Raw genomic sequence first — 144179 nt, 5'->3', positions numbered from 1 at the left:
TTGCCACCTCCACTCCAAATGTGGCAAATGGGGGAGTATAGACCAAAACAAATTGAGTCATGAAATTAAATTAACCTAATCGCCCATATTAACTTATGCACTCCTCAATGTATTTCTCAATTCATTCACGAAACTAAAGCTACTAATCCAAAAAAAGCCTTAAAAAAAAAATCCTATCCTTACATATACACATAATATAAGCTTGCACATGTGTATATGGTAGCACATACCCATGAAATTAAAGCTACCGATCGTAGATCTATAAAATCCTAGGTTGGATGTATGTTGCAGAATTTTAATGTTGTTGACTCCTCCGTAAGGTCATAAAATTCTCTTCTTATTAGTCATACTCATATAACTCATCAATTCCCATTAGAACAATCGAATTTCAGATGAAATATAAGGAATTCTCATATCCACATATCGCTGCAAACTAAAATATTAATCCCTTACTAAAATCAAATCTTGAAATTAACTATCATTGAAATTTCATGAAAATTATAACACTGCATTCTTTTTTCTCCAAAAATAAGCTTGATTTGTAGGTCGAGAACAATCCCTAGCTTTGCCTCTTTCCGGACCAATCTCTAGCTACACCTCCTTCTTCAAGACTAATACCTAGCTTTGCCTCCTTTCACACCAATCCCTCACTTTGCCATCTGTACATGTTGAGCAATGACCAAAATATCAAATATCAAGGAAATATCGACGGTTTGAAAAATGGAAATTTTGTTGGAAATATCTAGGAAATATCGATATTGGTAAATATTTGAGAAAAATGATGGAAATTTAGAGAAAAACATGGAACTTTGAAATGAAACTTTAAGAAATGTTTATTTCATCAATTATCTACTATATTTCAAATTAAAATGTTGAACCAACATTATGACATAATGAGTTATAATAATTTAATGTGAATACTAGTTTATTGAGTCACTAACAATTCTTGAAATATGATTTAATAATACTTGTTATTATAGATAATTATTGTCTGCATAAAATCTGGATAACAGAGGAGTTTACTAAAAGTAGTAAAATCACTATTAAGTCTTAACATATCTAATTTTATATTAAAATGTAGGAGCGAAAAATGAAGTTGCGGAAGATGAATTGTGTCATGAGTTTAATGAAAATAATTTTCAATTCTATTTATAGATATAAACTTTTTGAACGGATTTTTTTCTATTATATGAAACTAAGTGTCGTCAGATTTGTTTTTCGGCGGCAACATAGTAGGAAAGCTGTGTTTTTGGTATTTATGCTTCGTTGTAATCGAGTTATCTTTCTGTTATGTCACCGCTTTGTCAAAGCAAATGGAGTAGCCAATAGTGCATTCTTTGCTAATTGGTGCTTGTCAGAATACAGGTTGTAGAGACTTCTGATATTATTTCAGGACGTGCTCCAGAGTTTTATTGTAATCAGGGGTTTAGGCTCAATGTCCCCACTTTGTATTCGACAGTTTCATTAATCAAGGTTAGAGGGTAGCCGCAACAGCCCTCCTAAAAAAAAGAAACTTTTTGAACGATATTAATGTATGTGACCGAGGGGTCTAATTAACGTGAGAGAGAGAGAGAGAGAGAGAGAGAGAGAGAGAGAGAGAGAGAGAGAGAGAGAGAGAGAGAGAGAGAGAGAGAGAGAGCATGACACAAGAAGTATAGTGGTTCGTCTCCCGCTACATCCACTTGAAAGCTTAATTAGTGTGTTTGGCCTTGTGGCCCAAGGGGATTACAAGAGATGTAATGGGATGATGTTTAAGTGGGAGGAGGGGTCCCTTTTATAGGTAAGGGAACCCCTCTCCTTTAAATTTTCTTACATGTGGGATGCAAAACCACTATTCTAGTCTTAGAAAGCATGTTTGTGAAGGTAACTTGGCAAGGCCGGGAAGGTTGCTTCCCGGCGAAGTCTTTGCCGCTTCCGACTACCATGGGGTAGGTTGTATGTCGGGCTACGGTACGCATGTCGTGGTTGAGCCCCACCATGGCTTGTGGGCCCCCTTAAGAGGGTGTTACTTATGCTTGGTGAGATAGTAAACTAGCTTGCTAGTAGAGGTATCTACAAGTCCCCGAAGTCCCCAAGTAAGAGGAGCTTATTGGTTGGGGAGTTATAAACATGATGTCATCAAGCATAAGTGGCGTCCAGGAGGCGCCTTGCCCCTACAAGTCCCCGAACTCCGTAAGCAAGAAGGAACTCGTTGACTTGCACAACAAAGACAAAAAACGCCCATATGTAGAATGCTTGTCGTATTGGGCAACGTATGTGAGTTGCATTGATATGCATTGGCATATACGAATGTACGAGATGCGTGATACATGTTGATGTATACATGTGAATGTCGTCGAGTATGATCGGTTATGACGTATAAACTCGAGAATGCATATGGTTGTGTGAGCAAACGGATTGCACATGATAAATGCGTGATGCGCGCAAGAGAACGAACGAGGTCGAGTTTGACGAGGTTACGCTCGTGAGGTGTAAGTTGCACGAGCGCTGTGAAGGCAAGAATTTGTGACTCATAAACAATGAATATGCAAACATTTGTGTTTGTTTGGTTTTCGCTCGTATTAATGGAACGTGAAAAGAATTCGATTTGTGGCAAACGACAAATGGTAGAAGAATTCAATGTTCCATTTAATGTGTATTATGTCGAGGGGATGTGAGTGTAAAGCTTGGGAATACCGGAAGGTAAGAGCGTTAAAGCTCAGGGGTGTCGGGAAGGCTTGAGCGGGAAGCTCGGGGTTGCCGGACGGTAAGAGCGTTAAAGCTCAGGGGTGCCGGGAAGGTGTGAGCTGGAAGCTCAGGGTTGCTGGGAAGGAGTGAACGGAAGCTCGGGGTGCCGGGAAGGCGTGAGCGGAAGCTCAGGGTGTAGGGAAGGCGTGAGGGTGAAGCTCGAGGTGCCGGAAAGGCGTGAGCGGAAGCTCAGGGGTGCCGGGAAGGCATGAAAGGAAGCTCGGGGTGCCGGGAAGGTGTGAGAGAAAGCTCGGGGTGCCGGGAAGGCGTGAGCGCGAAGCTCAGGGTGCCGCGGAGGTGTGAGGGAGAAGCTCAGGGGTGCCGGGAAGGTATGAGCGTTAGAACTCGTGGGTGCCGCGGAGGCGTGAGCGTTAGAGCTCTTGAGCGGGAAGCTCGGGGTGTAGGGGAGGCGTGAGGGTGAAGCTTAGGGGTGCCAGAAAGGCATGAGCGTTAGAACTCGTAGGTGCCGCGGAGGTGTGAGCGTTAGAGCTTGTGAGCGGGAAGCTCATGGGGTGCCGTGAAGGCATGAGCGGGAAGCTCGTGGGGTGTCGCAGAGGCGTGAGCGTTAGAGCTCATGGTGTCAGGAAGGCTTGAGCGGGAAGCTCAAGGGTGTCATGAAGGCTTGAGCGGGAAGCTTGTGGGGTGCCGCGGAGGCGTGAGCGTTAGAGCTCGTGAGCCGGAGCCGTGAAGGCAAGAGCATGAAGCTCGGGGGTGCCGTGAAGGCGTGAGCGGGAAGCTCATGGGGTGCCGCGGAGGCGTGAGCGGGAAGCTCGGAGGTGCTGTGAAAGCAAGAGTGCGAAGCTTGGGGGTGCCATGAAGGAGTGAGCGGAAAGCTCGTGGGGTGCCCCGGAGGCGTGAGCGGGAAGCTTGGAGGTGCTGTGAAGGCAAGAGCGTGAAGCCAGGGGGTGTCGCGAAGGCATGAGCGGGAAGCTCGTGGGGTGCCCTGAAGGTGTGAGCGGGAAGCTCGTGGCTTGCCGCGGAGGCGTGAGCATTAGGTAGAGAACCTAATCTTTGATACCCAAGCATCGGGGGTTAACTGCCGGATCAATAACTGTCATGGGCTGTGTCCACCAGTTCCTTTACTCTTTCCCGGAGGAGAAAAGCTTGACTGCAATGCCGCGTAGCGGTCATTGTCGTTATGAGGTGTTTGCCTTACCGCTTGGTAGTTGGTCGTGGACCACAGACTCGTGGAGTCTAGACCTGTTTAGGTTTTTTTCCCGTAGGAAAGTTTGACAAAGTATGGTGCCCGGAGGCTAGACCATATGTTTACATATAGAGTATATGTAAAGTTTGTAATTGTATGAACAATGACAAATAAGTATAGCAAGTAATAATATATGGATCTTATGGCCATGTGACATGCATATTAGATAATTGCAAGTGTGATGGCTGTCTATATAAAATTTTGGGAGTAGCTTCCGATGAAAGCTATGAAGCATTGTGAATTTAGAGCTTAACTAAAGAATGTTGGATATGTTTGAGCGAGTTAGGTTGTGTTCGAGTAAGTTGGGTGTAGTTGAGCGGGTAGGCGCTGTGCGAGCATGCGGGGCATGGCCCAAGCAAGTTGTGGCCATGCTTGATACCCAAGCCAGTCATAACCTAAGCAAGTCGTTATCCAAGCATGTTTAATTAAGTCATAAATGTCACAAGCTTCTAGATGTGGCATAGTTTGTTTAAGGGAGTGTCACATGTTTATTTAATTTATTTAAGCATGGCATGTGTACGTATAGCATGTACTTGTAGTAAAGTTGCTAATAACTTTTTTGCATTTTGTAAACATGCTTAAGGATCATTGAGATATAAAGCATGGCATAGGCATGGCAATAGCTCTAGTTGTAGGATTGTAAAAGATAAGATATAGTTACTTATCTTATGCCAATTTTGTAACGTCCCGGACCTAAATTTTACCGTTTACTAGTCATTTGGACGGGAAAAGACAATTTCTTTCAACTTTTACTTGTTTAGATACTTTTAGTGGCCCTAAAAGTTGACTTTTCGTTCGGGTCAAAATTTGAGGAAACTTCCTTCATGAAAATTGTAGAGGACATTAAACCGAGCGCGTGCATATGTGGTGCGTAAAAATTGGAGTTCGTATGTGAAAGTTATAAGCGAAAGATTAAAGTTACTGTTTACGGTTACTGTTCATGGTAAGTTTCTATAAATAGCCGAGTTACTGTGGTAAGTTTCCATTTTTGGAAACCTACCCGGCTCTTTCTCTCTCCTCCCCCGACATTTCCTTCCTCTTCGGCCCGATTCTTCCTCCTCCGATTTCTCCCTCCTCCAGCCGACCCACGGCGAAATCCGGCCATCCCCAAGCTCGTCTCCCCCCCCCTTGACGCATCTGTGGTAGTATTTTGGGGAGATTTGGCCGGAGGAGCTCGATTTCTTGCTGGGAAGGTTATTGTAGCAACTTGCGGGTTTTGACTATTTCCGGCGATTCCGGCCGTCTCCGGCTACCAAACCGGCGTCGAAGGTTCGGTTTTTGACATAGATCATTTCCCGTAAGGTCTTTCATTTCAATTTGCAGTGTAGAGGTCGAATTAACGATTTGAAATTTCTAGGGTTCTTGGAGTTTTCTGGAAAAATTTCACCGGCCGGTTTCGACTGTTTAAAGGTAAAATTGGGTTGTGTTGTAGTTGAGAAAATTGATCAGTGTGTTGAGTAGGTGCTACTGTCAAAATATGGTGGCCATCGGAGGTAGTGGCCGCCGGCGAGTGGGGCCACGCGCTGCCACTGTTGGCGGCGCTTGGAGGCGTGTGTGGGCAGTGTTTTAATTTCAGTTTTTAGCCCTTTAAATTGTATAAATGTTGTGGAGCTTGTATGTGAAGTTTGGTGAATTTTGGAAGAGTTTGGATATGTTTGTGAATTCCCGAAGTTTGGAAGTTTTGGTTGTCGAATTGTGGGAATCCGACCTTCGGGTTTCCTTTGTTCCGATATGGAATACTTTAATCGACAGAGATAGATTAATGGTGAAGTTTGGATTGAATCCGGAAAGAAATGGTGATGTGGGTTTTCGTAGGGTTTTGGGATTCATTATAGAATCGTACTTGTTTATCGAATTATTGTTTACGGAATATAATTGTGTACAGGACGAGGTACCGACCCATCGCTTGACGAGGATCCTTACGCTTGGGTACCACGTTAGCCGCATACTGTGAGTGGACGTTTATTTTCAAAGAATGATGCATGCATTTATTTATTTGTTTCTGAGATAATAATTTGTTTATCGTATTACTTTCCCGAGCATATGGTTATTTTCAGAAATGGTTTTGGATATTTGATTATTTGAAGATTTTATGGCGTGCGGGGTCACGTCATTGGACTATGCTTATTTTCTTTTATTTACTTTTGAATTTGAGATTATCTTGGCGTGTGGGACACGTCGTTGGAAATTCATTTACGAGAGATGGGGAAGCTTTATGTACTTATGGATTTACTTGGTTTTCGGATTTTCTTTTGCCATACTTTGGGTGACTTATCATTGCTAGCTTTGATCTTCCGCCTTTGTGGCGAGGTGATGGGATCACCGAAGCCCTCCTCCTTTGTGGCGCTGGTTACTGTCTTTGTGACAGTAATTCTGAAGCCCAGTATCCTATCGCTACACATAGTGGCGTAAGGGTATATTACGGGAGTAATGAGAGTATTTTAGCCTGGGAGGCTATCACCCGAGTCTGGGAGGCTCACTCGTATGGCTATCGTCTTCCCCTACTCATTATACTATTTTCGACTAGCGGGGCTAGTCCGATTTATTTTAGCCAGCGGGGCTGGTTTTATTTCCTTGAGTATCGGAGTTTCAACATTTTCTTTTATTCGTTTGTGACTAGCGGGGCTAGTCGGCTTTCAAGAGCGGAACTCCTCTTATTTTATTTTTGTTAATCATTGCATGCATCGGGAATTTTTTTAAAGAAATAAATGTGGGAAAGTATAAAATCCCTTTTGTTTGAAATTGTTTATTTTTGTCCACTCACACTAACGTTTTTTATGTACTTTCCCCTGGGCCCTTCGGTTTCAAATGCCCAGTTCGCAGTGTAGCTGTTCGGCTTTAGGAGTTGAGGCTTAGCACCACCGCTGTCATCTATCCCTCGTAGGTTACTTGCTAACCTACTATGTGTATCGTTGTTCTTTTGGTTCTAGACTGCTCTGATAACCTTGAGATTTTTGTATTAATATTGTAACCTATGACTTGGTTGTAATTTGAGTTAATTGGATAATTTGATACTCTAAATTGTGGAGTTGTGCGGTTTTGGGAGCAGGGTGGCTCCAGAAGTTTTGGGAGGGTTGTTTAGAAGTGAAATTGAAATTTTACAGGTTTTGGGTTGCCCATTTTTAAGGGAGGTTATGCCGAAATTTTTGGTAAACCTTCTTTAAAGGTGGGTCCCGCGGGGCCACTTCGGATTCCAGGGTGCAATCCGGGGCGGACCCTGTCAAATTTGGAGCGAGTTGGAGTGGGAATTGATATAAGTACGCAAATCATGTTAGAGTTGTCCAAGCATGACGCTCCATTGCTTTGGCGGATAAAGTGTTCCTATAATGTACGTCAACTCGTAGTTGCGGTTAAATGCTTGATAGAAATAATTGAATTTCCTTGAAACAAAATAGGTGATTAATATGTAGATGTGTAAAGTCAACATCAATAATTTACATATGTATGTACTTTAATGAGATGGACAATTTTTTGAATATAAGTAGCATTTAAGCAAAGTGTACAAAGCCATCTAGTTGGTCAACTACAAACAATGTGTTTTGAATTTCAGAGTGACTGAGGAGCATACAGAACTTATTATGTATAACAGCCATTAAAACATGGTAGCTATGCTATGGGCATAGATAATAAGATGTATTCATGGTATGGAAAACATGTCTGTCATATGGCGTAAATGAGATATGCAGTGAGATCAATAAAGTGAGCTATTGAAGAAGTAATTAATGTCATGCTGACAAGTTTGTGCACAAATATCATATCAAATTTTAGCATCTTGATAACAATAAAACAACAATAGACATGTGCTGTGTGTTTAATGAGCTAATCATTTTGCATGCCCAAGTATACCTGCCGACATACAATTAGTCAATTATATATGTACTAGGATGATCATGCGTTATACATGAAGCAGCGTTGAGCTGTACATGGTAATTGAATATATGAATCATATTTAGTTGGGACACGTGGCCAACGGTCATGAATTAAACATGCTAAATGCTAATCAGCAGGAGCCCAGAGCTAGTATTGACGAGTGTATATGCTATTGATAGGTGTCGTTAAACTAAGAGGCATGTTGTTTTTAAATTGCAATAGTTGTAATTTAAAACAGAGGTGTGTGGTGTTCGTATCAGTAAGGTGAGAGAAGCTTAGCTTTCTTCTCTTTTTGCTGGTTTGACCGCAGGTGAAGTTAGTGGTGAAACCACTGTTTGAATTAAGAAACTCAAATTGGATGCTCGAAAAAGAACAGAAGATGAGTCCAAACAGCTCGTTGGTGTTTGAATGCCCAGAGTTGATGGGTGGTGATGTCTGGTGTTGAAGTTGTGTGATTGCTCTTGTGTCCTTGATAGGCCGCCGTAGCGGGAGACTGCATCCACTTGAAAGTTTAACTAGTGTGTTTGGACCTTGTGACCCAAGGGGATTATAAGAGATGTAATGGGATGATGTTTAAGTGGGAGAAGGAGTCCCTTTTATAGGTAAGGGAATCCCTCTCCTTTACATTTTCTTAGATGTGGGATGCAAAACCACTATTCTAGTCTTAGAAAGTATGTTTGTGAAGGTAACTTGGCAAGGCTGGGAAGGTTGCTTCTCGGCGACGTCTTGGCCGCTTCTGACTACCACGGGGTAGGTTGTATGTCAGGCTATGGTACGCATGTCGTGGTTGGGCCCCACCATGGCTTGTGGGCCCCTCTAAGAGGGTGTTACTTATGCTTGGTGAGATAGCAAATTAGCTTGCTAGTAGAGGTATTTACAAACGGTTTAAATTAAGAATGATTGTTAAATGTTATATTTTGTAAGTTTTTTTTAGATTCATAATATATATATATATATATATATATATATATTTATATATTTTGTAGTTGTAAGTATGCCTATTCCTATATTTGTCGGAGTGGTTGAGCCATTTATCGTTTTTCCTAAACAACCAAGGTTCGACACCAATGGTAAGCATAATTGGCTTTAATACACATTTTAATTTTCTTGAAGATACGGTGGTGTCCTTTGTGACTAGATCTGACTTTGTGGGGCGAATGTCCGGTATTGCTTCGTGTTTTGGCAAAGGTTGGAGTGGTGCCTGCCAGTTTCTTTGCACAATGGAGGATGTTATGGGGAATTTTGCACAAAAGTTGGTGTTGACGGATACAGAGGTGGAAGTTGTGATTCTGCCGGCGGTACTGGAACAGGGTTCGCGGTGTGAGAATCACATGTCACAGATTGGAGGGGGGGAAGAGGTTTTTGTTTTCCTTCCAATAGGAATCAGATATTCGGTGGGCGTTGAGAGGGAGCCCGTGGTCTTTTGAGAAGTCTCTTGTGGCAGTGGCGGTTACTGATGGAAGGGAAGACCCATCGGGGGTGTCGCTGTCAACCCTGTACTTTTGGGTTCGTATCCGGGGGCTTCCTCCGATTTACATGGAGGAGGAGCGGCTGAACAATATTGGTAGGAGTATGGAACACGCGATTGGTGTGTTAGGCAGGGCATTAATAGGTGTTGGAGTGAGTTGTCTGGGTGAGTTCTTGAGAATCCCTGCGGTGGTGAATGTGGAGGAACCTTTGAAAAGGTGGGTGCTTTTTAGGCTAGCGGGGTGGCCGGAGAGTAGGAGGTTCGACATTGAGTACGAGCGTCTTCCACACTTTTGTTTTTTTTTTTTGTGGGTTGCTTTCCCATACCGGTCGGACTTGTCCTCGGAAGGTCTCGAGGGAGTTAATGGAACTGGCCTACGACGCGCTCCTAAATGCTAAGAAGAAGGAGAGTGGCTTCTCTCTTAGAGGCAGGCGGAGTGCGTGGAGGAACCCTCATGGAGTGGTGGCCAGATATTTGGTTTGGGTCCTCCTAGGCAGATGGGTTGGGTTATGAAGGCTTCGGAGCTGCTGGTTAGTGGGATGACAAGGATTAGGGATGAGAGAGATGAAGACGAGGTGGGGAAAGAAGGAGCTGAAGGCGAAGGGATCCATTGATGGTCCAGATGATGGTGTGCCTATGCTAGAAGCAAGGGCGGCGAAAAGAAGAAAATCTACAATTGTGGGTGATCGGATCGGGGCTCCAGTGCCAGAGAGGGGTGGTGACAGTGGCTTAAGAGATGTGCCTGTTATGGTTAGCCCGGAGTTTGCGTCAGCATTTAATGAGCATTCAAGGAGGCTGGATTGTTTTGGAAAGGAGGTTGAAGTCAATAAGTCTTGAATTCTCAGAATTATTTGGATCCTGATATCACGCAGCTGATTTCTAGGTCTTTAAAAGATATAGGTGTAATCGAGGATTTGCAGGAGAAGAATACGGAGTTGTCTGCGCTGCCACTGAAAGTTGTTGGGCCTCTTGTTGCGTCAGGAAGTGGTGGACTTACAATTCTTGAAAACAACTCCAATGTGCTTGGTTTAAAGGATGGTGAGGTGCAGGACATAGGACGTGTGGACGTGCTTGGCAAGGTGGAGGGTTTGCATGGAAAGAAGAATGTGGGAGTTTTGCATGGAAATAAGCAAGTGGACGGGCATGGCTTAAATGGTGGTGATATGCATGTTTTGGTGTATGGGGACGTGCATGGTGTGGTACATGGGGACGTGCATGGAAAAAAGAACGTAGACATGCATGGAAATAGGACTAGGGAGGCTTTGAAATGTATTGGGTCTCCAAAGCAAAGGCAGGGTAAAGCGGCCAAGACGGGGTTTATGCTACGCAAGGTTACGGTTTCACCAAAGAAGAGTCCAGGATGTACTTCTAATCGTCCCTCAGTGATGGGTCTGGCTTCGGCCCATCACGCACAATGAATCTTTTATGTTGGAACTGCCAAGGGCTTGGGAATCCTTGGACAGTTGAAGGCCTCAAGGGACTTTTATCCCATCACAATCCCAACATGGTGTTTTTGTCAGAGACAAGGTGTACTGTTGCAGAGATGTTATATATTAGGGTTCAACTTGGATGGAGGCATGCTTTTGTGGGGCCGTGTGTTTTCAGGAAAAAACGGAAGGGTAAGGGAGAGAGCAGGTCAGGAGGTTTGTGTCTTTTGTGGAAGCAGGTCAGGAGTTTCTAAATCTCTGCGATATTTCCGATATATTCCCCGATATCTCCTTTTTTCGACGGACCGATATATTTAGAGGGATAAATATCTTATCTGTCACCGTTTCTGCGAAATTTCTCCGACATCGTCAAATATCCCCGATATATTAGATATTTACGATATATCCCGATAAAGTGAAGAAATATCTGTAAAATTTGAGGTAAAAAAAAAAAAACTCAGTAATTCTCTAAATGAAAATCTGTGTGAAGAGAGATTTCCTAAAGGCAAATTTGAGTGAGGAGAAATCCCCTCAAGGTGAATCTAGGTGAGTAGAAAATCCGCTCAAGGCCAATCTAGGTGAGGAAAAAAATCCGCTCAAGACGAATCTAGGTGAGGAGAATTGGATAAATACCCTTAAGGCGATTTTGGGTGGGAAGTAATTCTCTAAAAGTCTAAATGCAAATCTGTGTGAGGAGAGATTTGGTACTGTGTAGTCTGTGACTATTTCTGTAACTCTGTATGTAGTTTGTAACTCTATAGTTGAATAATAGAAAGAAGATAAAGCCATAAAGGTTTAATTATTCAAATGAGGCCAAATGACATTGCAGAAGGAAGTCAAGGAACCATATATGGATGTCATGATGAGAAGAGAGTGCAGAGTACGGAGTATTAAATTTTGGCTATGCATCTTGAAAAAGTGAGGAATAACGAAGCTATTGTGTAATCTGTGTCTTAAACCTGAAATTTTTTTTTGGAAGTTGTCTCTTGTTTTAGTGGATCAACATAATTAAAAATAGAAAGTGATATATGATATGAAGCAAACTACAGATAGTTAAATAGTTAAATGTAATTCATCTTTTTTATTGATTTTATTTTATTAAGTGCAATGTTTATAAAACTATACAAAGGGCTCCAAATTGATCAGGGAAGGAAATTTCCTACCAATTTCCCATAGAAATTATTGGTGGGAGACTTGAATAATAATTTGGTGGTCAATGAAAACAACTATATAGATCTACTTCATGTTGCAAGGGAGCCGCTTGATAATGGCATTGATCCACTTCATGATTGGATTATGCTTGCACACCTCGATGATGAAGCTGGAAGACCTCTTCCACAAGTTGTAGAAACTGCAACTAATGCTGGAATCAACGTAGAGAGAGTCTTATATGAAGAAGTTGTTAAAAACCCAGAAGATAATTCAGATAATGATGATGCGTGAGGTGGTACAGCAACTCCAGATAGTTCTGATGATGGCGGAGAGGGTGGAAGCGGAACAGGTGGTGGAGGTGAAAGATATGAATATGGACAATCTTCTGTGGATGGAGGATTCCAATTTACCTGTGAAGGTAATTTTGATCATGCCACCCAAGATGAAGACCACGGAGTGAGAACAGCTGGTCATGCTGCTCAAGAGAAGACCCGATATGGGAGGAGGACTAGAGGTGCAACTGATGATCAAAGTACCCCATCTGATGTTTCTTCAATTGTCTTAAGTTTTGACTCTATCAGTTTAGGCACAGAGCGCAGTGGGATCTCAAATGAATCTCATGAAGGCAACAATCAATTTGGTTATGATGCTTATGGATATAATCAGTATGGAGAAGTATATGATCAGTCATCTAGTTGAGTTCATCCTTATTATCCCCTTATAGGGGAAACAGTCGGCAGCTCTAAAGAGATCTATAATTATCATGTTCATCACTACAATTCGCACTATATGGGTCATATGTCTTGGTCTGATTATTGCATTTTCGTAGACCAGTGAGCGGCTTTTCAACTGCTTAGAGTCTCTTTTGGATGTAGATGAAGTTTACATTCATATGTATTTATATGTAGTTCTAAATTTCTAATAAATTGACTTTTTTCAAAAACAATATTTTCGTACACTGTATCCCCGATATATCCGATATCTCCATTTTTCAAAGTACCGATAGATATGAAAATACCGATATTTAAAACCTTGGGAAGGAGGATGTGGAGGTGGCTCTTTGTAGTTACTCTCAGAACTATATTGACGTTAGAGTTGGTATGGAGGCGGATCCATGGGCGTGGAGGTTTAAAGGAGTGTATGGATACCCCAAGGTGGTGGACTGTCACAAAACATGGACACTTCTTAATACCCTAGGTATGCAGTGCTCTTTGCCTTGGGTTATTGGAGGTGATTTCAATGTGATACTTAACAACAGCGAGAAGGAGGGTGGTTTATTGCGTGGTGAACGACAGATGGAAGGCTTTGGAGGTTTTGTTGAGTTGTTTGGTCTGAAAGATATTTCGTTTACTGGTTCAAGTTTTACGTGGAAGGGGAAATGTAGTGGGGAGTTGGTTAAGGTGAGATTGGATAGATTTCTACTTACTCAAAGTTGGCATGATCTCTTCTCCATTTCTAGGGTGCTTCATCTTTATCCAAACAAATCTTATCACTTACCTATCTTCTTGGAGGTGCGAGTTTGTAGGCCCAAAAAAAAAGAAAAGTAGGTTCAGATTTGAAGAAGCTTGGTTACGAGATGAGGATTGTGAGGTGTAGGGGTCATCATGGGCTGGGCTAGGGCCAGCCCTACCCTAAATTTTAGGGGTCATCTAGTTATTGTAATTGTAATGGTAGGTTCACTATGGTAGGCGTTTTTACAAGAATTTAGTCCCTAATTATACCATATATGAAGTTGAGTGCCCAGACCATCTGTTCCGTAAATTCACTGAGGATGGTCAGTACCTCGTATGTTTTAGTAGAAATCATCAGAAATTGATTGTTTATAGACCTACCTGGATTTCCTATTCCTGCAAAGGAGACTGCACTAGTACTGATCTTCCTCCGAAAGTGAGGAGGTTTGAGAGCTTCTTTACACAACTTTACAGTGTGTCACTCCCTTGTACTAATGAGCTTATATGCAAGGACTTCTTTCTTTACAATGGAGAGTAACCGCTACTGACTCTTTGCTACTTCCACCAGACAAATTCATGATGCAATGCCTGTCGAAGGGGATGTACTGGGAGTCCCATCAATAGAAAAGATAACCTTTCACCTCTTGAGGTCCGCTTAATTTTCCAAATTTTATCGTGTAAGACATTAGTAGTTCTACCCTTACCCATTCTACTCTAGTCAAAGTCAACAAAATTTAGGGTGGGGTAGGGTCGGGCCAGGGCTTAAATATGCTGACCTTACCCCCTGAAAAGCCTGATCCACTAGGGCCGAAAGGGCCAGGTCTGGCCGACCTTCCGAATAGGGCCAAATAGGGCCTTATTTTGTTTAACAAAAAAAAAACATTATTTTTTTTTCTTAAAATGTGGCTCAATGGTTATATAGGTAATACAAGACTCATTATTTTTGTTGATCATATTATATATATATATATATAGGAATTAACTTATAACATTTATTTTGAATCAACTAACGAACTTTCAATTGAAAAGTCCTCAAGTGAGGTGATTACAATCATAGGTTACAACATCATGAATACATTCAGGGGTTTGGTCTATCCATACCCAGTGATGGGTGGTTTCAAAACCTATTCCCGCTAGGTGATGCGCAACCAAGTTGCATGAACGAGGGGCATGCTGCACTTGAACTCCAGGAATAAGAGACATAGTCCTCTTAATATCATCAACCAAGCCACCATTCGCCAGCAGACTATGATCCACAACAGAGATTTCTGCAAGTGCCTCAGTACAGTCACTTTCAACAGTGACGTTCTGTATCTGTAAGGAAATCATGAGGTCGAGACCGGCTCGTAGAGCATATAGTTCACTCTGTTTAGGAGATGCAACATGCAGAATGGGGCCAGCAAAAGTAGCGACTACTTGTCCAGCAGCATTACGCAGTACTCCTCCTACCCCACCTCGGGTTTGGTTAGGTAAGTAAGATGCATCTACATTCAACTTGAGTCCCCCAGAAGTGGCCGGTTTCCAAAAGCGTCTAGGTTGCTTTATGGTTTGAGAAGTGGTAGCCCTAGCTTTCTGAAATTCCTCCAACCAAGCAAAACTGCCAAGGGTAATATCTTGAGCTGTTTGTTGTGTACCGTTCCACAGAACATTGTTTCGGTTTTTCTAGAGAGCCCATAGAATAATCATTAGTTTGGCAAATACCTCCCCACTCAACGTAAGGGCTCTGTCCAGCATCCACTCTTTGAAATTTCCATCAGAGAGTAATTCAGTGTGTAGGTTGAAAGGGGGTGCAGCTAGAATTGTTGCAGCCGCCGGGCATTGGCAGAATAAGTGACGTGCATCCTCTATGCCATGTGGGCATAATAGACAGTGTACTTCCCCAGTGTAACCCTTTAGAAGTAACCTGTCTCTCATGGCTAGCAAATTGTTACAGGCCCTCCATACACAAATACTGACTTTGCCAGGGACCTTCACCTTCCAAATACTTTTCCACAATGTAGTATAAGGGTCCCCTGATGAAGGAGTTGCTAAAACATGTTGCATTACTTCCATACGAGCAATCCAATAAGCACTTTTCACAGAGTAATATCCCTTCTTTTCGGGGCTCCATATAAGTCTATCAGAGCTAGGGTTTCTCCCAAGTGGAATGCATAGAATACGTTTTGCAACATGGTTAGGAAATAATCTATAAATGCGGGAGCCTTCCATTGCCTACTCTAAGCAACAATTAGATCAGCCACTATACTACACTCTATATTGGGTGGCCTAATCAATGAGTTTGGTATCGTTAATGGGAGCCACTTATCATTCCAGATATCTACTTGAGTTCCATCCCCAATCTTCCATTGAAATCCTGCTTTCAGCACTTGTCTGCCCTGTAAAATGCTCCTCCAAGAGAAGGATGGTTAGTCTCCAATGTCTGCATTCCAAAAGGAGCAGTTTGGGAAATACTTTGCTTTATATAACCTGGCACTAAGAGACTGAGGGTTGGAGACAAGTCTCCACCCTTGCTTGGCAAGCATAGCAATATTATAAGCATATAGATTCTTAAAACCCATACCGCCCTCCTGTTTAGTTAAGCATAGCCTTTCCCAACTCCGCAAATGAATTTTCTTTTTTTCATCAGTATCACCCCAAAAAAACGAGGCACATAGTTGATGAATGTCATCACAAAGGCTTTTAGGAAGTAAGTAGCAGTTCATTGCATACAGTGGCACTGTTTGAGCAATGGCTTTGATGAGAATTTCTTTCCTGGCACAGTTAAGAATTTTGGCTTTCCAGCTTATCAACCTTTTGGACACTTTTTCTTTGATGTAGGCGAACTTTGCAGTTTTAGACTTGCCAATTTTCAATGGTAATCCGAGCTATTTATCATGCTCTTCCACTCTTCGAACTGCAAGGATGGATGCCAAATTATGTTGAAGCTCCAGGTTGACATTCCTGCTAAAAAAAATACTACTTTTTTGGAAATTAACTTTTTGACCAGAAGCCTTCTCATAAGTCAACAGAATTTGTTTGAAGGCAACACAATCTTCCATTATGGCAGTACCAAATAGTAGGCTGTCATCAGCAAAGAACAGGTGATGTAGTGTGGGAGCCAGAGGACACATTTTGAGGCCTGTGATGCAGTGTGATTGAACCGCATGGGTAATAAGTGCAGAGAGCCCCTCAGCACAGAGAATAAAAATGTATGGTGACAACGGATCACCTTGCTGGATTCCTTGGGAAGGTGTGATGGGAGGAGTAGGCTCACCCTGTGTCAGAATAGAGTATGTCACAGATTTAACATTAGCCATTATCATATTGATCCAGGTAGGATGGAAACCAAGCTTTGTCAGGATTGCTTGGATGTAAGTCCACTCAAGGCGATCATAAGCCTTACTGATATCCAACTTTAAAGAGAAGAAACCAGTGTCTTGATGCTTTAATTTGTGCATAAAGTGCGCTACTTCATTTGCGACCAAGGTATTGTCAGAAATGATTCGTCCTGGAACATATGCACTTTGAAGAGGAGAAATTATATTAGGAAGCCAACATTTAAGTCTGTTTGCTACAACTTTTGATGCAATACGACAGATAACATTGCTGAGAGCTATTGGTCGGAAATGTGCTGCCTCCTTAGGATCATTAATCTTTGGTATTAGGCATAGATAAGTATAGTTGATGTTGGCACCAAGTTCTCCAGATTCCAGAAAGCTACATCCTGCCAGGTAAACATCATTACAAACAATGCTCCAATATTTTTGATAGAAAAAAGGGGACATACCATCAGGTCCAGGGCTTTTGGAGGGGTGCATCTGGAAGAGAGCTAACTTTACTTCATCTTCTGTATAAGGCTGCATGAGTGCTCTATTCATTTTTGGTGTGACTTTCGTTGGTGTTGCCGCTATTATTGAAGAAAGTGCATCTGTCTCACAACCTTCAGTTGAGAAGACTTGGGAGAAGTATGAGAGTAAGAGCCTTTCAATTTCTTGCTGTTCACATTGCCATTGATTTCGTTCATCATTGAGACCACGAATTAAATTTTTACTTCGCCGATTGGTGGCTTTCCTATGAAAGTAAGCAGAATTGCGATCTCCATCCTTAAGCCAAATAGCCCTAGACCTTTGTCTCCAATATTTTTCATGTTGAGCCAACAGTTGACTATGTTTGATATGTAGTACTCTCTGTTCCTCATATTGCTCGGAGGAGTATGGTAAGCGCATAAGATCATTGAACTTCTCTTGAATGATTCGAAGTTCAGCCTTTTGGTGATCAAATTTAGTCTTGTGCCACTTCATTAGCTCATTGCCTATTTTCTTGATCTTCAGTAGCACTTGCTGTAGGGCATTACCAGTAGTTGGAGTGGCCCAAAATTGCTTGATAATGTTTCCACACGAAGGGCTGTCGTGCCAACACTCCTCAAACCGGAAAAGTTTAGCAGTTTTTCTTCCTGTCAGTTTGGATGCACTGACTACGATAAGAAGAGGGTTATGATCCGACTTACTAGGGTTGAGGGTGATGACTCTGCTATATGGGAATAGAGCTTTCCACTGTGGCGTTTGAAAACCCCGATCAAGGCGCTCCTTTGTATATCGATTGCTCCAAGTGAAGCGACTACCTACAAATCCCATGTCAAGAAGATCACAATCAGCTATTGTTCTTCTAAAGGTAGCCATGGGTGCAGCTGCTCTCGGTTGGCCTCTAGATTTGTCTCGGTTAGACATGATTTCGTTGAAATCTCCTGCCACGAGCCAAGGAAGAGGGCAGTGTTCTGATGCCAATGATTTGATAAGTGACCATGTTCTGTGTCTCCCTCCTCTCGCAGCAATACCATATATTCCAGTAAAATACCATTTTTGGGCATCTTCCACTTTGCCTATTATGACATCAATATGGTTGGCTGATCGAGATCGGAAATCAACATGAGTATCTTGATTCCAGATCAAAGCAGTTTGTGACTCCTGCTCTTGTGGTAACAAATGTTGCCCTGGAAGGCAAGCTTCCTCGTTAGAGCGTTGATATGTTCCTTTTGGGCTAGGGTTTCTGCTAGAAAGATGATGCTAGGTCTTTGTGCTTGGACAATATCAATTAGGGCTCTCTGTGATTCAAAGTTTACGATCCCATGACAATTCCATACAAGGATATTTCCTTGAAGCATGGCTGGACGGAGGAATGGTTGCACTAAGCTTGGTGACGACGTACCTAGGCGGTGCTTAGGTTTTTTTTTTTAACTTATAACATTTATTAATATTAGTTAAGGTGGTTATATTCAATTAACTCTCTCTTTAAATCTCCCAATATTAATTGTTGTGTAACAAGGAAAATACAAATTAAAGAAAACAAATTAAGCTTACGAAATCAATTACAAAGAAAGAGATAAATTGCATATTATAGAAAAATGAGAAACATAATTAAAAATAAAAAATTATTAGGGCTTATTCGGGAGTGTTTAAAGGGTCGGGCCGGGCTTCATTTTCATGGCCCATACCCTACCCTATTTTAGAAAGGGTCAGGAAGGGCTTCAGCCCTACAGCCGGGTGGGCTTAGGGCCGAAGGGCCAAATGATGACCCCTAGCAAGATGGTAGTGGAGCGTGGCTGGTCTAGCAGTATGAGTGGTGACCCATTTGCCTTGGTTAGTCATAAAATAAAAAATAACCCCATGCCATTTCTTGGAATGGAGTGAGGATAGGTTTGGAAACCTTCGAAAAGAGATCTTGGAAGTCAGGGAGAAGTTGGCGGTGTTCCTCGATTCCTCTCTTTCTGCTCCGCCTGATGAAGTTAGAGAAGGACTCGAATCTCAGCTTAATGAGCTTCTGGAACGGGAGCAGTCCTTTTGGAGACAACATGCCAAAGTCTTTTGGCTCTCAGACTGTCATCTTAATATTCAGTTCTTTCATCAAATTGCCGGGAATAGAAGGAAGAAGAATCGGGTGAAGGGACTTTATAATGATGCTGGTGTTTGGTGTAGCACCTATACAAACTCATAGGAGATCCAAAATTCTTTTGTCGCACAACTGAATATGTTTGAAGGAAGCGATATGAAGATTAGAACCTAAGCTTGAGTGCATGACTGCACAAGAATTTACTTGGACGTCCATGGTTCTTTTCATTCAGTCGCATGTAAATAACGTATTCATTTTACCATTATAATAATCTATGAAATATTGTATTTTGTTATAATTAAAATATAGGATTACGCGATATTAGTTCATTGTTAGTGATCATCGCGCGAGGCGTCTTTCCTCCCAATAGTAGAGAGGACCATGACACCGCCGAACCCATTACCCATTACCTATCCCTTTATTTTATTTTAGGAAAAATTTTGAGAATAGTACTTGAAAATAGGCCCACTATGCATTTTTATACATGAAGTTACAAACTCATCACATTAGTACACGAACTTAAAATCTCGACTCAATATTTATACACGCTGTCACTGACGCTGTTAGTAAGTATGTCACCTAGCATAATTTGAGAGTAATTTGGTCTTTTCAATTTTTTACTCTGAGCACCCAGCTCTCTCTCTCTCTATCTCTATCTCTCTCTCTCACACACATGTCCTTGGCTCTCAGTTAAAAGCTTAACCGAAACTTCAACACCCTACTCTCTGTGTCTTCTTAAGCATCTGCCTTCAGCATAACCTAAACAATCTCACTTGAGTTCACAGACGATTGTTTACCTGAAGGGAAATTATCGTCCTCCCGTAATTAGCAAACAAAACAAAGCTCGAAGAATTTGGTCCTGCGTCACGAGCCCCATAAGGCTCTACCTCGGAATCTGGGGACTGGGGCTATTCCAACCACTTTGTGTTCCATTCAATTATACATCAAGGTTTAAGGACCCAATCTTGGCCCAAAATATAAATGCATCCAACACAATTAACAATACCCAGTATCGTTTTCCTGTTCTCAGAACCATTAAAAACCCCACAACCACGCCCATATCACCAAAACATGAAGAACAAAAAAGAAAAACGAGATTTTGAAATAAACCTAGACTTTCAATACCGAAGTGGAATATTCTAAGACCGATTCAAACTAGGGGTGAGGTCGTAGACATTCAAGACCATCAGAGTCTCATAGCTCTTGTCGTTGCGATCAATCCCACCGGCCGAACTGGAGGTGATCTCAGCCCATATTTTCCTCCACATATCTATTTGAAATTCTAATCGGAGGTGGTGAAGGGCTGTGTGGAGGCATAGGGGTTGCAGTGGTGATCGGTGGTGGGGATTAGAATTAGGTTTTGGTGGGATTAGAATTGGGGTTGAGTTTTAGTAGACTTGGAAGGTGAAGAAGATGTGGTGGAGGCGGCCATAGAGAGAGAGAAAGAGGTTGGTGACTTGGGTCTGTGTAGAGAAGAAACTGAAAAATACTAAATTACCCTTTGGCAAATGAATAATGACATGAGAGGTAACGGTGTTATTGATGTCATGTACAAATAGTTGGTCAGGGTTCTAAATTCATGTACTAATGTTTAGAATTTATAACTTCATGTATAGAAATGCATAGTGAGCTTAATTTCATGTACTGTTTTTGAATTTTTCCATTTATTTTACAAAGATAAGAAAAAGAAAATACAAGATGGAAGACTTGGACATAAACCAAAACCTCTCCCAATAACCAAAAATAGTACAACAAGACAAAAGTATGAAACTAAGATAAGAACTTCCAACTTTAAAGATAGCAAAGTTCACTGTCTTTAAAGAGAAGGAAATTTGAGTACTACTAAGTGTATCCAAATTGAAAAACCCAAGAGCTACAACTAATCTGAAGCAAACCAATATCTATAATACGCTGCAAGTGTAAAAGGAGGGAAAGAATCTCACCAATGAACACCCACCTGATTTGCACCAAAATTTGCTAAACAATCAGCTACTTGATTATGTTATTGGTAGACATGTGAAACTTTCATTGACATAGATGAAAGCACAATCGGACAATTGGACCATATGGTAAAGTAACACCACGAGACATCTCTTTTGCGAGAGGACAGAAAATGAATAACCAATGTTGAGTCAATTTCAATCCAATGGGAGTGTCGACCTTTCTATAATGCAATATGAAAAGCATAAATTAGTGCTTGGAGGTCAGCCTCCAAAACATAAGCCATACTAAGAGCCCTTGCAAAGCAACCAAGCATGGGATCTGATAAGAGCAATATATGTTATGTTTTTAATGTTATGTTTTTAATGTTATACTCTCTACATTTTACTTAGTTATTCTCTTAACATTATCAGTTCTTACTTTGTTTTTGTTTTTAAGTACTTTTGAGTCTATAAAGGCAAGCAAGGAGTAAATAGCTCAAAAATGATAAAGAGATGGAGAAATGAAGTTTTCCCAATCCTATTAGGAAAAGAAATCTAAGTTGAAGTAGGAATCCTGAGTCAACTAGGAGTAAGCTTGTGGAAATGACAAATGACAGAATCTCAATTGGATCCATTCTTGCCATAAAAAGGAAACCTAACATGACTAGAAATCCCTATTACAGAAGGAGAGCCAGGAAGTTTCCTGAACATCCTGGAAAAGAAGAATCCTAATTAGACTTGGAAACCTGATAACATTAGGAGTCCTGATGATACTATGATACCTGGGAAGGTTAGGAGATGCTGTGGCTTCAAGATGACTCAAGAATGTACAAGAATGTTCCAAAATGTCAAACTTGGCGTCATATATAGAAGATGGGCTTTGAAACTTTCAAGTGGAGAAGTGTGGCCCAAAGATTAAAGCATGTGACATCCATGTGAGTTTCCAGAATGATATTGACGTCTTGGAGGAATCATAATCCCATATTTATTCATTGTTTCCATGAGAATTACATGGAATATTCAAGAAGATTTTGGCCAAGTCTAGTTTGGGAGAATATCTACTTTGTGTGCAGTTTGGAAAACAAAATAAAGAGAATAATTATCAATTTAGGTTTCCTAATTACATATGAGTTGAGTGAAAACTTATTTGAGGGAAGATGCAGAATAATTTCAACAAAGAAAAGATACAAGAAGATTCAAGATTGTTCTCTACTTTCTAAGGAATATTTTGATTGGTCAGATGATGCAGAAGAAGTAGAAAACATCTAGGAAATCAAGGCATGCCTTGCACTATATATAGGGACCACAATATTCAGAATCAAAATCGGAAACACCTCCCTTCCTTCTCTCAAGTTTCGGCCATTATCCATTCTTCCAAGTTGAAGAAGCCGTGAAGCAAGTTTCATCCTCCAGTCAAGCATCCTTGCCGCGAGCCACCTTCAATGTTCCACCACCTTTGAAGGTTTTTGTGTTTTTGAAGATTTCAAAAGTGTAACCATGACCAGATCTATTTTATTTTTGGTTTCTAGACATTGTAAAACAATTTTGGTTTTTGTTTTATTTCAATGGATGTTTGGATTTCTTGTTAGATTGAAGTTGTGAATATGGATGTTTAATTTTTGAATACTATGAAGCATGTTTAGGTTTTTAGGTTTTCAAAACAATAATTGCGATTTTATATGTGTTATACATGTTTGTTGATTTTGTGCAAATAACCCACCGTTTATTTGTTTATTGATCTTTGGATGCATACTTTGATTGATGAGTATGTAATGGAATCCATATTAAGATATGCTAGCGTTCTAGGTTTTAATAAATTAAGTGAAAAACTTATATTCCTTAGGTAAATCAACAATGAGCTTTGCATGATAAGATTAGCGTTCTAACTTTTTATTTTTGTCAGAATTGATCGAACTTTCATATGTACTTAATGCGTTGATTGTGTTCTTGTTTGTGATTAGCTACCACTAGTAATTACATGATTAGTAAGATTAATTATGGTGTGTTCATGTAGTTAATCTAATTAAGGGAAGTAATAAGGACCTTGTATGCATTCATCTCTGTTCTTGATTGATTCCTTGTTATAAGATGTTTTGATTCGTGATTTATGTTTTGAAACCTTGCCAACTTGTTAATAGTAGTTAATTACATCTCTATTTCGTTCCATTCATATATATCTATTTGATTCTGTGTTTTGATGTGTCACTTGTATATTATTTAACTGTTAGTTAGAAAATAATTTCTTCACCCCCCATGAAATCGTAAATACCATGTGTATACTTTGTTTTATTTTGATTCTTTTATTAATCCTAACGTCTTTTGTAGGAATGAATACCCTCTAATCCCCGGTTGAGAACGATACTCTACTTATCTTACTATATTGATGGAGTTTTAAATTGTGCACCTAACTTTGTCGCAGTCAGGACCTAAAGGATCATGAAAAATTTCACCGAAAGCTGCTCGACCCTAATTGCACCATCAATGTTAATGTTGACTTTCAAGATACAAGGAGCATGCCATATAACCTCTATAATTTTTGAAACTTTAGGGTGTTGGCAAGAGTACTAATCTGAGATAGAATGCAAAGCTCAGCAACTGAGTTCCTCAGAGTACCATTACTTATAATATCAATCTATGAATGTATTTGATAAATATCTTAATATTTTTAATGTTACTTTATGTTTTTTCTGGTATGTTTCCATATAATGATTTTGAATTTTGCAATATGATTTGGTGACAATGTAACTTTGAAGACACTTGATAGAATCTAAAAACTTAAAATGAAACAAATATATTGCATGCCCAAAGACTGATATTAAAATCATTCAATTAGAAGTGTGCTAACGTTAAGAACATGTGCATTGAGTGTTGGATAAATGATTTCTCAAATTTTCAATATAGGCATGATAGAAACTTTTTCCTCGCCACGCCAAGACTACTAAATCTTTCGAATAAATTCACTTCATAGGGGAATGTATATCAAATAGCTGAGAAAGGATTAAGTCTTTGTTGGTCTATTGTCTATCACCATATGTAAAGAGATCTGAAGATAAATTATCAACCAAGCCAAGTATGAGTGTACTAATGGTAATGCCAGTACATTTAGTGCTTCTCAAAAAAATAAAAACACACATTTTGTTATTCTGTCAAAAACAAAATCTTGTAGAATGATCAAATATTAGAAGCTAAAGGATGAAAATCTAAATTCCTTTAAATTAAAATTGACAATCAACATCACTGTCACCTAGCTGACAGGGTGCATGTTAGCCCCATGTTGGAACATACTGGGTTCAAATTAGTATCTTCTGTATCACCGTGGGACATCTCTTCTGGGTATAGAGCAGGCTTGGTAGGCATTTGTAAGCTTTCAACATCTCCTTCAAGCATCTCTATAACTTTATCCATTGAAGGACGATCACTTGGTTTCAATTGTATACACCATAAAGCTATGATGACCATCTTCTTAATTATCACTCTTTCCTCCTCTGAGACGTTAATCATATCTAAATGAAAATTTCCTTGACTGTATTGATCATATACCCATGAAGGAAAGTAAATTTGGCTCAAATGCTCTTCCATTGGATTCAAATTTTTCCTTTTGCTTGCCATTTCCATCAGCAACATTCCGAAACTATAAACATCAGCTTTATGTGAGACACCTCCAATGTTCTTGTAGAACAATTCAGGTGCCATGTATCCCATTGTTCCCCTTACTGCTGTCAAAGTAACAATGCTGTTTTCCGTTGGATACAACTTTGCAAGACCAAAATCAGAAATCTTTGGAATGAAATTTTGATCAAGAAGAATGTTGTGAGGCTTGATATCAAAATGCAAAATTTGCATGTCACATCCTTGATGTAAATACTCGATACCTTTAGCAACCCCTAGAGAAATCTCATACATCTGCTTAAAACTTAACGAGATACTTCCTGCTTTGGAATATATATATTTATCAAGAGATCCATTAGGCATGAAATCATATACAAGAGCTCTTTTTGATCCCTCAACACAATAACCAATAAGCTGAACCACATTGGTATGGTGAATCCTTCCAATGGTAGCTACTTCATTAATGAATTCTTGCCCATTGCCTTTAGACTTTCCCAACAGCTTAATTGCTCCAAAATGACCGCTACGTAGTTTTCCTTTAAATACACAGCCATAGCCTCCTTCACCTAGCTTTTGCTTGAATCTATTACTCATCTTCTTAATGTCCGAGTAAGAATACCTTATTGGCCCAAAGTTATTTTCATTATGTAGAAAATCTTCTATGCCAGTATACAATGACAAATGTCTACTTCGCCATTTAAAGATAAAAAACGCGATCATTAGTGGAGCCCCAAGAATAAATCTTGCCAGAAAAAGTAGTCCTGCATGTATATATAGGAGTATATCACCAAAAGAACCATAAGAAAAGAGATATATATATTCATAATTTTTTTTTAATGCTGTTAACGTTTAATTAGAATTTTTAAACTATGGTTGGATGGATACTACAGATCATATGGCTAGCTTTGTTCCTTATGTTGCAAAATTTGATTTATTTTTTCTTTTTGTTTTGTTATATTTTATTCAGTTCTTTATTTTTGAATTCATCAAACATAACGGAATTTAGGCTAAGGTAGTATCTCATACCGACGATGATGAGCAGTATCCAATGATTTGCTGCAAGAAATATGACAAAATTGACTAGATTAGTTTTCTCTGAAGTTTTGAAAATTAGGAAATTGACGAAATTGACTTGACAATATATATATATATATATATATATATATATATATAATAGTTAGAGATCAGCTGTTGGAAAATAAAATGCTTTAATTAGTTGTTAGTATGTTTAATTAGAGGGTTAAAGTGTCAGTTACATGCATGAGTTAGTGGGTGTAATGCATGAAATAATGGGTATTTCTATTGTGCAAGTTAGTGGTCAATCATGTTGTAGTGGGTGATTAAGATAGGAAGTTATGAGTCAATAAATTGAACGTCGGTTATGAACGTTATAGTCTTTTATTTTATTTTATTTGGTTAATGAAAATATTTCATTAGGGGACAAGCCCAAAGGCCCAGCAAAGCTTAACAGGCCAAGAGAGGTACAACAAAATAAGGAAAGGTAATCTCCGACTAGGTCCGATCTAGGAAATAGGAATATGAAATAAACCCACAAACAAAAAGTAACAGCAAGAACATCTCTGATCACCTCTCCGTCATGGGTGGGCAGGTTAGACAGTCATTCCTTAGAATCGAGGTAAGGGAAGGTGGTGGTTGATTAGCCCATCTTAGAGGACCCACTGACCCATTGGCAAGTGAAGCTGCAATGTGTGCAGCCCGATTCGCTTCACGATGAATCCATTCCCATTTGCAATCCTCAAATCTCGAGGCTTTCCTTCAAATTTGCTCCAGAATTAGGAATGTTATCTAGTTTTTCCCCCGATCCAAACCATTTAGGTCAGTAATGATTTCTTTTGCATCTGATTCTACATGCACCTTCATTAGATTCATGGAGATAGCAAGCGAAACCCCATGGAGGAGTGGTTGCTTCGGCTTTACCAGCAGTACCGCAAGTGGCATTAGTAGCAGAGCTACTGTGAAACTCTTCATCAGAGTTCCTAATTATGACCCTCAGTTATAGAGTCTAGATTTGTTGCTAGTGTCCTACATATGGCATAAGTTGCATGTTATCCTTGATGCATTATAGTGAAATATTTTCTTCTCCATAATATTGAGTGTGTGTGATTCCCTATCCAATTCTAATGGTATCATAGCTTGTGATAAGCGAGTGAGAGGCCACTAGAAAAATGACCACTGGTCCAAACAATGCCCCTTCCAGGTTCATTTGCTCACCAAAGAAAATTACAATAATTGGAGTGTTTGGATGAAGACTCAAAAAGGCATGGAGTCTCATCTATCAAGCTTTGGATGACCATACATTTGAGAAAATTTCACATGCGGCGATAGCACATGAAGCTGAAGAGATCCTCAAAAACTTCTATACAGGTGTTGACGAGATGAACAAGATGCGCGACTTCAAACTCTGAGATGAGAATTTGAAGGCCTGCATCAAAAGAAGTCAAAATCAATTTCTGACTGTATGTCACGAGCCCAAGCAATTCTGAACCAGATGAAAAGAGATTGTGAACCTATTACCGACACCTAGGTGATTGAGAAAATCTTATTATCACTAGACTCAAAATTTGAGCATGTGATTGTTGCAATTGAAGAATCCAAAGATTTGGATACATTGACTGTTGATCAACCCTATGGGTCTCTAAAAGCCCATAAGGAGAGAACATGAAGAAGAAAAAGAACAAAGAACCGGCCCTGAAGGAAGTACTTGAAACAATAATCGCATTGAATGGTGGAAAAGGTTCCGGCAATGATAATAATTTCAATGAAGCAAGAGGTGGCAAGGAAAGAGGACATGGAAGAGGATCCAATCTATTGGATGTAGAAATGATGTTGGATACTACAAAAAGATAAACAATTATGTAGAAGAAGATGAGGAAGAAACCTTGCTATTAACCTTTCAATGTGAAGAAAAAAACAAACCAGAATGACAAGCCATGGTATTTGGACACTGGATCAAGCTATCACATGTCCCGTGAGAGGAAGGAACTGGAAGATGGAGCAATTCACACCAACAAGGAAATATCAGGTTTGATAAGTCTCAATTTCAATGTCATTGATGTGGAAATGTTGGGTACAAATCTATTGAATGTAGAAATTATGCTGAATACTACAAAAAGATAAGCAATTATGTAGAAGAAGATGAAAAAGAAACCTTGCTATTAACCTTTCAATGTGAAGAAAAAACAAAGCAGAATGACAAGCCATGGTATTTGGACACTGGATCAAGCAATCACATGTCCTAAGAGAAACATGTTTGTGAATTTTGATGACTCATTCAATGACAAGATCACATTTGGAGATGAGTCTCGTGTTGTGGTTAAAGGGAGAGGTAAAATCCAATTTATTTGAAGGATGGCAACCAAGAATTTATTTCAAATGTTTATTAATTACCTCATTGAAAATAAATATTTTGAGTTTGGATTAACTTCTAGAGAAAAGATAACAATTCAATTGAAAGACTTTTGTCTTTCAATTAGAGATCGAAGGAATAAGCTAATTGCCAAAAGTTTCAATGACGAAGAATATAATGCTCTTACTGAAGCTGCAAACTAAATTGGCAAGGTGTCTAAAGGCTTCTGTCAAAGACTCTTCTTGGCTTTGGTACTTGAGATTTGGGCACGTAAATTTTGAAGACTTGTCTGTGATGTGGAAGAAAAGAATGGTAAAAGACTTGCCAACAATTCATTCTCCAAATCATGAAGGGTATCTTCTTGGAAAGCATTCAAGAAAAGGTTTTCGTCATGAGGCAACTACAATAACAAAAGAGCCATTGGAGCTTGTTCATACTAATGTCTACAAGCCAATCACACTAAGTTCTTTTGGTAAGAATAATTATTTTCTGCTATTTATCAATGATTTTAGTAGAAAGACTTGGGTGTATTTTTTAAAGGAGAAATCAGAGGTGTTTGGTGCATTCAAAAAATTTTAGGTTATTATTGAAAATATGATTGGTTGCAAGATCAAGGCATTGAGATCTTATAGAGGAGGAGAATTCACTTCAAATGAATTCGAAAAATTTTGTGACAACAATGGAATTTGCCGCTTCCTAATGGTGTCATACTCTCGTCAACAAAATGGCGTAGTAGAGAGAATAAACATATCAATTATCAATATGGCTCAAAGATGATGAAGAGTAAAGGCATGCCAAAAGAATTTTTGGCTGAAGCTGTGGAGTGTGCAGTTTATCTTTTCAGTCGGTGTCCTAGAAGCTTGTGGAATCAAATACCCCAAGAAGTATTGAGTGGAAGAAAGCCCAATGTGTTCCATTTAAGAGTATTTGGGAGTATTACATATACTCATGTACCAGACCAAAGGCATTCCAAATAGGATGATAGAAGTGAAAAGTTTATCTTTATTGGCTATGATGCTTCCTCCAAATGGTACAAATTGTACAACCCTAACAAAGGCAAGGTTGTTGTTAGTAGAGATGTGGAGTTTGATGAAGAAGGTAGCTAGAATTGGGAAATCAAGAAAAAGATTATAATTTCTTTCCTTTTGGAAGAAGAAGTTGTACAAATTACAAGAAGAGGAACAACAAACTCCTCCTCCATCACCACCATGCACCCTTCCATTACCAATTCAAGATGATTCACATCAAATATAGGACCTCGAGGAAAGAACAGCTTGAATGAAATCTATCAGGTAGCTTTACAGGTTGATGATATTAGTTAATTTTGCTTATTTGCTGAAAGTGAGCCAATAAGATTTGAAGTGGTTGTTCAAGAAAATAAATGGAGGAAAGCAATGGATGAGGAGATTGAATCAATCAAGAAGAATAATATATAGGAGCTTGCTACCTTGCCAGAAGGCCAAAAGGCTATTGGAGTGAAATGGGTCTACAAGGCCAAGAAGAATGCAATTAGAGAAGTTGAGAGGTAAAAAGCAAGGCATGTGGCCAAGGATTATAACTAAAGACCTGGCATTGATTATGATAAGGTATTTTTATCTTGTTGCTAGATTAGAAATCATAAGATTGATTATTTCTTTGCTTGAGCAAAATAAATGAAAATTTTATCAATTGGATGCAAAGTCTGCTTTCTTGAATAGAATATTAAAAAAGGAAGTCTATATAGATAAACCCATAAGGCATGTGGTGAAAGGGCATAAAGATAAAGTACTTCATCTCAAGAAGGCTCTTTATGGGCTCAAGCAAGCACCAAGACCATGGAATAGCATAATTGACAACTATTTTCAAGATAATAGTTTCAAGAAGTGCCCACATGAACATGCTTTTTATGTGAAGGTGAACAATGATAGTAATATATTGTTGGTTTGCTTGTACGTGAATAATTTAATTTTATATGCAATAACCTAAGAATGTTTGAAGATTTCAAGAAACCAATGACTAGAGAATTTGAGATGACCAATATTTGGCTCATGTCATACTATCTTGGTATTGAAGTGACGTAAATGGGGGAAGGCCTTTTCATTTCACAAGAAGGATATGCAAGAGAAGTCGTTCAAAAATTCAAGATGGATAAGTGCAATCCTGCAATCACACTTGCATGTAGAGTGTGGAGTGAAGTTGTCCAAGTATAGTGGTGGTGAAGAGATGAAAATCCAACTACTTTCAAGAGTTTGGGTGGAAGTTTGAGGTATCTAATATGCACTAGACCTGAAATTCTTTATGGAATTAGTTTTGTTAGCCGTTACATGTAGGAGCCAACTAGCACCTACATGAAAACACCCAAAAGAATTCTTCATTACCTTGAAGGTACACTTGATTTTGGTTTGCTTTATTCACCAACAAATGATATGAAGCTTGTGGGTTATAATGAGAGTGACTGGGCTGGAGATATTGATAATAGAAAGAGTACCACTAGATTTGTTTTTTATATGGAAGATGCAGCTTTCACATGGACTTCAAAGAAGCAACCTATTGTGACACTTTCTACTTGTGAGGCATAATATGTTGTTGCATTAGCATGTGTTTGTCATGCTATTTGGCTCAGAAATTTGTTAAAAAAACTTAACTTTTAGCACAAAAGGAAGCTATTGAAGTCTACATTGACAACAAGTCTGCAATAGCTTTGACCAAGAATCTAGTGTTCCATGAAAACAGCAAGCACATTGATACAAGGTATCACAAAATCAGAAAATTTGTGAGCAAGAAGGAGACACAACTCAAGTTTGTGAAGTCAGCTGATCAGTTCGCCGACATGCTCACAAAATCTTTGATGATAGAGACATTTAGCAAATTGAGAACTTCACTTAGAGTACGTCCAAAACCAAAAAGTCATGTTTAAGGGGGGATGTTGGAAAATAAAAATGCTTTAATGGATGTTAGTGGTGTTAATTAGAGGGTTAAAGTGCAAGTTACATGCATGAGTTTGTAGGCATTACATAATGGGTATTTTTGTTATGTAAGTTAGTGGTCAATCATTGTGTAGTGGCTGATTATGATAGGGACTTATGAGTCAATAAGTTAAATGTCGGTTATGGACATTATAGAGTCTATAATTATTGTTAGTGTCCTATATATTGCATCAGTTTCATGTAATCATTCGTGCATCGTAGTGAAATATTTTTCCTTCCATAATATTAAGTGTGTACGTGTGATTCTCCATCCAGTTCAAACATCAACTAGACATTATTATATATGTTTGTTTTCTCCAAGCCCCCAAGTCAAAACGTTAGTATTAAATAATCAAAAGACAAGAGGAGTTCTACTACTTACGTATTTCCTTCAAATGTATCAATGGTAAATCTGCACACAAAAAAAAATATATATATATCAAACAGTTGCCCTGGTGAGAAGTGAAAGTTGAAGCCCTAATACAACAATATAAGCAATATATAACTATAAATTAAGCTAATAAGGCTAAGAGCATCTTTAGTGGATTCTCTATATTGGCTCCTCAGCTATTTTGGACAGCATGTTTAGCTTTTTATCAATTTTAGCAGCTGCATCAGACTCCTAAGTGACACTCCATTTTAAATTTTAGCTATCTCAGTTCTAACTATAGAGAGTGGAAAATATGAAAATAGAAGCAATGATACGAAGCTAATTTTTCAAGCCCTAACAGACCTACTACGTCGGTTACTTATCGACACAGAGAACGCTCCCCTAGGGTTTGCGTTAGCAACTAAGCAATCTTCAATGGAGATCCTTGCTTGGAATTGTAGGGGATTGAACAATGATCTTGCTGTGCAAGCATTGCAAACCCTGATTCACCAGAAGAGGCCTTCGTTCATCTTCTTGAGTGAGACTAAGATTAACGACTGGGATTATATAAATGGGTTGAGGCTGCAGTTAGGGTTTCTCAATTGTGAGACTATTTTCAGCGTTGGGCAATCCGGCGGTATCGCTCTGTTCTGGGAGGAAGGGCTGGATGTGAGATTTAGGTCAAAATCCAAGAATCATATCGATGTTGAGGTCCATGCAGTAGATGGCTCAGGGTTGGTTTGGAGGCTTACTGGCTTTTACGGCCATCCGACCACATCGGAGAGACACCGATCGTGGTCACTGCTTCAACACCTCAGTGAGGAATCCGCACTACCGTGGGTAGTAGTTGGAGATTTTAACGAGATCCTCCATGGCTATGAGAAGGATGGAGGTGTTGTAAGGCGAGAAGGGCAAATGCAATTGTTCCGGAATGCATTGAGCTCGTCTGATTTGTTTGATTTGGGTTTTTTTGGGGCGCCGTTTACCTGGCAAGGTGGTGGTGTGCGATGCCGGTTGGACCGAGCTGTAGCGTCGCCTTCATGGTTGGACGTGTTCGCGGCGGCGCGTGTCGTGCATCTCCCTCCAATACATGGGGACCATGTGCCTCTGTTAATTGGTGTCTTTACATCCTCTCCTGTAGCTAGTGCTAGAAGACGCCGGCGATTCAAATTTGAGAGTTTCTGGGCACTTCATAATGACTGTCAGGAGGTTGTTGCTAGAGGATGGGCTGTGTCCTCTCCTGGTAGACCAATGCTTCAGGCTATGAAGAAGATTACCAGTACTCGATTTGAGTTAAATGAATGGCAACGTTCTGTTTTTGGAAATCGTCGCAGAGAGATTGAATTGATACGTGATAGACTCCAATCTCTGCTTGACTTACCACTCACTCAGGAAAACTAGCAGGAGACCTTTGATTTATCTGCCAGGCTTGATGTGCTCCTAGAAGATGAACATGCTTACTGGAAGCAACATTCTAAGATTGTATGGTTGAATGAAGGTGACCGTAACACCAAGTTTTTCCACCGAAAGGCCTCAAACAGGAGAGCGAAGAATAGGTTACAAGGGCTGTTTGATAGGAATGGTACATGGCAGTCCTCAGAGGAGGGTTTGGAAGGGTTGTCTTGCACTATTTTTCAAATATGTTTGGTTCTGCTAATATTGATCAGGCTCATATGCATTCCATCGTTGATTTACTTGAACCTAGGGTGACAGATGAGATGAATATTGAGCTTTGTGCACCGTATGGTGAGCAGGAAATCAAAGTGGCTCTGTTTCAAATGTACCCTACCAAGGCTCCGGGGCCAGATGGGATGCCTCCCCTATTTTTTCAGGATACGGTTGGTCCTGAGGTCGTGAGCGCTGTTCAAAACTTTCTACACTCAGGTCAATTGGTGGGAGCTGTTAATTATACTCATGTATGCTTGATTCCTAAAGTGAAAAACCCTACACAGGTCTCTGATTTACGTCCAATTGCACTCTGCAATGTGTTGTACAAAATCTGCTCTAAAGTGATTGCGAACAGATTAAAAAAGTTTCTTTCACAAATCATCTCACCCTTTCAGAGCGCCTTCATTCCTGGACGTTTGATTACTGATAATTCTCTTATTGCTAATGAGGTATCTCACTTCATTCATACGAGTTCTGCCCAATCAGAGGGAGTTATGTCTTTGAAACTAGATATGAGTAAAGCCTATGATCGGATGGAATGGGTATTTTTGGAGGCAGTTCTACTGCGATTAGGGTTTGATGGCTCATGGGTTCGTATCATTTTGCAGTATGTTAGCACAGTTCGTTATTCTTTTCTGATCAATGGGAAGCTTTGTGGTTATCTCTCTCCTACTAGAGGTTTACGTCAAGGTGACCCTCTCTCCCCATATTTATTCTTGCTTTGTGCAGAAGTATTTTCGGCTTTGCTAGAAAAGAAAGCCTCCCAAGGTCTCCTCCAAGGGATTCAGGTTTGTCATGGGGCTCCTACGATTCATCATCTGCTTTTCGCGGACGATAGTCTGCTATTTGGGAAAGCTTCATTTGAGGAGTGTTCACATATCCAATCCGTACTACAGGATTATGAGGCTACTTCGGGGTAGCAGGTTAATTTTTCCAAGAGCAGAATTGTGTTCAGTAAAGGGGTTCCTTTTGATGTTCAACAGGAGTTGGCCGCGCATCTGGGGGTTGATATTGTTCCTAAGCATGAGAAATATTTGGGTCTGCCTACGTATGTTGGTAAAAATAAGACTGAGACCTTTGCTTATATTAAGGAACAGCTTGGGAAGAAACTTGAAGGATGGCAAGGGAAACTGTTAAGTGGTGCAGGTAAAGATTTATTAATCAGGGTTGTGGCTCAGGCACTTCCCTCTTACTCCATGAGCTGTTTCCTGCTCCCTAAATCTTTCTGTAATTCTTTACATCAAATGTGTGCTAAGTTTTGGTGGGGTTGTAAAGCTGATAACCGTAAGATACACTGGATGTCTTGGGAGAGACTTTGCCGTCCCAAAGAGGAGGGTGGAATGGGTTTCCGGGATCTATATGCTCATAATATCGCTCTTTTAGCAAAACAAGGTTGGAGGTTAATTCGCAATCCCTCATCCTTGTTAGGCAGGTTATTCCAGGTGAGATATTTCCCTCAAGGTAATTTTTGGGATGCTTCCTTAACTTCTTCACCCTCTGTTTGTTGGAGGGGCATTTTGGAGGCTCGGTCTCTGCTTAAGAGAGGGTTGAGGTGGCAGATTGGTGGGGTTACTGCTGTCCGTATTTGGGAGGATCCTTGGATTCCTAGACCGGTGAATTTTCGACCTCTTATTCGTGGTAATTCCTCTCTTACTTGGGTACGAGAACTGATTAATGATGATTTAACTTGGAACTCTTCAATTGTTGAAGCAACATTTGTTGCTGAGGATGCACATTTGATCTTGTCTATTCCTCTTAGTCACCGTATGGTTCAGGATAAGATGATCTGGCATTATGATTCTAAAGGAAGATTTTCTACAAAAAGTGCTTACCGGCTAGCTCTAACGCTGCTCCACCCTACATCACCAGGTTCTTCTAATTCTAGTTTGGGTTGTCAGTTGTGGAAGCAGATTTGGTTTGCTAAAGTGCCAGGTAAGATAAAAATTCATACCTGGCGTGTTTGTTCTTCTATATTACCTACCATCTCCACTCTGCAGTCTAGGCATGTGTTCATTGATAATGGGTGCTATTTTTGCAATACTAACGACGAAACAATAGAACATATTAGTAGAGATTGTTGGTTTGTGCGTGATTTATTCAAATTGTTTCCGGAGTTTGATCGAATTTTTCGGGAGGTTTTGCCCTCATTGTCCATTACTTCGTGGCTCCAATTTTGTTTGGAGATTCTTTCTCAGGACGAATTTGCTCTTCTATTGGTTCTTCTGTGGTCCATATGGAAGGAAAGGAATCAAAGACTATGGTCTAGGAAGTTCAAAACTTTGCATCAGGTTTACTTCCAGGTGCGCAACTTTGTTCAGTTATTGAGGTCATCTACTTCCAGACGTAGTAGAGGTGTTGTTCGACCAAGGAGGTCGTGGCTTCCTCCTCCTAGTGGTTGGCTGAAGGCCAACATTGATGGTGCCTTTAATCAGGATTCTCATTGTGGAGGTATTGGAGTTCTAATCAGAGATTCTACGGGTTCAATTGTTGGTGGATTTTGTGGTAAAATATCTAATGTGCTATCCCCAGATATTGTGGAGGCTATGGCTGGTAGGGCGGCTTGTGAGTTGGCTGCAGAGTTTCAGTTGGCTCCTATTGTCTTTGAATCAGATTGCTTGAAATTGGTTGAAGCATCTAAGTGTGATGAGGAGGATGGGTCTGGGTTTGGTAGAATAGTTGAAGATATCAGGTTCCTTTTGTCTTCTACTCCTTCTGCTTTCTTTTCCCATGTATTTAGAGAGTCCAACTTGGCAGCACACAAGCTTGCTAAGTTGGCTCTATTTTCTGATGTATCTGCTAGGTGGAGTGGTTCTATTCCCCTAGGCCTAAGTAGCTTCTTAGCTGCTCAGTGTACGAATTGATTCTTGTTCAAATAAAAGCTTGACGTCCTTCTTTCAGAAAAAAAAAAAAAAAAAAAAAAAAAAACTATAGAGAGTGAGATGAAGCTCATTTAAAACATTTCTTATAAGTTGTTATTTGTAATTTCTAAATACATTTAAATTTAAATTTATATTCATTCAAATAATAATATAAACTTGGAACTAGCTGAAAGAGAGAAAACTATTCTCGCTCCATAATATAGAGAGCGAGATGAGACTCTCTATTATTTTGGTTAATTAAAAAGATTCAATTTAAATTCTTATTTCTAATTTTTAAATATATTCAAATTAATTTTTTCTTTCATTGGAGCATAAAATGCGACGTTTTTAATGTTTATCTCCCCATATTTTGCTCAGTTAGCATTAGACATGCTAATTGACTTTATATCAAAGTTGAATTTGGTTCTATTTTTCATACTACAGTGGTGAACTTACTTTACATCACTCACAGATGTCGTGCATATACCAAAAAATAAATAAAAAAGAAAATGATAACAAGAACAATGAAGGAATATTAGGGAGAGTACTTACTGAATTTCGTAGTGTTTTCATTGTTACTGTCTACAATAACAATCATGAAATCTGCAGAGACAAAAGTAAACACAAAAATTAGAACTCCCAATCATGGGTAATTTCATGTTGGATAAAAGTCACAAATAGTACCCAAATTTAAAGTTATTCGACACTTTAGTACCTAGCTCATCTTCTAATTAAATATATCATTTTGGTACCCAAACTTATTACTTATGCCTAATATTCATACACCATGTCATTAACGGTGTTATACTCAAGTGCCACGTGAATTCATGCATGGGTATTTTCGTCAATTTATATTTTATTCAACTTATCTTTTATGTCAGTGATTGAAAGGCTAAACAACTCTCTGTTGCTCTCATGATCTCTTCATGACTCAAAACGAAAAGGTAGAAGAGTAGAATCGATACTAGGCCTGGATTTGAAAGCGAATCTAAGAGGTAGAATTGACCAACTATGGCCAATTATTGGAGATACTTTAGACTCGATGGAGATCCACACAAAAACGAAGGTATGCAAAATCATCTTTTTAAGGGTTTTGTCTCCTTTCAGGGCTTTATCTCTTTTACTGATTATTCTCCATATTAGTGGACTAGAATTTTTGAATTATTTCAAGGTTTTTATCTAGGAGTTTTGTCCGGATATTAATACTTTAATTCCTTGTTGGCATCATGAAATTGATAAATAATGCTGAGAGATATATTGGGTACTGCATTCACAAAATAATATGCTCAAAATCAGAGTTATGCACTAAACTCACCCAAACGACACCTTCCAATATCTTTTAAAGCAATGAAAGCGCATATAATTGTAAACAAGCTTGTTTATTTTCTTTTATTGGCAATATTGCAAATGATTGCAATCAATGTAAATGCACTTTATTTAAGGGAGACATGGCCACAATAGCAGTACAGGTCATGTTTCTATACTCCATCCAATTTCAGGTACGTTTAGGCTTTGGAAGACAAATACCAAGTAGATGAAGGGAATGAACAAATATCATGGAGGGAATAATCTACGGTTTTACTTTAAGGAGTGTGGTGAAGGCTACGAGATGTTTTGGGAGAAAACAATAAAGGACTAAAACACCTATGGCAGAAGGCCACACAAAACTTGAGTTAACGGTGTTATTAACGGCGTGTATGAATGTTAGGCATGAGTAATAACCTGAGGTACTAAAGTGATTTATTTAGAAGATGAGGTACCAAAGTTTGGGTACTGTATGTGACTTTTTCCCTCTCATGTTTGACTACTAAGAACAATTCCAACAATGGGAACAAATGGGGGTGTTATCCCATATTTAAGCCCCAAATGAGACTTGGGCTCTTCAACAATGAGTTTGAGGAGAGGATGGTCTAAAGAAATGAGATATGTGATAAGTTGGGTGTCAACTATGTTCCAGCTCCAGCACTGGGCTCAAATGGAGATGCAGCCCCACGCCTAATTGGGTTTGTCCAGCTTTGTATTATATTGACTCGGGATAACGCGCAGGAGTAGAGAGTTAGAGATAACAGGCTGGAATGAAGAACAAAGTGAGAGCGACGTACACTAGGGGCAAAATCTATCACCTGCTGTTCACCTATTGTGGGGGCACAACTTGCAGAACTTGTCGCAGATTGTAGATACCTCTAGTATTACTATGTCACCAAGCATAAGTAAAACCCTTTTAATGGGCCCGCGAGCCATGGTGGAAACCAACCACGTCATGCACCTCGTAGACCGACATTCAAGCTACCACGTCATGGTGGAAGTCGGCCAAGACCTTGCCGGGAGGCCACCCCTTGGCGCCACCAATGTGCTTCATCATAAGGTTTTAGGCACTAGAATAGCCCTTTTATATCCCACATTGGAAAATAAGCAAAAAAAAGAGCATCCCGTATCTATAAAAGGGGACTCATTCCCTCTTAGACCATCATCTCATTACATATTGAGCCACAAGGCCTAACTCATATAATCAAAACTTTCAAGTGACATAGTTTTCCCCAAAGCGGTAGATGAACCATTATACATCGTGTCTCTTGCTCTCTCTTACTTCTCTCTCACGTTAAATAGACCATTCAGATCAAGGCATCAACACATATGACTGGTGTAATACTACAACAGCCACATATTGGATGGTTCAGATTCATCCATTTTGAAATGAACGATAGAGATCAAAATCAACTTCTGTTTTCTATTAAATTCTCCAATAGATATAAATCAAAATCTAACGGCTCCGATTTGTCGAAAATAAATAATAGACTGCTTATATTAAATCAAGGCAAATTAATTTAAAATATTAACCAGAAAAATAAGAAAAAAAATCCCACAAAAATTGTTGAAAAAGAATCTACCCATTGAAATAATAATTTTTGTAAAATTATATAAATACCAACGTATTCTTTCCTATTTCTTCACACCAACAATCCTCCATCTCTCTCAAATTTTATCATTCATTCACCAATCTTCTTGTTCTTCTTTTTCTCATTGAGAAAATAAGAAAGAGAAAGAAATTTTGGAGGCACAATAAAGATGTTGTTCTTTGCCAAGATCAGATAGTCGTTGGTGGTAATGGTTTCGTCGGAAATAATCAAATGTCAGATAAATTGTGGGGGCATGTTTTGGATGAGTACAATGCGAGCAAATCGGAGCCGTTAGATTCGACTAAGCAGAGGTCGCATTAAGGTCCTTGGGTGTCGCAATTATTGCTGAAAAACTGAAAGCTGCAGCTTGCAGAATCGAAGGAGACGGATGGTGGAAGGCCTGTGAATGGTGGCAGAGTAGTTGGTGCTATTTCTTTGTAGCTTGGTCTTTCTTGATACCTAAACAACCTATGTGATGACCTAGTTTGTCATTATTTAATTATTGCAATTAATAATGGACTAGTTGTATGAATTATGGGTGTTATACTTTGTTTGTATGTTAATTACGAAGTTGATTTATTTTCGGACGAATAATTATTCGAATTTCACATATTTAGGGGGTATACGAAGTTTGACTTTTTATACGTTGAGTTTCTCAAAAAGCTTCCTTCATAAAAGTCGTAATGTGCGTCGATACGAGTTCGTAGATATATGGAACGCGAAAATCGAAGTTCGTATAACAAAGTTATGGTTAGCGGAAAAATCTATTATTTTTGAAAATTTATTATAAATGTTTTCCGAAAAAAGGAAATCACTTTCCATTTTAGTCAGTTTCTAGAAATTTTCGGAAGCTTTGTTCTCTCTCCTTGAACGTTCTACCCGACTCGGCTGGCTTTTCGTTTTCCATCGACAACTGGCAGCGGCACTGACACAGACCACTTCGCCTCCTCATCCCGGTCCTCCCTATGGTGGTCTCTTACTACCATTTGCACCGTGCACAGAGGATCAAAGCGGCGAAGTTAGAATTGATCGGACCCGATCAGAAATCTCACCTCCAGCGACGGCAGCAGCTCAAACTAGACTTGTTAGGTTTGTGGGAACTTCCTCCTTCGACCCACGATGGTAGTTTCGATCGATTCTCGGTGGTTTGGTCCAACTCATTGTGAACAGTAAAATATTGGGCTTTGGACGGCGATTGGCAGCAATCTAGGCCAAGTTGGCTTGAACCCCAGGTACTAAAGTTGCTTTACTTGGTATTCTTGACATTTTGGCCGGTTGAATTGTTATGGTTTTGAGTTTGGCCGGCGGCGGTGTGCGGCAGCGCTTGACGGCATTTCTGGCCATGTCAGGGGCAGTTTCTGGTTTTATATATATCATCTACTCGTAGATACGAACGTTTTGATATATAATACGTAATTTTTGGAGATCGTATGAAATTGTTAGGGTTTTTACCGTTTTTGATTATCTCAGTTTTCGATCTGTGAGGATCCAACCATTCGATCGACTTGTAGTTTTGACATATCGATCGTAGGAGTGTTCCGAAGACTGTGGATGGTCTCAGATGAGGTTTTGCCTCGATTGGCGTTACTTTCAGGTTGTAGTTCGATTTGGGGATTCGAACTTTAATCATTTGTGATTCGTGTACTGAATCGAGGCTGTACTTTCCTTATGTGCTTGATAGAGTGCATTCTGTAAGTAACCTAGTGGTGTGAAGACACAACGGGAATTTCAAGGTGAGTAATCTCACAATGTTCATTTACGAACGGATTTACCTTATTGTTTTAGGAGTTATTTAGTTAACTACGAACTATAGTTGGTATTAGTGGCGTTCTTGAGTGAATGACTACGTGTGTGTGTGTGTGTGTATTTACGTGAAATATATATGTGTTGGTGGTTTTGTTGTGTTGAAAGCAATATTTGTGATAGGGTTCATTTTACTGTTTTCGAGTTTACTTTTCGGGAAACAATATATTTTGGAAATGGTTGATTTCTATTGTTTTGAAAAGTGTTGAGAATTGTTGAACATTTTTAGGTCATGGGTGACTTATTTAAATGTGGGTCTTTGTACCAGGAGTAATTGATAGGGATCAATTACAGGAGATTTTTCATCTTAGATTCGGGTAACATTTTGGGTCCAGTGCGACTTACTTAATGTTTTGGTCTTTGTACCGGGAGTAATTGATAGGGATCAATTACGGGGAATCTTTCATTTTAGAAACGAGTAACATTTTGGGTCCAGTTTGACTTGCTTAATATTTTGGTCTTTATACCGGGGATCCAAAGACCTGAGGGTTAAGGATCGGGGATCACAAATTGTGATCGGGGATCACGAATGTGACCAAGGCATGTTATCAGGAATCACGCCTTGGCCGGGTTAGCGGTTACAATCAGTTAGAGCTCTAGTCTGTCTGCCGGGATTTTAATTGTATCTTATGGGGGTAATAGTTTAGATTACTTGGGACTCATAAGTACGGGTTTGAAAGAGAGTCTCGAGAGTATTCTTTCTTTTATTGTCCATAGGGGACTTTGGGTTTCATATTCATTTTGTTGTGTGATCAAATGGTATAATTTTTGTCACGGAGTGACATATGCATCTCCTTTGAGGAAAGGAATTTATGCGTGGGTTGTTTGCATTAAATTGAAAGGGTGGGTTTCTTGTGGTTTATGTGAGTTGTTTAATGGTTGTTTTTGAGTTACTCATACAAGCTTTTATAAGCTTACCGGGTTTGTTGCGTGGCAGCCCGATGCACTATTCAATGGTGTAGGGGTTAATCCTGCAAGTCAGGATAATCATGGCTGAAGTTGAGGTAGCATGTTTGCAGCTTTACGGTAGGAAGCCAATTTTGTGACTTTACCGTTGATAAGACTTTCGTTGTGTAGTAAGCTTTGAGGAGCATTTACGTTTTATTTTGTTGTGGCAACTTAATTCGTCAACTTATGTAATATATGACTCTATGGAGCGGGTCTGTATTGACATAGTGGGTTCAGGACATCGGTATACTTGGTTTAAAAGGAAAAAGTTTTCTAGGTATTTTGTATTGATGGCTGAACCGCATGTATAATTATGGGATTATATATTGAGTTTTAATTGTGTTTAAAAATTGGGGTGTGACAGTTTCGTATCAGAGCGTAAGATACATACTTGGTGATAATCAGTACTCCTCGAGTAATGGCCCGTCTGCAGCGGATCCCCATTAGATACTCTTCGGCAAAGGCGTAGCTACACACGGTCTCCGTTGGGCTACAGCCCACCCCAAATTTTAAAAAACATTAATTTATAGCTTAATTTTAGTTAAAAAAAATTAATATTAAAAAGTAGCCCACTTCAAATTTCTAAAGTTAGCCCATATGTTAATTTTTTTTTGGGTCATATCTATGTTATTTCTTTGCTTGAAGTATTTGATTGTGTTTTATTTTCTATTCTACTTTAAGAGACATATTCGCATAAAAAGTTTGCTTTTTTTAGGTAAATTAGTTCAGAATAAGAGTTGGCTGAGAGTTATGATACAAATTCAATAATTAAAGATTTTTGGTTCTATTCAAGAGCACAACTTGAGTAGATATGTTCTTTTGTCTTAGACTTTTGTTATCGAATTTCTATCAACCGTTATAATGTTGATTTTTTTTTATCAGTTAGCTATTTGATTATTTAATATGTAATTAATATATGTGTGGTTTAATTTAAGGAAAGAATAAAACATGTTACTAGTAAAACTTAGGAAAAATAAATAAATTAAAGCATTAGTAAACTTTTATTAAAATTTTTTTTTAGCCCACCCTATTTTAAAATCCTAGCTCCGCCATTGCTCTTCGGTATTGATATAGTCATTCGGTATGTAGTGAGGGTTATAATGTTGAGTCGTCTGAGTAGTGTCTGCTCGTTGATGTAAGTGTTGGAGCTTTGGGTAGCTTCTATATGTTAAAGTCTTTTGAGGAATGAGAACTTTCAGATTTAACTTGAGATTGACGTAGGGGATGGAATTTTATCCTCTGACGTAGTGTTGTGGTTGATTTAGTCATAGTGTTGACTTATACTTGTGTTTGAGAGTTATACAAGAATTAACCGCGTGTTGCTTTGCTTCTCAGGTAATGGATCATCTAGGAGGTAGAGCAAGGGGTCGAGGTAGACCAAGAGGCAAGGGTCGAGCCTGAGGTAGGGGCAGAATTCTTCCTGTTGAGGAGATCTTTGAGGGGGAGGTGGAGACATCACATGTTGAGTTGCTTGCTCCACCTGTTGTGGATGTTATTGATGCCACTCATTTATTGAAGTTGGCAAAGGATCTTTGAGGCTGGGAGCAGTCCATTTCCAGGGAGGTACGAATCACATGTTGGCAGATCAATGGATCGAGAACATGAAGACCTACTTCGAGATGGTCATCTATGACGACACGGAGAAGAGAAAGATAGCCTCATATATGCTTCAAGACGATATACGGGTGTAGTTGAACTGAACACAGAGAGTTATGGATGTGTCCACCATGACTTGGGATGGTTTTGTGGAACTCTTCAAGAAGAAGTACTTTCCGGCTTTAGTGAGGGAGCAGTTGGAGAGGGAATTCATCTCGCTAGTCCAAGGGACTAAGAGTGTGAGGGATTATAAGGCGGAGTTCTCAAGGCTGTATAGGTTTGTGAGATAGATGGATACTGAGAGTTTAGCTATGAAGTTTCAGCGGGGGCTGAATGCTTCAATCAGGCGCGATGTCGCTGTTCTAGAACTGAAGACGTTGGAGATCATTTTGGCCAAGGCTTTGGCCATTGTGCAGGAAAACCAGACTTTCCAGGAAGAAGAGTCGGCTGAGAGGGACTCCCAAAGGAAGGGAAAGGCAACTGCTGGGAGCAGTAATGCATCATTGAATCGAGGTGGATTTTGGAAGAGACAGAGGACTAATTAGCAAACGCCAGCTAGAGCTGCAGCTGCAGCTGCACCTGTTAGGGCTGCACCTAATAGGCAGGTGGCACCCTAGAGATGCTTCAATTGCAACGAGACAGGACATGTTGTCAGAATTTGTATGAAGCCGAGGAATTTAGCCTGCTATACTTGTGGTCAGGCAGGGCATTTCTCCAAGGATTGTACCTAGCAGCAGGGTAGGGGATAAGGGAATCAGCAAAGGCAACTGCCTCAGAGGCAAGCTAGGGTGTTTGCTATTGGTCAGCAGAATGTAGGGGTGGAAGGTACCTTTTCTATCTTTGATTTCCTTGCTAGGCTGTTGTTTGATAAGGAAGCGACTCATTCTTTCATATCTAGTTCTACGGTTGATATGTTCGGTTTGACGCCTATGCTTCTTGGTAGACCTTTCCATGTTACTTCTCCACTTGGTGTTTCCCTTGAGCTTAGTATGTTTTGTGATGCATGTCCTATTGTGATTTGTGGTAGAGAGTTTACTACAAGTTTGATTGTGATAGCAGATTATACGTATGATGTTATTTTGGGTGTAGATTGGCTGAGGCCATACCATACTATGATTGATTGTTTTGAAATGGTAGTGTCATTTCATATTCCTGGACAGCCAGTGTTTTGTTATCGGTGTCTTAGGTCAGATACTGCTTTGAGGGCAGGATTCTTCACTCATGTGAAGTCTGTGAGTAGTTCTATGGTTATGGCAGAGATTACAGTGGTTTTTGAGTACAGTGATGTATTTCAGGAGAAACCAGGGTTACCTCCAAGGAGGGTAGTAGATTTTGTCATCGATGTGATACCAGGTACTGCATCTGAATCAAAGGCACCTTATCGTATGGCACCAACTGAACTTAAGGAGTTGAAGGTTCAAGTTGAGGGTTTACTTGAACATGGCTTCATTAGACATAATACTTCTCCTTGGGGTGCACCCATATTGTTTGTGAAGGAAAAGGATGGTTCACTATGGTTGTGTGTGGATTATCGGCAGTTGAATAAGGTGACGATCAAGAATAGGTACCCTTTACCTAAGATTGACGACTTATTTGACCAGCTTAGGGAAGCTATCGTGTTCTCGAAGATCGATTTGATATCCGGGTATCACCAGTTGAGGGTGAAGGAACAGGATGTTTCCAAAACTGCTTTTAGGACCAGGTATGGACACTTTGAGTTTGTTTTCATGCCTTTTGGTCTAACCAATGCACCTGTTGCCTTTATGGACTTGATGAACCGAATGTTCAGTCTGTACTTGGATCAGTTTGTATAGTAGTGTTTTGTGGATGATATCTTGATTTATTTCAAGTTGTTGGAAGATCATGATAAGCATCTACGGATTGTGCTACAGATTCTGAGAGAAGAAAAGTTGAATGCAAAGTTCGAGAAGTGCAAGTTTTGACAGACAGAGGTTAAGTTTCATGGTCATGTAGTCTCGAAGGATGGAGTTTCTGTGGATCCTTCAAAAGTTGAAGCAGTGATGAGTTGGGGCCAACCCACTACAGTTACAGAGTTAAGTAGTTTTCTAGGTTTGGTGGGTTATTATCAGAGATTCATCGAGGGGTTTGCTAGTATTGCTTTAGCTCTAACCAAGCTGACTAGGAAGGATGTCCAGTTTGTGTGGACTGAGGAATGCAAGCAGGCATTCAAATAGTTGAAGGCTAGATTGACCACAGCCTCAGTATTGACTATTCCCACTAGCAGTGGTAGTTTAGTCATCTACAGTGATGCGTCTCATCAGGGTCTGGGGTGTGCGTTGATGCAGCACGGTGGCGTTGTCGCTTATGGCTCTAGACAGTTGAAGGTGCATGAGAGGAATTACCCCACTCATGATCTATTGTTGGCTGCAATTGTTTTTGCCTTGAAGATTTGGAGGCATTACTTGTATGGGGAGAAGTTCGAACTCTTTTCGGATTATAAGAGTTTAAAGTATCTGTTCTCACAAAAGGAGTTGAACATGAGATAGGGGAGGTGGATGGAGCTCATAAAGGACTATGATTTCACCTTGGAGTATCATCTCGGGAAAGCCAATGTAGTGGCGGATGCTTTAAGCAGGAAACTTAGGGGTATTATTGCTTCTGTTATGGTTGAGGAGTGGCTTATGTTGGAGACTGCATCTGAGTTTGACCTTCTTCAAGCAAGAGTTGAAAATGGGATTTTCCTTGGAAGTATCACGGTACAGCTTACTTTGATTTTCAAGATCATTCAGGGTCAAACAGAGGATGAGTTCTGATGTGCGAAGTTAGCAGAGTTAGCTGCAGATTCGTCCATTGATGTTCCATCAGAGTGGATAGTTGGAGTAGATGGTGGTTAATTTGAGGATGAACCATAGGTTGTATGTTCCGGATCGTGTTGACCTTAAGGGAGAGATTCTCCGTGAGGGACATCGATAGCGGTACACGGTGCATCTTGGAAGCACCAAGATGTATCGAGACTTACGAAGGCAATTTTGGTGGAATGGAATGAAGAGGGATGTGGCAGAGTATGTTTCCAAGTGTCTTACTTGCCAACAGATGAAGGATGAGCATCAGAGACCTGTAGGTATGTTGAAGTTGTTACCTATTCCCGTGTAGAAGTGGGAGCAAATCTCAATGGACTTTGTTACTGGACTGCCTAGGTTCAAGCAAGGTCATGAGGCAGTATGGGTAATCGTTGACGTTTGATGAAGTCGACACACTTTCTTCCTGTGTCAAAGACGTATTCAGTTGACACGTTGTGCAAGTTATATATTGAGGAGATCTTGAAACTTCATGGAACGCCAGTATCGATTATTTCTGATCGTGTTGCTCGATTCACTTTGAAATTCGGGGTGGTTTCCAAAAAGCCATGGGAACTGACTTAGATATGAGTAAGGCTTTTCACCCTCAGACTGATGGGAAAACTGAGCAAGTGAATCAGGTGATGGAGGATATATTGAGAGCGTCTGTGTTGGACTTCAAGGGAAGTTGGAAGGATCATCTACCATTGATTGTATTCTCCTACAACAACAGTTATCACTCCAGTATCGGCATGGCACCATATGAGGCTCTATATGGTAGGCCATGTAGATCTCCTATCTGTTGAGCAGAGGTTGGAGATAAGGAATTTTTGGGCCCTGAGATCTTTTAGGAGACTACTAACAATGTTTCGATTATCAAGACAAGATTCGAACAGCACAGAGCAGACAGAAGAGTTACGTAGATTTGAAAAGGAGACAGGTCGAGTTTAAAGGGGGTGATGATGTGTTCTTGAGGTCTCACCCATGAAGGGCGTGGTGAGATTTGGCAAGAAAGGGAAGTTATCACCAAGGTTTGTCGGACCTTTTGAAATTCTGGATAAGGTAAGAGATTTGGCTTATAGGCTTGCCTTACCCCCTAGTATGTCTGGTGTGCATAATGTGTTCCATGTGTCCATGCTGAGGAAGTATATCCAGGATGAGTCACATGTGATCAATTATGGTACTATTAAGGTGGATGCAGATACGACCTTTGTTGTTGGACCTGTTCGTATTTTGGATAGGTCAACAAAGCAACTTCGAAGGAAGGAAGTTGACTTGGTCAAGGTATTGGGGAGTCACCATGACGAGGGTGATGCTTCATGGGAGTTGGAGTCAGATATGAGAGCAAAGTATCCACAGTTGTTTGATGATTAGAGAGCTTGAATTTCAGGACGAAATTCCTTTAAGGAGGGTAGACTATGATGACCTGGTTTTTTGTTATTTAATTATTGCAATTAATAATGGACCAGTTGTACAAATTATGGGTGTTATGCTTTGTTCGTATGTTAATTGTGAAGTGGATTTATTTTCGGACGAATAATTATTCAAACTTCACAGTTTTAAGGGGTGTACAAAGTTTGACTTTTTATACGTTGAGTTTCTCTGAAAACTTCCCTTATGAAAGTCGTAGTACGTGTCAATACGAGTTCTGTAGACATGTGGAATGCGGAATTGGAGTTCGTATGAGAAAGTTATGGTCAGCGGAAAAACCTATTATTTTCATAAATTTACTATAAATTAGGGTTTTCCGAAAAAAGGAAATCACTTTCCTTTTCGTTAGTTTCCAGAAATTTCCGGAAGCTCTGTTCTCTCTCCTTGAGTGTTCCACCCGACCAGTACCCGGAAACCCGACCCAGCGGGCGTTTCGTTTTCCAGCGACAACCGGTAGCAGCACAGGCACAGACCTCTTTGCCTCCTCTCCACCTCATCCCGGTGCTCCCTACGGTGGTTTTTTACGACGATTTGCACCATGCACGGTGGATCGAAGCGGCGAAGTTAGGATCGATCAAACCCGATCAAAAATCTCACCTCCGGCGACGGCAGCGGCTCAAACTAGACATGTTAGGTTCGTGCGAGCTTCCTCCTTTGACCCACGGTGGTAGTTTCGATCGATTCTCGGTGGTTTGCTGCAACTCATCGTGAATAGTAAATATTGGGCTTTGGAAGGCGATCTAGGCCGAGTTAGCTTGAACCCCAGGTATTAAAGTTCCTCTACTTGGTATTCTTGACATTTTGGACGGTTAGATTGTTCAGGTTTTGAGTTTGGCCAGCGGCGATGTGCCACAACCTGTAGCGGTGCTTGGCAGCGTTTATAGCTATGTCAGGGGCAGTTTCTGGTTTTATATATATCATCTACTCATCAATACAAACGTTTTGATATATAATACGTAATTTTTGGAGATCGTATGAAATTGTTAGAGTTTTTACAGTTTTCAATTACCTCGATTTTCGATCCGTGAGGATCCATCCATTCGATCGACTTGTAGTTTTGACATATCGATCATAAAAGTGTTCCAATGACTTTGGATTGTCTCGGATGAGGTTTCGCCTCGATTGGCATTACTTTCGGGTTGTAGTTCGATTTGGGGATTCGAACTTTAATCATTTATGATTCGTGTAGTGAATCGAGGCTGTAATTTTCTTAAGTGCTTGACATAGTGCGTTCTGTAAGTAATCTAGTGGTGTGAAGACGCAGCGGAAATTTCGAGGTGAGTAATCTCACAATGTTCATTTACGAATGGGTTTACCTTATCGTTTTGGGAGTTATTTAGTTAACTGCAAACTATAGTTGGTATTAGTGGCATTCTTGAGTGAATGACTACGTGTGTGTGTATATATATATAAATATATAGGTGAAATATATATGTGTTGGTGGTGTTGTTGTGTTGAAAGCAATATTTGTGATAGGGTTCATTTTATTGTTTTTGGATTTACTGTTCAGGAAACAATATATTGTGGAAAGGGTTGATTTCAATTGTTTTGAAAAGTGTTGAGAATTGTTGAACATTTTTAGGTCATAGGTTTGTACTAGAAGTAATTGATAGGAATCAATTACAGGGAATTAAGGTTCTAAAAAAAGCTAGGCGCTAGTCAGGCGGTGGCCTGAAGCCTAGCGCCCAGGGGACTAGGCGGTTTTTTTATTTATTTATTTTAATTTTACTTTTACTTTTTTAACTTATAATTGTATAAATAAAAGTGTGAAAATCATTGTAATTGATAAAAATAATTAAAATAGTCAAAATATTGTTTTGGTCAAAGTCAAATACTAAAGATCCTTTGAAAATAAATATTCAAATCAAAGAGTCTCTCTCTAATTCCATCTCTATGAGTAAGACCTGGACTCTTCGCCGACATTAGCCAAATATATATCTTCTGAACAAGGACAGAAGGACTAGAACGGTACAACTCGGATCAGAAATTCGATCTCTACCTACAGCGAAGCCAGAGTGGTGTGGTCTTCTAGACTTCCTTCTCCTCTCTCTCTCTCTCTCTCTCTACGATTGGATCTATTCTCTCTCTCCATGGGAAAATCATCTATCTCCGGATGTCGTCAGTGGCCTTGAGGTCGCCTTCGAGGATGAACTGGACCACGAACAAGAAGACATCGCCTTGTGATTGGGCTGCCTCGCCGCGACGATTAGGATTTTTTTATAAAAAAAAGCAGTGCCTAGGCGGTCGCCGAAGACCCATACGCCTAAAGTCATCGACTAGCCCATAATCGGAACGGTGACCTGACGCCCAGCTCCTAGGCGGCCGCCTAGGCCCTTTTTTAGAACCATGCGGGGAATCTTTCATTTTAGATTTGGGTAACATTTTGGGTCCAGTGCAACTTGCTTAATTTTTTGGTCTTTGTATCGGGAGTAATTTATAGGGATCAATTATGGGGAATCTTTCATTTTAGATTCGAGTAACATTTTGGGTCCAATGAGACTTGCTTAATGTTTTGGTATTTATTCTGGGGATCCAAAGACCTGAGGTCAAGGATCAGGGATCACAAATTGTGATCGGGGTTCACGAATGTGACCAAGGCATGTTATCGAGGACCACACCTAGTCTGTCTGCCAGGATTTTAATTGTATCTTATGGGGTTAATAGTTGAGATTACTTGGGACTCATAAGTACGGGTTTGAAAGAGAGTCTCGAGAGTATTCTTTCTTTTATTGTCCATGGGGGACTTTGGGTTTCATGTTCATTTTGTTGTGTGATCAAATGGTATGATTTTTGTCACGGGGTGACATATGCATCTCCTTTGAGGAAAGGAATTTATGCATGGGTTGTTTTCATTAAATTGAAAGGGTGGGTTTCTTATGGTTTGTGTGAGTTGTTTAATGATTGTTTTTGAGTTACTCATACAAGCTTTCATAAGCTTACCGGGTTTATTGTGTGACAACCCGGTGTACTATTCAATGGTGTAGAGGTTAATCCTGCAGGTCAGGATAATCGTGGCTGAAGCTGAGGTAGCGTGTTTGTAGCTTTACGCTAGGAAGCTAATTTTGTGACTTTACCGTTGACAAGACTTCCATTATGTAGTAAGATCTGAGAAACATTTACGTTTTATTTTGTTATGACAACTTAATTCGTAAACTTATGTAATATATGACTCTATGGAGCGGGTATGTATTGACATAGTGGGTTCAGGGCATTGGTATGTACTTGGTTTAAAAGGAAAAAGTTTTCCAGGTATTTTGTATTGATGGCTGAACCATCACACATGTATAATTATGGGATTATATATTGATTTTTAATTGAGTTTAAAAATTGGGATGTGACAACCTAATTGAGTAAATGCGCAGGCCTGAAAGTATTCAGGGCGAGGCTGTAGTGGTGTTTTGGCATATGGTGATTGGCGTGCGGCAGGTGATGCTGCAACGTTGTCTTGAAACGCTGGGGATGTGATCTGGTTGGGTGATGCAGGAGTGAGAGGTCGAACGACAATGGCAATGGTGTAGGAGTGGAGGCGGTCCAATTTGGGTAGGGTGCCCAAATCAGTTTTGGGGCCCAAAGAAATCTGGGGCCTAACTGGAGAAGGGCTTGGAAGTGGGCTCAACTAAGGGCTCCAAGTTGAACTTGGACTCTTTTGTGGACGAAACTGATATGCTTTAGTTTTTTAGGGTTTTTGTATTTAGGATCTCGGAGGTTTTGACATAGAAAAGTACTTTTATTTTAACATTTGTAGTATTAGCGAATCTTCTGGAGTAGTGCTAAAGGATGGATTCAAGCTATTCTGTAATGACGAAGCATTGGATGTTCAGTGAGTTGACATGTTTCTATGTAACATTGTGGGTACTATCACATCTTCTTGATATGTCTATAGATGGCAGCGGAAGGGTAATATAATGGCCACGATGATTTGAGGCTAGCACAAGTTTCTTATCGTTTTATAACAGTCCAAGAAATTTTTTTTTGGATGTGTTACAATATGATTGAATCATCCCCTCTATTGAGTTTTTTATTTTATGATAACTTTCTTTATTCAAAAATAGTTACACAACCAACTTTATTGTAACAAAAAAATAATATAATATTGTGTTGGTCTTAGTTATAATATTGCATTGGCCTTAGCTAGCCCTGGGCTTTGATAGCCAAGAGATAGCTAACGTGTATGTAATGGCAGTCCAATATTATTATATTAATACATCCGACGTAGGAGCCATACACATTATAAACAGGGAAAAAAATACAAACAGTACCCAACCTAAGGCCCACTCTGAATTTCTATACCCAAGGTTTCGAAACTATCACAATGGTACCCCAAATACCTTGCCCGACCCAACTTTAGTACCTAAAACACTGTTGGCCGTTACAGCGTTAGTTAACTGTCAAACTTTGAGGGGTATTCTCGTCCTTTCACTAGATTTCTTCTTCTTCCTCAAGCTTTCTTCGTTTTCTTCTTCCTCCCAACTCTCCCATCATCTTCTCCAGACCATTGCCAAAAGAATGAAACCCAGAATTGGGACAAATTAATTTCATTTCTTGGATGCGGCCTTGTTGCATCACCCATGTACGTGATCAAGGGTGGGCGCGTATGGGCAGGTTGCAGGCTTGCTGCGTTGGGTGGGCTGCGCAGGCTAGGGACGCGGGGGTAGCAGCGCGGAGGGCGATGTGCGCGCGGGGGGGGGGGGGGGGGGGGGGGGGGGGGCAGGGCTAGGCAATGCGCTGGGCAAGGCTTCGAATTGTTCAGGTTTAGGGTGGGGCTTCAGATTGTTCAGGTTTAAGCTTTCTTTGACCTTTGATTCAAAAACCCCATTTTTGAGGTGGGTGAAGCTTCATGGGGTCGAACCCATCTCAATCTCTTTCTTCATCAATCCAATGGTCCATTTCGTTCACTTCGTCCCACTGGTTCGATCAATGGATCATCATCATCACTGTCTATAATGCAATAGAGAAAGCTCGCAGCTCTGTGAAGAAGAGAAGAGAAGAGAAGAGAAGGGACTCAATTGAGATTTGAGGATGGCTTCGTTCATCGAAGCCTCATCGACGTCATAGAGTTCAAGTCCTTGAACAATTCGAATAGAGGAGGAGGCCGGCTGTGGGGCTTCAAGGCAGGGGCTGCTGCAAGGCGGGTGGGGCTTCAAGGCAGGGGCTGCTGCAAGGTCGTTGATAATGGTTAAGGGAAGAGAGAGAGAGAGAGAGAGAGAGAGAGAGAGAGAACAGAGGTAAAAAATATATATATATATATGTATATATATATATATATAGGATATATATAAAAAATAATGAATTAAATATGAAAGGACGAAATTGTCCTTCAATATATGTCACCTGTCAAACACCGTTACTGAGATAACGGCTCCAGGTACTAAAGTTGGGTCGGAGTCCGAACTTCAGGTACCAAAGTGATAGTTTCGAAATCTTGGGTATAGAAATTCGGAGTGGGCCTTAGGTTGGGTACTGTTTGTATTTTTTTTCCCTTATAAACATGAAATAGCTAATAGATGTACAATAGTCGACCAATATTATTCAGAAGTCTCAAACCTAAATGGAATCAGACAAAACTCAATGTAGATGTACAATAGTCGACCAATATTATTTAGAAGTCTCCATTTGAATCAGACAAAACTCAATGAGCAGTCTATAGGAGGCTTGGACCTGAGAAACAATCCGAACATAGGAGAGAAGCACCTCAAGAGCAGAAGAAGAAAAGCTTAGCAGACGTAATTTGACTGATTGACTGGGCCAAAATCTACCATGTGGTTTTTATTTGGTTATTTCTTTCCTTCTTTCATGTATTTCATAGTAGTTGATGTATTAGGGGTTGTACAAGATTTTCAATGGATAATTAGTACTTTTTGTTTAAGTATTTTTTATGAAAGTTTGGTTTACTTGTTTATCATTGATAGTTCTTTTATATGTTTTCTACGAGTGCAAGCATAGGAGCATGCATTAGGGTTTAGTCTTAAACATGTAGATGACCACCGAGTCATTGCATGTTTTGGAGAGACAACCAAGACACTTGAGCCCTTCTTATGTAAACCAACTTCTTGATGACCTAGTGACTAACACATGTCTTGGGCTTCTTATTATGATTGAAAATTCTTACATAATAATGATCAATATTTTAGCCTTCAAATAACACTCTTCTAGGCCAAATGGTCAATAAGTTGAGAATAAAGCTTTACATTATAACAACGAGTGTTTCTATTGGGATCTCCAAATCTGCTCAGTTGACCTCACTCTATTATGAATTATTAAATTATATATATAACCTCTTATAAAATGACTATTAAGCACAATAATTATACCCCAAAAAATATTATATTTAATTTCTCTAGACTTTCCAATTCAATAATATTATATTGCATTGTTTATTATTTTCCTTATCTATTTTTATTTTTCAATTTCACTACATACTCATTAAAGCATTTATATATATTTAATAAGAATTAAAACTATAATCAAGATCATGTGACATAAAAATTCCTATCATCATATATGTTGAATGCATATTGGTGAGGGATAACAGAAGAAATCATTTTATGACCTAAATCCCAGTCTATTCATTATATTTACAAAAAAAAAAAAAGAGTTAGTAGTAAAAAAAAATCTAAAAAAATAGAGAAAATAATTAAACATTAAAAAAAATTACTCTTCATTTTTTTTGTCGCACATCTACAAGAGAGAAAAAAAAGTAAAAAAAAAAAAAAACAATTCTTTTTTATTAGAAATTAATTTTTAAAGCCCAATACCTTGTGTTTGAGTTTCTTTTTATTAGATAAGAGATTTATGTAATCTGGTTAAGGAATGAATATGTTATTAATAGTTTGTTTGCAAATTATATGAGTGAGGTTATTTCAGGAATTTGAGTGAGGTTTAGTGAGTAAATTTATTATTTGAAAATTTGATAGGAGGTGTAAAAAGCAATGAGGTCAAGGGAGTAAATTTGGAAGTTCCAATAGAAAAACTCTATAATAACCTGCACTTAGCATGCCAAGTAAGAGAATGTAATACGGTATGTAACTTAACACCTTAGGCTACTGAGCATAATCATCTAAATACATGAATTTAGGTTCGGTGAGTTTGCATTAATTTTTTTTTTTTTTGGTTGTGGAACCGTCCGTAGGTAAGTCTCCAATTGTTTTCTATTTTCTTAAATTTAATTATAATTTCAAAAATTCAAAAAAAAAATTCAAATTTTGTGAAGTTGTTTCTTCTTGTATCTATTATCATTATGTAAATTTTCATTTTAGTTTATGGTAGTCAAAAAAAAAAAAAAAAAATTCGACTGCTGATCATTAGGGTTAATAGTTACTTTTGTGATGTTTTCAGGTAGTTAGAATACTTAATCGTCTAGGGGTAAAGGACAATACTTATAGATAAGAAAAATCAATAGCTGTAATTTTTCCTTTTCACCAATACTACAATCGACATCTTTAGTGTGTAGATAAGAATATCTATAGCCCCCTTCAAAAAAAGAAAAAAAATATCTATAGCCTTAATTTTTACCTTTCACGTGGAAATTTTTTTTTTAAAGTAGATCTGATAGACCAATGATGATTTGAAGGTGATACAAGTAATGAGCGAAGTGGGAAACAGATCTCTCCTCATGAGAGTGTGCCTCATGTTCCCTCACGATTGAATCTTTGCCATTTATTGTGATCTTGAGTTTTTAAAATATTGAATAATAAATTCTTAGGTTGCGTATTAGGCTTGGAGCAGCTGCTTGTCTTTAGGGATGACAAAAATCCCCAGCGGGGCGGAGCTCGATTGGATACCAGCTCCTAATGGGGGGAGAATTCGGGGACAAATGGGGAATGGGGATGAGGATCCCCAATCCCCGCTATCTAAGATTGGGGATGGAGTGGAGATGGTATTGTGATCCTCATCCCCAAATCCGCCCCAATACATATATTTAACTTATATATATTTTAATTTATTTTTTATAATATAAGTCACAAATATATACATTTATGATTTTACATTAATGGCTACACTTTTATTTTAATGGTGTTTTGACTTTTGCACTCACTGAATTATGATTTATAAAATTAATCATGTTTTAAATTTATTTGTTATAGATTTTGATTTTAAAAAATGCAATATGAGAAAAAATTATTTTATTTATTAAATTCTTATTGGAGATTTAGGGCGGGTTCGGAGGCTTAGTCCCCAGTGGGGACGAGGATGGGGAATCCTCAATATATTTTTATTGGGGATGGGGATAGAGAATGACTCTGTGGATGAGGATGGTATTGTGATCTCCATCCCCAACCCGCCTCATTGCTATCCCTACTTGTCTTCATGTCCATCTCACTTTAACATGGGTTCTTATTCAGGGGCGCGAAAGTAGGCCCATCTGCCCAAAAAAAGATGTGTAGCCCACAACGCAATAACTCTGATAGTGATGTTGAGGCGGGGGCGGGGAATCCCCAGTTTGCTCATTCTTAGCCGATAAGTGACCGTTGGTAATGTTGATGGAAGTTTTGCAGAGCAAACTCTGATGTTTTATTTCCTTCCTCTTCATTCCAAACTTCGACTGCTAATGAACGAGTTAAATCATTCCCAGTAAGATTATTTGATATTAGTAATACTGAATTATGGAGGATCCTTCAGTATATTGTCAAAGAGGTTAGTGATGATGAAGAAATAGGTGAGGCGGCTTTAGTTCGATCATGTGGTGGTGAAGATCCAATCTCCGATACAATAATCGAATATTAGCCTTGCAATTGTGTTAAATCGACTCGAACTGAAACGAGGTCTACTGTGAAGCTTGGGCAAAGCAAAAGGATATATGAAAACTAAACTATCTATGTCGGGAGCAACCCGCAATCATCTGCAAATTCTTAATCAGAACGATTTATTTGCTTCAACAAAGCAGTAACGCTAAAGGAGGCAAAGTAAGCCTTGTTTGCCTGAGCAGAAAAATGATATGGACCACTGCCAGTGTCTGATGCAATGGTTAATGTTTCAATTTCAAATTTCTGCTATTATGATGGTAAGATAGTTGTAAAAGGCAGTGGTGATGGGCCCCATTTCCAGAACAAGTCACATATGAAGCTCAGTTGTCAAGGATTCGGTTCATCCTTAACAGAAAATGATTTTAGGATCCTAATGGTATTTCATAGAAAAAAGGAGAAGAAGACAGACACTGTTAAAAGGAGTTTGGGTTTTAATAATAGTAGGTTGGCGGACGCTGAAAACAAAGGTGGTGGTTTGGGTATCTGGTGAGAAGAGTGAGTTGGTGATTCTTAGAGATAGTACAAAGAAGAAGAAAATAAGCTAAAACTACCTTTTTGTCATGTTCATCTTTCACGACACTTGCAACAATTGGTTTTAAAAAAAAAAGGGACAAGAATTGAGAGATTCCTAACCTTTGATCACCCTCATCAGGAATTGGAAAAAACCTACAGTGGAAGAGATCGATATAGAAAATATTAGATAGCAGTAGTTTATTTTTTATTTTTTATCTTTTACTTTTATATAGTGATATTCTTTGTACAGTTATTATGCTCACTTATTAATGGACAATTTTATAGAAACTGTGAGGAATAAATGGATATTAGCCACAAATATTAAATTTAAAAGATGAAATTATAACAAACTAAAACTGTATTTTTACTTTCATCACAGTTTAGTGAGGAAGGAGCTGCATCTATAAGGAGTTTCCCATAAAATAAAACGAATAAAATAAGCACAATAAACAGCAAGTAGCTACATCTATAAAGGAGCTTTCAGTAAGTTAGAACGAATGAGATAAGCATAATAAAACGCCACTAGCTATTAGTTAGCCGCTAGCCATCCATTCAGCTAGGTAGATGAATGTATCTACCTATACTATAAATCCAACCTTGAGATTTAATGTCATAGACTTCATCAAATTATAGAATGCCCCTAATACCACTCTGCCTAAAAAAATGAAAATCGTGATAAAACCCCGAAGTATGGTTATGATGATAAAATAAAATAAAAGCACATAAAAACATAAGTGTGGGCAAAACAAATGAGTGTGGTGATAAAGAAACTTCCAAGTTTTTTCTTCATTTACCAATAACACGTTCATCACACAAGCACAAGGCTGGTTATAATAATATAAAGTCTACTGAGGAAGGAACTACATCTATAAGCAGTTTCCATAAAATAGAAGGGATGGGATGAGTGTAATATGTAGCCACTAGCTATAAGTTAGTCACTTGTAAATGAGTCATACATTCTCATATAAGGAGGATATCCTCATACCACAGAAGAGATCCATCATTCCAACTGACTTTCTTGAGCTCCTTCCTTTCTCCTTGGCATTAAAAGATATTATAAATAATTTATATGATAAAACATTTTTCTTTTAATTTTAGGAAAGTTGATTGATTATGTAACTAACTTGTAATTAAATCACAGGTAAATCTAATTATTAATGTCATGCATCATTAACTTTTTTTTTCTTCTCAAATGAGGTTTAAAATCCACTCAAGCTAGGAGGCTTATCCTTAGGCTCATATTAATTTTTAGATGCAACAGTAGGAGGACCCTATTCTTGCTTCTTAGGTTCTTTTATAGGTCATTTGCTGACAACCAAACAGTAGTATTTTACAACAAGGAATCCTTCAAAGGAATAAACTACATTCCTTAAACTTCAACGTCTTCCTCAACTTATCGAACTGGAGGATGCTATCTCTTCCCCTATGCTACCAAGAATGACAAAAACCAAGTGCAATGGGGCGACCTTTGGAGTTTAAAATGGGCTTTGGTTTTGGTGGAGAAACATAAGAAAAGTGAGAACACTTTACCCATCCCCAAGGGATAGATATGCTTAATTAGTCTTTGGAAAACTAGCTCTATTTTTTGCTTGTTTGGGCCTTGGGCTTACTCCCATTCCAGGACTAGAGGAAGAAAAATGGTAGACGAGAGCAAGTGTGGTCGTTCTTGGGTGCTCAAAATCCCTATGGATTTATTTTGTTCAAATGTGATGCGATTTTCAAAAGGAATAAGTGAGAACGAAAGTATTAAGGAAGACCATAAGCCAGTTAGAACTTAGAACGAGTTGTTATATAAAAAAATATATTTGGTATTGTTTTAGATTTATATTACATTTCTACGCTCACATGCATCTTGAATTCAACTTCAGGTGCTTGAAATTAGGGATGGCAATGGGGCGGGTTGGGGATGGAGATCACAATACCATCCCCATCCCCGGAGTCATTCTCTATCCTCATCCCCGCCCCAATCCCCAATAAAAATATATTGGGGATTCCCCATCCCGTCCCCACTGGGGACTAAGCCTCAAAACCCGCCCTAAATCTCCAATAAGAATTTAATAAATAAAATAATTTTTTCTCATATTGCCTTTTTTAAAATCAAAATCTATAACAAATAAATTTAATACATGATTAATTTTATAAATTATAATTCAGTGAGTGCAAAAGTCAAAACACCATTAAAATAAAAGTGTAGCCATTAAAGAAAAATACTAAATGTATTTATTTGTGACTTATATTATAAAAAATAAATTAAAATATATATAAGTTAAATATATGTATATATTATTGGGGCGGGTTTGGGGATGAGGATCACAATACCATCCCCGCTCCATCCCCAATCTTAGATAGCGGGGATTGGGGATCCCCATCCCCATTCTCCATTTGTCCCCAAATTCTCCCCCCATTAGGAGCTGGTATCTAATGGAGCTCCGCCCCGCTGGGGATTTTTGTCATCCCTACTTGAAATCTACCAATCTTGGGTCTAGAGTGTGACAACAGCGTTCTTGGTTAAAAGAGAAATGAGCTCAGGAGAAGATCTACTCTCTGTGGCCTGAGTCATGCTACTTTCCTTACATATTTAGGGTATTCTTGTATTCTTGAATCTAAGTTAATTAGAGTTTGATTAGGACTACTACTTACCTTGTAGTACACGGATTGTATCTGTATATGTATGTCCTGCTTGTATACAGATTAGAATACACAACCCTAAATTATTCTCTCAAATTATATTTTCACAATGTTTGACTTGCTATTAGAGAAAATGTCCTATTGGGACATTAACTCTTTGTCTCTTTGATCTGTTTTCATTTACTCAATTAACTGGGTTTGATTTGTTCCGGATTTGTACCCACTCAAACCTAAACCTAGGGTTTGAGACTCTTTCGGGTTGGTCCAGCATATTCATAGACACAATTCAAACGATCTGTCTGTTAGATTTTTTACAATCGGTTGCTGGCAGGAGAACTGAGATGTCTTCAATAATTAATAAGATTTAAAAACATACTAAAAAAAAGAGGAAGATAAATTTATTTTGGGTTGGTAGGCTTGGTTTCATCATGTGCAACTTGAAGGGTCAGCCATCGGAGGGCTTGGCATCAATTTTGATAGGTTGGCAGTGGGGGTGCGCGTCTGCTATGGCCAACCTCTTTACCTGGATTTGGGCCTCTATGTCTGGGCCTTGGCTATGTGGGCTCAACTTCCTCTGGGCCCATTTGAGTAGGTTTGATTCTTTTCAGGATTGGTCAAGTTGGAAGGTGCCTTGACACCCTCATCCAATACTAAGTGCTTTAGGCTGGCCTGATCTTAGTGTTTGACTTTCTTCGGCGATGTTGGGCCTTTATGGTCTCTAAAGTGCCAATCGTAATTCGGATAATAATTCTATGAAATTGGTAATTAACTCAAGTTGGACTAGAGAAAGCGGCTTATGGATAAGGAATGGCTCATATATTTGTATGCTAGGAAATAGCATTTTGTTTTGTTCCACAATTACGTATAGGTGGATGGAGGACTAGGCGATGATTTTTCTCTATAAGACATGGAGTTATTCTTTGTTTATGGGTTTGCTTTAAAATGCAGGCTAACTTGACTTGTAATGAGTTTGTAGTACTTAGATAGAAGTTTGGTTGTTACCCTATCATTTTTTATGTCTTTAAGTGTATTTAGACTCTGGCTTTTTTGGTTGATCATCTAATGGAATGAACCTTTATTTTTTTTTTAAAATAAGGAAGATAAATTAATTTAGAATACTAGATTTGTTTTGCTCCTGTGGAAGAGAATTTATATATGTATTGATTGATCAAAGATATTTAGGTATTGAGTGTGTACGTACGAACAACTGGTTGCTACTTACTAGTCTCAGTTTCATCCTCTTGATAAAATCTTTTAAATCCATATAATATGGCCTGGTTAAGCATATATTCCATGCATAAATATGCTAAACTATACTGTCAAAAAGAAAAAGGAAAAAAAGTTGCTAAATCAAATGCTTTTTTTTTTTTTTTTGTCAGTGACCTGTGACCTGTTGGTAAGTTATAATTACAACATTGTAAAGGTCATGGATTCGATTCTCACTGACATATGTAAGGGTAGGATGGGTAATGTTTTTTTTTTTTTAAATACTTTTTTTTTTCAAATTAGATTTTATAGGTAGGTTAAATGATCAAAACACACATCAATGGCATTATGTATAATATAATTATTCTTATTATATTATTCTATAATTATGTATAATAATTCGATAAACACATTAGTTTCTATACATAGTCTTCCCATTTAATACTAGAATAAAGTTACTAAAACCCTAGCCGCCTAGAGCGAGTACGACATAAGAGCAGAAAACCCTAGGTTTTTCTGTGTTTCATTTTTGCAATCATGGATGATGTGGATGAGATGGCAGTGTTGGCGGCTTCTCTAGGATTGGCTAATGGTCAGCGACCGGTGGATTTGAGAGCACCACAAGGAGAAAGTTTGAGCAGGTCGCAAACTTACTTGGTTGGCAAGCTTTTGACAGTTAGGGCTTTCAATAAGTGATCTTTCATGGGGGTGTTTAGAAGGCCTTGGAGACTCAGTGGGAGATATACGGTGCAAGAACATGATGATAGGTTCCTCTTTACTTTGCCAGGTCCATTGGACTGAAATAGAATTCTTCGAGGAGGTCCTTGGGGTTTCGATTGTCGCCGATTTTTCTGGCACCATATGATGATGTCGGGCAAATTGGGGTTGTACTACTGAATTCATTGGCCTTCTGGATGAAGATCAGAGGTCTCCCTCCAGTGTTCTATTCTAATCAATGCCCTCGTAGGCTGGCTTGCACCCTAGGGAGGTATTTGCAAAAAGATACGACGGAGTTTGATACAGGTCGAATCCGGATTCAAGTGGAAATTGATCTCATGCAACTGGTGATCTTCCGTCGTTGTTTCACTGTGGAGGATGGGATTGATGTTGACCTGGTATTCTTTTTTGAGAATAAGTTTGGACGGTGTCATGAATGTGGGAAGCTCACCCATGTGGGACTGCAGTGTTCCAGCCCGCCTCTGGATGAGACTTTTGAAGGAATCTGCTTCCCCTACGATAAGGAATCTGGATCGGGTTATTGCTAGGGTGGATGGTACCCCGCTTGCAGGCTCTTCCTTGTTGTTTAGAGCTCAGGTTGGTAGAGATGGGAATGGGGAGCTAGCCCGATTCATGTCGGCCTCGACTCCAAAGGCCTGTGCTCGAAGGGCGCTTCATCCCAAACCTGCAGGGGAGGGCACTTCTAGTAGTAAGTTACCTAAGGGTGATGGTCAGAAGGTGCAGTGAATAGTGCACAAGTTGAGGTAAGATCACCGAACCCTCATCTAGTGAACTAGTTGTGGCCATGAAGTCACCAATAGTTGGTCTGAGAAGGAAAAGAATGGAGGAAGATGGGGTCTCTCCAAAGAAACCAAGACTCAGTCTAGCTATAGGTAGAACCAATTTGGATAATGTTACTATGGGATTAGTTGTGTTGGATTCTTCTCAAGAGAGCACTAAGAAGCGGGGTCATCCTCGAGGTGCCAAAAACAAGGTGAAAACTGATTGTAAGGTGGTGAAAATCTCACCTATGAAGAAAAGCAAGGCTTCGAAGAAGACTGAAAAATTGGTAAATTGATTCCCAGAGTTTACTTTGCCAATTGAGAAAGGTACACCTAAAGCCTTCAAGGGTAAGGAGGCGACAGTTGCTTGAGTTGTTTTGTTGCAGTTAGAATAATGTCTATGCTAGTGGGAGCTTCTCTAGAAGCCTCTATAGAAGTATCTGGCTCTCTCTACCACAATGGCTTGCTTGGCGTAGTAGAGTTAGGTAGAATACGTTGCCTATGAGGCAAGTTGTTTTTATTAGCATAAACTACTCGGAGCTTATATTGTCAATTGGGAGTAGTCTTTTTGTATTATTCTTTGACCGTGATTAAGGGTAATATTAATTTATGAACTCTTCTTTCAAAAAAAAAAAATACAAGAATAAAGTTAGAAACCATCTAATATTTTTCTTTAAATAAATTATAATTAAATGGGGTGAAAAAACCATATAATTTAGAATTTCATAATCAATGGCATTAAATGTTTTTAAAATATTTTCTTTATTCCATTTTTTTAGTTAATTTTTTTTATATCTAAAAGTTATGGGTGGTGCTATTCACACACTCATTTTCTCTATTCACACACTCCCTCTATTTTTCTATTACTTTAATTCAATTATTTTTCACAAATTACCATAGCTACCCTCCCTTGTGATTATGTTTCTTTTTTCTTTTTATTTTTTTTATTTTTTTACTTTTTCTATTTGGCAAGTAAATCATTAATCAAACATCATTATACAATAAATCAATTTAATTTCTTCATTTAAAAAAAAATCAATTTTCTTTACCTATAAATGAAGGAAAAATAATATGTTTATAAAATTATTAAAAAAATAGTTTTCTCTGTGCAACTGAGAACGCGCCTCACGCGTTGAAACCCCAAAGCCCGTGCTTGAGTTTTTTGGTCGTTCTTGTCCGGCTGCGCTGCGGTGTTGGTGCCGGCCTCTGGCCGAGCCGGCGCAAGATGTGTGCAGCCTGACGGGAAGTCTGGTTGTAGGCATGTCCAGTGCATGGAGGCTGAGGTCGGAGGGGGCTTCTAGTTGTTTCTCTCGGTGTAGGGAGATGGCTGTATCTGTGTTGTTGCTGGGGATGGGGACTGAACTGGAGATGGATCTAAACCAGAACGGAGTGGCTCGTGGCTGTCTGTGGAAGGTAGGCTGGGATCGGTGGTTTGCTGGGTTGGAGCGTTGGCTTGATGGATTGGATGAAGGCGGCTCGATGGCACTTGATTCGAATCATGGCGTAGCTCCATGGTGGAGGTTTGGGCGTTTCAACAGTGGTGAGGCACGACAGGCCAGCGGGAACCCACCGGTGGAGGGGGCCCGAAGTCAGAGGCTGGGCGGTGGATATAGTGGTTAGGTGACGGCGTGGATGCAGGTGTTGATTTGGGCTGAGAAGGGATTTGGGCTCCTTGCTGTTTTAGTCTCTTGGGCTTGGACATTGCTAGTGGGCCTTCGTCTGGGCTTGTGCTTGGGTTAGGGCTCAATTTTTGGGTTGTACCCTGGCTGTTTATTTATTTATAGTTTTTATCTATTTATGTTTTCTAGTTTGGATGTGCTTTTTGCGCACAATAATTTCGTACACTTGTCATGTAGGGCTAGTCGGGCCTTGTGCTGTTGTGCCTGTGTATGCACTCTAAGTGCCTTGTCTGCTCTAGGTAGGCAGCGAGTTCCTTGCTTCGTCAGATGGTCGCTACCGCCTAGTGGCACGGTGAAGCTAAGTGTCGTCGGATTTATCCTTCGGCGGCAACATAGTAGGAAAGCTGTGCATATGGTAATTATGCTATGTTGTAATCGTGTTACATATCGAGTTATCTTTCCGTTCTGTCACCGCTATTTCAAAGCAATAGAGTCGCCAGTAGAGCGATCTTTGCTAGTTGGTGCCTAGTTGAATACAGTTATTTGGTAGAGACTCCTGTTAGTATTTCATGACGTTTTCTAGGTGCTTATTATAATCAGAGGCTTAGGTTCATTGTCCCCCCTTGTATTCGACAGTTTCATTAATCAAGGCTTGAGGGCAGCCGCATCAGCCCTTTATTCAAAAAAATATATGTTTATTAAGTGGAATGACATGTATTATTAGACAAGGAATATGTTTCCCAAGTAATTACGTTCATCCAACTGAATCTGAATTGCAAGGTTTGTCCTCAAATAAGTAGGAGGGGTAAGATGCATGCTTTACTCCTTTGTTGTCTTGGGTTCCAATATTGCACCCAGCATATTAGAGTTTCTCGTCTTTTATAGATTGGCAATAAGCCATTTTCAAACGTAGTCTGCAAATTTGGGAAATTTGTAGGTAAAAAAAATGGAGTATAGTTCAAAATAAATTATTTGAACAAGACTTACCTGAGGGGATAGACAAATGTAGACAGACGCATAATCAATAATATGAAACTCTTAATATAATGTATTTTAGATAACTGTATTGAAAGAACACTCAGCCATAAATAATAATAAGAATGTATCATGCAAGGACAAACTTTGCAATTTAGATTCAGTTGGATGAGCGTAATTACCTAGGAAGCATATTCCTTGTCTAATAATACAGATCATTCCACTTAATGAACATATTATTTTTCCTTTCTTTATAGGTAAAAGAAAATTGATTTTTTTTTCCAAATGAGGAAAATTAATTTATTGTATAATGATATTTGATTCATGATTGACTTGCCAAATAAAAAAAGAAAAAGACACATAATTACAAAGGAGGGTAGTTAGGGTAATTTGTGAAAAAAAATTGAATTAAAGTAATAGAAAAATAGAATGGGTGTGTGAATAGAGAAAATGGGTGTGTGAATATGTGATGCCCCGGAAATTCGTATTTATTTTCCGAGGATTTTCCGGAATCTAAATTATGGTTATTGGGCGGTTTCGTGGCTCGTGAATGGAGCGGAAGTGTTTTGGACGAATTTCTATTCGGAAGTATGACTTTAGGGGGGGGCTCAAGGTTGACTTTTTATACGTTAGGATTCTCCAAAAACTTCCTTCACGAAAGTTGTAGAGTGCGTCGATACGAGTTCGTGGATATGTGGAACGCGAGAATCGGAGTTCGTATGAGAAAGTTATAGCCATTGGAAGAAATTTCCATTTTGGTATAAATAGAAGTTTCCCAAGTTGGAAACTTACTATTTTCATTACTTCCATTTCCGGAAGCTCACTTTCTCTCTCTCTTCTCTCTCGGCTGCACCTTCAGAATCGAAGATATCCGGCTGACCCGACTCGGACCCGGTCGATCCGACTCGGCTTTTCCGGCGAGCTCCGGCCATCTCCGGCAACGAGACTTTCCAGATCAGTTCGCCTCCTCCGTCTGGTCGTCCATGTGGTGTTCTCTAGCGTCGATTCTCGGTGGTGGCGGCGGTAGAAGGCAGTGCAGATTGGTGTTTTCAGACCCGGTCGGAAATCCTTGTTCCGACGTCGGCAGGGCTTCAAGTTGAGCTTGGGGAGCTCACAGCAGCCTCCTTGATCGATCCTTGGTGGTTGTTTGGATCGATTCACATGAAACTTTGTTCAACTCGGATTGGATTACTGTTCACGGCTTGTGAGGTAGTTTTCGACCCTTTATGCTTGTTTTCTGACTACGAGCTAGTTATGAAAGTTCACAAGCATGCTTAGATGAAGAACTTTGATGTTGGGAGTTTTGTGAAATATTGAGTTTTGGCCGGCGGCGGTGCGCCACCTCCTGTGGCGGCGTTCCGGCGGTGTTCCGGCCACTTAAGGAACTGTTTTTGGTATTATATATGTTCTACTCGTTGATACGAGCGTTTCGATATATAATATGCAGATTTTGGAGTTCGTATGGAATTGTTATGATTTTTGCAGTTTCATACCGATCGATTTATTCGATCCGTGAGGATTCGAGCGTCCGATCGACTTGTGGTTTGGTCACATCGATCGTGGATGAATTCCGGGGACTTTGGGAGGTCTTGGATGTGGTTTCGCCTCATTTGGTGTCACCTTGGGAATTTTGGTTCGATTTAGGGTTTCGAACGCTATTCCTTGTGATTTGTTGACTGAATGAGAGCTGTAATTCCTTAGGTACGTGACGAGGTATTCTTTGGACAGCTATTTTGGGTGGTTTGGCTGCCTTGCTCTGTATTGAAGACGCAGTGGGAGATTCGAGGTGAGTAATCTCACAAGGTTCATTAATGAACGAATTACCTTTATCGTTTAGTGAGTAAATCTCACGATATTTGTTATGAGCAGGATCAATATTTGTTATGAGCAGGATCGATATGTGTTATGAGTAGGATCGATATGTGTTATGAGCAGGATCGATATTTGTTATGAGGAGGATCAATATTTGTTATGATTATGGTCGATATTTGTTATGAGCATGATTTCCCTATTGTCTTGGAGTTATTAGGTTAACTACGACTATAGTTGGTATTAGTGGCTTTTCTGTGTGGATGGATGACTATGTGTGTATATATATATATTATGGGGTGTATATATGTACATATATATTCATGTATTAGTGGCTTCGTGGTGAATCTTTGTGATGATTGTCACATAAAGCTTGTCTAGAAATATCTACGTGGCTTGTGTAGGAATATCTGTGTGATGAATCGATGACATTAGTATGATGAATCTGTGTGATGAATCGATGACATTAGTATGATGAATCTGTGTGATGAATCGATGACATTAGTATGATGATGAATCTTTGTGATGAATCGATGACATTAGTATGATGAATCTTTGTGATGAACCAATGACATTAGTATGATGAATCTGTGTGATGAATCGATGACATTAGTATGATGAATCAGTGTGATGAATCGATGACATTAGTATGATGAATCTTTGTGATGAATCGATGACATTGGTATGATGAATCTTTGTGATGATTGTCATGTAAAGCTTGTGTAAAAATATCTGTATAGCTTGTGTAGGAATAATTGTGTGATGATCGCTATCTTCGTGATGACCGGCGATATCTGTGTGATGATTAGTTGGATGATCGCTATCTGTGTGATGACTGGCGATATCTGTGTGATGATTAGTTAGATAATTGCAATCTGCGTGATGATCAGTAGGATGACTGGCGATATCTGTGTGAAGATTTGTTGGATGATCACTATCTATGTGATGATCAGCGATATCTGTGTGATGATCAGTAGGATGATGGCTATCTGTGTGATGATCGATGAAATCTATGTGATGATCAGTGTGATGACAGCTCGGTAGCGGAGTTGAATTGTTATTAAGTTAACAAAGACCGAGAGGACTGCTGTGATGGTTGGGGCTACCTACAGACGTCAGAGTGTGGGATTACTATGGTTTGAATTGCTTGACTTAATGTAACCTCCTGAACTAAATTATATGCAGGGGTTACCATGACTTGTTTTGCTTGTTTTGAATTGTGATTGCCTTGATTTCTTCTTGATTTGATTGATTGATGGTTTGATTTATCTTGAAAACCATAGTGGTGACGATTGTGCTCTGTGTGAGGATAGGAAGGTGATTCATTGTTTTCACCTTGATGTCATGTAGATGACAAGGTTTCCAGTGGGAAGGAAATGAGTGTGATCCTTGTGACTCACCATTGTGCATCAAGGGATTTTTCAAACATTATCTAAGGAGGTTTTGTTTGATGGGGAATTTGTGTAATGAGATGCTAAGTTGAGAATCTGAGCATGTAGTTTAGTCACGAGTTGACCTACGTAAGCATGAGATGGAAGAGTGAAGCAGGTGGTTGTAGGTGTGAGATGTATGCTTATCGTGTTTAGGTTGAGGTGACTTAAGAAATGTGTTTTGCTTTGTGGTTTTGAGTTACTCATACGAGCTTCATAAGCTTACCGGGTTTGTTGTGTGGCAACCCGGTGCACTATTCAATGGAATGGTGTAGGGGTTAATCCTGCAGGTCAGGGAAATCGTGGCTGAAGCTGAGGTGGCGCCTTTGCAGCTTTACGGTAGGAAGCTATCCTTGTGACTTTAACTTTGATGAGGACTTCCGTTGTATAGTTACTCTGAGCAGCCCTTACGTTTTATTTTGTTGTTGACAATTTAATTCGTAAGTTTGTGTAATATATAACTCTATGGAGCGAGTGTATATTAACTTTGAGGGTTCAGGGCATCAGTATGTACTTCGTTTAAAGGGAAAAAGATTCCAGGTATTTTGTATTGATGACTGAACGTTCACGCATGTATAATTATGAGATTATATATATCGATTTTCTTGTGTGTAAAATCAGGGGCGTGACAGAATAGGACTACCCAAAGTTATTATCAATTTGTTATCTAATATAAAACATCACAGGTAAAGAAAAATTTAATTGTTAATTTATTTGGCCTCTTTAATGACAACTTGTAGTTTCACCACTATCGAGAAACTATTGATATAGTTTTGGTTGATTGTTCAGCTCAATATTTTGTACTTGATCAATAGGGTGTTTGGTGGACGAGAACTCAAATAATACAAAATCATTTTTTTTTTTTAGGAGAGATAATACAAAATCATTTCTAAGAGTCTTTAGCAAACTTTTTACTTGGCTCCTTAAGAGCATCTTTAGCAATACTAGCTATTTTTGAGTCAAATTTTAGCCAAAGTAGCTACAAAATCATTTTGGCTAGCCACTTTATAAATACTTCTGCATCAGTGCTCTCAATTATAGTGAATTTTGAATTTATATTATTTTTTAAGGGAATGTTAAATAGTTTAAATGTATTTAAAAATTACATAAAATAACTCAAAAGGAATGTTAGAAATTATAGAGAGCCTCATCTCGCTCTCTATATTTAGGAGCGAGATAGCTAAAAGTTATAATAGAGAGCCACTTAGGAGTCGGGTGCAGCTGCTAAAATAAATAAAAAGCTAAATATGCTCTCCAAAATAGCTAAGGAGCCAAAATTTGGAAATCATGTTTAGCTTTTTATCAATTTTAGCAGTTGCATCAGACTCCTAGGTGGCTCTCCATTTAAACTTTTAGCTATCTCACTCCTAAATATAGAGAGCGAGATGAGGCTCTCTATTATTTTTGTTAATTTAAAACATTTCTTTTGAGTCATTCTATGTAATTTATAAATCTATAAAAATATTTAAACTAAGTTTTTTCATTCAATAAATAATATAAATTCAAATCTAGTTAAATTAGAGAGAACTGATGAAGACATATTTCTAAAGTAGCTAGTTAAATTCAAATCTAGTTAAAATAGAGAGAACTGATGAAGACGTATTTTTAAAGTAGCTAGTCAAAATGACATTTTAGCTACTTTAGCTAAAATTTGAATAAAAAATGATTACTGGTTAGCAATGCTAGAGCAAAGTACCTATTTGAAGGGAACAATAATGAATCTTTATATATTTCCTAATAACTAACACAATTAATTAATATGGTCATTTACAAAAAGTCAATATAATAATATATACTAATCATATTAAATAATATACACTAATATATATTAATCATATTATATCTATAGTATTAATATAGTCAAATAATAGGATATTTCATGATTTTTGAACTTAACCCACTACCTAGAATCCAAGTCTTGGGTTAGTTGGGTTCGAGTCACTATGATGGTAGGAATGAAATTCTTTGATCCTCTTTAATAATAAAAAAAATTTAAAAATTTTTTTTTAAAAAAAAAACTTAAGGATATATATATATATATATATTTTTTTTTTTTTTTGAAGAACTTAAGGATATTTTAATATTTCAAGTTTTATATTTAGTAAAACATTCAAATGAGAAATTAAATGGATAGTATATTAAGTAGGAAGTATGTATTAAGTAGTTAAATATGTGTATTTAAAACTTCTCGACGTAATTTTTTTTTACTAATATTTTGGATAGACTATTTGGCGGCCAAAAGTATAAGAGAAGGGCAAATAAGAATAGAAATATATGGAGTAATTGACAGCTACGCGCAAGTAATTAATGGTGTTAGGGAAGCATTTATTCATATTAATTTAATGTACTTGAGAATGACGGAACGCACCTGCAACTGTGCGAGGAAAACATTTGTCAGAATGATATTCATACCAGCCCTCGCATGGATCATATATATAATCATTCCGAAATCCAAGCTCAAAGCCATCCACCAGTGCATTTTGTACGTATGTGAAAGATAGGTCTTCGGTAATTCTAGTAAAATTACCGTCTGTTATGGTTACAAAAAGTCGGGTAGGTGCAAAACTCGTCCACTCAAGGGTGCAACCCTCCTCCACGTCCCCTGACATTATGGCGTCATAAGGATACCTATCATCATTATAGGAAATATAACCATACCTTTTGGGATGGGACAAAGAAGAAGAAGTACCAGTACTGCTAGTACTAGTATCATTGCATGCAGCAGTGTTCACATACAAAGAAGAATTCACTGGATGTGAACACCTGAGAAAGGATATAAAGATTGAAAGAGGTTCCGACAAATTAGGGGCATACGGTATCAAATAAGAATCATATGAGGAATAAAAAGGAACGGAATAAAGAGGAACGGAGGAGCAATTGTTCTTCTGAAAGCCAGGATCCACGACTCGGATTGTTTGGTTATGATAGTTGATTGCCTTTACGTGGTATCTCTCAGAAGAAAAGTCTAAGACAGTAATGTTGTTCTCACAATTGAGAGCATAGGATACGTGGCCGCAGTGCTTTGGATCATTTTTAAGTCGGAAAGGGTAGCTTATGTTATGGATATTGCCGCAAGAAGACGGGGTACAGTTCTTACGACTATCTGTCGACTTAGAGCTACAAGCAAGAATAACTAACATCAAAGTCCATGCAGACTGAGTAAAGGACCTTCCAGTTATACCCATAGAAGGAGCGAGGGAAGGAGGGAGGGAGGGAGGGGGAGAGACAGAGAGATTTGTTCTTTTTTAACTTCAGAGAGGCCAGTTATATATTACATACGAGTTGTGATGTTAAGTGATCTTGTGCATAGGTAAGCCATATGTCAGACAGTCGGGCAGTCAATATTGGAAGGCCATGGTGGACTTGGTCTTAATTTGTTGTTCATCTGGATTTTTGTTTGTGGAAAATTTCGTCTTTCCTTTTTTTATTCTTCTTCTGGAAAATGGTCAATAAGAAATTATTATTTGCCATTGATTCTGCATTTCGTTGAAATTAAACTAGAAAAAGCATCCACGTGTTGCTGCGGGTTTGGTTATTTTTTCATGAATTTTATACGTAATAGACTCATAGTTTGACAAAAACAGAAAGTTCTGGTCCAGCTATAGAACACTAAATGTACAAAAAGGAAGAGAAATTCAAAGTAACAACAACCAAATACTGGGAGAGAAAATGCAGTTCTGTTAGAACATATAAAAGATAAAGTTGATCACTTGCAGACTTTTCTGCCTAAGCTGAAAAACTTTATCCAACAAGGTATTCATTATCTAATTATATTACCAATATAGATTCATTCACTTTCAAGTTGATGTGAATCAAAAGAGCAATGCCTAATTAATCATATGCCTTGCAAATAAACTGAGAGAGTTACCTCCTTTGTAGCTCAAGTATATATTGATAAAGTAATCTGGGGTTCACATCCAAAACTAATTGGCAATGGATGGAGTGGCCCAAACCCTTATAAACCCATCAAGGTCCCATTTTTCCCATGTGGGATGTATATATTCTCAACATGCCCCCGCACGTGTGGCGAATTTTCAAGCCATACACGTGGACAACTTTTGGGTGACGTGGAGCCCGTGTGGCCGTTAGGCATGCACACGTGGGTAACCCGCTCAGCCGCTCTGATACCATGATAAAGTAATCTGGGGTTCACATCCAAAACCAATTGGCAATGGATGGAGTGGCCCAAACCCTTATAAACCCATAGGCAAGGTCCCATTTTTCCCATGTGGGATGTATATATTCTCAACATATATGTTTCCTTAATCTAACAAAAAATCTCCGCACTTTCACCTACATTACTCTGGTTTTTCTAAACTTCGCAGAGGTGCATGATTGTTCGGTTATATTGAGTAACTAATCATCAACAAGTCTCATATGTTTCTCACCGCCTTCCGTGTCAATGACTTTATCCCTCATTGCCATTTTGAATTGAAGTTCAGCATTAGCCATTAACCCTATAAGTAATAAAGCATAATTGTTAGGCCAAAAGAAAATCCATAGCATATATTTGAATCCTAGACATTGTGCTTTTAAAAATGTAGGTTTGGTAAACCAATGCCACTCATAGGAAAACCATTATTTTTCCTTGCATTTCTAACCAAATATATGTATAACATGTTCACCTATCATCTTGCTTGAGACTTGCAACCTTTTATATTCAATTGAAAACAATCGCTTCAGATATACCAGGTCAAATATAAGTTTTTTCAGCATTGCTTTAGTATGGACTCACCAATAGCCTAAGAAGCACGGAAACGGGTACGAGTTTCCGGATACGATACGATCGGAAACGTGGAAACGGCAAATCTTAAATGTAATAGGAAACGGAAACGTGAAGGAAACGGCAATTAAATATATATATATATATATATATAATTAGAAAAAAAATTATACTGTATTCTAATCCTCATTCTCAGCCAAAACAATAAAGAAATATTGCTTTTAATTTTTAAATAGATCGATCGAGAAGAGGAACGACCCGAAGCAGAAGAAACCCGAAGCAGGAAGAGGAATGAGCGACCCGAGCAGAAGAACGACCGACCGACAGAACTGGGTCTGCGTCTCCTCCGAGCAGAAGAGGAACGTCGGTCTGAAGACTGGGCGTCTGGGTCTCCTCCGAGTAGAAGAGGAACGTCGATCTGAAGTACGAACTGGGTCTGGCGTTTGGGTCTTCTCCGAGCAGAAGAGGAACGTCAGTCTGAAGTCCGAACTGGGTCTGGCGTCTGGGTCTCCTCCGAGCAGAAGAGGAACGACTGAAATAGACGAGAGAGAGGTCGCGTTGGTCTCCTCCGAGCGGAACAACAGAAAGAGACGAGAGAGAGGTCGCGATCTAGATTCCTTTTTTTTTTTTTTTTTTTTTTTCAATTTTTCCAAGTAAAAAGTCATTTTTACCCCACGTTTCCTATTTATTTACATTCTGGCGTTTCCACATTGGATACAGACGTTTCCAAATTAGGATACGCGTTTCCGGCCGTTTCCGGGCGTTTCCAACCCGTTTCCGACCCGTTTCCACTTCCGAAACGGGAAACGCGAGCATTTTCGCGTTTCCGTGCATCATAGCCAATAGCCAGTGTTGGCTAAGAATGCGCAAGTTTTGTTGCCATTGTTACTAATGGCCTCCTCAAGTTGGAGTTGATATCTATGCTTCTCATTTGCTTCAATTTCCTGCAAACTATGAAGCACGGATACGGTATTTTGGCCTCGTATCCCGTACTGATCCGGGATACGGGTACGATACGCTTGGATACGCTCGGATACGCGTGGATACGCGGATCCTGATTTAGATACGGTCTGGATACGTCGTATCTAAATAGGATACGAATTTTTGTAATTAAATTGGATACGCAGGGGTACAACTGACATTTTCCTTAAAAAAAAAGAAGAAGAAGAAGATAAAGACCTACCCAAACTATCTGCAGCAGCCGCTTCTCTTCTCTTCCAGTACGTGCTTCTCTTCTCTCCTCTTCTCGTCTCTTCTCCTCTCCTCTTCTTCTCCTCCTTCGTTGGAGCTTCTGTTCCTCTTCTTGGAGAGGGAGAGAAAGAGCCTGGTCGTCAAAGACCTTGAGGAATCCATGATTGCAGACTTGCAGTATTGAATATCAATTGAGTTTGAGGAATCCATGATTGCAGCTTGCAAAATAGAACGGGAGGAAGGCCAAATCTACTTTCTCAGAGGCCATCATCTCATCCCTAAATTGAATATCAATTGACCTTATCCATTTAATGACGTTTAGTTAGATGCTCCACCTATATATGGACTTATAAATGTATTTATTTATTTATTTTTTATATGGAGGACAATCAATGAGATATGTATTCTTGGTGGCTAGCTTGGTGTGTATTAAACTATTAATTGATGATGAGGAAAACTGACCTCTATATATGGCATACGATACTATTAGTCTAGTTATGAAGGATTACTATTAGAGACCGTGGTTAATTTCTTTCTCTATATTATACATGTTTTATTTATATTTTAAAAATTAATATATATATATATATATATTTAATTAACGTATCCATCTCGTACCCGTATCCTAAAATATTTTGAATTTGCCGTATCCACGTATCGTACTGCATCGTATCCGGATACTCGTACCCGTATCGGTGCTACTTAGCCTGCAAAAGATGATGTTGGTAATGAGATCGAAAGCCAACAAATGTTGTAACGTTTATGAGTCTTAGTACGAACAGAGATACAACTCAATGGGGGAATAAGTATAGTACTTACCCCTATCAGAGCACCTTGCTGTGTCTATGTTTACAATATCTTTTACAGGAGAAGTTTAATTTCATCATCTAGCACTAACTTGTTCAATTGTTTCTTCAGATTCTCAGAAACCTCCTCCATCGCTTATGCCTTGATAACAATATTAAAGATCAGTAAATAATTCAACTCAAATCAATATAGCTATTAAAGATCAAGCAAACAAATGATAAAAGAGGTTCTGGACAAATACCTCTATAGTGTAAGCGAGTGAACTCTCATCAATGATAAAAGCCAATGCTTCAGAGTTCTCATTACTTATCCTCCACCTTCTCCAATGCTTTAGCTTCATGGGTTTCTGAGTTCATTATTATTTGTTTCATTCCTTGTCGAAGCAAATTGCAGGCATGTCTGGAAGCAAGATAAAAAAGAAGAAGCATGTGACTACATTTCTAGAAATATTCATATACAGTACAGTACCCTTTGAGTCTCTTTCACCAAATTTTCCAAGCCACCTATAGCTCACTGAGTTTGTTTTTCAATACAATTCCAAGTAAGGTTAAATGATTAGTGTATACACCTCCAATTCTAAACTCACTCTTACTTTCTCACACCCCATAAAAACAAACACAATTTGACAATTTGATTTTCCTAAGATCAAAATCTTGAGAACAAAAATCAAAAGGTCAAACCGTTGGGCTAACATGTGCAATAGCTGTGATAGAAGGCAACACCCTCATCCAAGTATTGTCCCAGCAAGACTCAAAGCAGCCTTTGCACCTTCTGCTTAGACAAAAATCATGAACCAAATCAATGGACAGATAGGAATTAGCTAACCATAACTGCAACAGATAACTCTCCAAATTTATGCATCCATATAATCTCGGCATATGGGCAACCCACACTACCATCATCAGTGAACTCGATAAAACTATAAACTCAATATAGAAGCCAGTGGCTGTTGATGTGGTTATCTTGTAAATTCAAGTATGAAAATACTTTTTAGGGGCAAACCAAATTAATATATGAGTGGTTATCCACTGCTTGTATTCGGTTTTCTAAATTACTCATGAGTCATGATAGAACCCTTTGTTATCGAGTTTCGCTCCATGCAATCCTATGTGGTTATTAGTTCATATCAGATACTAATAATAAAAGAAATCTGAAGTGCTTCTAGTGTTGGAAGCACTATAATGGCTTGCAAACCCATACAGGGTTCCATGGTTCATGATTCAGGCTTCAAACCCATTTTATTTACCCCATCATCAAGTCTAGTACCACTGACTTCCATGATTCATCAGTCCAAATTCCAAATAAAGACAACAGCAAGAGAAATAAATAAAGAAAGAAAAATATTTATAAGATTGAGAGAAACAGTTCAGTTTGGTTGTGAACTGGCTTTTTGCAAGTTAATACAGGCCAAAACAAAAGTCGATGCACAATATTAACAGACCTCCACATGATGATCAGGAAAAAGAAAATCCAGAATTTAAAAACCATACATACATTATATATATATATATATATATATATATATATATCTTATACGATATATATAGGATCCATCTGTATAGATATCATCATCTACATCCAGAAAGCCGTATGCTTTGGAAGAAGCTTGTACAGTTTGGGAAGGGGTTTTGATTGATCAAAAAGAAGAATCTACTTCAACCGATATGCCCTTAGGCATGGCCATACATAACATAGAAATCACACTTGGAAAGGGTGGACAATTAGCTAGAGCAGCAGGTGCTGTAGCGAAACTGATTGCAAAAGAGGGGAAATAGGCCACATTAAAATTACCTTCTGGGGAGGTCCGTTTGATATCCAAAAACTGCTCAGCAACAGTCGGACAAGTGGGGAATGTTGGAGTGAACCAGAAAAGTTTGGGTAAAGCCGGAGCTAAATGTTGGCTAGGTAAGCATCCTGAAGTAACAGGAGTAGTTATGAACCCTGTAGACCATCCCCATGGGGGTGGTGAAGGGAGGGCCCCAATTGGTAGAAAAAAACCCGCAACCCCTTGGGGTTATCCTGCACTTGGAAGAAGAAGTAGAAAAAGAAATAAATATAGTGATAATTTGATTCTTCGTCGCCGTAGTAAATAAGCGAGATAATAGAATTTGTTTCTTCGTCTTAAAAAAAAAAAAAGAATGAAAACATGTAGTAATTAATTGTGACACGTTCACTGAAAAAAATCCTTTTGTAGCAAATCATTTATTAGGAAAAATAAATAAACTTAACACAAAAGCAGAAGAGGAAATAATAATAACTTGGTCTCGAGCGTCTACCATTATACCTACAATGATCGGGCATACTATTGCTATCCATGATGGAAGGGAGCATTTGCCTATTTATATAACAGATCGTATGGTAGGACATAAATTGGGAGAATTTTCACCGACTCTAAATTTCCGGGGGCATGCGAAAGGTGATAATAGATCTCGGCGTTAATAAGTTAATAATTTATTAATTCTAATTAATAAATAATAAAAATAATAAAAGTGAATATAAATGCTTATCGTTTATTAATGAGAGGTGAACCTTATAATTATGGAGAAAAAGAACAGAAAGCCGAACCAATATACAGAAGTAGCCGCTTCAGGCCAACATCTATGTATTTCTGCTCACAAAGCGAGAAGAGTAATTGATCAAATTCGTGGGCGTTCCTATGAAGAAACACTTATGATACTAGAACTCATGCCTTATCGAGCATGTTATGACATTTTAAAATTGGTTTATTCTGTAGCAGCAAACGCTAATCACAATAAAGGTTTGAATGAAACAAGTTTAATCATTAGTAAAGCTGAAGTCAACGAGGGCACGACTGTGAAAAAATTAAAACCCCGAGCTCGAGGGCCGGGTTATCCGATAAGAAGATCCACCTGTCATATAACTATTGTGTTGAAAGATATATCTGTAGATGAACAACTAGAAAAAGATAAAAGGACAAAAGAGCGGAGGAATATTTAAAGAAAGAATATTCTATATTAGAAAAACTACAAATACGCTATATTATGTTATGCTTAAAAAAAACCGAATGGATAAAAAAAAATAAAATACACCGATATGACGTTTCACGATATATATAGTAGTGGGGGACTATGGGACAAAAAATTATATATATATATAGATATGCCATTTCTTGGTACATCATCTAAATTTTATAAACTCAAAAATTGATGATGACTTAAGGAAAATTATTGAAGCCTCAACTGTGGAGCTGTTTAACTTCATTTAAATACACTTCAACGGTCGGTAGTGTGATCAAGAAATATGTAGTGTTAAATTCTGAAAGGGAACTTAACCTTAATTATCTAGCGCAGCACCAGACCACTCCCATACTGAAACCCCATCTGCTATTTCTTGCGGTGTACTCAAGGAAACCTTCAGCACATTCATCCCAGGTGCTTTTAATACTGCAAAGTGAATGGCAGGTGGTTCTCAAGTTAAAACAATAACTCCCCAAGTGTTGGTGGCATTGACTACGAACATGACTACTTCTAAGTACACAAAGGATGTGAAAAGCAAGGAAGTACACAAATCCATTTAAACATGAGCATTAAATTCCACAACCAAATAAACATGACGGACAAAGTGATAATCAGTAAACCAGAATTAAGCATAAGTAAATCACAACATCTCCAGCTTAGTTATAAATTTCCGCTGCAGAATGCATAGTTTGGTCTTTGGTGTCTAAAAGAAAAAAATTTATAAGAGAGAGCTTTTATAAGAAGAAAAGAAGATTGATATTCTCACCTAGATAAGAGCTTTTAGTAGGTTCCCAATTCTCTAGGAATGCCTCATTTGGCAGCTGTACCTCAACCAAAGCAAGCTTTGGCTCAACTCTTTGAGCATATGCCCTCCCTTTGTAGTTTACTACTAACCATTGTCGATCCCAACGAAAACCTGTACATCCAAAACAGACAGGAAAAATCCTCATCTTAAATATTACCCAATTAGAGATTATAGATATTACTCCCTCCTGGAAAATCAATCTGTATAGATAAAGTTCTGATCATGCCAATAAAATAACCCCACAAACTAATATATTAAAAGAACATTAAAAGATGAATATCATGTAAAACTCAACAAATATAGGGATCGTATTGAACTGAGTCGAAAGAATAGATTGATGCTTGATTTAAAGTAATCATGCAAACAATATGGTTCAATAATCTGAATTTGTTCTTCATGAACATTTCTTTCTGGGCCTTAACAAAGCAACAGACTTGCCAGTAGTTTCCATGAATAAAGCTTAAGGACTCAACTGGCTCAAAAGCAATATGAATGAAAGTAGAAAAAATAAGAGGAGAAATGGTGAGGTTGGTTATACCTACCAGTAGGAAAATCACAACTCAATTCTCAAATAATGAAATCAACTAACAAAAAATGAAAATTCGAAGAAATATTTAAAATCAATTACAACTGTATACAATCAAACCCCTGGCAGCTTACCCAACCCAAACTCTCCCCCACCAATTCTTCTCTGCTATTCCATTCTGCAAAGATTCACAAACAATATCCTGCATATCAAAAAAGAAAAGAAAAAAAGGCATCAGAGAACAACCAAATCAGGAATCAAACGAAAAAAAAGGCCCCACACCTCCGACCAAAGGATTCAGGCAAGACCAACCGAAATGTAGGCATGCAAGCAAGAAACTCAAAAACAAAAAAACGAATTAGAAACCAATTACCCAGAGCAAGAAGAAGCAATACCTTTCTTGGCCTTGATAAATTCTCCCTTCCTCCTCTCCGATTTCAGTCCTCTACACATAACAACAAAATACCACCATCAGTGAACTCGGTATTCTGTTTTCACCTCTCCTCTCTGTGGAGTGAAGTGTTCGCTACGATAGGACTGAGCAGGCGGGGGCAAAATCGTCTTTTACTATATCGGCTCGGCTATTAGTATATAGTAAATATCATTTAGTATAAAACAGTTCGTTTTGAATTATTCATAGAAGGTACCAAGCTTAGTTGCTGAAAATTTCATCTTATTTGGAGAGAAAATGCAGCGTCTAATCCTCATATCAGCCTATTGCATGCTAATGTCAATGGCTTTCTTCAAGGTGTGCCATAATGCATGCACAGAATCAGAGTGTGGTGACCATGATGATCATCGCCTTGCTATTCATGTCCCGGTCAATCGCGCCCGTTGTCGTGGTGGTTATTTTCAGCAGCAGAGCGACAAGACGGTTGTTGAGCAGAAGCAAATGTTAGTAAAATTCTTTGTGAAACACATAGATTATAAGCACCAGAAAATTCAAGTACATACTCCAGATGATTGCTTTCTCCTAAAGCAATTAGAAACCCCAAGCATGAAACCAATGTTCTCTCCTTTGAACTTCTCAGAATATCAGCCGTATCAGTGCATCAGCTTATTCAACTGTCCCACAGCTAATTATCCGCACATGCAAGTCCCCTGCCTCAGTGACCTGGTATACAAAAATATCTATGCCGTTTCTTCGGAGGTTCAAGCCCCACAGTACTGTACAAAGATGTATGATTTAATAAATCCATACGGACCTATGCATCCGGGTAACTATTTTTGGTATCCAGATAACTATTTTTTGTATCCAGATAACTATTTTCGGTGGTCTACACCAAATTGTACAGAATGTGAAGCGAAGCGTAAGAAGTGTCAATTGAAGATCAACGGCACCGAAAGTGAAATTGAATGTGTTCATTTTAGCAAACCAAGTAAGGGTCGATAAATTAAATCTTATGTCACATATATTTCCTACTCAAATTTTAACTGTCGTCAGCTTCTTTCAATTTATTCTTCAACATGAATGGAACTCTGATTTGTAATTTTTCAACAGGTGCAACAAAAACATTAGTGTCTACAGGTGAGTTGTAAAAATATATAACCAGTATTTTGCTCCATTTCATGTTTTGAAGAAATTGCGGATATGTTAACCTAAAGGAAATCTCTCGTTGCAGGTGCAACTGTGACTACAATCATTTTACTAATATTGGTGACTGTATTCTATAGATCTGATAAAAAGGAAAGAGAGAATCAATTGAAAATTGAAAAATTCCTAGAGGATTACAAAGCGCTCAAGCCAAGCAGATATTCCTACGCAGATATTAAAAGAATTACAAATCAATTTGAGGACAAGTTGGGCCAAGGAGCGTATGGAACTGTTTTCAAAGGGAAGCTTTCATCTGAAGTTTTTGTTGCTGTTAAAGTCCTCAACAATTCCGAAAAAGGAGATGGGGAAGAATTCATCAATGAGGTGGGAACAATGGGTCATATCCATCATGTCAACGTGGTTCGCATGGTTGGCTTCTGTGCAGAAGGATTTAGACGAGCTCTTGTTTATGAGTTTTTCCCCAATGGTTCGCTACAGGATTTCATTTCATCAGCAGACAACAAGAATTCTTTCCTTGGTTGGGATAAGTTAAAAGATATTTCTCTAGGCATTGCCAAAGGAATTGAATATCTACACCAAGGATGCGATCAACGAATTCTTCATTTTGATATCAAACCTCAAAATGTTTTGCTAGATCAAAACTTCACTCCAAAAATTTCTGATTTTGGGATGTCCAAGTTGTGTGCCAAGGATCAAAGTATAGTGTCAATGACTATGGCTAGGGGGACTATAGGCTATATTGCGCCTGAAGTGTTCTCCCGGAATTTTGGAAATGTGTCATATAAGTCAGATGTCTATAGTTTTGGAATGTTGTTGCTCGAGATTGTAGGAGGGAGGAAGAATATTGGTGAAACCATGGATAACTCTGGGGAAGTATACTACCCAGAATGGATACATAATCTTTTAGATGAAGGGGAAGACCTTCGAGTCCATATTGGGGAAGAAGGATCGAGAATAGATTCTCGAATTCCAAAAGAACTAGCAATTGTAGGCCTTTGGTGTATCCAATGGCACCCAATGAATCGTCCATCCATGAAATCAGTGGTTCAGATGTTGGGAGGAAGAGAAAACTTAACCATGCCACCTACCCCTTTTGCCTCTACAGGTCCTACAAGAACTAATGCAACAAGTCGCCCGGCTGCAAGACGCTTCAACCTCGACTTAGAAGCAATTGTTGAATTAGAGTAAAAATGTTGAATTAATTATTATTTATGCATCGAGAGTTTGGAAATGTATGTACAAATTAGTTATATGTGCCAAAGTTTCTGATTTCATATATGTGGTTGCTGCGTGGTCACATATATGTGCATGACTACTGCATGTCCTTCTTCTATCCATCAGTTTGTAACTATTGCTTTTTTTTTTTTTTGAATCAATGAAAGAACTTTATTAATAGAGCTCAACTAAGTTGATTACAATCATGGAGAAGCACATCTCGAATATCTTCGGGTGCTTGTTCAAACCAAACAAAACCTTGCTCTGCTTCAAAACCCAAAGCAGCTAGGCAGTGAGCCACCACATTACATGATCTAGGAGTGTGTTGAATTTTCACACCCTGCAACCTTCTCCAACTTTGTTTTATGTCATCAATTAAACCTCCATTGGTTAGTAACTCATATTGAGGGCTGGAGACTTCATTAACTGCTTCTAAGCAATCACTTTCGATTACAACATCATGTAACTGTAATGAGAAAAGAAGATCCATACCTTCTCTAATAGCCAGCAGCTCACATTGCTTTGGTGAGGCCGCATGCGCAATGGGACGCATGAAAGCAGCTTTGATGTTGATTTGGTATAAAGGCTGCATCTCGTATTACCCCACCAACACCACCATGATGTTGATTTGGTATAAAGGCTGCATCCACATTTAGCTTGAGTCTCCCTTCTTCTGCTGGTTTCCATTTGTGTCTTACTAGCTGTTTTGCTCTTGGTTCAAACCCTCTGGCTTGTTGAAACTCATCCAGCCATGCGAAACTACCAAGTACCAGAGCGTGAGCAGTTTGAACTTGACCATTCCATAAAGCATTGTTCCGGTTTTTCCATAAGGCCCAATTGAGCATTAGTAACCTTGCAAACACTTCCGGTTTAAGTTCTAATGCTCTTTCTAGCATCCACTCTTTGAAGTTGATTCTAGGGAGAAAGGTATGCTGCAGATTAAAAGGTGCTTGAGATAAGAGTTGTTGTGCATTAGGACACTTACAGAACACATGTGAAACATCCTCAATGTGGTGATGACATAGTAAGCATGTCATATCTCCAGTATAACCCTTAGTTAACAAACGTTCTCTGGTGGGTAAGAGGTTATTGCATGCCCTCCAATTACAGATAAGAACCTTGCTTGGCACCTTGGCTTTCCATAGTCGCTTCCACAGTTCTTTATACGGATCACCAGTTGAAGTGGAAGAAAGAAAATTTTGCAGGACTTGTTCTCTAGCAATCCAATAGGCTGATTTCACATAAAAGAAACCCTTCTTTTCCAAGCTCCAAATGAGTTTCTCCTGACATTCACGTCTACTAATTGGGATGCAGAAAATTTTTTCAGCAATATATGGAGGAAAGAGAGCCATTACCAAAGTCTGATTCCATTCTCGAGTATCACCATCAATTAGCTCTTCTACCATGTTCCAAGAAGTATTGGCCGGTTTCTGTAATTGATATTGAGGGACAATTGGGTGTAAACACGGAAATCTGAAAGCAAATAAGATGCAGACACGTGTACAAAAATAATATATTTATTAATTCAAGTGCGGGTTACAATCTTTGGTAATCCTCTGATTCGATCTCCGACGATGAATTTCACTCAAGGGCTTGACGCTTGATCTTGAGTTGGAAGATGGTCACGAGAGTCGACACGTGACGAGTGCTTTGGCTTGAGGTTGGTGATGAACCGGCTATTTGGCAGCTTGAGGGTTCTTCACACGAGCTTGGGAGGCTTCAGGAATTTTGAGAGTATTTCCTTCTCTTTTCTGGCTGAAGTCCTTCTCTTGATTTGAGAAGGGGTATTTATAGTGTCGGCGTCTCTTCCAATTTGGAATGCCTTGATGACACGTAATTAATTGTATTTTCCTTAATTACGTAATCAAATTAATCAGCGTTAATTAACTGATTTAATCACGATCATTAAGGAATTAGCCAATCAATTTAATGGCTGATTTTAATCACATTTTCCTTAATAACATAATCAAATCAATCAGCGTTAATTAGCTGATTTAATCACGACTATTTAATGAATCAGCAAATTAATTTGATGACTGATTGTCGTCTTGATTATAAATTGATATCTAATCAGCAGACGAGATTTAATACTTGATTTGACTTGAAATCAATTTATTTAATTTGATTGATCTGCTTTAATATCAATTGATTTAGCCGGAGCAAATTCATTTATTGTCGTCGGGCCTTTCATGTGTCGCCAAGTGTCATTCTCTGAGTCTATGTGATTTTGCTGACTCACAAGCCACGTAGACATTTTGTGGGACCCACATGCAGACTACATTTGTTCAGTCATAATTTTGAGTGTTGACCCAATTATTTAATGAATTTATTTTCATTAAATTTTGGTGTCTACAAATGCCCCCACTTCAAGATGCGCCGTAAACATGTCGTCACGTTTGGAGGTGTGACTTGAAGTTTGAATTTGACTTTCTTTTTTTTTTTTTTTTTTTTTTTTTTTTCATAGCTTGACGCGGCACTTTGCTTCACTTGTAACCACTTCTAGAGCTCCGAAGTTGTAGAGATTCCTTTGGAATCTTGATTTAATTTCTTAGAGATTCTCCTGAAATGTTTTTGTAGAGATTCTCTCGCAATCAGGATTTAATTTTGTAAATATGGCAAGGACTTCAAATGGGCATGTGACAAAGCCCATAATATAAGAATATTTACAGAATAAATCCTTAATTTTTTTTTTTCAGAATAAAACATTTATTCACAAAATTTCTGCACTCAAAATATTATTGCCATATATAGCAGAAAATTTAAGATTTCTGCCATATTTTTCTAGTCTCAACTAGGAAATTAATGAAGTGAGAAACCTTAGCCTGTTAATTTAAAGGGCCGGCCTCCTTTGTATTCTGAACACATACGACTTGGCTGCTAGCTCTCAACTTTCTTACTTTTGTTGCCTTTTGTCCTTGTGTTGCAGTCTTGCAGAAGATCATCAAGCAAAGGTTTTTTTTTTTTTTTTTTCCTTCTCTGTCTCTACTTGTTTCTTCATTATTAATTGATATGTCTGTGGCATTGTGCTGACTTTGGTTCCTTTTTTTTTTGTTTACTGACAGGGTTCGCTGCAACTTGGTTCTTTGCCTATGGCTTCGTGTGTCGTTACCACATAGAGGAGACTAAGGTATGGCTCTCAATCTGACAATATATATATATATATATATATATATATATCATGCTATATTCAATGATTAAGGTACGGCTTTCTGATGAATGATATATATATATATATATAAATCGTGCTCTGATAGTGTGTATATATATGTACATGTAAGCATGTGTAGTCCCAAACAACCCAAAGCATGATTCCAATTCCTTGGCTGTGAATTGATGACCAAGAGGACCGAAGCATAAGGACCCATTTATTGTATCATTGTTTATGAGTATAGGTCATTGGACAATGTCCAGCACTCTTCCTTCTGACACATGAACATATTATATGTATGTGCAGCCAGCATGATAATTTTTTTTTTTTTTCGGCAAAGCTTTGGGACTCATTCATGATTGCATGTTACCTTCTGACATAATTCCATGATTCATGCTTTATATATATTATATATATGTGCACATACACACATATGCACACGCAGCCTATTGCAACATATATATACATATTTTCGATCACAACAGAAAGCATGATCTTGACCATTTTTTTATCAGACCTCAATCATTCTTGCTTACATGCCTCACGTCCTGACAATGTGGCCATATTGATGATTTTTTTTTTGGTTAGTCTGAGTTCAAAACATGAATTTTTTTTTAAATCATGCTGTGCCCCCACATTTTTCTTTTCTTTTGAGTCATGAAGCCGTTGCCCTTTTGTTTTTTTGATAACAACCAAAAGTATGATCTGTTCACATGCCATCACTTTCTTTTCACATGACGTCATTGCTTTTTTTTTTTTTTTGATGCCGCATAGAAAGTACATGCATTCTGAAAATTGTTTTAAATGTTATTTATTTTTTTTTTTTCAGCGCTTTGGTGACAATTGATGAGCCCATTCCTGCCTTCTTTATTTCCTACTTGCTGCTGCTAATTTCTTGCTTTGGGCTCCGCAAATTATAAAGACTGAGGTATGACTTTCTGTTCCTTGTCTTATTATTCTCACAACCTGCCTTGACCCAATCAAAACATAATTCCATGATATATTCTTTTCTTCTTCTTGCATGATTATATATATATATATATATATGTATATATATATTTTTCCTTTTTCATGGCATCACTCTTTTAATGTCGCAAAGCTTCATATGTATGTCAATATATATATTGCTTTTTTTGTAGGGTTTTGGCGATCATTGAAGAACGCAGACGACCTAAGCGCTTGGATTCCTCCCCTTTTGTGGGTGGCAGGGTCCGCCAAAAGCAATTAGGCTTTGCGTGTTTGGTGGCTCATCGAGAGAAGAACGCGGACGTCCTAAACGCTTGGATTCCTCCACATTTGTGCGTGGTAGGGTCCACCAAAAGCAATTAGGCTTCGCGTATTTAGCGGCTCACGGAGAGAAGAACGCGGACGTCCTAAACGCTTGGATTCCTCCACTTTTGTACGTGGTAGGGTCCATCAAAAGCGGTTAGGCTTTGCGTACACCTTCAGACACTCGCGATCGCGCTTCTCAACCATTTGCGGCCATGGCTTTCTTCAAGTGCTTCAAGAAAGGAACAATCACCATCCTCGACGATTCGGAGGACACTCAGAGTGATGGCACTACTCTGCAGGTGTATCCATCGTTGACTGGGCCTCAAGCAATCGATGTCCCTCCTTATGACCCTTCTGCTCACATCCTTCAGTGGACTTATGTGGTACCTCGCCAGCTAGCTATGTTCCGACAACCGAGATCTGGCAGAGACCAACAAAACTCGCACGTCCTGTTGCTTAAGTCTTCGCATCATGATCAGAACACTCCTCAAGTCCCATTCACGCTTCTCAACAATCGTGTACGCAATGATTCAGTGAAGTGGAGCAATGCATTTCGCGCAAATGGAAGCTTCTCTTACACAGAGTTCTACTGGGAATGGGTAGAAGATATCTTAAGCAGGAATGGCAAGCTTACCCGGGAGACTGGCCTCTATCGAGCTATATTCGCCTCACTGTTTAGCTATGACCGTGTTGCACCTGTCATACGGGCCTTCTGCGAGTACTGGTGTCCCACGACGAATACCCTCCACACTTCTAGCGGGGAAATGTCTATCTCCCTCTGGGATTTGGACCAACTTGGAGGTTTGCCCATTGCCGGACGATTCTATGATGAGGTTGTCCCAGCTGCTGAAGAGCTTTCTGTAACGAGCAAAGGGAGTCAACAGAGCTGCCGTTATTTGTTTCTCGCCTACCATAAGCTCTCCAAAGAAGGCCAAGGGCAGAAGGTGAAAATAACTTCTTGGATACGATATTGGTATAGAGGGGCTTTGCGCTATAAGAGGCCTCCAAACAAAAGCACCAGGAACAAAAGAGATCCGCCCTAGAATGTGTTTAATCCATCTGGCAGGATCCATGAGATCCGACAACGTACTTCTGCAGACCTCGCAGTCTTTGAGGACTTAGGCGTAGAAGGTGAAGATATAGAGCCCACCTACTTGGCCGCTTTTCTTACTTGTTGGTTGTGCCTGTTTGTTTTACCTGGAGACAACACCGGCTTGATTCGTCCAGGAGTATTCAAAGTCGCCAGCAAAATGTCACAGGGTGTACAGTTTTGCCTAGCGGTACCAGTGCTGGCCAGCATCTATCAGGGTTTGAACGAGCTTTCTGTTTCCAGCGATCCAGGTAATTGCTCGGCTGCTCTTCCTTTTCATTATATTTATGCATGGCTAGCAGAGTACTTCGGCACCCACTTTCAGTCTCTACTTCCCAACGACCTAAGGCCCCGTATGGTTCGCTTCTCCGGAGAACTTTCAGCTAGGCATTTTGGAGACTCACAGGCTCTTTCTTTGTTCGACACATGTGATAATGTGAAGATGGGTGTATTTGCCAGGGTATTTTCAGAGAGCAGAGTGATTATCAACCGCAGTAACATCTCCCATTTAGACTTGATATATCTTATCAGCCTTCGATCCGGGTACCTTTCTCTAAGGCAGGATAACCGACGAGTCGTTCAGCCATACAGTCCACATCGGTTTAGTCGACAGTTTGGTTATGTCCAAGACATTCCTGGCAGCCTTAAGAATGACATTCGCACCAGCGTACTGGCTCTGATTTACTTGCATTGGGATTCTTGCACTAGAATGGACACTAACTGTGAGGTAACGTTGCCGATCCAGAGTGCTATCACAGAGTATATGGTTACCCGAGACTATGTTGATTGGTGGTCTAAAGTGTATCATTCTACACCAGTGAAGACAACGAGAGTAGCGCCTACTAGTAGAACCCTGCACAAGCCTCTGAAAGAAAAAGAAGACAAGGACGTCAACCGAGCTGCGCCTCGTCGCCAGAATATGATTGCTTGTGAAGTCGAATGTAGCACTAACGTCCCTGTGCTTCCTGATAGGGCTTCGCTCCCAGATAAGGACCGTCAGGCTCATCCAGTCGACATTCTAGAAGATGATGGAGACTCTTTAGATTCTCACGCCGCTTTCATCCGTCCACTTAAGCTGAAAAGACCTGTCATCAAAGAAAGAAGGCGTAGTGGAAGCAGCGGTAGCAATGATAGTGAAGTGCACTTTAAGCGTCGAAAAACTGACACCAGTCTTGGCCCTATTTATTGTGACCCCAATGCTGAGTTCACTCTGAATACTGACTTTCTTGGTGACATTTCAACTTCTTCGCAACCGATGCTGCAACGAAATGAGGTAACTTTTTTAGACTTGCGTCAGAGATTTTTTTTTCTTTTTGTGGTTTTCTTGGAACTTGAATTGTTCTTTTCCCATCTTTTTAGGGTGCAGAGATTGATGGTCATTCACTTTGGGGAAACGATGACGCCTCTTTAGACCCTATACGTGTTCCTTCTGCAGTGGAACTTGAGGCTTACGCTTTACCCACGAAAGGAAAATCCAATGCAAAGAATGACTCACAGCAAATTGACCCTACAGGTACAATTCTTAACTCTTGTGTATTTTCATTGCACTTTAAGCCCCTTTTTTTTTTTTAACTAATGATATATGTACAGGTCCACTTACCATGGTGCGTCCTCCTAAGCCTCTGAACACCATAGCCTTTTCTGAGGCCTCTCTTGGTGGAGCTGCTATTATAGATGCCAGCCAAAGACTTCGTGATATTCGTCAACAAGCTGCTACTGCAGTTTGTGAACAAATTGAAGATATGATAATGAAGCACTCCTCCAAGACCATTCTTTCCAGCAAGGGGGAACTTGACAAGCTGATAGCTGAGCTTAGCCATTATGGGATTGATCCTTCATCCGTAAGGGGAAAAGTTGAAGGATTGTTGAATAGTGCTGACCAATACAACTTGGCACGACTTTCTTGTTCACGCAAGGCTACTCCAGGCACACGTATTCAACGTCTGGCTGACACAAAGTCAGAAATTGCGAAGGTCACTTCAATTCGTCAAGCTGACTCTGATCATCGTCAATCTACACTCAAGTCTTTGGAGAAATTAAAGGAGGAGCAATGAAAATTGGAGCAAACAGTGACTTTACTAGACGAGAGACTTCTACTACAGGAGAAGAAGCTTGTCGACCTAAAAAAAGAGGAGACTCAAATCCAAGAGACCCCCGAGGTGACCACTGCAGAGCTTGAGACGACAAAATCATTGCGAGATACTTTTGAGAACCACCGCAATAGCTTCAAGGGTTTGACTTGGGTGTGAAGAGCTGTTCTCCATTTGTAACTTCTGATGATTTTTTTTTTCATTTTCCTTTATCATTTGTAATAAGTCAAACTTTGACAGTCATAACTTATTATAAAAAATAAGTACTTTTCTACTTATTTACTTCTTGAATAGTAAACAAACCCTTTATTTTTATTTGATTTGACTGAACTCGAGATTGTTATTCCCAAGCTGCCTACGTATCCTTCCAATGAAGGAATCAAGTCATCACGTAGTTCAAGGGTTTATGGATGAAGTGAGTTTTTTTTTTTGGTCCTTTTTTTTTGCTTGAGCCGCCCTTTTGGGTTTTCAACTCAACGGACTCTCCTTTGACATTTTTTTTTTTTTTTTTTAGTGCCATGTGCAGTTTAGGCTCATGCTGGCTAGGAGCGTCTTCTTATGCGTTTCAAGCATAGTACCTCTTCAAAAACTTTCCATTTATGGGGCCAATCCTCAGGCCATCTTCAGCCACAATTTTGTAGGCTCCATTGGTGTAGACTTCGCCGACTACATAAGGTCCATCCCACTTTGACTGAAACTTTGGACCAGTTTTGTGTGTCATAATGATAGGTCTGCGCACGGCAAGCACTAGATCACCAACTTGAAAGGATCTGGGTCGAACCCCTTTGTTGAAAGCTCGTGACATTCGAGCTTGATAGCATTCCAAGTGCTGTTGCGCGTCAAGTCTCTTTTCATCTAAGGCTTCCAACTCCTGAAGGCGTAACTTGACGTTCTCTTCATCAGTCAGTCCCTCTTGCAAAGCAATCCTCAGAGATGGAATCTGTTTCTCCAAGGGTAAGACAGCTTCAACACCATATACAAGGGAGTAAGGTGTAGCTTTTGTGGGAGTTCGATATGTCGTTCTATAGGCCCAGAGCGCCTCGCCCATTCTCTCATGCCAATCCCTTTTTGTTTTGCTGACAACTTTCTTCAAAATGTTGCACAATGTCTTGTTGAATGCTTCAGCCAACCCATTTGCCGGGGCGTTGTACATAGAAGAAAAGTGTAACTTGAAGTGAAATTTCTCACAGAGTTTCTCCATGGCACTATTGGAAAAGTACTTGGCATTGTCTGTGATGATGCAGCGAGGAACACCATATCGTTGAATGATATTCCCTTTGATGAAGTCTACAACATTTTCTTTCTTTATTTCTTTAAGCGGTACCGCCTCTGCCCATTTTGAAAAGGAATCCTTAGCCGCTAGAATGTATGAGTGACTGGCGGAGGATTTCGAAGTTATGGGCCCAACAGCATCAAGTCCCCACACATCGAAGGGGTAGGAAGCAATCGTTGGATGCAGTGGCTCTGGTGGTTGATGGATGAAGTTTGCATGAAACTGGCAAGCCTGACACCTTTGTGCATACTCCATGCAATCTTTAACCATAGTGGGCCAATAGTAACCCATCCTCTTCACTTGAAAATGTAGCTTAGGACCCGACTGGTGAGCTCCGCATACTCCTGAATGAGCTTCCTCCATAACCTTAGCAGCTTCTTCTTTCCCCAGACATCTAAGAAGCAATCCATCGAATGATCGTCGATAAAGAGTCTCCTTATAGTAGAAGAAGCGTGATACTCTTCGTCTTATGTCCAAGCGTTGCTTTGGGTCATCAGACAACTTATTTCGCTCAAGGTAATCAATCAACGGGTACCTCCAGTCATCCGCATCAATCACGTAAACAGAGACAACATTGGAGTATTCATGCCAAAACTCAGAGATTGTAGGTACGACCCATCGTTGGCAGATTGGAAGGTGTATGATTTCATCCTCTGATAATGCCAAAGTTGCTGCTAAGTTGGCCAAAGCGTCTGCCACTTGATTTTCTTTCCTTGGCACATGCGTTAGTGTAACAACATCAAAACCCTTTAAGAGTTGTGTGGTGAGCCGAAAATAAGGAACTAAATCCTCTTTCTTCACTTCATAGACAGTTAATAATTGATCAACTACTAACTTCGAGTCTCCATACACCTCTAGATTTGAGATTTTCATTTCAGCTGCGGCAGCAACATTATTGGAACATAGTTCACCAAGAGTAAAGGCGTAAGGCAATATCTGCTTGTACGGAGAAATGAAGACCACACCAGCTCCTGCCCCATCTGCTCGTGAAGACCCATCGAAGAACATTTGCCAAGCAGGGAGGACCTCTGTATTAAAGACTTCTTCATCTGGCAACGCATCTGAAATCTCCCAATCCGCAGGAATAGGATGATCCGCTAGGAAGTCAGCCAATGCTTGTCCTTTAACCGCTTTGGACGATATATAGATGATCTCATACTGATTGAGGAGTAGTGCCCATTTTGCCATTCGCCCTGTCAAGACGGGTTGTGACATAACAAACTTGACTGGGTCAGCTCGCGCCACTAGATGCACTGTGTAAGCTTGCATGTAATGTCTTAACTTTTGGATGGCGAAGACGAGTGCGAGACAGATTTTCTCTATCGGTGGATAGTTCAGTTCCGGTCCTGTGAGAGTTCGACTCAAGTAATACAACGCCCTCTCCTTCTTTGCTTCATTTTCTTGGGCCAGGAGTGCTCCAAGTGATCGCTCTTGAGCAGCAATGTAGAGAATAAGCGGCTTCCCAGGAATGGGTGCACCTAACACTGGAGGGTTCGCCAAGTACTTCTTTATGCTTTCAAAGGCATTATGGCAAGCTTCATCCCATACGAAAGGCACATCCTTCTTCAGAAGTCGACTAAACGGCTGACAACGGCCTGCGAGGTTTGATATAAACCGCCTAATAAAGGCAAGCCGTCCTTGGAGACTTTTTAACTCGCGCAGATTTCTTGGCTCAGGCATGTCTTGAATGGCCTTAATCTTTGACCGGTCCACTTCAATGCCACGATGTTTCACAATGAATCCAAGAAACTTGCCTGAACTAACTCCAAAAGCACATTTGAGGGGGTTCATCTTGAGCTGGTACTTGCGTAGTCTATCAAACACCCTTCTTAGGTCTTGGAAGTGATCCGTCCTCCTTTTTGACTTGACCACTAAATCGTCGACATAACATTCCACATACTTGTGAAGCATGTCTCCGAAGATTTTCTGCATAGCACGTTGATATGTTGCACCAGCATTTTTCAACCCGAATGGCATGACTTTGTAGCAATAAATGCCTTTGGGAGTACGGAACGCAGTAAGCTCTTCATCTTCTAAGGCCATCCTGATTTGATTGTACCCAGATGACCCATCCATGAAGGAAAAAGCTTCATGCCCTGTTGTTGCATCCACCATGAGTTCAATGATGGGCAAAGGGAAGTCATCTTTCGGACACGCATCATTTAAGTCGCGGAAGTCCACGCACACACGGAGTTGTCCGTTCTTCTTCTTGACAGGAACAATGTTTGCAATCCACTTAGGATATTGAACCTCTCTAATGAAACCTGCAGCAATCAACTTATCAACTTCAGCTTCAATTTGAGGCAGGAGTTCTGTCCGAAAGCGTCGTTGCGTTTGCTTGATCGGTCGAGCCTCAGGTTCAACTGCGAGACGATGAACCGCTACCTTTGGGTCAAGACCAGGCATTTCTTTGTACGTCCATGCAAAGACGTCTTTATACTCAAGCAGAAGATTATAGTATTCCTTTTCTTCTCCGGGACTTAGCGAAGCGCTCACAAAGATAGGTCTCGGATCTTCCTCAGTTCCCAAATTGAGCTTTTTAAGCTCGTCGACAGTTGCTTGCCCCCCGTCTTCAAGTTCTGGAGGAGCTTCATCTACTTCATCCTCAGAATGATCATAGTCATCTTCTTCAAAAGCCTCTGTTTCTGCTACCGTGATATGATAGGCAGATTGTACAATCTCATCTTCGCTATTGCCATCAACTTGGCCAGTGAGTATGATGGTGTGCTCCTTCACTTTGAGTTGTTCACTTGAGCTCACCTCTAACACAGAGCGTCGCTTCATGCGTGACGGGATGAGACTTCGGATCTCTTTGTCGTTTCCTTGGTCGTCGATCATCTTTCTCTTTTGCTTTTGTTTCTCTTTGGGTGCTTGTATCCTCTCAAGTGCCGACTTTCGAGGGGCTGACTCAGATTTCTTATTTCCTTCATCGGAAGATGACAACCTATTGAACACGGAAGCTCGAGTGGTCGTTTGGGTGATGCGGTTGAAAACTGAGACTCGGCTTGTTGAAGTATCGACATGACCAAATACAGAGACTCGAGGTGCCAGCTCATCAACTTGTTCAAGCATCGCAACTTGAGAATTTGGACGAATGCGATCAAGTGCAGAAACGCGAGGGGCAGTTTCAGATCCTTGAGTCTCTTCTTCTACTATCTCAACACTAATGTGTTGCGTGCTTGCCTTTGCAACTTTTCTTCTTCCTGAAATTTTAATTGGTTTGCCTGGTACAAAACCAAGACCTGCTTTAGCAGGGTCAGCTATGCGTCCTTGCTCTCTTAACCTCCTTTGAGATTTATTAAGCTCATGCACCTTTTTACCAGGGATGACTTGGCCACCTTCCTTGCTTGACGAACCGAAGTCATATCCAGCCTTTGCTAGCAGCTTGTAAGCGTTAGGGTCAAATCCTTCCTTTGTCCTTTTGCCAGGAAGGGTACCATGTTCTGTCTTGCCTTGAATCGGTTTGACAAATCCCTTTAGCGGCTGCTTGGTAGGTGTATCGTTGCTCAACTTCGTCAACGGTATGGTTGATGTTTCTTTTAGCAATTCTACGTCCTTCTCATCTAGCTTTCGCGGACGTTCTTGCTCATTTGCCTCTACAAAAGGGGATTCCCCTTCTTTTCTCCTAGACCTTGGCACGTAACGAAGAACTGGAGTAGAGGAGCTGATTTTGTTCTTTGAAGCTGTTACTTTAGTTTCTGACGAAACTTTATGTGGTTCCTCATTGCAATTTCTTGCCATGCTGGGTTCCACTTCTTTATTACGCACTTCTATAGTCTTCCTTGTAGAAGGTACTCCAACTGGGAGAACTTCTTTTATTGTTTCATCCTCCACATAGAACTTGGAATCCGCAAAGTAAGATTCAGCTTCAGTGAATGGTTTAGTATCACCTGCTACTGTTTTTACTCCGCCATCGTAGAACTTGAAGCATTGATGAAGAGTAGAGGGGACGACACCATTTTCGTGAACCCACGGTCGTCCTAACAATAAATTGTAGGAGGTCTTTGCTTCGATCACATGGAACAAAGTGTTCGACTTCATTTCTCCAATTGTCATGTCTACTCTGATCATGCCTATGGCTCTTTGCCCCCCTTGGTTGAAGCCTTGAATCATGAGACGGCTTCGGGACAACTCCTCCACATTGATTCCAAGCTGCTTCATGGTCGACCTAGGCATAATGTTTACAGCAGACCCTCCGTCTACAAGCATGCGGTTTATCTTTTGATCTTGCACATACCCTGACACGAAGAGAGGTCTATTATGCGGCTTAGAGCCTAACTGAAGGTCTTCATCCGTAAAGTGAATGGCATCACAATCTGCAACACACGTGACGCATTTCTTCGGTTTCACCTTGTTAATGCCTGTGGAGTTCTTGCCCATGTCAATCAACACCTGTACCAAAGCACCTCTTGTCGATTTTGGTAGTTGTAGTAGATCAGGGATGCTAAAGTGAAGTGGTAGGTCTTCTAGCTACTTCAACACCTCATTCTCCTTTGATGTTTGGTTAGTATTGACTGTGCTTGACTCAGCCTTGGCAGAATCCTTCGAACCAGATTCGTAGCTTGTGGTCATGTGGGCAGTTCTCACCTTTTCTTGTTTGTTGCCTTTCTTGGGAAAGGCTCTTGTTGACGAAGCCACACCGTGGGGTCTTTGAACAAAAGGATTGCCCCTTTCCTTGACAAATCTTGTCTTACCTTTCTCGAGACATTGACGATTTTCTTGTGACTGCTTGTATTTTGCTCGAGTGATAGGTACATATGGCGATGGGCTCTTGCGTGCCTTCTTTCGAGTGACAAGTATCCATCCCTCGTCATCAACGACTGAGTCAATTTTAGGGGTTGCAACAGGCGCGAGGCTCGCTTGCTGGGTTGGCTTGGCTTCCTCCAACTTTGACTTCATGCATGGCTTTCTCGAAAGCTGATATGGTGCTTTCATCGGAAGAGGAGGCAACGGGGCAGGCTCGAATGAACCAAAGACGATGGTAGTGCAGTTTACCTCAACAACATCGTCGACATCCAACTCGATCCTTCCTTGCTTGGCAAGATTCATTATTAAATCTTTCAGAACAAAGCATTTCTCCACTGGGTGACTAACGAGCCGATGGTACTTGCAGTATTTCAGATCCTTAACACGATGCATTTCTTCGGGCCGCTTGCATTCTGGAAGCTCTATCACCTTCTTCTCAAGTAGATCTTCCAACATGCCTGCCACATCAGAATCTGGGAAAGGATATGTCTTTTGTTGCCATTCCTTCAACGAACGCTTTGTTCTGTCGTAGGTGCGAGTTGGCTCTGCTTTCATAACCTCCTTATCTCGTGTAGAGATTTTGACTGGGGCAATGTTGACAGCCATTGATTCTTTTGTAGGTTTCTTCGGTGCCTTATCAAACTTGCTTCCGAAGACCTTGTCTTTTCTTTGGTCAACAATTGACTCCTTCTTCCCTTTATGGCTAGCTATACTCAACTCCATGTCGTGTGCTCGCGTAGCCAGCTCTTCAAACGTACGGGGCTTGATTCCCTGTAAAATATATAGCAAATCAAAGTGCATACCTTGGATGCACATTTCCACCGCAGATATTTCTGACAGTCGATCTTTGCAATCGAGACTCAACGAACGCCACCTGTTGATGTAATCAATTGCACGTTCATCCTTCCATTGCTTGGCGCTAGTAAGTTCCATCATGCTCACTGTACGTCTCGTGCTATAGAAATGATTCAGGAACTCACGCTCCATCTGATCCCAACTGTCGATTGATTCAGGTTCCAGATCAGTGTACCATTCGAAGGCGTTACCTTTTAATGAACGTACAAACTGCTTAACAAGATGATCTCCCTCCGTTCCTGCATTGTTGCAAGTCTCGACGAAATGAGCAATATGTTGTTTTGGATTGCGCTTCCCCTCGAATTGCTGAAACTTGGGCGGCTGGTACCCATAGGGCATCCTCAGGCTATCCACCCTTTTTGTGTATGGCTTGGAATATGTGAGGGAATCACGAGAGGTACCTCCATATTGAGCTCTAATGGAGTTGTTGATCATGTCTTGCAGCTGCTGAATGGACAAAGAACCAAGTTGGCCATCAATGTCCTTGTCATTTGCCTTTGACGTTTCTTCTTGTTTGTCTTTGTCATCCTTGTACGGAATCCTAGCAGAATCCTCATCATTTCGCTTCTCAAGCCTGCTCCAAAGTTGAGCAATCTGCATATCTTTTTCTTCGACGGTGTTGGTGAGCTTTTGAACCGCCTCCATCAGATTAGCTACCTGCTCTTCGAGCGTGGTTGCCCCAGTCATCATGACTTGCATTGCTGAGGGGTGAGACGCACCGTCTGACTGCATCTCAGAAGTGTTCTTTTCTTCAGCATTAGGACTTCCATGGTATGATCCGGTGCTTGAGTGATCATCTGAGGCAGGTGAGAATGATCGTTCCCTTGGTTTTGTGTTTGGAGCTTGTCTCTCTTCACTTCGAGGGACATGCTTCCCTGCCCCTAGACTTTCTAGGGTGATGATTGGTTGGCGAGGCTTAGATGGCAAAGCCACAAATGTTGTAGGCTGAATCTTTGCCATGCTTCGAGTGACGTGACCAGATGAGCTGCTGCTCGATTTCGAGGTCGTTGTCTTGGATTTGTTCTTCGAGATGACTTGAATGTTCTTGGAAGCCATTGCTCGAACGGATGTGTTTGGAATCGTCTTACGGAGAAGGAGATGAGAGGCAAAGAGGTCCCACTGGGCGTGCCAATTTGTAAACACGGAAATCTGAAAGCAAATAAGATGCAGACACGTGTACAAAAATAATATATTTATTAATTCAAGTGCGGGTTACAATCTTTGGTAATCCTCTGATTCGATCTCCGACGATGAATTTCACTCAAGGGCTTGACGCTTGATCTTGAGTTGGAAGATGGTCACGAGAGTCGACACGTGACGAGTGCTTTGGCTTGAGGTTGGTGATGAACCGGCTATTTGGCAGCTTGAGGGTTCTTCACACGAGCTTGGGAGGCTTCAGGAATTTTGAGAGTATTTCCTTCTCTTTTCTGGCTGAAGTCCTTCTCTTGATTTGAGAAGGGGTATTTATAGTGTCGGCGTCTCTTCCAATTTGGAATGCCTTGATGACACGTAATTAATTGTATTTTCCTTAATTACGTAATCAAATTAATCAGCGTTAATTAACTGATTTAATCACGATCATTAAGGAATTAGCCAATCAATTTAATGGCTGATTTTAATCACATTTTCCTTAATAACATAATCAAATCAATCAGCGTTAATTAGCTGATTTAATCACGACTATTTAATGAATCAGCAAATTAATTTGATGACTGATTGTCGTCTTGATTATAAATTGATATCTAATCAGCAGACGAGATTTAATACTTGATTTGACTTGAAATCAATTTATTTAATTTGATTGATCTGCTTTAATATCAATTGATTTAGCCGGAGCAAATTCATTTATTGTCGTCGGGCCTTTCATGTGTCGCCAAGTGTCATTCTCTGAGTCTATGTGATTTTGCTGACTCACAAGCCACGTGGACATTTTGTGGGACCCACATGCAGACTAAATTTGTTCAGTCATAATTTTGAGTGTTGACCCAATTATTTAATGAATTTATTTTCATTAAATTTTGGTGTCTACATTGGGATCCAACGATCACTCCATATATTTACCTGAGTTCCATTGCCTATCTTCCATTGTACACCTGCTTTCAGAACAGGTCTTCCAGTGAGAATACTTCTCCAAGAGAAAGAAGGAGAATCTCCCAACTCCGCATCCCAGAAAGAGCTATATGGAAAGTACCGGGCCTTATAGACTTGAGCAATGAGTGATTGAGGATTGGAGATTAATCTCCAACCTTGCTTTGCAAGCATGGCTAGGTTGTAGGCGTAGAGATTCTTGAAACCCATACCTCCTTCCTGTTTAGTTAAACACATTCTTTCCCAGCTTCTCCAGTGTATCTTCTTTTTATCATCTGTATCCCCCCAAAAAAATGAAGCACACAGTTTATGAATATCATCACAGAGACTTTTCGGTAACAAATAGCAATTCATGGCATACAATGGCATAGTTTGTGCCACTGCTTTGATTAAAATCTCCTTTCTTGCACAACTGAGGATTTTTGCCTTCCAGCTAATCAATTTCTTGGTTAGCTTTTCTTTGATGTACTCAAAAATAGCTGTTTTGGATCTTCCAACACGCAGTGGCAAACCTAGGTACCTGTCATGTTCATCCTCTCGTTTGACAGCCAAGATTGCAGCCAACCTGTTTTGCTCTGCCATCCCCACATTCCGGCTAAAGACAACACTGCGTTTTCTGATAATTAACTTTCTGTCCAGACGCTTTCTCATAAACATCAAGGAGCTTCTTATACCGTACACATTCAGTTTCAGTAGCTGTTCCAAACAAGAAACTATCATCTGCAAAAAATAGGTGATGCAGAGTTGGAGCTTGAGGGCACATTTTGAGGCCTGCAATGTTGTTGTTTTGAACTGCCTTGCTGATCAATGCAGACAACCCTTCAGCACATAAGATAAAAAGGTAAGGTGATAACGGGTCACCTTGCCTAATCCCCCTTGTAGGTACAATCTTGTCTGTAGGTTCTCCCTGTATAAGAAGAGAATAGGTGACTGAGTTTATGCAATTCATAATCGTGCTTACCCAATTAGAATGAAAACCTAATGTGATGAGCATTGCTTGGATAAACTGCCACTCCAGACGGTCGTAGGCCTTGCTTATGTCCAATTTGAGGGAAAAGAAACCCGTTTCTTGACTTCTTAATTTATGCATGAAATGAGCTGTTTCTGTAGCCACCAAAGTATTATCTGAAATGAGCCTCCCTGGTACATATGCACTCTGTAATGGCGAGATGATGTCAGGCAGATACTGCTTCAGTCTGTTAGCTACTACTTTGGAAGTAATTCTACAAATGACATTGCAGAGGGCTATAGGTCGAAAGTGAGCAGCTATCTTTGGAGACTTGATTTTTGGTATCAAGCATATATGTGTGAAGTTGACCTCCGTCCAAAGTTCCCCTTTTTCCAGAAAGTTCTTCACTGCCAAACAGACATCCATGCTAACAATAGACCAATATTTTTGGAAAAAGAATGGTGACATACCATCTGGACCAGGGCTTTTCGACGGATGCATCTGAAAAAGAGCCGCTTTAATTTCCTCATCACTATAGGGTTTGAGCAGATTGGCATTTATTTCCTTAGTTACTTTTGTGGGTGTTGCATCAATGATAGTTCTGATGGCCTCACTGTTACAGCCTTCAGAAGTGAAAACATGCTGAAAATGTACCATCAATAGTCTATGAATCTCTGCCGGTTCAGTCTGCCACTGCCCTTGCTCATCATTCAAACCTCTGATAGTATTTCTGCTCCTCCGATTACTAGCTTTTCTATGAAAATAGGCTGAATTACGGTCTCCCTCCTTAAGCCAAGTTGCTCTTGATCTCTGCCTCCAATATTTCTCTTGTTGAGAAAGAAGTTGGCTATACCTGACATGTAACCCCCTTTGTTCTTCATACTGCTCCGGGGAAAAGGGGAGCTTCATGAGATCATTCAATTTTTCTTGGACCACACGCATTTCGGTTTTTTGTTTGTCAAAATCAGTTTGGTGCCATTGTAACAATCTCTGCCCAGTAGCCTGAATCTTGAAACTCAATTGCCGTAACACATTCCCCGTAGTAGGTTGCGCCCAGCCTTTTTGGATAATCTCCTGGCATTCTGAATTACCATGCCACATCTCCTCAAAACGAAACTGTTTTGAAACTGTTCGATGTTGTAACTTCTCTGCACTAAATTCAATCGAAATAGGGCAATGATCGGAGTCACTGGGTTTGAGTGTGATAACTCTACTGTAGGGAAACCTACTTCTCCATTGCGTGGTCTGGAAACTTCGATCCAACCTCTCTTTGGTGACTTTGTTGCTCCATGTAAATCTGCTGCCGATAAACCCCATGTCAATCAATCCACAGGCTGCAATAGTGCTACGAAACTCCCTCATTGGAGCAGACGCTCTTGGAGCCCCCCCTGACTTATCTGTTTGAGACATAATTTCGTTGAAATCCCCAGCCATTAGCCAAGGGAGGTAGCATGGTTCTGCTGCTAGGGAACGGATGAGATCCCATGTTTTGCTTCTATCAGTCCTGGCTGCCCAGCCATATATCCCCGTGAATCTCCATTTTTCCATGCTATCAGATTTTCCAATGATGGCATCAATGTGGTGTGCAGATGACGTTCTCAAATCTGCATGTGTGTCGTGATTCCAGAGCAGGGCGACACCCTGTGATTCTCTCTGCTATGGGAAACAAATGTTGTCCTTGAATCCCAGTTTCTTGGTGATGGAGTCAATCAAGGGTTTCTGGGCTAGGGTTTCTGATAGGAAGATCAGACTTGGTTTACGCGCTCGAATGAGATCGATCAAAGCACGTTGTGTGTCAAGGTTAACCAAACCTCGACAGTTCCAAACTAGTATGCTACCCTGTAGCATGATGTATGGGTGCTCAGCGGAAGGAGCCTTGACGGCGGCGCTCTAAGACGTCGCTTAACGGCGGCGCACAGGAACGTCGCTTAGGGTTATGGAACTCTTGGATCTTGTTTTCCTTGTCTATTGGTTACTGAGGATAGTTAGTAACTATTGCTTAGTGCTCACTTTGAGTACTTTACTTTATTTTGTTCTCAGAGACGTTTTGGTTCATGTCCCTCTCTCTCTTCTTGTATTTTCTTTTATTTTATTAATAACATAAAATAGAGGGACGGGCGGTGGGTTCCCGGTTGCGTTGGCCCCCTTTCTTTCGAGATTGTGGGTGGCTGTCAGTCACCCCAAATCGGCTATCGTAGATAAACTAATATCGCCTAATCCTCTATTTAATTTATAAAATAAAAAAAAATAAAAAATTAGTTATATATACCAAAAAATTAAGGAACTATCACACCATTCCAAATCCGATCTTTGATTCTTGTAACTGATTCTAAATTTCTGCATATAACTAGCAACAATTCGATCAATGGAATAAGATTGATGTCTTTACTGTGTTAATGAATAATAATTGATAACGGAACTATAAAGCAAACGCTTCACTCGTCATTAAAAATGTATGGAGATAGGTACCATAAAATTTCCCGGTGGGGCATATTACATTATTACCTACATTCAAGGGAAATCCAAACTTTGAATTTTCTTCCATGCCAGATTCTCCTGTGGATCAATTAATTAATATAAAATGCACAGAGGGACTGAACTTTGAGAGGGTGGGATGCACATTGATGGACGTGTCAATTAAGAGAAACAGCCTTGATATTTCACTATTTTGATATTTCACTATTTATTAAGTCTTCAATTACAGGAACCGGGACCAGAACTAGGTTGGGATTGTGGGCTCGGACCAGTACTACTGCTGGACAAATTGACAGAGACTTAAAAAAAAAAGGCACGGAGTTTTCTTTGCACGTTGGAGTTAAATGAAAAAGTCTTTACATACGGGTACATTTTCAATATAAATATGAGAAAGGGAAACCAACAAAGTGTGATTTTGTAAGTTGACTGATTCATGCAAGAATTTTCTGTCAACAAAGTGATACAACTTGACTCTACTTGTCTTACCTCCTTGCTAGTACCATTATTCTACAAATTTGCACCTTCTCCAAGTTAAAAATCGATCAGTCGTTTCAATCATTCCAAATTTAATTAATCAGGTGATGGATTTATAAATATATAAAATGATTGAGTCAGGTTATATATAATGCATCATTACTAAAAAAAAAAAAACTGTTATATATAATGCAGATTAAACTCAGTTGGGTTTATAAAAACATAAAATGACTGGGGGTCTAGGTGGGTCGCTTGCCTTGGTTTGAAATTTAGGTGTTGGGTTCTTAACGCCAGCAGGCTCTATATATAAGAAATTAATTAATAGTGGCCTGGGTCTGGATAGTAATTAATCAAAAAATTTAAGAGAGGGGATGGAGAGGATATGTGTGATAGTCCGGAGATCCAGGATGCTTCGTTTAAAAAGTCTAAAATTTTAGTAAATGGAAACATGGAATTTTATTTTCCAAATGAATATTGCCGAATTTCCAAGCTACTACTCATCATAATTCTATCATTGCAGATTACTCCAACGTACAGAAAACTCCATTCATAACTTTTCTTATAGTTTAACTCTTAAGTCTCCATTCAATTTGTAAAGAGTAGCAGTCCATTTCCACAACCCCAACCTAGCTCAGTTCCCTATAATTAAAGACTTAATTGACATCTCCATCAATGAGCACCTTGCCCTCTCAAGTCTCAAGTCTAGTCTCTGCATTTTTTATATACATTAGTATTTAATTGATTTTTCTGCTGGCATTTTGAAGGAAACACAAAATGCAACTTGATGGAAGCTAGCTAGCTGGAAATGAGCGATCGACCTAGCTCGCTACGACATTATAAGAACATGGAAGATATTCAGACTCTGTGTTACCTTGGTTGATGTCGGTAATTTTCTTTGCTTGCGGAGATTTATCAAAATAAAATAAAATAATAATAATAATAAAAAAGTACAAGGTTAATTAACACAATGTTTTAGAGAAACGGAAATTGGTAGAGAATTGAGTCGTACTTTCATTGATAATAAATGCCTATTTATATAGAGGATTATAAGACGTAGAATCAGAGTTGTACAAGGAAAGATAATCGTACAATTAATTGGATATCTATGAATATCTCCGAGAATATCTCTAATTCAAAACCCTATTACAACCAGGTCAAGTAACCTAGAGTTTGGGTTAGACACATATTCTAGATTTACTTAAACACTCCCCATTGAGTCGCCCAAACGTGGTGCTCCTCTCATTGCCTCATTAAAAATATTGCCGAGTAACAAAAATCCTGTGGGATAAAAATAACCTCAGTCGAAGAGGAAAAAAAACACAACACACCCTTCACGTTTCGAGACCATACATGTAGACATCTCCCCCTGATGTCTGCATCTCCCCTGATGACAACGGTCATGGGAGTTTAGATAACTTCCGCAAACGATGCTACCAACATGTTTCTTGAAAGTGGAATTTAGGCAATGACTTAGTGAGCAAGTCTGCCACACTGTCTTCAAATCGAACCCAGTTCACTTTGATCTTGAGGAGAGTCTGTTGTTGCTGATTATCCTTGGTGTTGTCGCTTTTGATGTAGCCTTGTTGCACTTATTCAAAATAAGCAACATTATCCTAAATGCTCGTAGGCTCATCTGTGGTAGACTTCAAACCACAATTGTTCGAACATGCGTAATTATGGATCCAATCCATAAACATTCACGAACTACTTTGTGAAGAGCAATAATCTCTGCATGGTTCTAAGATATAGCGACTAGGGTATGTTCTGTAGACCTCCAAGATATCACGGTCTTTACCCATGGTGAACACTTAACCAGTTTGGGAAGACTTTTGTGTGGGTCAGAGAGATACCAAATATTAGCAAAACCTTCCAAAAGACATGTTTTTTTGGGATGGGGATAGTGGACGCAGGCCAGTGTTGGCGGCGTTCCTGGTGTGTGATGGGTCCGAATCCATCATCTCTCTGTATGGATAGAACAAGCCTCTATCAATTGTACATCTCAAGTAAAGAAGGATATCTTTTACACCAATCCAATAGCGTCACGTTGGAGCAAAGCTATATCTAGCTAACAAGTTAATGGCAAATGAGATGTCTAGTCTTGTGCGAGCTAAGTACAATAATGGGCCTATTGTACTCAAGTAAGGCACTCCTGCTTCTAGCACATCTTCATCTTCTTCCAAACATCCTTTGGACGAAGATGATTCTTTTTAGTATAAAGACTATGGACGATCATAGGGGTGCTTGAAGGCTTGACCTTGTCAAAATGCCTAAGTATCTATCAACACGATGCTCAAGTTTCAAACTGAGAAATAATCATGTTCTCCCAAAATTCTTCATCTCAAACTCAGATTTCAAGTGTTCAGCGATTTCCCTTAACTCTTTAAGGGCTTCCAATGAAGATCATGTCCAATATGAACCGCGATAGAATCCGAAACTTGTTATGGAAATGTGCGGGCTTATCTCTTCACAATCAAGTAGTCACTTTAGTAAGCGTTTCAACCTCTTTGTAAACGCGCTCCGTGGTCTACAGCCACTTGACTTGGGTAAATAAAGTTCACCATGAACCTTCATGTATATTCCGTATCTAGATCCCCATAGAGATACGTAGTGACCACATTTGTAAGCTACATGTTCAGTTATTCGGAAACTACCAAACTAACAGGGTAGTGGAGTGCAATGACATCCATTACGAGAGAATATGTCACATCGTAGTCGATTTCAGGGCGTTTTGTGAGAAGCCTTGCGCCATAAGGCGAGATTACCATCTCTTTTTCTCAACACACTTTCTAACGAAGACCCATTAGTCAATAGGTTTTATGTTAAGAGGTGTTGGCATCACTGGCTCAAAAACCTTCCTCTTTGTTAGAGAATCCAACTTAACCTGGGTCGCATCTTTCTATTTAGGCCAAATTTCTCTACGTTGACATTCATTCATCAACAGAATGTGGTTCGATATCATCAGACTCAACAAACGCATGCGCAACGAAATGCGTGACTACATCATCAATTATGATGGAGTTTCTATCCCACGTCTCATGTACACTAGTGTAATTTTCAAAGAGCTCTATATTCTCAGGAATAGATTCTGACGTTGAGATGTGCCCCAATGATAACCATAACTCGGAAGATTCTCATGAGACGGATTTTGAGTCTTGATGATCAAAGGATTGGAATGTTCCAAAGTATCCTTCGAACCCACGAGCCTCCCACGCATCCTAGCTGGGGCCATGGCCTATAACGCCAGAGTGCCACTCTCTTTGGCGTTTGCGCCATGCCTACCTATGTGTAGGGTGGCTCTACATCCTCTCATAGGAACGTCCTTCCTTGCAGGCATGTTTGCAACATATTTGTGTGATCTCATCACTTTAACGAGGATCGAGATGAGACTTAGTGGGGACAGGCCACGACAATTCCAGTCATTCCTGCTGAACATCAGTGTTCTTATCTCCCCCTAACGACTGGAAGACTGTCTCATCAAAGTGACAACCCGCAAATCTAGCGGTAAGGAGATCGCATTGCAAGGGCATTAAGTGGCGGACGATTGTTGGAGTCTCCAATCCAACGTAGTTGCCCATTCGTCTATGAGGACCCATCACAGAGCGCTGTGGCGGTGCAATTGGCACATAAATGGCATACTCAAATATCCGTAAGTACGATACTTGTATCCGATCACTAGCTGTAACGTAGAGGTAGATTGAGTGATGGTGGGTCATAGACGAATTAGCATAGCTGCATGCGATATTGCATCACCCCAAGCGGGTGTAAGGAGATTGATGCATATTACCAATGTCCTGACTACCATTGTAGTCATTTCCGCAAGACCATTTGGGTGTGTACACGGGAATATGATGTCCAACATCAGTCCCATTGCAATAACCATCGAAAGTCTTCGATGTAAACTCTCTAGCATCGTCAAGTCCAATTGACTGAATACAATGATCCGGGGAGTGAGCCCGTTGTCATATGATATTTTCTAGGAGTGTAGCATAAGCCGCATTACAAGTGGACAATGGCACAACACATGACCAGCGTGTTTGCGTGTCAACCAATCATCATGAGATATTTAAACTGCCACAAGTTGGTTGAATTAGTCCACAGAATCCCCATGGATTCTATGTAAGAACAGAATGAGTATTATCATATCCTTTGCATAGGATGGTCTCAATCCTAATTTCCCTAAGGAACAGCCTTTGTAAACGAACAAAAGGCTTTAGAAGCAGCCAATGAGGATTCTGATTGGGCTTGAGTGTCTGAAACGCTACTTGAAGCAAAGTTGGTGATTGTAGCATCACCTAAGGCGCCATCACCATGATGGACGCCATGCATGGGGTCATGGATAGGGACTGTGCCAGCCCTAAGCTGGTGGTGGACGACGGTTGTGCCAAAGGCAGCAACGACGATCACACTTAGTCTAGGAATAAACTTTTGATTCATGCTTCGTTTCGCTCGAAAGAATAGATATCCGTGTGAAGTCTTTAGTAGACGGATCATTATGACTAGGATGACCTATCCTGTCGTGACAAAGCCATTATGTGTCTAAATCCAAGAGATCTTCTCTCATAACTTTATTGGATTTAATAGCTCGAATAGTGACATAAAGTCTACTAGAGAGACACATAAACTTCTCTAAGATGCGCCTTTGTTCGCAATCATTAGAGGTATTGCAAAGGAACTCATTTCCGTTCTCTACATGCGCTTTCGCATGGAATCCATTGGCTATTCATAGATGCGATTTGCCCTAGGAGCGTAGAGAGTTTATCTGACAGTAATCAAGGTGCCATTTGGCAAGGGGAACTTGGGCTATTCCATGTCCTTGAATTAATATTGATGACCCAGCCATCGTAGTCACAAAAGTAATATGCTCAAAATCAAAATGGAGTCATAATGAAAAGAACTCGAAATTTTATTCATAAGCCAACGAAGTTACATCATTGTCTCTTTGACAAAAGAAAATCTAATCCAAAATGCTATCTATTGCAAAACAATGGTAGTTGTCTAACTTCTTTCGGTAACTCCAAAATAAATATGACCTGGTGAGTAAAGAGATGTCGGTAGACCAAAGCTCGCTTAAGTACCACTTATCTCAAAACCTTCCTAGACATCATACTCATTTTGAATGAGCCTATGTGAAGAAAAACTAAACCAATGGCATTTACTACAAAGTATATGGCAATTGCCTATTACATCTCTTGGAAAAATAAAGACTTAAACAGAAATAGTGATCTATTAATCCCAGCCAGATTTGTAGTCTTCAACCCTTTACTTTAGATCATCTTTATGATCTTCTTGTTCCAATTAGTGAGCTTCTCTTGCTTCACAATATGCTTTGTAGGTGGTGACAATTTCTTCACGAGCTCTACAAATGTGTGCGCAATGATCGGATACTCCACATCGAGAACATACATCTCTTTTCTCAGACTCCATTGATTGAGGTGCTTTGAAAGCGTCATTTAGATGGCTCTTAGTGTTGGTGGCGCCACCAACATGGCCAGAGGTGTTGCCTCCCTCTCTCTCTTTCCACGTTGACCTCTTCGATTCCGTGTTCGCCTATTTTGGCGGTTACCTTCTTAAGTAGAGCCATTATATGGATCAGAACGTCCAGAAGTATCCTTAAGATTAGGGTTTCACTCTTGGCGCTCTCTCTTAGGGGTGCGACTATAATTGGATTCCGAAATATGCTCTGTTTCCACGGATCTCGAATTATAGTTCTTCACAAGGATGTTGTCATGCTTTTCAGCAACATTCATAGCTCCAATGAGCTCATGAAACCTTGTGATCCGTCCTACAGTAGCATCGATTCGATAGTTCTTAGCAACCATCAATGCAGAGACAGGGAACGTAGAGAGTCTTCTCAATCAACATCGTATTTGTGATCTCTTTACCACAAAATTCCATTCAGGATTTAATGCGAAGTGCTTCCGAGTTGTAGTCAATAACTGACTTGAAATCACAGAAGCGGAGGCTATGCCATCTCACTTCTAGGTCAGAAAGCAGGGAGTCACGGACATTACCAAATCTTTCTTTGAGTGAAACCCACAGCCTTCTAGGGTCCTCTTCATTCATACACTTGTACAAGAGCGATTCATCCATATGACGAGTCATTATGATGTTGGCTTTCAGCTTATTTGCTCTAAGGCTGCTCTATTTGCTTCCAAAGCTTGAGCTTGCTCAATAGTTAGCACGTCCTGGCTAAGCTCGAGAATCATATCCAGGATTCCATCGGCCTTAAGATGCTGGCAGACATCACGAACCCACCTGTGATATCTAGAGCCAGTTGTTCCCAATAGAGCAAAGTCTAATTTGTTCAGGTTACTCATCTTGAAAGAGAACAAGAAAAAAGGTTAGTTTCGGAGAAAAAAAGCTACCATAAAAACATATAAAATTTCCAAGCGTAATCGCTTCCAAGAAATTAGGAATTTTTTAGCGTAATCGCTTCCAAGAAATTCAATTCCAAGAGGGGTTGGATTAGATCGAAACAATGATGTTTGTGGTCGATTGTTTTATCTCAACAAACTCTAAGTTTGGAGGACTCTACAAGCTCTAAGCTTGGAGTGAACTCAAACTCCCACAATTAGGCTTTTGGTCTCCCCTATGAAGAAGAAAGAGAGGTAGAAGAAGGGTGGTTGCAAGTCTCCGAGAAAAAGAAGAGAAAAGAAATAAAAACTTCAAAAAGGGGAACTTTTAGTAAAAAAAATACGTCGAAATAGGTCACCGGAAAATTTAACCGGAAATTGCATGAAAAGTCGTCGGAAAGTTTACCGGAAATGGTCAACCGAAGTTGACCGATGCGGATGTGGCAAGGGTTCGGATGCTGACGTGGCAGTGGGGGTCTAGAGCTGACGTGGCAGTGGGGCCAGGATGTTGACATGGCAGTAGGGCCGGGTGCTGACTTGACAATGGGGCCCTGGTGCTGAAGTGGCAGTGGGCTACGTTTGTGGGCCTCTGGGCTTCCTTCTTTTCCTTTTTTTTTTTTTCTTTCTTTTGCAGGCCGGTTCAGCAACTTTTAGACAGGTTTTTAGAGTTCTGTTTCCGGTTCCTGGATCTTAGGATGGAGACGCTGCTGATGGCAAAATTTGGTAGCAATCGGAGGTCTGGATGGTCGTGAACCGGTGCAGGGATGCCTTTTTTTTTCTTCTTGGAGAGCTAGTTCGATACTTCTGGTGGCCGGTTCTAGTGGTTCAGCCGCCGGTTCTGGAATCCTGAGATTGAGGGCTTCAATATATGCGACGATGGTGACTAGGTTTTAAAGGCCACGAATTTAGGGTTTCAGGGTTAGGGCTTCGTGCTAATAATGTGTTTTAGAGAAATGAAAATTGGGAGAGAATTGAGTCGTGCTTTCATTGATAATAGAGGCCTCTTTATATAGAGGATTACAAGACGTAGAATTAGAGTTGTACAAGGAAAGATAATCGTACAATTAATTGGATATCTTTGAATATCTCCGAGAATATCTCTAATTCAAAACCCTATTACAACTAGGTCAAGTAACCTAGTGTTTGGGTTAGACACATATTCTGGATTTACTTAAACACACAAAAGTTTTCTTCTTAGATATTTTTGTTTTTATTTTACATTCATTGAAGATTCTTCTGTTATTTCCTCACGTCCAATGGGTGAGGGTCGAGAGTGGGGTATCATAGATGTGAGAATCATGGCGAGAAGAAATAGCCTGGAATTTGTATCCAAGTCTTCACAAGCAAGTGTGATGAGAAAGACTTGGCATACGAGAGACTTGGTTTTAAGTCTTTGAGCGTCGAAAATGGGTTATGGGAATAATTATTTAAAGTGAAGTCATCTTCACAGGCAAGTGGGATGAGAAAGACTTGATGTACAAGAGACTTGGTTTAAGTCTTTGAGCATTGAAAATGGTTTATGGCATGGGAATAGTTATTTAAAGTGAAGTCATCTTCACAGGGAAGTGGGATGAGAAAGACTTGATGTACGAGAGACTTGGTACCATGTCTTTGAGCGTCGGAAATGGGCTATGGGAATAGTTATTTAAAGTCAAGACATCTTCACAGGAAAGTGGGATGAGAAAGACTTGACGTATGAGAGACTTGATTTTAAGTCTTTGAGCGTCGGAAATGGGCTATGGGAGTAGTTATTTAAAGTCAAGTCATCTTCACAGGGAAGTGGGATGCAAAAGATTTGATGTATGAGAGACTTTATTTTAAGTCTTTGAGCGTCCGAAATGGGCTATGGGAGTTATTTAAAGTCAAGACATCTTCACAAGAAAGTGGGATGAGAAAGACTTGACGTATGAGAGACTTGATTTTAAGTCTTTGAGCGTTGGAAATGTGCTATGGGAATATTTATTTAAAGTGAAGTCATCTTCACAGGCAAGTGGGATGAGAAAGACTTGACGTACGAGAGACTTGGTTTAAGTCTTTGAGCATCGAAAATGGTTTATGGCATGGGAATAGTTATTTAAAGTAAAGTCATCTTCACAGGGAAGTGGGATGAGAAAGACTTGACATACGAGAGACTTGGTACCAAGTCTTTGAGCGTCGGAAATGGGCTATGGGAATAGTTATTTAAAGTCAATACATCTTCACAGGAAAGTGGGATGAGAAAGACTTGACGTATGAGAGACTTGATTTTAAGTCTTTGAGCGTCGAAAATGGGCAAAGAGAGTAGTTATTTAAAGTCAAGTCATCTTCACAGGGAAGTGGGATGCGAAAGATTTGACGTATGAGAGACTTGATTTTAAGTCTTTGAGCGTCGGAAATGGGCTATGGGAGTTATTTAAAGTCAAGACATCTTCACATGAAAGTGGGATGAGAAAGACTTGACATATGAGAGACTTGATTTTAAGTCTTTGAGCGTCAGAAATGGGCTATAGGAATAGTTAATTAAACTCAAGTCATCTTCACAGGGAAGTGGGATACGAAAGACTTGACGTACGTGACAGGACCTGCCCCAGATTTCACCCTGAAATCCGAGGTAGTCATGCGAGGCCCAACTTAGGAATAACTCTACCAAAAAGTCGACATAGTCACTCCTAAAGATGGGCTATAAAAAACCTGCAAAAAACAATACACTTCTAAAATCAAACACCATCCTCAACTCCTGGAGCTACCCTGCTCCCTGATTCACACAAACTCCACAACTCAACACAAGTCTCACTTAAGAACATTTAGCCACTAGGTCATCAAAGCAATCTAATACATAAGGTATACAAGAAATAAAATAGAAAGGTAAAGGATCGATAAGTCCTACAATGTGAAAGCAGTGACAGCTATGCCTTAACACCATGTATGCCCGACCTTAACTAATCTACCATGCAAACTTTGCATTTGAAACAGAAGGGCCCAGGGAAAAAGCATTTAAAAACAATTAGAGTGAGTGGACGAAAAATAAGTAATCTCGAATGAAAACAAATATAAGATTTAATACTTTTTCAAATTATTCTCTTAAAAACCAAGCATGCAGTAAGGTCTCTTGAAAAACTCTTAATCCTCCTTTTTACTAAAATCTCAAATACATATTGTAAAATATCTCGAAAACCGTCTCGAAATCTCTTCAAAATCTCATATAATAAGTACCTCAAAATCATTCAGAAATCTCGAAGTCTCATAAATCTCGTTAAAATACTCAAATCTCAAAATAGATGATGACTAGAGAGAACTACAAACTAGTCATCTCATGCTGCCTGGAAGGTACTGCCGACTAGAGACGCATCGGAGGGTACTGCTGACCAGAAGAGGAGGTGATGGTTAGAGGGTACTGCCGACTAACTATAGATAGTTAAAGAGTGTTGGGTTAAAAATTGCACAAAGTGTAAAATGTCACCCAACGTAATTTCACTCATATTCATTAACAGAATAGAGTTTTAATTATTTCGGGTTTGACCCATTCAAGACAGAATGTGTCTCTTAATTACAATCTCTTGTTACAAGAGAAACACCATTTGATTCCATTTATAAAGAAACCAATGTGTGGTTGTTTGTTTTTGCAGCTGCACCCGAATTTTGGAATGGGTTGCCTACGTACCCGGGAAGGGATCAAGCCACTCGTAGTTCAAGAGTTCCAATAGGTGAATGACCCATTGGAAGGCTTGGATTTTTGGGATAGGAATAGTGTTTAGGATGCGGTTGCGTCTAGATTATTTGATTCCAGATTGCCTACATACCCTTGCGGGATCAAACCACATGTAGTTCCAGGCATTTGGGATTTAGATGGGTAGATGACCCATTTATTTTTGGATTTGTGTTTGAGTTATTTGTCAGGGTTTAAAGCCCTTGAATTTGTTTTTGGGTAATTTGGGAATGATGTGATTTTTTCTGGTGTTTGGGTGAATTTGACTAGTGGAGTCAGGGATTCGGATTGGCTGAATTTGACTGGTGGAGTCAGGGATTCGATTTGAATTTGCGGTTGCATCTAGTGGGTCGCTAGATTGCCTACATACCCTGTGAAGGGATCAAACCATTGTAGTTCATGAAAATTTGTGGATTTTGGGTATTTGCCTTTTCCTTGGTTTTGTACCAAAAGGATTTTCATTTTGGGTTTCGAAGCATTTTTTATGAAACCAATATTCGGGTATTTTTCTATTTGGACACCCGTAGCGTCAAGCTTCGCCGATTTCCTCAAATGGGTCCAAATTTGGACGTGGGCTTTATTTGAGGGTCATGTTTCTTGGTCCACTCCAATCAAGAGCTGCCCAAATTTGATATGGGCACCCATGATGCTGAATAAACACGATTAAGCTTTTCGGAGTTGAGTAGGCCAATCTATCACGTATGCGATTTGAGTGTCAACAAATTAGAGGACCGCTTTTTCTTTTCTCAGGTCAGCGACACATTTATTTGAATTTGTGAAGCCTACGAAGGTCGAGGCGGTGCCATCTTAGTACAGCAAGGTTTGATCCTCCACGTCTTGGGAGCACCCTTTATTTGTCGACAATTTTGAAAGCGAAACATAGCGGCCAACCAAAACAGAGACCATCTCTTAATTTGTTATTTGTGTTTTCTCAGGCCAGCGATACATTTGTGACTTATGGGGCTGAAACGGTGCCATCCCCTCTATAACTTTGTCTTTCTTCTATTTTTTTTTATTTGACATTCTTCAAAAGCTCGAGCGAACAAAACATCTTTTATATGAGCTGGGTTAGGTTGTAACCTCCTTGTGGCTTTAGTAGCTTGTAACAAGGGCTGCCTGTGCAACAAGATAGGGAGTTAGCAGAATACTTTTCCTGTCCTTGTTTACTGATCTATGCTTCATACTTGCAACTCATTGGCTATAGCTTCTTTGGCTCTACTTTCATCGCTTCAAAAGAATTGATAAGATCTCTCCTTCTCTATTTGTCAGCGAGTTTTAAACAGCAGAATGGCTACTGCCCGGTGTTCTCCACCTTTTTATGAATTGCTTTATGTACATAGGATCAAAGCTCATGTTTGTCTTCTTGCTCCACCGCTTCAAGCTTCAGAAGAAGATGTGCTGACACCAATACTTGTAGTAGGCATAACTCTTTAATTAATGGACACCTCCATTGTTTAATCACAGATTTTGTTTTGATGTACAGGTGTGTCAAATACAAACCATGCATTGATTCTCAAGGTGCTTATGATCATGGCTATTTATTTATCACGTTGTCAACTTTCCTTCATTCTTTTTGTGTGGTTATTGCTTCTGAGCCATTCAATTGCTTTGCTAGCATTTTATTAATGAAGGCTTTGTGCAGATACCATTATGTGAAGAATTTTGGCCACATCAACACCATACTGATCTCGTGTATTCCATGGCTTCTTTATATATATTTGGTTGTTTTGCTTTGTGTAAAGTTGACCACCTGCTCAATGAAAGGTCAAAGACAATCCTTGCGGCAATTTTTTGACAGAGCTTTGTCGTATTGACAGACCCACGTATCACCATATTTGGTTTCTCCATATCCAGACTTCACCACTTGATTTGATCATTTTTGTATTTAAATTCACCATGTCTAAAGCAAAGCTCCAGCACACTTTGTATAATAAGAAGATATGTTTAAATAAGCCTTCCTCGTTTTGACAAACCACCGCAGGCCTTTATTCTTATCTTCTTTATGCCTTAATTTATATATATATATATATTGGTTTTGTCTTGGTCTGTTGAAGAAGACTTGATCATGCAACTTAATTAAATGACTTTCCAAGAGGTGCTTTTGTCATCTTACTAAGGAGGAATTCGGCCACATGCAGAAGTGACCCCAAAGTGCAAGATTAGCTCTCTTAGTCATTTGTTTTCCCATCCTTCTTTGACTTTTATTTTGAAAGAAATCTCATCGAGCTCGTTTTGGTTTTAAGAGCAGAAGAGCCGGAGTTTCAAGGACTCTCCTTGCTCAGATGTTTTTGTTAAGATAGTCTGATAGGGAAGCTTTTTGCTTGTTTTTTTTTTTTTTTTCTGATGTCAGTGAAGATAAAAGTGATGAGTTCATCTCTTTCTTTTCTTCTTCTTTTGACATTCCTGCTTGCAGATTGTTGCAGGTTTCAGTCAATGCTTTGTGGCACCGCTGGAACTTGAGAGCAGCGCTTGCTACTGGAACATGGGAGAGCCAGGGGGCTGCTGCTGGGATTTTACGAACCAACGGCCGTCACCCGGATTTTGAGGGCAAAAATGGTGCCCAGCTATATCGTCGGGGTTCGACGACAATACGGCATCCCAATGTACACCATGTCGAAGCTTGAGGATGATACGGCACCCTAAGGCACGCCGTGATGGAGCTCGACGACAATATCGGCACCCTAAGGCACACCATGTCGGAGCTTGAGGATGATACGGCACCCGAAGGCACGCCGTGCTGGAGCTCGATGACAATATCGGCACCCTAAGGCATGCCGTGTCGGAGCATGATATTGATACCCTACGGTATCACTTCGTTGGAGGCCTGCATCATTTGAGGACAGCAAAGGAAAAGGTGCAGATCGGTGAAAGGCTCACCTCCTCTTTCTTGCTTTCTTCCTCTCCTTGGCTGCTGTAACTCTGCCTCTTCACGCTCCTCCTCACGCTGCTTTGCTCCTCCTCCCTCTTTTGACCTCCTAGGCTCGTTTTATATGAGACCCAAGAGTTGTTGAGGTTGAACTGTTCTCACCTTTTTTAATTGTACTTGGACTCGTCCTCTTCTCAAATTACATCTGCCTTGAACTCTTTTTTATTACTTTGTTGTAGAGTTTTAGTAAAGGTAGAAGTAACTCGGCAGAAAAACCGTAGAATCCTAGAAGTACCATGCCTTTTTTCCTTATTATTCTTTTCATGTTTTGGTTTTGCCGAAAACACTCATATTGTTGAAGAGTCCTCATTCAAGATGAACTTGTGCTTTTTTTTCATTTAAACAGTTGCCCCCTCAAGCGTCGTGCGTGAAATAGCTTTGCGCGTACGAGGTTTGAGAACCTTTTAGTTTTGATCCATCTCCCCATAAATGAATCTTTTGTGCTTTGCAGTTTATACTCATAAAAAGTTAGGAGTTCTTCAGAATTGTGTTGCTTGGTAGCATCTGATCACAATCTGTCAGTGAGAAGATGTGTTTTGGAATAGATCTTTCCTTTCCACCTGGATCAGCCTTGAAGAGATTGCACCTCACCAGGATTTTTCTTGAGGAAGTTTCCTCTCACTCGAATCTTTCTTGAAGAGCTTCCTCCTTACTTACATCAAGCTCGAGGGGATCAAGCTCCAGGAGATCTCTACTCACTTGGACCTTCATTGAGGAGATTCCTTCTTAAATCAACCTCGAGAAGATTTCTCCTCACTTGGATTTATTTCGAGGAGACCTTCCTCGAGAAGATTTCTCCTCACTTGGATTTGTTTCGAGGAGATTTTCCTCAAGAAGATTTCCCCTCACTTGGATCAACTTGGAGAAGATTTCTTCTTACTCGATCTTCCTCAAGAAGATTTCTTCTCGAAGAGTTTCCTTGACTTGTATTCCTTCCAGGAGCTTTGATGACAAGCTGCATCCTTTTGTCCCATGCACGTATTCAGCAAACCTCATGATTATGGATTTGGGAAACTCTTGAGCTATCTTGCAATTACCAGTTATATGATTCTTCTCATGTTTTGATAAACCAAATGCTTCCTCCTGGTTGTCGGAGTTTGATTCATATTTTGAAGAAGATTCCAACGATCAACTGATGATGCTCATGTAACAGCAACTTGATAAACCAATCTCTGCTTCCCTGTTTAATCTCATATGAAATATGTTAGGAAACAAAGAGATTGTTTTGAAAATATGGCTGAATCTAGTTTATTTGCTAGACTGCCTACGTATCCTGTGAGGAATCAAGCCAAACGTAGTTCACCCAATTGATTTGAGCAAATAATTTTTTTTTTTAGGTGGCTGCATCTAGTTTTAAGACTAGACTGCCTACGTACCCCTTTTGAGGGATCAAGCCGCCGTAGTTCTGGGTGTTTTTTTTTTTTTTTTTTTAGCCTTAACTTTTGCTTGAACTACCCTTTGTGGGTTTTTCGTTCATCAGGCTTTTCATCATTCATTTTTTTTTGGCTCTAAATTTTGCTTGGATCGCCTTTTCAGGTTTTCAATCCAACGAGCTCTTTTTTTTTTTTTTTTTGTAGCACCGTTTGAGTTCACTGCCCACAATTTGAGCTTCACTTTGGTGATGATGTCTCCACCTCTATTTCCTTGTTGTTGATCATTTCCTGAATTATGTTCTTCAAAATGAAACAATCGCTTGTTGGATGACTGACAATACGATGGTATCGACAAAACTCGCGATTCTTGGTCTTGTTGACATCAGTCGGTCGTTTTGGTTCAGGAAGCTCAATTTCTTTTGCTTTGTAGAGCTCACTGAAAATTTGTTCAACGTCATCATCATCAAAAGAGTATTTGACTTCTTTTCTTTCCTTGAGAGTGAGTTTTCTTGACCTTTCTTTTCCTTTGCACACATTTGACTTTTCGTCAGTTTTGACAAAGGTAGCTAGTGAGTCTCTTGTACTGTCAGTTTTCTTACTTTTGAAGATCATCCCTTGTGTCGAGGTTTTCTTACGAGCAATTTGTCTTTCGACGTTACTAGCCTTTGAGACAAGCGCATCAAATGTTTGAGGCTCTGCGGTGCTAACAAAAGTTGCTATTTCTGGGAGGAGATTGTTTGAACACATTTGTACTGCAGATTGTTCTGTCAGTTTCTCCGGGCATTGGAGATTTACGCTCCTCCATCTAGAAATGAATGCATTGACGCCTTCATCAGACTTTTGTTTAGTTTCAGCTAAATCAATTATTGAGACTTTCTTCCTTGAGGTGACAAACTGTGCTAGGAAGGCTTTTTGCATGTCATCCCATGTGACTATAGAACCGGGTTGTAGTTGAGTGTACCAGGTAAAAGCTGCTCCTTTAAGAGATTGGACAAATTGCCTGATTAATAATGCATCAACCTGTGATGTTTCCCCACAAGCTGAGTAGAAATGAGCCAAATGTTCATGAGGAGAACTATTTACTCCGTCGAACTTGTCGAAAGTTGGCCTCTGATACCCTTTGGGAAATGGTAATGCATCATAATGGGCAGGATATGGTTTCAGATACCCAGAAACTGGGGGATTTAGAGACAACTGGAATTCTCTGATCCCTTCAGCTATCATAGTCTTGACATCTTGTAGCGTGAACGCATTTGAATCAGAATGACCAGACTTCTCGTCGTTCTTTTTCTTTTTGTCCTTTTCATTCATAAGGAGAGCACACTTTGCCACTAGGTCAGCAATTTTAGCGTCTTTAGCGGCTAGCTATCTAACTACTTCGGCCTCCACATCAGCACGCTTCTTGGCTTCCAGTTCTTTGTCAGCTTGCCTTTGAGCTACTTCTGCTTCAACTTGAGCTAGTCTTGCTTGCAATTGTTGCATTTGCTCCTCAAGTGTTGATGTATTAGTCATCATAACTAACACAGTCTCAGACTTTATGTTTGTAGTTTTCTTGGACCATTTAGAGGTCTCTGTTGACCGAGTATGAGATCTTGGTTTGACTTGAAACTCTGGAAATGCCCCCTGTGATATATTAGCTTGAAATGCCCCCACCATTTTTTCAGCTTCAAATGCTCCCTGTGGCATTGCAACACTTTTCTCTTCCTTGGACGAACTGTCAGAGGTTGAAATGAACTTAACAGTTTGAGATCGTTTGGAAGTTGTATTGACTGTTGATGCTTGTTGTGAGGACTTGAGGGTCTGGGCTTCGGGCCTTGTTAGAACCTCATCTTCTTCCTTGGTGGATGTCACCATTACATTTTTCGTGGAAAATATACCGGTTTGAGTATCCACGTGTATCGATGGTGTAGTGATCAAATTGATTGGAATTGAGCCAATCATAATTTGAGTGATGACAGGGGCATGATATGTCTCAACTGTTGAAGCCTTGATGGCTTTCAAAGTTGTTGATGTATTTTGAGTAGCTACTGTTGATTTGACTTCTTGAGTAGCTTCCCCTGATTGAGCCTTAGTGGCGTTTCTCCTTAAAGCTCTTGCAACCCTCTTCCTTGCATTTCTTAGGGCAGTCTTTGAAGGTGCTTTCTTCAATTGGGTCTTGTCAATCGTCAAAGAAGTCTTGTTCACTTTGACATCATGGTTAGACTTCGACAAATTGCTTGAAATTAAAGCTTGATCAATGATGAATAATTTGCGATGACCAGCTTGTCTTGCACGTCCATCCTTTGATTGAGTACCCTTGAGCTCATGGAAGTAGATTGTTACTTGTGGTGCCATTTTATTTCTGAGACAAACAAGTAACAGAATCGATTAGTCTCTTAATAAATAGAGATGAAAAGGAGAATGGGTCCCACTGGGCGTGCCAAAAATTATGTTGGGTTAAAAATTGCACAAAGTGTAAAATGTCACCCAACGTAATTTCACTCATATTCATTAACAGAATAGAGTTTTAATTATTTCGGGTTTGACCCATTCAAGACAGAATGTGTCTCTTAATTACAATCTCTTGTTACAAGAGAAACACCATTTGATTCCATTTATAAAGAAACCAATGTGTGGTTATTTGTTTTTGCGGCTGCACCTGAATTTTGGAATGGGTTGCCTACGTACCTGGGAAGGGATCAAGCCACTCGTAGTTCAAGAGTTCCAATAGGTGAATGACCCATTGGAATGCTTGGATTTTTGGGATAGGAATAGTGTTTAGGATGCGGTTGCGTCTAGATTATTTGATTCCAGATTGCCTACATACCCTTGCGGGATCAAACCACATGTAGTTCAGGCATTTGGGATTTAGATGGGTAGATGACCCATTTATTTTTGGATTTGTGTTTGAGTTATTTGTCAGGCACTATGTCAATAAACGCATCAGACAACAGCCGAGAGCTGTTGTCTGATTCAGAAAATTTCTGTTGTCTAGTAGCCTGATATCTCTTAGGCCTTCAGACGACAGATATTACCCGTGATCTATATTTCACTCAAACAACATAGGCCGGCCAATAATCTGTTGTCTGATTGTATCGAGATATGCCGAATTATGACTTTCTGAGGTTGAAGATGTAATCAAACGACAGAAATATGTTGTTATAAAAGATTCTGGACAACATCTATTCATAAAACTCTATCGTATGTATTTAGTTAACACGACAGAAATCTGTGGTGTGAATATAGAGTTTTGATCTATCTTGGTTAATTTTCTGTTGTGTGAATCTATTGTGGACGACATATATTTATTATGTTTTATTGTTTCTTTTTTATTCAAACGACATAATTAAGTCGTGTGAGTAAAGAGATTCTTCAGCTGTTCTGTTGTCTGACTGAGTTTCACACCACAGATATATGTCGATGTACAACACTATAAACAATAGTTTTAAAAGTTACTGTCGTTCTGAGTTTGCTTTAACAACATTGGTTTATACGTTTTGTTGTGGTAAGTAACTTTGAGCAATGGAATTTATGGTTTTCTGTTGTCTGGTTGTCATAAGGAATATAGATGGCCTGTTTCTTCTGTGGTCTTCTGTTGTTTCAGACAACAGATATTTGGTTAAATTATGTTGTTTGATGTCAGGTTTAGTATCAGTTTCTTGGTTATGTATGTTGTCTCAGTTGTCTTATAACCACATATATCTGTTGTCTGATTGTCATAAGGAATTTAGATGGCCTATTTCTTCTGTGGTCTTCTATTGTTTCAGACAACAGATATTTGGTTAAATTCTGTTGTTTGATACAAGGTTTAATATCAGTTTCTTGGTTATTTATGTTGTCTCAGTTGTCGTATAACCATAGATATCTGTTGTTTGATGTTTTGTTTAACGTCAGCTTGATTTGGTATTTAAGTTGTCTGATGTTTGGTGCAACATCAACTTCATTCTGTATTTATATTGTATGAAATGTATTATAACCACATCATATATTGAAAAACCTGTGTTGACTGGTAAGCACAATAACAACATCCAACTATAACAAGTCAAAAGCCATTTCATTTATATTAGCCAGCAAACTACATCAATATTCAACATTACCATCAATCCATCCTACAAGTTGAGTAATCTGTTAAGAGGTCAAATATGATCAATAAAGGCAAAGGTCGATCATATTAGTTAGGCAAAAAAACCCTCCATAATCTAGCTATGCATTCAATGTCAATATGCACAAAAACAACTAGCCCTAACTATGCATATACCACAGATCCTCTTTGTGCGCACTACACTTGTGCAAACTTCATAACATGCTTCGCCCATTCAGCCCGAACTTCATCAATATCCTTTTCTGTGTAAACAAGATTTGTTCTTCTATCCCACTGCAAAAAAAAAAAAAAAAAAAAAAAAAAAAAAAAAAAAAAAAAGTATATATGATACATGAAGATTATATTCATCAAACCATGAAATAAAGTATATAATGGTATTGGAAGCTGCTCAAATACCTTAGTAGCAAACTCCAAATTTGTGTCTTCCACTATCTCCTTCATGTAACGCATGATCCAATAACCACAACTCTTGCCACCATTTTGCTCAGGAATGCCCTGAAATAACACAAGACACCATATCAGAAGAACTACTTACTATGTAAAACATTAAGAGGCTGGGATACTTCAAATCCCTTTATCATCTTACAGCAAGATTTTTCCACTGGATTAATTTCCTCCATTTCCTATTCTTGTTCGCATTGTAGATTTTAATGGAGCTTCAAAATGAATAGCAAAACACCAACATAAGTAAAGCATTTATATAATGTATCCTTAACATCAAGTACTGATCAACTTATATAGTGGAAAAGAAACGTACTTATCCAAAATTGTTTTCCATTCACCAGTTATGAGGTGCCTCTTTAACGGATCCATGAAGTAAATGATCTCTTCATTGGGATTCACAACAGACAACATCCAATGAGAACTATGCCACAACAAAACTCATTTTCAGTTTAAGATAGTTTATATAAAGTAGCTACCTAGAAGCAATATAACATAACAATCTCATTATTGTAATCCAGTTTACATACCCTAAGTTATACGGCACCAAATAAATCTGGCCAGGCTTTCCATTTTGGAACCGATTAGACAAAGACCGAGCTCGTTCAGTAGGATTTCCACACCCAAGTGCGCCCGTATGATCAGGATCGACAAAGGCTACCATCTCAGTCATCTTAGACCTCTTCAAAACATCATGAAGGTAGCTACATAAACATTTCAAATTCGTAATATTAACACTGATTCACATAAGATAAATCATAAACACATAAACAACAATACAGCTGCCTACAGTATATTGATTACCTTATAAACACATAAACATCATGATTGTTCCAATCGAATGATAAACAATTGCTAGCTAGTTTTAATGTATTTACCTCATGAAAAATACAATGCAACCTCCTGATAGTTCCAACATGTTTGCCATGGCATAGATGTCACTTCTAAAGACAACAGCCTTCCTTTGATGACCAAAAATTTCAGCATCAAAAGTGGTGTAGATGGTGGCCCCATCTCGCAGTTCATGGTTGGCCCAAATGCACAGGGCACTTACAGCTGTTGGGAGATTTGGTGGCAAGTTTCGCAAATCTTCATTATCTTCAAACATATCCATTGTTCTCTTCTTTTGATTTTTACGCTTTAGTTTTTTCTATTGTTTCAAAAAATTAGTTAGTATAAACTGCCATATCACATTATCAGTTTAGTTGTCAAGTGACATCCATTTTGAAGTAAAGACTAACAAATTGAGTTACCTTGGCATCTGCTGCAAGGGTAATGACTAGGTTCTTTGGCCAAGCAACACAAGTCCCAATGGCATCCTTAACCGTCATTATCTCATCTTTTATGGGAAATGGTAGCAAAGCTTCATGAACCAAAGTCCGAATGATAGAGACGCGTACATTTTCCTCTCCCAATAAAGCGCCATGGATAGTTTGTTGGTTGGTCTCAAGGTCGATATTAATGATTGTTCCAATGGCTACAATGTTTTCCACCGAATCAATGGCCAGTTTGCACTCGTTCTGACCTAATGAGACCTATACCAACATAACATAACAAGTTCAGCATAGACATGACAGGTTCAACCTGATTTATGCAATTATGAAATTGACCTCTTCACCATTCACATAATGAAAGCTATATCAGCATAACATGTGTAATTCAACTTTGATTAGGAAACTATAAAATTACCTCTGCATCATTTACTCTTGCCTTTGGAACAGCAAAGACACCTCTTGACTTCTCTTCCAATACAGCGGTTGGTTTTGCCTTCTCATCAGTGGAATGCACAAGTTCATTTTCAAGTACGATATTGTTCACATCGTCTCTTAAATCCAACTTCTTCTTTGCAGCTGTCACTATCTCAATTTCTCCATTACAATTTACACCCTTTTCACCTGGCCGGGAGCAGCTCCCTTGTCCTGAACCAACTTCATTGACTAGTGTGGCAGATTTGGGTGTATCAACAGCCAACTCCTTCCCGTCAATCTTTGCTTCTATCCTTGCAATCTTCTCACTCCAATAAGCTCTTTCCTCAGCCAACTGTCTATCTCTCTCCTCCTCCCATTTAGCTCTTTCCTTAGCAATTAAACAATCCTTCTCCTCCTCCAATATCTTCTTCACTGATGATCTCACTGTCTCTTCCACACTCTTTCTCTGCCGTTTTGGCAAATGAAAATAGGCAGCCGGCTTCACAGTCCCACCAACACCTCTAACCCTTCCATGATGCTCAGGATTCCCCAACGCAATAGTCAGCACATCTTCAGACCCAAATGTGGTGATCTCCCCTTCAGCCTCCCTTTTCTTTAAGTTTTCCTGATTGAAAATAATATCATTATAAAACCATCCCAATAAATGTTTAAGAGTTTATGAAAAGTTGAAGCAAAGTACAGTTAACCAACTCAAGGAATCAAATGTAAATATTGAATTCATAGATTAGATGAATATTCTATACAAATAAATGTGTCGAGTAGCATTACATTCATGCATAAAGCCATGAAATAGTCCAACTATATGAGACAAAAAAAGTTCGTTCACATAAGTGGAATTGTAAATCATAATGTGTAGAAAAACAGTTGTTATCCTACATGCACTTACAATTTTTTTTGCTGTCTCCTCTACCTCAGCTTGTTTGAACTGACCATTCTTATCTTGCCTTGCCTTAATCCACATTGTAGCTCGATCAAGTTGTTCCAACGGCATACTTTCAGACTAAATGACCGCAAGAAAAAAAAACAGCAATTAGATAATCAACTAAAGATATTTCTACTGATAATTAAAAACATTTAGCAAGTTATTAGCCATCTAACTAAAACTCACCAATTCTTCTTGCAAATTTGCATACCCTTTGCGTGCCATACGGTGAGGGTATTTATTCTCCTTTCGTTTCATAATTTGGGCCTCACGTACTTCCTACAAACCAAACCAAAAGAAAATTACATATTGCAGTGACTCACTGTAGGATTTAACAACTTCCACCAAAAAACAATATTCATTAAATGAACAACAAACCAGAAAACTAGCTGAAAGACTGTCAGCAACAAAGGTTTGCCAATTGTCCTTCGTTATGCTTCGGTAATCATCCGGTGGAAATTCCAAGAGATCAGGTTCATTCATGTAAGGGATAATGTATAAATTAATCAATTTGCTCTTGAACTCTCTCCATTTATTTGCAGCTGATGTGATCACCATTTTCCGACATTCTTTAGGTATGACAAATGCATCCTAAACACATAGCAAAAATAAATTTTAAATCAGAGTACTAATAGTGGTCCAATAACATTAAAACCATGTGTTTGTCAATGTAATTTGTAAAAATTGAGCTCTATGATGAGTATAAGTACCGTTATTGATTCCCAAATTTTTTCCTTTTCATCTAGATCGATGTCTCTCCAATCCGGTATTGAGATTGGGATCTTTGTATGAGCCAACACTCCTATGTAAGATTGCATTTCATTTGCCACCTTACCAACAGGTTCTCCTTTATCATTGAACTTGACAGTTAGCTTCTTTCCTCGGATAAGTCTATTTGTGATGCGGCTCATAGTTACCATCCCTCGCTTCAACAGCTTTAATCCACCGGTTATGTTTTCATCATCATCATCATCATCATAAGCAGCGACCTTGTTGTTTGTGGAACTTGACTTTTTGGACGACTTACTTGATGATGCTCCTTTCTTCAACTCAGCAGTCATGATCAGCTTCACTTTTCTTGATGTAGTTTGACGCTTCTTGGGAGAGGAAGATTTTCTAGTAGTTTTATACTTCTTTTGGGCAGCAGCCTTTTTTTGTGGAGTCACCTGCTTTTTAGGAGAGGCAGCTACTTCTGAAATACTTGCATTTATCGGTATGGCAGATGTTGATCTTGACCGTTTCATCGCTGCACTCCTAATCCTTAGTGCTATAGATCTTGCAGATGCTGATGATCTTGTGGACGGCGACATTATCTGAAACAAAGAGCAAATATAGTTAGTTACATGTTAAATAACATGACAATTATTCAGATCAACAGAAATTAATTATTAAACAAGAACCAAATACTTAGGCAACAATCAACAAAAGCAATAGTGAAGCAGGAAATGCAAGAATGAAAGTCTTTATATAACAAAAACTTTATTGCAACTTAACAAAGTAAAAAAAAACCTAAACAAAGAAACCCAACCTAAAATGCATACATTCAGATCACTTATCTTTTCCTAATCACTAATCCACCCATATTCCTTCATTGCCATCTCGAATGTAGGAGCTTGGCTCTTCACCAAGTACATCATCAAATGTCTCGATTGATGGCATTAGAGGAATAAATGGGAGCTGCGCCACTTCAATATCTTCTAGCTCTTCATCATTACCAGCCCCTTGGTAGTCTCTCTCTGGGCACCGTACTACCACTGACCATTGATCATCAAGGGGGTCATCTATGTAGAAAATTTGTTTGACATGCGTGGCTAAGACAAATGGATCATTTAAATGCCCTATTCTATTCAGTTTAACCAAAGTAAAGCCAAGTTCATCTACTTTAATGCCCCTGGCTGACTCAACCCAATCACACATAAAGACCGGTACCCTAAACTTGTAGTAGTCCACCTCCCAGATTTGCTGTATCCTGCCGTAGAAGTCCATATCATTGGTTTTGGGGTTATTATCCTTTGCACTAGCAACTTGCATTGCATCCGCAACTAAAAAACCCCACTGTTTTGAACTGATCTGACTTTGTCACGCGCAATAGTGTTGAAATCAACCCCATTAACATGATATCCACTAAAAGTAGGGACCTCCTTTTTCGGTCCACCTGCGAGCCACCTAATACTTTCTGAAACAGCATTATCGGCAAATCTCATTTCGTTTACAACCTACAAATTACATCATATGTCAAAGAGCATACCACACAAGTTTTGTTCGACTCAAAACTTATAATTTACTTCCTAAACCCTCAATAAAATAAAGTAGAGGATAAGCTATGTACCCTCTCCTTTAACCAACCAGCAAAGGTAAGATTCTGTTTTTTCTTCAACCACTTTTTATTTTTGATGAACCTCGGGAAACTTAACTTCAATAATTCATTAATTCCATATGCTCACTGCAAAGGGGGAAATGCTTGAAATGAGCAGAAAAACCTAAACGAATGTGTTCGTTAATATAGTACAACATTAAAATTGTAACAGAAGAATAAATATCACTTACGTGAAATATGGGATTGCATCTTCTGTGTTCTGTAATACACAAAGGTGAGCTAGGTCTAGCTGCTTCTGATTCACACTAATGATGGTGGCACCTGACAACGGTTTGCAGCCATTTAAAAGCCCATATTTGGTTCTCAAAGGGGTCCCAACAGTGGTAGCATCTTCAGGAAGTATACGTTCTGAGCAAAACTCAATTGCCTCTTCAACAATATAACTCTCTGCAATGCAGCCCTCAGGAAATTGTCGATTCCTCACCCATCCTTTGAACACCTTCATGTACCTCTCGAAAGGGTACATCCATCTAAAAAAGATCGGACCGCATAACTCAACTTCCCTAACGAGATGAACAGTTAGGTGAATCATTATGTCAAAAAATGAGGGTGGAAAGAACTTCTCAAGCAGGCAAACTGTATCAACCAGGTCTGCTTGCATTTGTTCTAGCTTTGAAACATCGATCACCTTGCTACATATTGCTTTGAAAAGTAGGCAGAACCGGATAATTGCATACCGAACCGGTTTCTCTAAAACTGAACGTAGTGCGACTGGGAGAAGAAGTTGCATTATAGTGTGGCAATCATGTGATTTAAGACCGGCGAGTCTTAATTCCTCCATTGACACCAGATTTCGTACATTGGATGAAAACCTAACCGGAACAGTCATATTGAAAAATGAACTACAAACGATCTTTCTCTCATCAAGGAACAAGTTCCAACTAGCCAAAGGCAACCTCTCCCTTTTTCCAGTGCTTGTAGCCTTCAAATCAGTGCGTATACCCATATCAACCATGTCTAAACGAGCAGCAGCCCCATCCTTAGTCTTCCCTAGAATATTCAACAACGTACCGAGGATAGCATCGCAACAATTCTTCTCAATATGCATCACATCAAGATTATGTCTTACCGGAAGATGTTTCCAGTATGCAAGTTCAAAGAAAACAGACTTTTTCTTCCAACAAGGTCTGTTTTGATCTTGAAGACCCTTATAAGGGGGAGGAGGGTTTTTTTTGCCAAATGGCCGATCAAGACCTTGAACTCTTAACAAAACCTCTTCTCCACTTAATGGTTTAGGAGCTTCACCCTCCTCTACAATGTTGTCGAAAGCAGCAGCTTGCTTTCGATATGGATGATATCGTGGTAGGAATCTTCGGTGCCTCATGAATGCCATTTTTTTAGACTTTTTCAACCTATAGGGTTTGGTCTCTTCAACACATACTGGACAAGCATTGTATCCTTTGACAATGCTTCCCGATAAGTTCCCATATGCGGGAAAATCGTTAATTGTCCAAAACAGTGCTGCCCTCAATGTAAAATACTCTCCTCTTACAGCATCATATACTCTCTCAACCCCATCCCACAACACTTTCAGATCATCAATCAATGGCTGCAAATAGACATCGATATCATTTCCGGGCTGTTTAGGTCCAGAAATTAACAATGTCAACATCATGTACTTCCTCTTCATGCACAACCATGGAGGAAGGTTATACGTGATAAGTATAACAGGCCAGCATGAGTATTTGCTACTTAGAGAACTATGTGGGTTAAACCCGTCTGATGAAAGAGCTAGTCTAAGGTTCCTAGGCTCTACACCAAAATCTGGCCATTTTGTGTCAATCATTTTCCAAGTCGGGGAATCCGCTGGATGCCTCATCATTCCATCCTTCTTTCTATCCTTGACATGCCAAGTAAGTTCCTTTGCTGAAACAGTTGATTGGAACATCCTTTTGAACCTTGGGATCGGTGGAAAGTACCACAATACCTTCCCCGGCACCCCTTCTTTCTCGGATTTGTCCCTACCTAGTTTCCACCTTGATTCACCACAAGTGGGGCAGCTTGTCGCATCGGCATGCTGCAACCTATATAAGATGCAGTCATTTGGACAAGCATGAATCTTTTGATACTCCATCCCCAATGCGCAAAGTGTTCTTTTGGCCTCATAAACTGACCCTGGTAACTCATTCCCTTCAGGAAGCAAGAGGCCAATCATAATTAACATGTCTGAATAGCATGCATCAGTCATGCCGTGTTTAGCTTTCAAATTGAATGTTTGTATCAACCCATTCAACTTGGTCGTCTTGGTACAACCAGGATATAGGGGCTTATCTCCATCCTCTACAAACTTCATGAACTCATTCGAGTCTTCTGAAATCCCCTCATCCTCACTACCCTTCATACCTTCTTCATCCTCTTCTATCCCAAAATCAAGATTCATCTCAACTGTTTCAGAATCCCCTCTAGCAACATTCAAGGCAGAAGTTGATGGTTCTCCATGCCACTTCCAATGCCTATAGCTAACATCTATGCCATTAAAAAATATATGGTCCTTAATCACCCCTATGGACCAAAAATCATTGTTACAACACTTCAAGCAAGGGCAGCATATGCTATTTGTGTCCCTTGCATTAGCCAACGCAAACTTAAGAAATTCTTCAAGTCCTATTTGAAACTTTAGTGATCTTCTATCTTCTTTCATCCATGATTTATCCATCTTATATATACAAACATATAAAACAATTAGAATTGTAACATTTTATGTAGCTAAGATCATGATATATACTTAAACTAAGAGGAAAATACATATCTGTTAGGAACTTTAAACCATTTTGCATACCATATATTTTTTAGTTGCATACTTTCCCGGAATTTACATTTCCCAGATCTATCAAGATTATTAATATTCTTTGTTACCAAAGAAGACCATTTTAGACAAAGCAAATTAAAAACACTACATGCTCTCATAATTCATGAATTCATTTTAGACAAAGTCAATTTATGATTTAAGTCACTTATATCTTTAACTTCAGAAAAAGATAAATGTGGAAAGATTGCAGGATAATCTCACCTTCTTGTTTGTTTCTTGCAGCTCTCCAGCAAGACTAAATTAGTCAAGTATCAAATAGACCTGCATGCAAGAACATGTTAAGATATATTGGATGACCAATAATTTGGGCTAAAAGGTTTAAATATTTGCATGATAAATTGGTAATCTGCTAATAATCTCATTGGATGATCATTGCACATTATGCACATTCATGGAACTAAAAAATGTAGTAACTTAATTACTATAATATGCAAGCTAGCACATTCTCTGTGGCTCTTTTATTAGACATGTAGCAAAGTTTTTTGATTCGGGTATCGCATATATAATATGGTGTGTGTGTGTAAGTAAATATATATATATATGTATATATGTCGTTTAGCAAAAGTTGGATACCAATATTGTACTGGGTCTTTAATACAAGTCAGAGAGATCAAACAATCTGCATAGCTATTAGAATATAGAAAAATAGCTGCTTATTAATAAATAACTAGACAAACAAAGGGGATGATCAAAGACCAATCCATAAGGTGACCGAATAGCAAAAGAAAGGCTATTAATAACTTCCAAACCCATTTTGTATAAATTGTTTCACTTATACTTCTTGCCTTCTTCGCCATAATTATTTTGTTTATTCTGCTTATTATTAAATTAACCATTTTTCAATCTAAAATTAGCCAATTAGATCAATATATGAAATCTATAATATCAGATCCCACCACAATATAGAATTAATTAACATGCAATAATAAAATGCAAGCCCCAAATATTTTGAGAAGAAACCAGTTTTAAAATGCATCACACAGATCAAGCAAGGAAAATATGTACCATATAAATCATAAGTTATATGGTTCTGTTAATGTGCAAAAATATTACCGGTTAATATAAACCAATGGAAGAGTAGTAGTTCAGTAGTGTACGTACTTGTTAGAACTAACAAAAGAAGATCGAAGAAGAATTATGATAAGGATGTTGATTATGACCAATAGCAGATTTCGCTTTGGGCTGACCAATAAACCTTTCATTGTGGATAATCTGAATCAAGAGAAAACAGTAAAAATTAATCCAAAGTGAATGAACATATACACATACTTCCATGAACACAGCATTACAAAACACTATGAAATCCATGTTGCATTAGTAGTAACTATTGAGTTTCACTGATCACCCACATAAAGAAACCAAGACACAATAGCTAATACATAAGGAAGCAGATATACATATTCAAAAAAGTTAATAGGTTTAGACAGTTACCATTGTTAACTATTCAGGAATATACACATGACTTTGCCATTGAATGTAAAATCAAATGAGTGGAAAGAAACAGCAGTAGGTGAAGAGGTACAAAGGCATGGCTTCACATGGCAAGGACTATACACATACTGATGTTGGAGAAGTGTTGGCAAAGGAAAGGAAGCTAGAATGCAATGGAAGTCACTGAGCCAACCGACAAAAGTAGGAACAGGACCATTAGTAAATGAGCGCAACAATGTGGCTTCTAGAGTTTTATCATAAATGACTAATGCTCCAAAGGTTGGCTTAGCAATGTCCAACTACAAATGACTTTTTTGGATTTCTAGATTCACTAATTTGATATATATATATATATATATATATATATATGTATGTATGTATCTATATAGAAGAACACATAGAGCTAACATGACATCATGGGAATAGAAGAAAGTGCCTTACTCCAGGATAATGCTGCAATATTGGTGAATAATGATCAAGGGCAATGTATAATTTTTCAACAAGATTCAGTTGAGTGTCCACCTTATCCGCCAAAAGATTGACCTGAAATCCGATGATAAGCACTCCATCATATATACAATTCAAAAATAAATAACAAAATTATTCAGTTATTCGTATTTTATAGCATAGCTAATAAGTGTTTTGAAGGATATACAGGACCTGTCACATATAAGAGGCAAGCATGCATGTAATAGGTGATTAGGTATACAAATTCAGTCTTTTTTATCTACTTTGATCCTTTAGACAGAGAAGTATTTAAAAAATAGCCAAGTGATAGTACATGTTCAAAGACGACACGATACAATACAAAATTAGGGCTTTACACTGAAATGGAAGGCATATCGTGGCAAACAAGGAAATATAATGTGCAATCGTATATCCCACAATGCATCTCAATTATATGCAGTCAATTTAGACTATTTAGTTCCATGAGTTCCATAGCATGGAATAGAAATACAAGGCTAAGAGATCAACGTGGAAATACAAACTGTGCATTTTACAACTTGATTAAAAAGTGAATTCAAAGCGAACCAAGGCAAAGGATAATCACTCTGCAAGCTTTCTCTCCCACAATTCCAAAAGTACATGTAATCATTTGCCATGTCATTTGAAATCAATCCAGAAGAAAGATTATTTGACAGCCCTTTCCCTTCCTATACTTAATCTTTCTACTCATCTAACACTAGCAAACATAATAGCATGACACATAGAACTACCCAAACAGCTTAAGCCACTACTTTGAAGAATCTACTGAATATCAAAGATACAATGCATATAAACGTAAATACGACATCCACAAATCAATGTTAACTAACTTCATCACTAAAGAAGTCATTTGTATTTCAATTTTTTATCTTAGACTACTGTTCTACAACTACAAGTAGCAATGCCCTCAAACTGCAGCTGGTGCATGAAACATTTGCAAACTATCCCAGTTATTGAGCAAACACATGACTTAGTGATCAAAGAAATTGTCAAAACAAGTAATCAAAATCTCTTTCTCTCAATTCTCTAAGAGACATCTACTCGAAAAGACCGAAAATTAATCAAAATCTGAAGCAAATTTTTAAAAGGATCACAAATCAAGAGCGAGGAGGAGGATATCAGATACCTTGACTCTTTTTGCGGCCGCCACTTGTTCCACTTCATGCACAAATTGATCGAATGAGTAATAGGGCAGCAAATGAGAATGCCACTCTCTGTACAACCCAATTAGGTTCCCCAAATCCCTAACCTGCAAAAAAAATTGATATAAAAACAAAACAAATAAATTTAAAAACAGAGCAAAGACATGGATAAAATTATATCACTGATAATTTAAGTTAATAATTTCATTACATAGATGAGGAAATAGCGAGGATCGGAAGGCCATACTGCAACTACCAGTAAAGCAAGAGAAAAAAAAGTAGGAGTAAAATTACCTCTTTTGAACCAACTAGCTTTGAATCTTCAACTAAACCCCAAATTCAAAATCAGAATGTGCAAAACATGTACAAATTCATCTAGATCTGGAAAACACCAAGAAGCTAAGACCTTGCAAATATATAGAAATAGAGGAAAAAGTGAAAGAATGAGAGAGAGATTGAATACCCATCTCTTCGTGAGTGGAGAAGTGGTAGTAATCAGTGGGCTTGCCCTTGAACTTTTCTCCTCAGCTTTAGGATTCAAGAGATAACAGGCTCTGCCTAAACAGCCTGTGTTGCCGCCTAGGCAAAGTGAGATGAATAATTAGGGTTGATTCATTGAACAAAACAGTTGGAAGCTCGTCGAGCTTATCGAAGAGGAGTCTGTAAATAAGGGAAAGAAGAAGATGGCTGATTAAGATTCAAGCTACCATGAATCGATCGATATTGATGTTGGATTGGGTTTTTAGTTCAAAGATTTCTGTTGTGTACCAGAGCGAGGGAGAAGATTGGTTTGAAAGCTAAAGCGAGCTGAGAGACTGTTTCTAGGTTTCTATCAATTTGACAAATTTGTCAGGCCAAAATATCATTAAGTGTTGGACGAATATGTCTTCACGTTGTGCCAAAAATACCAAACTGAAAGGAAGGGAGAAAAAAAAAAACCAAACAAGTGAAAATCAATCTCAGTTTCTTGCACAACAGAAATCGGTTGTCTGAAACACAACCTTTATAAACAGTTCCTTTCAGAAAAAAAAAAAATATCTCAAACAACCAAAACTAAATCAATCTTAGTTTAATGCACAACAGAAATATGTTGTCTGAAACAAAACCTTTTTCAGAAACCTAATTTACCATGATATACACTACATTCAGACAACAGAATTTTTTCATTCTGTCGTTAAAATTATTCAGACAACAGAAAACAATCATTCTGTCGTCTGATGAGTTTATTGGCATAGTGAGGGTTTAAAGCCCTTGAATTTGTTTTTGGGTAATTTGGGAATGATGTGATTTTTTCTGGTGTTTGGGTGAATTTGACTAGTGGAGTCAGGGATTCGGATTGGCTGAATTTGACTGGTGGAGTCAGGGATTCGATTTGAATTTGCGGTTGCATCTAGTGGGTCGCTAGATTGCCTACATACCCTGTGAAGGGATCAAACCATTGTAGTTCATGAAAATTTGTGGATTTTGGGTATTTGCCTTTTCCTTGGTTTTGTACCAAAAGGATTTTCATTTTGGGTTTCGAAGCATTTTTTATGAAACCAATATTCGGGTATTTTTCTATTTGGACACCCGTAGCGTCAAGCTTCGCCGATTTCCTCAAATGGGTCCAAATTTGGACGTGGGCTTTGTTTGAGGGTCATGTTTCTTGGTCCACTCCAATCAAGAGCTGCCCAAATTTGATATGGGCACCCATGATGCTGAATAAACACGATTAAGCTTTTCGGAGTTGAGTAGGCCAATCTATCACGTATGCGATTTGAGTGTCAACAAATTAGAGGACCGCTTTTTCTTTTCTCAGGTCAGCGACACATTTATTTGAATTTGTGAAGCCTACGAAGGTCGAGGCGGTGCCATCTTAGTGCAGCAAGGTTTGATCCTCCACTTCTTGGGAGCACCCTTTATTTGTCGACAATTTTGAAAGCAAAACATAGCGGCCAACCAAAACAGAGACCATCTCTTAATTTGTTATTTGTGTTTTCTCAGGCCAGCGATACATTTGTGACTTATGGGGCTGAAACGGTGCCATCCCCTCTGTAACTTTGTCTTTCTTCTATTTTTTTTTATTTGACATTCTTCAAAAGCTCGAGCGAACAAAACATCTTTTATATGAGCTGGGTCAGGTTGTAACCTCCTTGTGGCTTTAGTAGCTTGTAACAAGGGCTGCCTGTGCAACAAGATAGGGAGTTTGCAGAATACTTTTCCTGTCCTTGTTTACTGATCGATGCTTCATACTTGCAACTCATTGGCTATAGCTTCTTTGGCTCTGCTTTCATCGCTTCAAAAGAATTGATAAGATCTCTCCTTCTCTATTTGTCAGCGAGTTTTAAACAGCAGAATGGCTACTGCCCGGTGTTCTCCACCTTTTTATGAATTGCTTTATGTACATAGGATCGAAGCTCATGTTTGTCTTCTTGCTCCATCGCTTCAAGCTTCAGAAGAAGATGTGCTGACACCAATACTTGTTGTTAATGCTCAAGTCCGGCGGTAGCCGATTCCTTGCTTAACGCGGGTCCGGTGGGCGGACCGCTACTCCTAGGATTAGGTGACTCCTGCTACTGCAACACGATAGACAGGGCGTTAGAGGGAGACCGCGTTGGGCGGTCTTCACTTCTCCGATGCCTAAGTCAGTCACTGAATATGCGCAGCATAACAATAAATGAGTAGTAATTGCGTAATTAATGAGGAGAGAGGAGAGAACCTTTTATAGGTGAGGAAGAGGTTGATCTTCTTCTTGTTTCCGATGTGGGACTGATGTGCTCCGATTCCCAGCGTCTGGAGCTTCTGCTGCTATCTTGACGCTGCGCGTGGCGGCGCGTCAGCGGTGATCTGGGGGCGATCCAGGGCTCGAACGGTAGCCCGCCTGGCCGTGACTTCGTAGGTCATCCCCTTGGTGACAGTCGGTACCTCTGGCGGTACCATGAGTGTGGCTCATTATAGCTAATTATGCTCATTCTAGCACATGTAGGTACAAGTCCCCCAAGTCCCCAGTCAAGGAGGGCAATCTTGGTTGGGGAGTTGATCGGCGGTGTGAAGCGTTACTTCCGCTAGACTTGCAACAGCATAATTAGCGTCAGTGCGTTGTCAACCATGGATTTACTGATCAAACGCTTTATACCCTTTCGGGTGGGCCCCTACCAGGCCCGCCAGGGAGTCCCCCACTCCCTAGCCAAGACGGACCTCCGGATGGTCGGCAAATTGTTTGTTGAGGGGAAGCTGCGCGGAGCAGAAGGTGTTGGGTAGCGAGCCCAATCTTAGTACCCAAGTGGCGGGGGTCAACGTACCTGATTAGGGTCGTCGTAGACTGTTGACAAGTCCCCGTGTCCAGTAGGGACGATCTGACCGTAACGCCGCGTGGCGGTCGTTGTCAGAATGAGGCGTAGCCTCGGGATCCGCCGCTGGCGGATACCCCTCGCTGGATGTAGCAGGAAACAACGTCGGGTAGACGTGTTCGGCGGTGGTTACTGATCGGAATTGCGCTCAGCAACGCACGGGGTTTGCAAGATGGACGCGGTTCAGGCGGCAGTGCAATGTATAGCCTAGGCTGCCCCTTGCCAATTGTCAAGTGGAAGTCCAGCGGGAATTCGCTCAGCCGACTTCGATACTTGGAATATGACAAGTGAGAAGTTCCGCTAGCGGGGTTTCGCTCAGCGGACTTCGATACTTGGAGCCTTTTACCCAAAAGTTGTGGCTTCTGTCGGACGCTTCACCTGATGGTGGTGGACACGTGGCAAACCCCTAAAGGGTTAGTGTGCGGAGGCGTGTCTCCTTTGTCGAGCCGTCTCCTCGCCATTAATGTCGAGTAATGATGGATTTCGTAACCGAGGCGACGCATCGGTTAATCCGGAGAGTAACTGCAGCTGTTGGACACGCGTATGGCTGGCAGTCGATGTCGTTTTTTGAACGAACGGCGTGGGATTGTTTGACGTTGACATAAAAGGGGGGGAAGCTAGCATATTTGGCACTGCTCTAAACTTCGAACTGTGCCCTCGTCGTCTTCAAGTGTTCTGTGTCTGAGATCGGAGAAGAAAGGCGAGGCGATATCGGCGAGTTCTTGTGCGTGGACGAACTGACGATCTCCGGCTGCGAAGAGTAGTGTGCACACTGCTGCCAGGGGCTCCACTGTCAAGGTTGGTAATCTGGCCTTTTTCCTGTTTGATTGGGTGTCTGCGTTGTTGGATTTCTGGGTTTTTCTGTGATATGCTCTTTGTCGACGTACTGTGAGGGTGTGAGTGGGTTTGGGGGAAGGTGGTTGTGATTGACAATTGGGGTTGTTAGGGCTTTTCTAGATGGTCGAATCTGGGTTTTAGTCGGTTTGTTCTTGTTTTGGCATTTTCTAGGTTGAGTGTTGTTGATGTTCTTGGGCACTAACTGTTATAGGGATAGGTTAGATCCTGTGTGAGCTAACTGATTTGGGTTTTAGGGTTTTGGGATGGCCGACGTCATAGAGATCTCAAGCAGTGAGGATTCCGGATCTGAAGTGTCGTTCAGCGCGGCGGATAGAAATTTTATTGACTCGTTGCGTCCTTCTGCCCGTGCAGGAACCTCACTGCCGGAACCGCTAGAAGTCGAGCCGCTGCAGACCATTCCGTGGGACGTAGATATGGGTCGTGCGTCGCATCCGGAGAGTTCTAGGGCGGGGGAGGCTGCCGCTGCGCATACTTTGCACGAAGAGCGGCTAGAAAGTAATAGTGCCGCCAGCGGTTCCGCTGGTAGGGGGAGGTGGAACGGGGGAGGATACCGAGTCTGCGTGGGTGTTCGAGGACGGCACCCCCGTTAACGAGGCGGGAGGTAGGATGACAGCGGTTGCCGTCAACCGGCTGAAGCGGGTGTTCCAGTTGCCCGGCGCGGTGAAGCTGCGTCCGCCGACGGTAGAGGAGAAAGCTTCGATTCTGCCAGTAGGCCATGCCGCGGTGCACGAGGCTATATTCCGCGAGGGAGTGTCCCTCCCGCTGGTGCCCAACTTTCAGATTCTGCTGTGCGAGTTCGGTATCGCCTTTGGGCAAGTGTGCCCCAACATGTGGCGGTTACTGCTGTCGCTGAACTCGTTGTGGCGGTTGTTTGGTTGCGAAGGACCGACCGTGGCGGAGGTGTGTACGTGAAGCGCCAGGGTTGTAGAGGGCAAGTAAACCTCAGCCGTCAGCAAGGAGCGCCCAAGCTGATCGAAAACCTGCGGGACTCAATGTCGTACTGGCGGGGCTCGTTTTGCGTTGCCACAGCGGGATGGGAGTACCAGGCGGGGGCTAACGAGGGGGAGCCGTCGTTTAGAATTAAGTCAGAATTCCAGCCCATCCGAGGTTGTTTGTTGTTTCCGCTGAACACGACTGGCGTGGTTTCTGTTTTTTTTTTTTTTCTGTGTACTCTACTGATGATGACCTGTTTGTGCAGCGGGGTTGCGGTACAACTTAACTCGTGAGGAAGAGTGCCGGGTAGCACGCATCAGAGGTTGCTGGCGGAATCGCAACTTGCTGGACTTCCGTCTCCTTAGCGGGTGGGAGTTATTGGTAGCTCAACAATTGACGCGCGCCGTTGGTAAGTAATCTTAGCCGTATCGTACCTTTGGTGAAGTTGTCCCATGCTAACTGGTCTGCCACTAATTTTTGTAGAGACTCCGCCGGGAAACAAGGCTAGCCGTGACGAGTTTGCGAAGGCCATGGATCGTGCTGAAATCGACAACTTCCTTGAAGCCATGTATGCTTCCGGGATGGCGGCACAAAAGACGGTGGTGGACCCAGAGACACTGGCGCTGAGCCAGTCAGAGGTTCCTGTGGTGCTGCCAATGCCGCACCACTCCCATCTCGGTGGTGATGGGCTGCCTGCCGTCCAGGCGGGGACCGGCGGGGCGAGTGAAGCGGCGCCGAGGAAAGAGAGGGCGCCGGCCCTGCGGCGCGGTGCGGCGCGGCAAAGAAAACAGTGCGCCCCACCGAGGGTGTTACCATAGCGGGGTTGGCGCCGCTGGCGGGGGGTTCGAGGCCTGCCGTTGCTGGGAGCACGCGGGTGCTCCAGCGAAAACGCAGCCAGCCGGACTCCGGTGGGGAAGAGGAGGAAGTAGAGGTAATGGGGGCCCGAGAGCAGCCCAAGAAGTCGAGGCAGGCTCCGCCCGGGGCTGTTGCGGACGTGCCGAAAGAGGTGGGTGCGAGCGGCCTGGACTCATTTGCTGCTTACGCCGAGTTCCTCAACGACGGTGAGCGGGACTTCCTGTATCACCTCTGCGAGCGGCTGGGGTTCGGCGGCCTGGAGGGAATCGTTCGGTCGACCGCCGTCAACGAGTCGCCCTTCAGCACAGCCTTTGGGCACGTCGCCGTCGGGCTCCACGAGATGTTCCAAGCGGCGTCCAAGCAGCCCCTGGTTGAGCGGGAGCTGAGGGAGGAAGTGGCGGGCCTCCAGAGGGACTTGGGGAAGACCCAGGAGAAGTTGGCTAACGTCGAGCGGCGTCTGACAAAGGCCGACTGCGATGCGGCGGATGCCCGGGGCAAGCTGAACGTTGCCATTGAGCGGCACCTGGATCAGAATGAGCGGTACGCCAAGCTGGAGCAGGATATGTCTCTGGTGCAGGACCGGGTGACTGCGAAGGAGAAGAAAATTGAGATCCTTCAGTGGGAGTCCGCCGCTAAACAATCTAAAATCAAGCGGCTGGAGGGTGAAGTCGCTCCCCCTGGAGGCTGAGGGAAGCCGTGCTGCGGCTGCCGCAGTTGAATCGTACAAGCAGTCGGCGGAGCACAAGAAGGCGCTCAACGACGTAGCCATGGCCGGTGCCCTGGCCAATGTGGAGATGTTGCGGCAGAGGGGCGCCATTGACTGGGCGAAAGCGGCACTGCCGGTCGTGCAGCCGAGTAAGGAAGCGCTGCCGACAACAAGTACCGCTCCTACTGCCGCACCCGGTCCCGGAGTCTGTTCGGGTAGCGGGGAGAGTGGCGAGCCTCCAGAAGGCGGCTCCCAGCAGAGGCCTACGCAGTCCGAGGCGTCCCGCGCTGGGTTCCTGGCGGCCCACACACGGGCGGATGGCACAATAGAGACTCCCAGTCCCACAGCCCGAGGGTCCGACCAGACGAGCCGCTCCGATCCTCCCCAGGCCGTCGGTGGAACTGCTGAAGGTAGCGGGGCCGACCTGACACACCCTGCCAACCCCGCCAACCCCTAAATAGGAGTAGGAAAGTTTTTTTTGTAGCCGCTGAGGCATAAATGATGTAATTCTGTTTTGAGATAAATGAAATTTGTTGGCACCCAAATTCCAAGCGTTTCTTTTTGTTTGTGATAATGTGTGTGCCGCTAGAAGTCTTGATACTTGCTTTTGGTCATGAATGAAACATTAAAGGAATTAAAATTGGTCCAAGTGCACAATGTAGCCGACGTAGTCCGCTGACTGGCGTTGCCAGTTGCCCTCAGTGCTAGACTTGGTAACAATGGTTTGAATAATTCCTCGTTTCATTGATAGCTGTCTGAACAGCGTTTACAAAAGCGGGGTCGTACCCGTTGGGTAGCTTCCCTTAGCTAAATATTGAACAAAAATTTAGCTAAGTCAAGATGCTCTTGGGTAGCGGTATGACTATTTGTAGTAATACCGAAGGTGTTCGGTATTCCAAGGGTGGGTCGTTGTGACGCCATCCTTGTCCATTAAGTAGAAGGTGCCCGGGCTAACGACCTCTACAATTTTGTATGGACCTTCCCAAGTTGGGCGGAGTTTCGTTGGCGGGGGTATAACTTCTTTCATTACCCAGTCCCCCAGTTGGAGGTTGCGGGCTTTAACCCTGGCGTTGTAGAAACGTGATACCCGCCGCTTATTCTGGAGATTGCGCAAATGGGCTGCGGCTCGCTTTTCCTCGAGTAAATCCCTGTCGAGGTTAACGTCGTCGCTGTTGGTCTCGGGGCAGTAGCCTTCGACCCTAGCGGTTGGTTGGATTACCTCGATAGGCAGGATAGCCTCGGTCCCAAACATCATACAAAAGGGGGTTTCACTTGTGGCGGAGGTTGGGGTAGTTCTGATGGCCCATAGAACCTCCGGGAGCTTCTCCGCCAACAAACCCTTAGCCTCATCGAGCCGCTTCTGCAACAGTTTCTTGATTATCTTGTTTGCCGCCTCGACCTGGCCGTTGGTTTGGGGATGGGCGACCGATGCAAAACGCATTTTGGTGCCCAGATTGGCGGTGAAAGAGATGAGTTCTTTATTGTTGAACTGTGTGCCGTTGTCTGTGACGATTGCATGCGGGACACCGTAGCGGCAGTAGATGTTCTTCCAGAGGAAGTGGATTACCTTGGCGGTAGTTATTGCCGTCAGTGGCTCTGCCTCTATCCACTTGCTGCTGTAGTCAATGGCGACAATGATGTATTTGAATTGACCTTTGGCGGTTTGGAATTTTCCCATTAAGTCCAGGCCCCATGTTGAGTGAATCCAGGGGCTGACGATAACCGACAGAGGTCCCGCAGGAGCGTGTGGAAAATCAGCAAATTGTTGGCATTTGTGACAGGATCTTGATATCTGCCGGGCGTCATCACCAAGCGTAGGCCAAAAGTAGCCTTGTCGCATTGTGCGATTAGCCAAGGATCTGGCGCCTGAGTGATTTCCGCATTCCCCGCCATGTATTGTTGCCAGCACGACCTTTCCCTCTTCTGGGGTTAGACAACGAAGGTTGGGGTGAGTGAATCCCTGGCGGTAAAGTTTGCCGCTCTGCATGTTGTAGCGGGTTGCTCTCCGCTGGAGTTGTCGCGCCTTGATCTTGTCCTCTGGCAATGTCCCGTTGCGTTTGTATTGGATAATCTCGTCCATCCAACTAGGATTGGCCTCAATGTTAAAGATCTCCGCCAGGGTTTTGGTGATACTTGGCCTGTCCAGGGATTCTACCCTTGTGTCTGCTGGGCTCTGGTGTGGTTGGGCGGTTGCCAGTCTTGCCAGTGAATCAGCCTTGGCGTTCTTTTCCCTGGGTATTTGTGTGATGGTGTGGAACTTGAATTTCTTGAGCAGCGTTTTGGTGTATCCTAAGTATGCCGCTAACTGTTGATCCTTGGCCTAAAAGCTATCGTTGACCTGGTTAACGACCAACTGAGAGTCGCTGAAGATGTTGACACTGTCGGCTCCTGAATCGATGGCGAGGAGTAGGCCGGCAATGAGTGCCTCATATTCCGCCATGTTGTTAGAAGCTTTGAAGTTGAATTTCAACGCATACTCGACGCTAAGCCCTCGTGGTCCTGTCAAGATGATTCCGGCACCGCTGGCCTTGGCGGAAGGGGAACCATCCACATGTAGGTTCCAGTCCGATTGTTGGGGTGCCGGCTCTACGGCCGTAGCAATTTCTGTTCCTAGCGGTATATCGATCTTGGTTTCGGGCTGACGCTCGGTGAGCTCAGCGATGAAGTCAGCCACCGCCTGGCCTTTCATGGCGGTTCGTGGTTTGTAATCAATGTCAAACTCGCTGAGCTCAATGGCCCACTTGCTGAGGCGCCCCGAATGTTTAGGGTTCTGCATAACTTGTCTCAGCGGTTGATTGGTTAGCACATGTACTGTATGGGCTTGGAAGTACTGGCGGAGGCGTCTGGCGGCAACGATGAGTGCGAGAGCAAGCTGCTCCAATGGAGGATACCGTGCCTCCGCTCCATTCATGCCTCTTCCGGCATAGAAAACTGGGAGCTCGTCCTGGTCCTCCCGCCGGACGATGGCGCAGCTAACCGCTGACTGAGATACCTCTAGGTAAATGTACAATGTTTCTTTTTGGACAGGAATGGAGAGGAGCGGTACTGCCACCAGGTATTCCTTCAGGCCTTGGAACGCCGCCTGGCACTCTGGGTTCCAGTCGATGACCTTCTTGTGGGTTGTTTTGAGGACTTTGAAAAATGGGGCACACCTGTCGGTCAGTCTGGAGATGAATCGAGACAGGGCGGTTAGCTTGCCCTGGAGGCATTGGACGTGCACCTTCCATTCCGGGTCCTTCAGGTTGACGATGGCCTGTACCTTGTCAGGGTTGGCCTCGATGCCACGTTCACTGACTATATATCCCAGAAATTTGCTGGCGGTGACGCCAAAGAAACATTTCTCCGGGTTGAGGCGCATGCCGTAGGCCAAGAGGATGGTTATTATGATTTTCAGATTTGCCACATGTCCACTGGCCTTTATACTTTTGACTAACATGTCGTCTACGTAGACCTCGATTATCTTGCCCAGATGTTCCGCGAACATGGCGTTCATCAGCCGCTGATAAGTTGCCCCTGCGTTCTTCAAACCAAAAGGCATCACATTGTAACAATACAGGCCTTTGTCGGTGGTGAAGGTGGTGCATTCCTGGTCGTCGGGATGCATCCTGATCTGGTTATAACCGGAAAAAGCATCCATCATGCTGAGAAGTTCGTGTCCAGCGGTTGCGTCGACGAGTTGATCGATGCGAGGTAACGGGAAGCTATCTTTCGGGCATGCCTTGTTAAGGTTTTTGAAGTCGACGCACATCCTCCACTTTCTGCTAGCCTTTTTGACCATAACCTGGTTGGAAATCCACTGGGGATAGATGACCTGGCGGATGAACCCAATGCCCTGGAGCTTAGCAACCTCCTCTCTGATAGCGCGGTACTTCTCTTCGTCGAAGGCTCTACGTTTCTGTTTGATAGGGTAGAAGGATGGTTTGATGCTCAACTTGTGTGAGATGATTTCAGGGGAGATACCTGGCATGTCTGCATATGACCAGGCAAAGACTGTAGCGTTGTCACGTAGGAATTGGGTGAGCTCTGCCGCCAGCTCTGGGTCCAATTGAGCGCCTATGCGGACCGTCCGCTCAGGGTGCTCGTCCGAGATGCTGACAACCCTCAGTGATGTTTCTGGGTTGACCGGCTCCTTCCTTACGTACTTCTTTTCATCCTCCCTGGGGTCCTCAAAAATGTTTGGTGGCGGTACCTGACTGCCTACCGCTAGGATCTCGTGGCGGCGGCTGATTGTGCTATGGTAGTAGAATAACACTCGCGTGCCAATTGTTGACTTCCCTTGACACATCCTGTGCCGTTAGGTGTGGGGAATTTCATGAGCAGCATGTACCCGGCGATGATGCACTTGAGTTTGTTGAGCACTGGGTGACCAATGATGGCGTTGTATGAACTCAAACAATCGACAACTATGAACTCCGTATGTATCTCAGCCATACATGGACTAGTGCCCATAACGAGCCGCATATAGTCAGAACCCAGCGGTTGCGTGACGTCGCCGGAGAAGCTGAGCAGTAGTTCATGGTCTTGGAGCAATTTTCTATTCCTCTTAAGGTTGTTGTAACAACCGCCAAATATAACGTTGACATCGGAGCCGCTATCAACCAGGATTCTTCCCACTGACATTTTGCCCAGAATAGCGTCAATCAAGAAAGGATCGTCGTGGGGCAGATGTACTCCGCGTTCCTCCTCCTCCGAGAAGGTAATGGGTTCCCAACCAGACCTTGGGAGTTTGGCGGATCTTTCGTAGCGGATGTTGCAGACTTCCTTTGGGTGATTAGCTCGCGCATACCGCTTTCTAGCTCTGTGAGACATGCTGGTGATTGGAGCACCTCCGTCGATTGCGTTGATGCGGCCCATGGGCTCAATATCGGCGATCACAGGTGGCGGTTGGCGCACCTTGAACTACTCAAGCTTGCCATCCCGGTACAAGGTCTCGATGGCCGTTTTGAGGGCGTTGCAGCTGTTGGTATTGTGACCGCTGTCCTCGTGGTATTTGCACCACCTGCCGGTGTTCCTTGGCTTTCCTGTTTTTGGGTATTTTCCCTGGGGCGGCGGTGGGATCTGATCCTTGCACTGATTGTATATTTCTTCATGTGAAGCCGTGAGGACTGTAAATATCGCATACCGCTGGGAAGACTCCGCATGTTTGTTGCGGTTGTCCCCATGGGATGGGCGGTTTCCCTTGTAGTGCTGATCCTTTTGCCGCTTGTTTTGGTACTGACCCTGCTGCCACTCCCTCTTCTTGTCAGTTGGCGGTGTGGAGGTTTTATTAGCGGTCCCCTGCTGACTGGAGGAGGGTTGTGTCGATTTTGCCAATGCCGCTGGTAGCGGTGGGGCCTCCCCGTATGTGATGAATTCTGCCTGGGCATGAATAACCGCCTCACTCATGAGGTGGTCGTATACCGCATTTGGATGATTGTAGTTGAGGTGATATAGAAATGGCCCTTTGAGGAGTCCCTGCTTAAAAGCCGCCGAAGCCATTGTTTTATCGAGATCACGGCACTGAGATGCTGCCGCTCGCCACCTTGTGACGAATGCCTTCAGTGTCTCCTCCGAACCCTGCTTGACATTGAACAGTTGGCTTGTGTTGTGGTGCCCGGCGGACAGTAGGATGAACCGAGAAAGGAAAGCATGCGATAATGCCTGAAATGAGTCAATGGATCCTGGCGGGCACTCGAAGAACCAATTCATTGCCTCATTATCCAGC

General features: G+C 40.4%; 5 protein-coding genes and 2 long non-coding RNA genes across 20 annotated transcripts; 1 reads left to right on the top strand and 6 right to left on the bottom strand.

Moving 5' to 3' along the window:
- Positions 1 to 24187: 24187 nt before the first annotated feature.
- LOC112182657 (rust resistance kinase Lr10) lies at positions 24188 to 71038 on the bottom strand. 6 transcript variants are annotated; one of them, XM_040514297.1, is made up of 7 exons: positions 70489 to 71038; positions 70168 to 70401; positions 56754 to 56786; positions 36456 to 36506; positions 31390 to 31419; positions 25722 to 25751; positions 24188 to 25456 (listed from the first exon to the last, which is right to left on the bottom strand). In XM_040514297.1, exons 1-7 carry the CDS (start codon positions 70982 to 70984, stop codon positions 24327 to 24329), a joined length of 2004 nt encoding a protein of 667 aa, XP_040370231.1. In that variant the 5' UTR covers positions 70985 to 71038; the 3' UTR covers positions 24188 to 24326. The 6 variants fall into 6 exon arrangements, with proteins under 6 accessions (XP_040370231.1, XP_040370232.1, XP_040370235.1 ...); XM_040514298.1 differs by having other exon boundaries at positions 70168 to 70427; positions 70614 to 71038; XM_040514301.1 differs by lacking the exon at positions 70489 to 71038 and adding an exon at positions 64338 to 64499 and having other exon boundaries at positions 70168 to 70283.
- An 889-nt stretch (positions 71039 to 71927) lies between these two features.
- Positions 71928 to 79355, bottom strand: LOC112177616. 9 transcript variants are annotated; one of them, XR_005804330.1, is made up of 9 exons: positions 79225 to 79355; positions 78964 to 79031; positions 78265 to 78414; positions 77814 to 77924; positions 76312 to 76539; positions 75213 to 75291; positions 74762 to 74919; positions 74533 to 74661; positions 73598 to 74420 (listed from the first exon to the last, which is right to left on the bottom strand). It is a non-coding gene; the product is annotated as an uncharacterized LOC112177616 (long non-coding RNA). The 9 variants fall into 9 exon arrangements; XR_005804335.1 differs by having other exon boundaries at positions 77814 to 77892; XR_002927345.2 differs by lacking the exon at positions 76312 to 76539.
- An 11-nt stretch (positions 79356 to 79366) lies between these two features.
- On the top strand, positions 79367 to 81649 carry LOC112197668 (rust resistance kinase Lr10). Its single transcript, XM_040512371.1, has 3 exons — positions 79367 to 80208; positions 80331 to 80357; positions 80452 to 81649. The coding sequence occupies exons 1-3, from the start codon at positions 79518 to 79520 to the stop codon at positions 81570 to 81572; spliced, it is 1839 nt and encodes a 612-aa protein (XP_040368305.1). The 5' UTR covers positions 79367 to 79517; the 3' UTR covers positions 81573 to 81649.
- A 34984-nt stretch (positions 81650 to 116633) lies between these two features.
- On the bottom strand, positions 116634 to 117707 carry LOC112203083. The gene has a single exon (XM_024344107.1). It carries the CDS (start codon positions 117705 to 117707, stop codon positions 116634 to 116636), a length of 1074 nt encoding a protein of 357 aa, XP_024199875.1.
- A 2904-nt stretch (positions 117708 to 120611) lies between these two features.
- LOC121050944 lies at positions 120612 to 121133 on the bottom strand. The gene is made up of 3 exons (XR_005804475.1): positions 121064 to 121133; positions 120874 to 120972; positions 120612 to 120750 (listed from the first exon to the last, which is right to left on the bottom strand). It is a non-coding gene; the product is annotated as an uncharacterized LOC121050944 (long non-coding RNA).
- A 260-nt stretch (positions 121134 to 121393) lies between these two features.
- LOC121053154 lies at positions 121394 to 125195 on the bottom strand. Its single transcript, XM_040519732.1, has 10 exons — positions 125078 to 125195; positions 124260 to 124862; positions 123928 to 124140; positions 123736 to 123828; positions 123514 to 123627; positions 122608 to 123231; positions 122172 to 122453; positions 121797 to 122068; positions 121449 to 121622; positions 121394 to 121397 (listed from the first exon to the last, which is right to left on the bottom strand). Exons 2-10 carry the CDS (start codon positions 124857 to 124859, stop codon positions 121394 to 121396), a joined length of 2376 nt encoding a protein of 791 aa, XP_040375666.1. The 5' UTR covers positions 124860 to 124862; positions 125078 to 125195.
- A 396-nt stretch (positions 125196 to 125591) lies between these two features.
- LOC112203073 lies at positions 125592 to 128582 on the bottom strand. Its single transcript, XM_024344097.1, has 2 exons — positions 126135 to 128582; positions 125592 to 125765 (listed from the first exon to the last, which is right to left on the bottom strand). The coding sequence occupies exons 1-2, from the start codon at positions 128580 to 128582 to the stop codon at positions 125592 to 125594; spliced, it is 2622 nt and encodes an 873-aa protein (XP_024199865.1).
- Positions 128583 to 144179: the final 15597 nt, after the last annotated feature.

Source organism: Rosa chinensis, chromosome 1 (genome assembly GCF_002994745.2).
Source record: "Rosa chinensis cultivar Old Blush chromosome 1, RchiOBHm-V2, whole genome shotgun sequence".
NCBI classification, from domain to species: domain Eukaryota; kingdom Viridiplantae; phylum Streptophyta; class Magnoliopsida; order Rosales; family Rosaceae; genus Rosa; species Rosa chinensis.
Note: the sequence above shows the minus strand (reverse complement) of the source record. Positions and strands in the feature narration are given on the sequence as shown.

Coding starts and splice junctions, on each gene's coding strand:
- LOC112182657 (XM_040514292.1), bottom strand. CDS start 70,984: ATGGGTATAACTGGAAGGTCCTTTACTCAGTCTGCATGGACTTTGATG. Junction 56,787..70,167: donor TTTTCCTCGCACAGTTGCAG/GTGCGTTCCGTC, acceptor CTTCCACTGTAG/GTTTTTTCCAATTCCTGATG. Junction 31,420..36,455: donor TGAAAACACTACGAAATTCA/GTAAGTACTCTC, acceptor TTTTGTGTGCAG/ATTTACCATTGATACATTTG.
- LOC112197668 (XM_040512371.1), top strand. CDS start 79,518: ATGCAGCGTCTAATCCTCATATCAGCCTATTGCATGCTAATGTCAATG. Junction 80,209..80,330: donor TGTTCATTTTAGCAAACCAA/GTAAGGGTCGAT, acceptor ATTTTTCAACAG/GTGCAACAAAAACATTAGTG. Junction 80,358..80,451: donor AAAAACATTAGTGTCTACAG/GTGAGTTGTAAA, acceptor CTCTCGTTGCAG/GTGCAACTGTGACTACAATC.
- LOC112203083 (XM_024344107.1), bottom strand. CDS start 117,707: ATGAATGAAAAGGACAAAAAGAAAAAGAACGACGAGAAGTCTGGTCAT.
- LOC121053154 (XM_040519732.1), bottom strand. CDS start 124,859: ATGTCGCCGTCCACAAGATCATCAGCATCTGCAAGATCTATAGCACTA. Junction 123,829..123,927: donor GTCTTTCAGCTAGTTTTCTG/GTTTGTTGTTCA, acceptor TTTGGTTTGTAG/GAAGTACGTGAGGCCCAAAT. Junction 121,623..121,796: donor TGCATTGTATTTTTCATGAG/GTAAATACATTA, acceptor ATGTTTATGTAG/CTACCTTCATGATGTTTTGA.
- LOC112203073 (XM_024344097.1), bottom strand. CDS start 128,582: ATGGATAAATCATGGATGAAAGAAGATAGAAGATCACTAAAGTTTCAA. Junction 125,766..126,134: donor TAGACCTAGCTCACCTTTGT/GTATTACAGAAC, acceptor TGTAATTTGTAG/GTTGTAAACGAAATGAGATT.